The sequence below is a fragment of the Lynx rufus genome, unplaced genomic scaffold (assembly GCF_022079265.1).
Source record: "Lynx rufus isolate CCGP_SWC_20201006 ecotype Redwood Valley unplaced genomic scaffold, mLynRuf1.p SCAF_8, whole genome shotgun sequence".
Lineage (NCBI taxonomy): Eukaryota > Metazoa > Chordata > Mammalia > Carnivora > Felidae > Lynx > Lynx rufus.
In genome coordinates, this window is record NW_025814896.1 from 51,259,098 (window position 1) to 51,380,993 (window position 121,896).

The window sequence follows — 121,896 nt, forward strand, 5'->3', positions numbered from 1 at the left end:
TAAAGAAATTCAGTTATTTCTGTGACACATAACACTTCAAGTAATCAGAATATTAAGTGATGACCTTATACCAAAACATTAAAACTTTAGGAATTGCATATACAGCATTTACCTGTGCAATACAACCTAAGGTTTACTATTGTATGACAATGCTTTTCCAAGTAACTTATCATCCCAAATAAAAGGGCCTAATTGGTCAAAAAGACTTCATTTACTATTTAAATCCTGGGAAGTTTGTTAAACCTTAGGAAGTTATAAGTATATCCTAAATAGGATTATAGATCATTAAAAATCTTAAAACTTTATTTATTCAACCAAGCTGACAGTAAAAGATCCTAAAGGTGAATGTATAGCATTATATAGTTACCAAAACCTAGGTCCTTTAACATTGAGAAGTTTTAACTAAGTAATCAAAGACCTGATAAAGATGAAACCTAAAACTTTGGTTTTCCCAGAAGACAAACCTTTGTTTGCATTGTCTTATCAAGAGTAGATCAACAGTCCAAGAGAACTTTGTCATTTGAACAGAGAGAAAAGCAGAATTTTAACCTTATAGCAGTGTACTTTTAAAATTCCATTCATCTCAATCTTAGTCAATCCTGAGCAAATAACCAGTCTCATTTAGGACAAAATTACTTCCTTCTAAGCTCAACAAAAATGTTTTTCCATTCCTTATATCTTTCTTACATACCTCCTACTTTCCTACATACAGGATTGCTTTCCTTATTTCCATCAGTCTGAAGTACACTTAGCAGAATTTTAACTCTTAGGAAACTTTAGTCTCCAATTGAGGACTTAGTAACCAATTGAGAGGTGTTTACACCAGAATTTTTTTAGATGGTAAATTCATGAACCAATTAAGTACAAAGCATGTTTTCCAATAGGTCCAAATAGCCTTAATTTCTCTGCAATAAGAAGTTAAAAACACAAACCTATGTTCAGTAATCAAAGCTTTAGCAATTCATTCTATTTGGAAAAGACCTAGATGTCCAAGGGGGCGCACTTTACTCCTTGACCTTGAGGATGGGAGGAGGAGCCACTGAGGAGGGTATAGGAACCAGTTATGTAGACCACACACAAGTTGGTGCAGAAACAGCAGGGGGAGCAGAAAGCAGAAGAGGCAAGGTGCCAGTAGAAGGCAGAGAAGGAAAACCTAATTCAAAACCTTAACTCAAACAGAGGAGCAGACACCATGTTTTTTCCACCAAAGTGGAAATATGGAGTCCACATCAGGCCAGAGAAGACTGGGAATTTCCCTGAAATAAATGGAGTTTCAGCAACTTCTTGGGAACATTCCTTAAAGTCCCCATCGTGAGGTAGACTAACCACAGTTGGCTCCAATTATAGCTGTTAACCTGGGAAATGAGGGAGAATCCCTCACATCTATTAGGCAGAGGAACAGGGAAAGAGAGTCAGTGTCCCCTTCAGTCTGATTCTATCTTGGCCAGACCAATAAGGTCCCCTTCTCAGGGTTCCTCCTGATATCAGCTGGGTTTCTGGGGCTTTCCCTGGATGGGACATTTATTCTTCCAGTGTCCCTTCTCTTTGCAGTATGCACATTGGTCTTTTGCTAAGGGGGCTTTGGGCATCCCCCCTTTTGGTGGTTGGGGTCTTCCTGTCTTAGCAGTGTCTATTTCTTTTAGTGAAAGAAAGGTGACCTTCTTTTTTAGTCTTCTCCCTGCTTCTCTTTTGGCTACTTCTCTGTTCATGAAAACTTACTGGCGACCTCTATCAGCTGAGTGATATTCATCCTGGCAAAGCCCTCCAACTTCTGGAGTTTTCTTTTGATATCTGGGGCAGCCTGTGCCACAAAAGAGGTATTTACCATTTGTTGACTTTCTGGTGTCTCGGGGTCAAATGGGGTGTGTACATGGTATGCATAGTCTTTCATAGTAGTCTCTGGGAGACTCCCCAGGCTGCTGTGTGACTGACGATATTTTAGTCATGTTCATGGGCTTTTTGGCTCCAGCTCAAATTCCCAGAAGGATGGCTTCCTGGTATCATCGGATGTGGGCTTGCCCTTCTTCTGTGGTGAAATCCCATGTTGGGTGTTCTGCAGGTGCAGCAGCTTGAGCCCAGACAGCAGGGTCATTGATCCCTGAAGGTGCGTGATCTAGATACTGTCTTGTTTCTCTCATTCTTCTTCTTCTTTCCTCTGTATTAAACAGAGTATGGAGTAACTGTTTACAATCTTCCCAACTCGGTCGGTGGGTCTGGAAGAGGGACTCCATCAAGTTGACCATTGCTTGTGGCTTTTCAGAGTATGATGGAGTGTTGTGTTTCCAATTGAGGAGGTCGGCTGTAGAGAAAGGTTGATAATACATCATGGAATGGCTGGGCTGGACTGTTCCATCTTTATTCTGTCTTTCAGGCTCTCTCATCTCCCTTACAGGCATTTGGAGAGCATTATATCTGGGTCTGGGGCACAGTCTGGCTGCTGGCCCTTGTGGGGGAGGGTTCTCTGGGTCTGAGAGAGGAGGGGAGATGGGCAGCGCCCACTGCCATGGCAACTGTGGCTGTGGTGGCGGCTGCAGTGGTAACTGTGGTGGCGGCCACTGCAGCAGTGACTATGGTGGCAGCGCTGACTGCACAACTGCAGCCGCAGCAGAGAGACAGATGGGGGAGGAGTTTCAAACTCAGGGGGAGCAGGGAGGGAGCTTGGTGAGTCATAAGGTGGCAAAAAGACAGGATCTTCCTCCAGGTCTCCTGCAAACACTAGGGAAGCAGTGGGTTGCTTTTTTGGCTCCCTGGGTGAGTCTCCAGATAAAGCGGCTAAAACCTTTGCCTGGCTCTGCTTGCTATGGATGAATCACACCCAAGGTGGAGGAGTTCAGGCAATTTCAAGCCAGAAGTCGATGTGTGGAAATTGATCAGGGTGACCTGGGTCTCTGGAGACAACGTGCCAGATGAAGGAGACCATTGGGACATCCAAAGTTCCCTCAGAGGGCCCTCCTACACCAAAAGTGGGCCATTCTAACTCACATAGGGTCCTTAATGTGCCGGGAGTTATCTTAATTCCATAGTCTCCCAAAAACTGCTTCTTTGCTCTGTCCTGACCCCATAATGTTCCCATGAGGCAGAGTCACAAAGACAGACAGAGGGATACGGGTGCCCTCTATCCCTTCTAATGAGGAGACCAGTCAGATGCCTGTCTGGCCATGTCCCAAAGGAACTTAGGTGACACTAAGCTGTAGCAGTCTCAGCTTTGTGACTTACGATCAGAAGCTATTCTGATGCCACCATAGACTGTGTGCCATTCACCACGGAGTGGCAGATAGGCCCACTCAGACTCCATGGGCTTTTGGGGACCTTAAGGGTGCCCGTCCATGGAGCCACAGAATCAAACTCAGCAGGCAAGCTAGACTGAGTCACACATTCACACTCACACACACACCAGAGGTTATTATATTCCCTCCCACAGAATTCCTACCTGTGAGACTTCTGAGGTCTCTGGGGAGTGATCAAGTTCCCCTTCCACTCTTGCAAGTGGGTCTGACTAGATCGCGCCCCAGCCTTACCAGTTCCGACGTTGGGTCCAGGTCCTCACCTACCGAGTCTCCTGAGTCTGGTGGGAATGGCAGAGCTGGGGCTGGCCTGAGGCGACCAAGGGGGAGACTGCTGACATTCAGGCAGGGCGCACCTTCTCCCTTGCAATTCCTCGATCCTTCACCACCTCACCATTTTCCCAAACCAACGGCAACAATGGGCCAGCGCAATTGGTTTTCCAGGTCAGGAAACCAAATATGTTATGGAAACAGGCTGGAACACTGGCAGAAAAACCAAGCAGCACTTGGAGATCTTGGTGGATGAGAGATTTATTTAACACCAGCGAGCTCAGAGGAGACTGTTTCTCCAAAAATCTGAGCTCCAGATGAAGAGGGAGAAGGGTAATTTATAGTTGTCAGCTTCCATATCTGTGGCCGGTTTTCACACGCCTGGGCGGCAAACAGGGCAAGAAGAACCTGGAAGAGGGGTCTCTAAGCTAGACCCAGAGCTTGTTTTAGTCCTGTAGGCCATCTTAGGTGTAAAACTGTATTCATTTTACCTGGAATAAATGACCTGAATGGATCACTGCTGGGGGTGAAGGAACAATTTTTAAATAAGGAGAGGCTAAAAATAAAAAAAATAAATTAAAATATAAATAGATAGATAGATAGATAGATAGATAAAGCCATTGGTTGGGCTTATGCCTCCCCAAGCACACACACATATTCATAGATCACTAGGCATGGAAGGCAAGCCCAGGGTCCTGCTGACCAGCCATATTGGAGTCTGAGGCAAAGGGTTGAAAGGTGCATGACTCTTCAGAGTTTTATGTATTTTGTAAGGATTTTTTTTTTTGCCCCAGAGTATTGAAATAGTTAAAAAGTACTGAAAAATTTGAAACATAAGCTTATTAAAACTCCCAGCATTATTTTAAGTTTAAATATTTTACTTATACTCAAAATAGAATTATCATTTTACTTTCCAGGCTTTGATGGAAATAAAATGTTTAATAATGTTTTATCAAAATCGTTAGCCATTTAAAAAACATAAAAACATGAATATGGGGAAGCACATTATTCCCTTTACCTCAAGCTTCAATATTGCTTGGATTCTGTCTTCATTTAAATTTTTAATACTTTGTTCATCATGAATGCTTTGCATTCATGTGATCTTTTAAAATATTAAATCAAACTATTATTTATCTGGATGACTGAGTTTTCTGGCACTGCTCCCCTTGCAGTTTGTGCGCAAGGTGTGTGCCTCACCCTGATACCTGAGTGAAATATGAGGGTCAAGTCACCTGAAAGGAGACCAGAAATATAACCAACCAACAGAAAATAACCTAGGGAGTGTGCACAGTGTGGTCTTCCTCAGAAGAGCAAGGTGACTGAGGAAGGAAAGTCAGAGGTCAAGAAGTAGGAAGTCACCTGGATGGGGTGCCAGACCCATCTCACCATATCCCCTAGAGCCCTACTCAGCTGGTATCAGGTTTCAGATTTCCTTTCACTTTAGATCCCTTTAGTTCTCCTTATGTCTTAGTGAAGATTTTATGAATCTTGCAGCCTATCTTGGCTGTGCTAAGAGGAAATAAGAACTTTATTTACACTGAGAGCAGAGAGTTTAAAATGGGAACTGTGCACCTCTGGGAGCTAGCCATAAAAAATAATTATAACACTCACCCTGGCCTTCCTATAGACTCCAGGCACAGAAACACAATGTTCTCCCATCTATCCACACGGACCCTTGGAGCCTTACAGTGTAATCCTCACCTGGAAAGTCTCCTTTCAGATATAAACTTGGGAGGACCTGGGTTTATGTTAATAAGGCATGGGCTCATTTACTAATGGCAGCAACACTTGGCTTTACACAAAGAACAAAAATCTCAGGCTAAAAGGGTGCATTTCAGGCACCTCCCATCAGAGATTTGGCCAGAAGAGGTTGGGTGTCCACTTGCCAATTCAGACTATTTGTTGCTATAAAACAGGTAGCTGAAATTAACCTAGTGGATTAGTGAGGATTTGCAATGCCAGTCCCACCCCACTGCCTTCCTCCTGTTTCTAAAGTCCTTTGCCTTGAAAGATTACCCTGCACTCTGTTGGCAATAGAAGCTCAAAAACAATGTGTAAGGAATTAAACTCACTGAGCCCATGAAAGCGTGCATTACCAATAAAATGCCAGTGGAAGAATTTTGCAAGTGGATTGAAGACTAACTTTGCTGCTAGCATTCACTGTAACATTTAGGATCTCACTTGCTTGTGAATTGAGGCATTGTTGTTTGGGACTACATAGTCGGGGAAGCAAACAAAAACTGCTCAGAGTTAGCATTGCATTGCTATTCCTGGGGGTGGGGAAGAGCAGGAACAAACCAATGGGAGAGGGGGGGAAGTCCCTAAAAGTAGACAGTGTGAGCCCAGTGGTTTCTGCTGACTTCATCTTCTGTTTGTTCTAAGTGTCAGGCCCTGGGGCTTGGCAGTGGATGGGGTCCTGTGATCTGGAAATCAAATATTGACAAGCAGCTAAGGAAGCAGGGCAGGAAACAGAGTCCAGGTTTGGATGACAGCTCCATTTCTTTGGAAAGTGGAATGCTGGCTGGCAGCTTTAAATTCCAGCCCAAGGCTGCACTGAGGCAACATTGCTGTAACTCCCCCAGCAACAGTGTTCTAGATACTCTTGGGGATAAAGAGACACGAGCCAATTCACAGCTCAAATGTGGTTACTTCAAAAGTCTGATTTCTATTTTCTCGCTTCACAGAAATTTTGCAGATGATTTCTTAGTACTCATCTTAGACTCTGGAACATTCTAACTGAAACACAGACTACTTTCCTTCAATCACACTCTCTCCCCAAGTGACCTTATTCAATTCTTTGTCCTTAAATACCATCCATTGGTTGATGATTCCTATTGTGTAGCACCAGCTCCATCTCCCCTGAGCCCCAGAGCTGGATATCGAACTATGGACTGACACTTCTAATCGCCACCTCAAACTCAGTATGGCCAAATCTGAACTTCTGAGTTCTGCCTCTCCCAGTTTTCTTCTCAACAAGTTCATAGTCATCCTCCCAGTTGCTCAAAACCAAAAACCTAGAAATCATAATTGGTACCCCTTTCCTAATACTACTAGAAAACAGTTCTCTACTCCCCCAAAATATAACCTAATCATTCAGTTCTTACAATCTCACTAACAGTACCAGAGTACCAGACACCTTCACCTCTCACCTAGATTACTTCATGAAAGTTTCCTTCTTCCTTCTCTCTCACTTATTCATTTTTACTTAATTATGTTTTAAAGAACTCTTTATTTTGCAAAGTTTATACATACAAAAAGTAAAGAAAATAATATAATAACCTCCATAAACCTTTTATAATCATCCTTCCCCTCCCTTTTTATGACATTAATTTGGGGGGGGTCCTGGTCATTTCTCCTGTGGAATTTTCCACATTCTGGATTGATTAATTTATAACATCCCCATAATGTCACTTAAATTGTTTCACTGTTCCCTGCTATTTCCTGTAAGAAAGGTAGTAACTAGTTATACAGGTTTGATTAAGTTTTGGTTACATTTTTATGGCAAGCACTACATAAGTGGTGCTGAAAACTTCCTGCATCATATCAGGAGGTATAATGTCTACAGTTCCAGTTTTAGTGCATTTATGATTGACTGTGGGTTCAAGTGTCTGACTTATTTTTATACAGGCTACAGTTGAGAATCCCTTTGGTCAAAATTAATGAAATGGAGCTATAATTTTAAAAATTATGTGGAATTTTATTTGGTGATCCAAACCTAGAGTCTACATAGTAGGTGGGAGAAATGGAACAACGTGATTAGTTGGGACTGGTTGAAAATAAGGGATAAGGACATGACAGTGAGGCATCCCAAAATCTCAGGCCACCTGTCTCACCACTGGGATCAGATACTGAATGATGTCAACCTGAGATGGGCTCTTGACCTTGACTTGATCTTTTTCTTCCAGACACTCACCTCTACCCTACCAGCCCTCTGTTCTGTCTGGACGCATGGAGCAGGGTGTTTTGCCAGAAAGGGGCCTTTGCTGATATTACATTGATTTTTTTGCTTTCTCCTTTAAAGAGAAAATGCCAGCTACTTCGTAGCATAGTCAGTACTAAAAATACTCAGGCTAAGAGTGGGCCAGTCATCTCTTGAATGTATTAGAAGAATGATGAAACAAGATGTTTTGAGTTCTGAGAGTTTAAGAAAAATTTATCAAAAGAACTTAGTCAGGAAGAAGTTGAGGGGCACGTGGGTGGCTGAGTCATTTCCACATCTGATTCTTGATTTTGACCCAGGTCATGGTCTCATGGTTTGTGGGATCAAGCTCCACGTTGGGCTCCATGCTGACAGTGCAGAGCCTTCTTGGGATTCTCTCCCTCTCTCTCTGCCCCTGTCCGTCCCACTTGTGCCTTCTTTCTCTCTCAAAAATGGATTAAAAAAAGAAAGAAATTGAGGATGGGAGGAGCTGTCAGCTGCAGGTTTAGGAAGTGGCAGATGCTAAAGTCTTTTCAGCTTTAGTGTCTTCTTAACCATGCACCCCATCTATCCACTGCAGGCTGTGCCCCAAAAGAAGATGGGTCAAAGATATGTTCCCTAATGAGCCCTATTATTATGGGGGATATCCTGTGTGTATCAAGAGGAAGGGATAGTGTTTTGGAAGGGAATAGACTAGACTTTCAGTCTGCCACCTCCCAATAGCATATAATTGCTCTAAGATCGAGAGGGTCTATGAATTGCACTTCTTTCTTTTTTAATGTTTATTTATTTTTGAGAAAGAGAGAGAGAGAGCATGAGCAGGGGAGGGGCAGAGACAGAGGGAGACAGAGAGTTCCAAGCAGGCTCCATGCTTTCAGTGCAAAGCCTGATGCAGGGCTCAAACCCACAAACTGTGGAATCATGACCTGGGTTGAAGTCCAATGCTCAACCAACTGAGCTACCCAGGTACCCTTATAAATTGCATTTCAAGCTGTGTAGAAGGACATCTAGTTAAATTTAGCATATACTGTCTTGTTGAATTCCCCTAACAAGCTTATGAAATGGTTGCTATTATTCATCTTTATTTTGCTGATAAGAAAGCTTGGGCTCAGAGAAGTGAATCAAATTGATCTAAGTCTCACAGCTAGTAATATGTTTTATTTTTTTAATGTTTATTTATTTTTGAGAGAGAGAGAGATAGAGCATGAGCAGGGGAGGGGCCGAGAGAGTGGGAAACACAGAATCAGAAGCAGGCTCCAGGCTCTGAGCTGTTGGCACAGAGCCTGATGTGGGCCTCAAATCCATGAATGCAAGATCATGACCTGAGCCGAAGTCAGACACTCAATCGACTGAGCTCCCAGGCACCCCTGTTTTATTCTTTTAAATGGATTTTATAGCACTGTCCTCTGAAAGATCTAGAAACAATGATAGACCCAATAGCAATGATAAACCCAATAGCACTCTAGATGTCTCAATAGCGTTTCTCACTAAAAATAAACAAACAAATAAACAAACAAACAAACAAAAAACACCTAGGCTTCTTTAGAGAAGTGTCCAATGCCAGGTATGGTGAAGAAAATGTACAAAATGAACTTGGAACATATTGTCATATTAGAAAGCAAAGAAGTAACAGAGTCCTTGAGTTATGTCACAATGAATTATTAGCCAACCTGAGAGCCAACCAAAGGTCAGAAAGACCCTCTCACATTGGCTATGAAAATTAGAGCATCAAAAAATAATTGGAGAGGGTTGAAACACGTTAAGTATGTTAGAGCTCACAGTTCATAAAGTTATCTTTAAAATTCCAACTCACTGGTCACCTTTGGGAGATTCTAGGAAACCATTTTATTATTTGGAAAATTGACAGCTAAATGGGGTAAAGCCCATGCATTTGTCCTTCTTTTCCTATATGAACTATATCTTAATGTAACTGAATAGCTGATGAGAAGTTTCTCCTTACAGAAGTATTCCACCTAATAATTGAAGAAGGAATGATAGAATTAGAAGATCACCATTTGACAACCCTTAATGAAATAGTGAATTTGGGCACCAATCTTCAATACCACTAACTTCACATTTATACATACAAACAACAGTTATCTTGGGTTTCCTGATAAAAGTACACAACACCACTTATGAAGTGTTCTTGGCAAAATGGAAACTGAATATAATCAAGCCTGTAGATATGAATACCAATTTCCAGGAAATAAGGGATGGAAGAACATGCTAAATGACACCATAAGGATGCAGTTGGCAAGATCTAGTCTATGGGAACTCTGCAGGAAAAATGACCCAGTTTCTTCAACAAATAAATAGGAACTATAAAAAAAAATGTTGATGGAGTAATTGGAGGAGAAACATATCAATTAAGAGACTTAAGACATATTGACCAATTGAAATACATTAACCTAATTTGGACTCTGTTTTGAAAAAAAATGATCAGTGCACCTGGGTGGCTCAGTGGGTTAAGCATCCGACTTCAATCCAGGTCAGGATCTCACAGTTCATGGGTTTGAATGCCCCCATTGGGCTCTGTGCTGACAGCTTGGAGACTGGAGCCTACTTTGGATTCCGTGTCTCCCTCTCTTTCTTTGCCCCTCCCCTGCTTGTGCTCTCTCTCTCTTTCTATCCCTCTCTGTCAAAAATAAATAAACATTACAAAAGTTTTGTTTAAGACAAAAGGAAAAAAAAACTGTTTAGAAACCTGAGAAAATGGGGGAAATTTGAACACTCCGAATATTTGATGGTGTAAAGGAATTATTGCCAATATTTTAGGTGTGATAATGGTATTGTGATTATGTGATTGTGTGTATGCATGTGGTACACACATTTACCTTTTAGGGACACAAACATTTTTTTAATCTTGAATTTTATTAATAATTTAAAAATCTAAATATTTTGGAGGGGACTGGGAAGGCTTCCTGGACACAACACCCTCCTGCATTAAACATGTCCATATACTTCACTGTGCACACACCCTGAAGATGTGCAACTTGCCAGCACAAAGAGTGTCCTCTATTTTTAAAATTCTTTGAAAACAGCCATTTAGATTTCAAAATTTATATTCCTAAATTACCAGCAGCAGTTTTAAGCATCTCAACAATATGTATGAGCTCCACCATTTCTGATGTCTGGGATTTGCTTCAAAACAACATGAGACAAGGGAAAGTGGGTAGGAAAATAGATGAAAGAAGATTTGACAAAATGCTGATAACTGTGGAGCCTGATTTGTGAGTTAATTAGGGCTCATATATACTCTTCCATATTTTTGACATGTTCCAAAATGAAAAGTTAGTAACAACAACAAAAGCTAACCATTTCCCTCAAGATAATATCTTGTTTCTTAGGACCCACAGTCTTTCAATAGCAATTCCTATTTCCTACCTTATGTTCTACTTCTTGGAAGTACACCTTGTTCTAGCCAAAGTGAATTATTCATTGTTTCCCAATGTGAGGTACAGACCCCAGACACTGAGGACATGCATTATATTGTCCTGTTGCTGGGACCAACCCTCCATCATCACTCCAAGTACATGGTTCCTCAGTCTGTCTCCTTTAATGCTTCCCATTTTACAATATGTTTTCACCTCTTGGAACATCAGTTAACACATTAGTATGCATATCCCTCCTTTAGCACTGACATTGTTAGTTACCTTTCTGTATGTATGTGACTTTCTTCCCTATCTAGTATAAGTTCCTGAGACCCAAAACCTTCTATTCTACTTATTGGTAGAAGACTTAGCACTATGGTCAATAGTAAGTGATTAAATAAATATGAGTTAGTTAAATGGCTGTAATGACTTAGATGCTAGAGGTAGAACTTTGAAAGGAAAAAGATGGTGATATTTGAAAGCAAAGTTGGGAAAAAGAAAAGCTAGAAGTGAAGCAATCTGTCCAGAAGAGAAAAAAATTACCTGGTGACAGCCTTCTGAATACTTTGGTCTCAGTATGGGAAGATTTTGTCTTATGACCTTAGCAGATAATATTAGCAGATTTACTCAAGCTTTAAGTAAAGTGTCATTTTGTTCACACACAAGGGACTTTTATTTCCTGCTGACAGCATAAAACTTCTGTCTGTCCCAAATGTTCAGTTGCCAAAGTACACAATCTGGCTGAAACACCCTGAACCACTCATTAAGTGGACATTACTCAGTTCCTTTTATTAATCCTAATTTCTTTTTAAAATGTATTTCAAATAGCCAAAAGAAAATAAGGAAAGATTATTTGAGAAACAGAGAACCTGTCTCTACCATTTACATGACTGGCTAGGATACTATCCCTTTTTCCCCAATCCATTTTTTTTAATGTAGCAAATATACATAACATAAAATTTACCATTTTAGCCATTTTTAGATCAATTCAGTGATTAAATACATTCTCTTGCTGTACAACTATCACTACCATTCATCTCCAGAACTTTCTCATCTTGCAAAACCAAAACTCTATACCCATTAACTACTAACTCCCCATTCTCTATCCCCCAATCATCTCACAGCCACCATTCTACTTTCTGTCTCTATGAATTTGACTCTAGGTACTTCATATAAGTAGAATTATACAGTATTTGTCTGTGTCTGGCTTATTTTGCTTAGCATAATATCTTCCAGATTAATCCAGGTTGTAGCATGTGTCAGAATTTCCCTCCTTTTTAGGTGGAATAATATTCCATTATATGAATATACCACATCTGTTTACCCATTCATCTATCAATGTCATTTGGGGTGTTTCTACCTTTTAACTATTGTGAATAATCCCACTATAAACGTTGGCATACAAATATCTGTTCAAGTCCTACTTTTCCATTGTTTTGGGTATATGCCCAGCCCAATCCATGTTTGAAAGCCATTATTTGCAGTTATACTTCTTAGGCATCCTGGATATCTCCCTTCTTTCTTCTCTTATTTTTTAAGTAATTCTAGGAGATTTATCTTCAATTTCTAGCCTCTGGTAAGCCTCATATAAAAGCAACAGCCTTTAAGTGCCAGAAGATTGTTGGAGTTGATTTGGAAGCAGCAGCCAGGCGGATATGGATGGACGCTGAGACATCTGATTCAATCCTTCAGGCTACACCTGGGCCTAATTTAGAATAACAGATGCTTCAATCTCCAGGCTTGAGGATTTGGAATGACTGTTCAGTAAACAGCAGTCGGACAGGGTAAAAACAGAGCCCAGGAATTTGAGCCTCCTATCAAGAAAGGGCTGAGTGTGACTGTGATTCATGGGAGCAGGAAGCTGGCAGCCCAGAGTTAAGGATTGCAGTGACATACTATGGTAATGAAGCATTGGCTGTGGCCCTCAGTGACTAATCAACTCTGCCCTTCCCTGGTTTGAGTTTGCTAGCTTTTAGAAAAGGGATCTTTATTGTTCATGCTTCAGAGCCATGTGAATAAATATTAAATATTAAGAGAGTTGGGCTTTGAAAAAAAAGAAATCATAATTCCTAACTGTGTGAATCCTCTACTATGGTTAATATACTCTTTCAGAAAAAAAATAGAAGGCCCCCCCCAAAAAAAATGAGAGAGAGAGAGAGAGAGAGAGAGAGAGAGAGAGAATATCCCCAGTACCTTTCTGAGCGGAAATTTCTGAGCGGAAATTTCCATGGGTTCTTTTCTAATCTAGTACTGTTAGAAAACATGAGTGACCTGTAATAACCTTTTGTAAAAGGCATGTCAAAGCCTCTAGATTACAATCAATTTCCTCACATGATTTCTAGAGTCAAATAACTACTTAATTAAAACCTGCAGAATTCCGGAGGGATTCTCTTTACTCCCATCCACTGAGATGGAGAAACATATGCTTCATTTTCTTAGCATAAATTTGGCCTAATGTTTAAATCCATTACTACTCCTCAATTCAGAAAGTAGAGAATAAAAGCACTTGAAAAAAATCTCAGTGAATCTCTGCAAATGAGGAAGTGCTGCAGATCAAACTACTTTGACATATGAAGAAAGCCCTATCTGACAACAAAAAACATTCTAAGCATTAGGGAAACTAACTCCTACTCTCTAAGATTATTGGCTAGAAAAGCCAGGTGACACTTCTTTTAGATTGCTCCATGTTTGCCATGAAGGGATTTGGCCAGTAGCAACATCTGCTGGGTCCAGGCTCTGTTTGGGAGCATGGCCAGAACTTTCCTGAAGGTAGAAGAAATTCTCCAAGCTCTATGTCAAGAAACATCATCTTAGTGTTGGCAGAAGAAGCAGGGAGTCTTATAAGAACATCTCAACAATGCAATTTCCTAGGCATTTGAAACTGCTTTTCAACAGTTTTAGTTGTTTTTAATGGTTTTTAACAGTTTAGTGGTTTTCAGGACAGCCAGTCCTAGTAGCTGAGATCAAGACACCTTGAGTGAGCCATTAAAAGAATCTAAAAGAGAACAATATTGTACTATAATCATTAATCTTAAGAGATTAGAATTTAATGATTCCAACCTCTAAAAAGAAAGGATAATTATGTAATATGATAGAGGTGCTAATTATTGCTACAACGGCAATATTACAATATATAAATGTATCAGGGTGCCTGGGTATCTCATTTGGTTGAGCCTCTGGCTCTTGACTTTGGCTCAGGTCATGATCCCAGGGTCATGGGATTGAGCCCCACATTGGCTCTGCACTGAGTGTGGAGCCTGCTCAGGATTCACTTTCTTTCTCCCTCTTTCCTTCTCACCCACTCACACTCTCTCTTTCTAAAAAATAAACTATAGGGGTGCCTGGGTGGCTCAGTCGGTTAAGCGTCCGACTTCAGCTCAGGTCATGATCTCGCGGTCCGTGAGTTCGAGCCCCGTGTCGGGCTCTGTGCTGACAGCTCAGAGCCTGGAGCCTGTTTCAGATTCTGTGTCTCCCTCTCTCTCTGAACCTCCCGCATTCATGCTCTGTCTCTCTCTGTTTCAAAAATAAATAAACGTTAAGAAAAATTTTTAAAAATAAACTATATATCTGGATCTATCTATATCTATCTATATCTTTCTATCACCTATCTATCTATAAAATGCATCAAGTTAACATGTACACCCTAAATTTATAAAATGTGTTTATCAAATATATTTAAATTAAAAATAAATAAAAATTATTTTAAGGGGCGCCTGGGTGGCGCAGTCGGTTAAGCGTCCGACTTCAGCCAGGTCACGATCTCGCGGTCCGTGAGTTCGAGCCCCGCGTCAGGCTCTGGGCTGATGGCTCGGAGCCTGGAGCCTGTTTCCGATTCTGTGTCTCCCTCTCTCTCTCTGCCCCTCCCCCGTTCATGCTCTGTCTCTCTCTGTCCCAAAAATAAATAAACGTTGAAAAAAAAATTAAAAAAAAATTATTTTAAAAGAATTTTTAGAAGAATGATGAGAGCCCTGTTGCTGAGGCTCCATTTAAAAAAATTTTTTTTAGCACTGTGCAAACCTACTCTGTATTACTGTGTATTACTATATATTATATGGGGAATCAGAAGTTGATTTTGTATGTATGTATGAAAGCTAAATTGAACTGGATTGATTTTTAAGCTGGTCAATCGAAAGATGTCACACAGAAGACCAGCAATTAAATCATTATTATCTTTTTGTAGATGGCTCAGTCCCACTCTTGGAAGTCAACTTCAAAACCAGGTTCAGGACAAACAAGAACAGCACACGCTGATCCAAACATGTAATATGCATACCTTGGGGAGAATTTGGAACTTTGGTTTGTTTTTATAGAACATAAAGATGAAAGTTTCAGAAAAAAATTTTTCGGAGAGCAAACCTTGTGTTTACCACATCTTTATATGAACTTAATTTGGTTCTAGTGAATGCTACATCTTAACTGTTAACTCTTGCACAATAGTTTGTTCTTTTACCTAATTTTTAATGTAAGTTGAAATAAGAGCACAAAGAATTTCCAAAACAAAGAATTACCTAATTTTTAATGTAAGTTGAAATAAGAGCACAAAGAATTTCCACAAAGAATTAGGACAAATTTCTTTTGTCCTAATTCCCCAAATGTTAACATTTTGCCACATGTGCTTTAACTTTCTCTCTTGCTAATTTTTTTCCTGAACCATTGAAGAGTAAGTTCCAGACATGATGCTCCTTAGCCCAGATAGTGTGTATTTCCTGGAAGGAAAGACATTCTTTTACATAACTATAATGATCAAAATCTTGAAATTAGCATCAAAGCAATACCATTATAATCTACAGACCTTATTCAGATTTTGTCAATCATCTTAAGAATGTCCTTCACAGCAAAAAGAAAGTCTGGATCATGTGTTGCCTGTGGTTGTCATATTTCTTGAGTCTCCTTTAATCTGGAATAGCTCCTTTAACTCTCTTTGTCTTTTTTGATATTGATGTTTTTGAAGACATGTTAACTATATTTTATAGAAATTCCTCCATTTGGGCTTGTCAGATGTTTCCTAATTATTACATTCAGGTTACACGCTTTTGGTAGAGATTTCATAGAAGTAATGTGTTCTTTTCAGTGCCTCATATCAGGAGGCATATTATGTTGATGCATAATAATTTTTCATAGAAAAACTATATCTTGGTATGCTCTTCTCAATGGGAAAAAACACAGGACAATTCTGAACCATTATTGAATTCTTAATAACTGTAGTACAATTCTATGTTTATTTATCACTTTCCAGCAGTGAGAAAAGTGTAGATCATCTCTTATTCATATTTACAATTTAGCAGCCAGAAAAGTGCATGACATCTAATTGCACTCAATAATATGTACTGAATGAATTATTTTTGAAGAGGAGAGCACTCACTTCATCTTTACAAATCATCTTTACTCTTGGTTTCTGCTCTGTATCTCCTCAACCTTGGCTTCTTCCTCAATTTAGACAGAGTCAGACAGTAGCCCAGTTTGGATACAGCTCCCTCTTAGACATGATATATGCCTCCCCTTGGGAGCTCAGAGTGGTAAAAAAAAATGCCACTCACTTCAATGTTTGAGAATATTGGATCACTAAATAAAACATGTTTAAAATATAATATGCCAAGTAATTCTCTCACTTCTGCTAAACACTGGAATTTCACATTCAGAAACTTTTCTTTTTGCAATTTACAGAAAATGTTAGTATCATCAATTTCAGGTTTCCCCATAAATTGGTGTTAACACTCAGCATTTAGGCTCTTGCCATAGCCTATGTGTTAGTGGTTGCTGGCAGATGAAATAAGTAAACATGTCAGCAATGGGATATTTAATTAGAAAAAGAAGATCATAATTGTTTACCAGGCTTTAATTTTTTCATAGATACTCATTTGGGTTTGACTTCATATTATATGCAAATTAGTACTATCGTCAACATTGATCTTTTTTTGTATGCAGATCTAAATTCCTTCCTATGTTAGTTCTCTCTTAATTTTTAACACTGCAAGTGATTGTCATTATTGTATTATGCAGTCACTAGACTTTTGATTTGCCCACATATGCACATTAATGTACACATAACCACATATGTCTCAGAACTTCCATCTAGGATTACTTTGGCTTTTTCTGAATATAGTTCTTTAATGAGAAATTATGTTGGCAGCAAAGTCTCTCAATTTTTACTTATCTGAAAATATCTTTATTGTGCCCTCAGTCTTCAAAGACCTCTTAGCTTCATCTTCAATTATAGCTGACTATTATTTTTGCCAGTGCATAGAAGCCATCATACCCATGGCCTTGTGGCTCTTATTGCTATTGAGAGATTGGCCCTCAGCCTAGCTGTCCATTTTTGAGAGATAATGTGCCTTTTCTCTCTGGCTTATTTTAATGTCCTCTCTTTGTACTTGGTGTTCTTCAGTCTAACTATAATATATATTCTGCTTATGATTTGTTGGACTTCCTGATCAATGATTGGTATTTTTCATCAGTTGGGGAAAATTTCACCATTATTTCATTATCTCCTACTAAATGCATGTATGTTGGGTCTCATCCTAGTCTTTATGTGTCTTAACTTCTTTTTTCTATTAAAAAAATCTGTCTGAGTTCCATCTAGATAATTTCTTCAAATGTATCTTCCAGTTGATTTTTTTTCTTCCTCTGAAATGTCTAATCTGGTGTAAGGCTATCCACTAAGTTTTTTTATTTTAAATTTAAATTACTATACATTTTATTTATAAAAGTTTAGTTTTTTTCAAATAAGCTTTATTGAACTTATAGTCTCTCATTAGCTGCTCACGTTTTTGTACTGAGCGTTCAGAAAGGAATATGAAAAAAATCCATGCCCTGAAAAAGCTCACCACATAGTATGGGTAATAGGTAGAAAAACTAAATTACAACATCATAAGAGAAAGTGCAGCAGGGAGCACACAACATGTAAATGTATCAACTTGTCAAAGGTTTCTTGAAGAAAATGACTAGCTACGAATTGCAAGTGAAGTTACCAGTTAATCCATATTTCTCTTGAGCAATAACATTCACATGATACCAACTGTTGCATAAGTTAGATTTTAACAGAATTAAATAGACTCAATTCCATGCTACCAGAGAAAACAAATATCCACTGACTTTTTGAAAATCAACCAATCTGTAACAGTCCTGGAATCTAGCAATCTCTTATTTTGATTCCTACACTCATTTTCTGTGCTCAATATCATCCTTTCAACCCTAGATTAATTCTCTACCTGGGGGACAGATCATCTAGGTTTAATTTTGTTTCAGTTCTATCCAACTGCTGACAAGCACTGGAAGAGGGGGACTGACTCACTCCTTGCCCTTGGCTGTGGTTTAGCAGTGGCCGCATCCTTCCCAGGATGACAGGACTTGCTGGACAGCCCCTTTCTCCAGCTCTCTCAACAGGTGCTGGTAATATCTCAGGCTTGAAGGTGGTAACAGCTTCCTGGGTGCCTCAGCCCTCCCAGCTGGTTCCTTAATCCTGTCTTTTCTTTTTTAAATTGTTTTGAGAGGGTGCCTGGGTGGCTCAGTTGGTTAAACATCTGACTTTGACTCCAGTCATGATCTCACTGTTTGTGAGCTTGAGCCCTTCATTGGGCTCTATGCTGACAGTGTGGAGTCTGCTTTAGACCTCTGTCTCCCTCTCCCTCTCTGCCCCTTCCCAGCTTGCACTCTCTCTCTCTCTATCAAAAATAAATAAACATTAAAAAAAATAAAATTTTTCTAAGAACAAGACACCCCAATAATTAGACAGGAACAGCTAACAGACAAGATGAGTTCCCTCGTGTCAAGAGAAAAAAATAAAATTTTAATCGGGCTGAACAGCTATAAGAAACAAAATTAGTCACCACTGCGGCACCTGGGTGACTCAGCTGGTTAAGCTTCAGACTTCGGCTCAGATCATGATCTCACAGTCTGTGAGTTTGAGCCTGGTTTGGGCTCTGTGCTGACAACTAGGAGCCTGGAGACTGCTTTGGATTCTGTGTCTCCCTGTCTCTCTGCCCTTTCCCCGCTTGCGCTCTCTCTCAAAAGTAAATAAACATTTAAAAAAAAAAAAAAAAACCAGCGCTAAGGTGACAGGCTTGCACAAAATTCATCAAATTTGCAGGAAGACCACTGCAACATATCTTATCATGCTCTTTAGAGACTTCTGCCACATCCTGAAACTGCAACCAGAAATCACAAGCTATATCCTTCTGGTCCACTCTGCTCCGAAAGTGTGCAGTTTGGCACCTTCACTCTGACCAATTTTGATAAAGGGCACAGAACTTCCAGTTTTCACTGATTTAACTCTGGGCCTAAACTTTCCCTCTTGAAGCATATTTTTGGTTTGTAACAGAGGCTGTGTCTCCCCAGTTTGTAAACTGCATGGCGATAAAGCTTCTTCTTTCCTCTGACCAAATCTTTGCATTCCAAGAATTTTTGTTGAGAGTTCCTTCATTCAAATGTCTTTTTAAAAATTCCAGCTGAACATGCCTTTTGTTTCCCATCATCACTCTGCCTAATACAGTTTCCCAAAATCATTTCTCATACAGCATGAGCACAGGAAAAGTGGAGTAACAACATTTATGGTAACGTATAAGATTTTGCAGGCAAAAAAGGAATTCAAAGGGAAAGAAATGTCACATGATAATTGTGCATTTCATCTTGGACATCAAGTATTGAATAGATAATATGGAATTGTTTCCACCAAAACTGACCTGACACCAACTGGGTACACCGTAATTCAATTCCAACACTAATGACCAGAAGTTAGACCCCACAGGTTGAGGGTAGAGTCCTCTACAGGCTGCCCTTACTTTAGATGGCAGCCCTAAACCTCAGAGGGTCCCCAGGCCACCTGCACTTCTCACTGGTTGGCTACAATTCAGGGTTTCTCATGACCCCCTTGGGTTTGATACTTCACTAGAACAACAAACAGAACTCAGGAAAATGCTATATTTAGGAGTATAGTTTTATTGTAAAAGTTACACATAGGTCAAGATCTGGGAGGGTCCCAAATGCAGAATTTCTGTGCCTTCTCCCTGTGGAATCAGGGTATGTCACTACTGGGACTTCATTACATGGGCATGGCTGATTAAATCACTGGCCACATAACTGAACTCAACTTCCAGTCCCATTTCCCTCCCCAAAGGTATAGCTCAAAGTCCCAACCCTCTAAATGCATGTTGGCTTTTTTGGTGACCAGCCCCCATCCTGAAGCTATCTAGGGACCTATCTTGAGTCAATCATTAGCATAACAAAGATACAGCTATCATTCAGGAAATTCCAAGACATTTTAGAGTCTCCTTGCCAGGAACCCAAGACAAAGACCGGAAACATTCTTTATTATACACAATGATCATAAGATGGCTTAATGAACTGGTAGCTTTCCCAGAGCACAGGATTTTCGAGCTTCATATTAGTATTGAGAAGGGACAAAGGACAAAAATCAGCATATAACTTAGGTTTAAACGTTATTTGCAACTAGAGTTTCCCAAATTAAGGATTTGGCAAGTTATGACAGATGTTGTCATTAAACTTATGAATTGATATCTACATACTTAGCTCAATTTCCAAAAAGATTTGGGACTATGAATAAGACTTATTTTCAAAATATCCTATTTTAAGAACGTATAATTCACCTAAACCATAGAAAATAGTCTAAGTGAAGGCAATAGTACTGAGACTCTGTAGGCTTAGATTCAAGTCCTAGCTCAGCCACAATGTTACTCTTGCCTTATCTCTGCTGCACTCGATAATAACACCAAGAGCTGGACAAGATGGCATCTGCCATCGTAGGCCTGCCACGAGTCAACTGCCAGTTCACACAATGATGGCATCATGTGTATTTAAGCTTCAAATAACTAACACTCTTACAATATTTTTAGTACATATTTTTCAAGCTTTAAACTTAGAAACTTTCTACCATTAGGTATGGTAATTGAGATTTAAAAATCAATTCTTAATTTAGCAAATATTTATAAAGCTAATTTTTATATTAAGGTAGAGATCTCTCATTTTTCAAGTTTGTGGAATTAAGTCCCCCAAAAATGAAAAATCACTATAATTTATTAAAGAAAAAACTACTTTTAGGCCAAGTAATAGTTGTACTTTGCTAGTGGCTATTCAGTAGTATTTATCCGTTTGGTAGTATTTTTTATTTAGCCAGATGCTTACAATTAAATGATTGCCAGCTTACTTGCCAAAAACACGAGTTTCTTCAAAAAAAAAAAAAGGGGGATAACACCCAGAACTACATAAGTACTTTTGTAAGGTTAACAAAATCTGCCATTTAAGTGTAAATTATTCTTTTTCTCTCTCCCTCTGCTCTGCTTTGCAGCTTGCATACTGTCTCTAAAAAAAATTAAAAAATAAAGGTTAAGTGCCTTAAGTCCTGATTTCAGCTCAGGTCATGATCTCACGGTTGCTGAGATTGAGCCCCACATGGGGCTCAGTGCTAACGGTGCAGAGCCTGCTTGGGATTCTCTCTCTCCCTCTCTCTTTCTGCCCCTCCTCTGCTCACTCTGTCTCTCTCTCTTTCAAAATAAATAAACATTGAAAAACAAATAATAGATAGATAGATAGATAGATAGATATAGATACTTTTTTAAAAGGCTGCCTATGGGGTGCCTGGGTGGCTCAGTCAGTTAAGCATCTGACTTCGGCTCGGGTCATGATCTCACGGTCCATGAGTTCAAGCCTCACTTGGGGCTCTGTGCTGACAGCTCAGACCCTGGAGTCTGCTTTGGATTCTGTGTCTTCCTCTCTCTCTGCCCCTCCCTAGTCACACTCTGTCTCTCTCTCTCTCTCTCTCTCAAAAATAAATAAACATAAAAAAATAAAATAAAAAGGGTTGCCTGGATGGCTCAGTTGGTTGAACATTTGAGTCTTGATTTTGGCTCAGGTCATAATCCCAGGGTTGAGGGATGGAGCCCCATGTTGGCATTTACACCAAGAGTAGAGCCTTCTTAAGATTCTCTTTCTCTCTCCCTCTGGCCCTCTTCTCTGCTCATGCTCTCTTTCTCTAAAAAATTAAAAAATAAATAAATAAAATAAAATAAATAAACCCATTAAATTAAATGTACTACCTGAGATGAGTTGCCTTGAAAAGGTCATCATATTGGTGAAATGCCTTGAAATGAAATGTGGATAGATTTTAAAATATATAAAACAAGCAGACAGCTTTGGAAGCAGAAAAATGCATCCACCTAAAAAGCATGAGAATATAAATAAGCATATGGAGGAGAGGGGTCTACCCTAGTAAACTGAATGTGGCTGTAATGGGAATAATGGGAAATATATTCTTTAATGGGTCATGATCAGTTGTTCATAACAGAAACCAGGAAAGGGGGATTTACTGCAGTCTCTTAGGTGTCTGGAACATCTTTGTAAGAGTTAGAGAGAGGCTATCAGCTGGGCTTCTAATACCTTCCCAGAATACCACCACAGAAGAGGACTACTGGAGCTGCCACCTCTGTTTCTATCTGGAAGATAGAGAAGCAAGTCACTGTCCCAGATGGACCACATTTAAACATTTGCATGCTGTGCCACCCAGCATATGCTTACCAAAATCCTTTCATTACGATGTTCATAGTACATTCATAATAGCTTCAAAGTGAAACTACTCAATTGACCATCAACAGAAGACATAAATTGTGTTATAGTCACACAACTATATAGCAATGAGAATAAACAACCAATCTGCAATCAATAATATGGACGAATCTTACTAACACTGTTCAGCAAAAAAAAAAAGTCAGACACAAGGAGTACATACTGTATAGTTCCATTTTTATACAAAGACAGTCAAAATTAATCTATGGAATATTTTATATACTTCCATAAAATACTTTTTTAAGCCACTGCCTCAACTATGGACCTAGGCCCCCAAAGCCCCAGTGCACACCAGCAAATTGGATGCCTTCACACTGCTCTAGACTTTCATGAATCTAAGGACCCAACTAGGCCTCTTCTCCCAGGAAGGATCTCCATCCCCAGCTTGTCTGTGGAATGATAGACATAGAAGCTCCTGCATCTCACCTTGACCTTCCTAATCTGCAAGGCAGCAATTTGATGGAAACCAGTCTAAATAAAAATTCTCAAATTTGAGGGTCTAAGAGGTATAGCTGCAAGTCTGAAATGTGCCAGTTTTCAGAGTGAGGCAAGGACAGAGGGCTGGAATAGAGTTGTGTGACCAGTCTGCAAATCAGTCTCACTTTCCCATCCACTAGCTGATGTCTTTGGTATTTCCCTCTTTAGTTTAATTCTGCCTAGTCTGTTAACAGCTTGACACTCTAACTTTCTCAGAGACTATATTTTATCCTTTAAATTATATCGTGAATGAGTTCAGATAAACAACAAAATAAGGAAGAATGGAAAAGTTGTGACAGGAGACCAAAGTCTTTTTTTTTTTTTTGTACTTTTTTTCCTCGTGCAATATCTATCTCAAACATATTTTAAAAATGGTAAACAAATATATACCTATCACCAAGCTGTACCATATTTAAACATCTTGCTATGTTTGATTCTGAGTTTCTTTTAAGAAAAAGAACACCATGGATATAGTTATTTATCCACTTCATTCTCCTTCTCATGCAGACATTGAATTTGGTGTATATCATCCCATGCTTCTTTTTGTACCACAAATGAAACAGAATATTATTTTATTTTCATATCATATAAAGTATATCATACTCTACATTTCAGTCTGCAATTTGCTTTTTTTGTTCACTTAACACTACAATTTTGAATTTAATCCATGTTGTTATATATGGTTTTACTTCATTTATTTTTAACTACTTTATAATATGTTGGGGCGCCTGGGTGGCGCAGTCGGTTAAGCGGCCGACTTCAGCCAGGTCACGATCTCGCGGTCTGTGAGTTCGAGCCCCGCGTCAGGCTCTGGGCTGATGGCTCAGAGCCTGGAGCCTGTTTCCGATTCTGTGTCTCCCTCTCTCTCTGCCCCTCCCCCGTTCATGCTCTGTCTCTCTCTGTCCCAAAAATAAATAAACGTTGAAAAAAAAATTTATAATATGTCATTATATGGCAGTACTACCATCTGTAGTATCTGTTCTCCTTGTGTTGGAAATTTGGGTTGTTCCCTTTTTGATTGTTATTAGAAGCAATGCTACAACAAACATACATGTACCCCTGCTTGAATTCCCTAGAACTTATGCTTGCCAATTCCTGGGATCTTGTTAAAATGCGAATTCTGATTCAGGAAGTCTTGGGTGGGGCCTGAGGTTCTGGATTTCTAATAAGCTCCAAAGTGATACTGATGCTGTTGGTCCGAAGGCCACCTGCTGAGTAGGGTATGTATTCAGAAGTGGAATTATTGGCTTAATGGATATATGTATCTTCAACTTCATTACATTTTTCCAAATTACTCTCCAGTTCCCTTTGCTCTACATTTTAACTAACACTTGGTATTATAAGAATATAAAGTTGTTTCGATGATTATACAGTTTTTCTCCACACCTGATTGTGGTATGTTATATCAAACAGGTTTTCTCATTTGGAACCAGCTTTTCACTGCTGAAGGGAGGACCTTACTTGAATTTGATAAGTTATTATTAAGGATTTTTAAATCTAAGTTAATAAGTGAAATTGAGCTATAATTTTCTTTTCTTGTAATCTACCAGTCTGATTTTGGTAACAAGATTACATTAAATTCATAGAGCATTTCTTTTTACATTATCTGAAACAATATATGGCAGGAAGTATCAGCTGTTGATACATTTTATTTGTTTTAAGAGATTACAGTGTTTGGGGAAAGATGACTTTTAATTAATAACTAAATTTATTGAATGCTTATTTGTTTTTTAAAGAATTTTCTATTGCTTTTTAAGACTTCTTCCCCTAAAACATGACCTATTTAATATTATTTCTCAAATTGTTACCATAAAGTTACTACATTGTTTTTGAATAATTTCATACCATCATCTTTAAGTTTAATGTATTTCTAGTTTGATTTGAGTGATTGACCTAGTTTCAATCTTTTTCTAAATGAATTTCTTTAAGGCTATAAACTTGGCTCAAATATCCCATTAGATGCATCATACAAATCTTGATATATCAATAGTACTTTCAATGTAGTTCACTTCTAGGCCCAATATGTTGTCATTTCAGAGGCAGTTTTTTAAAACTCATTAGAATTTTAGGAACATAATTTTAGGTTTCCAAAGAAATTATTTATAAAATGATTATTGTTGAGCTAATTTAATTGCACTGTGGTAAGTGAATTGGTTTGTGTGATATTGATTCTTTAAAATTTGTTGCCGGGCACCTGGCTGGCTCAGCCAGTTAAGTGTCCAATGCTTGATTTTGGCTCAGACCATGATCTCACAGTTCATGGGACTGAGCCCCTCATCCGGCTCCACATTAACAGTGTGGAGTCTGCTTGGGATTTTCTCTCTCTGCCCCTCCCCCACTCATGCTCTCTCTTCCTCTCAAAAATAAACTTAAAAACAATTTGTTGTAACTTCCTTTTGTGACTTGTAAATGATCAATGCTTGTAAAATTTTCTGTGTCTATAGTACACACAGATACATACCTACAATTTGTTAGGCACAGTGTTCATTTATAAATATATTAAGTAGTTATTCATATATTCTACATCATTTCTAGCATTTGGGATGCATGAACTCTCAGTCTCTGAAAGCATTTTAAATATTTTGCTCTAATTTATCACTTTCTCTTTGAAATCTGCATACTTTTAACTTTACTCAGGGAAAGCTTTGAGTATATAATCATGATTTTAAAGAAACATCCAAGGTGCCTGGGTAGTTCAGTTGGTTAGGCCATCAACTCTTGATTTCAGCTCAGGTCATGATCTTGAGGTTCATGAGATCAAGGCTGCAACAGGCTCATGCTCACAGCTTGAAGCCTACTTGGGATTCTCTCTCTCTCCCTCTCTCTCTGTCCCTCACCCTTCTCTCTCTCTTTCTCTCTCTCTCTCTCAAAGTAAATAAGCTTTTAAAAAGTTTTTTTTTAACGTTTATTCATTTTTTGATAGAGACAGAGCATGAGTGGGGGAAGGGCAGAGAGAGAAGGAGACACAGAATCTGAAGCAGGCTCTAGGCTCTGGACTGTCAGCACAGAGCCTGATGTGGGGCTTGAACCCACAGACTGTGAGATCATGACCCGAGCCGAAGTTGGAGGCTCAACCAACTGAGCCACCCAGGCGCCCCAATAAAAAAACTTTAATAAATGAGGAAACTGCCTGATTCAGTGAGAGAAGAGGAAAAAGGAACCTTGATACTGGACTTCTTTAATTCCACATGTTATGTGTTCAATACTTTACAGATTTGAAGCAATTCCACATGATATATCATTTGAAACTCAAAACAACTATGTGTGATATGTTATATGATATATCATCTCCAATTTATAGATGAAGATTACTGAAACTCAAAATACAGTGCTTGCCTGAGTTTAAATGGCACATAAGTGGCAGATAAATTTTCTAGTGACCAAGAAATACTGATCGATTTATTTTTTTTAATTTTAATTCCAGTTAGCTAATATACAGTATTATGTTAGTTTTGGGTGTACAATATAGTGATTCAATACTTCCATACAACACCCAGTGCTCATCATAAGTGTACTCCTTAATCCCCATCTCCTATTTCACCCATCTCCCCACCCCTCTTCTTTCTAAAGTAAAGTAGGAGTCTGTTTCTTGGTTTGTCTGTCTCTCTTTTCCTCATTTGTTTGGTTTCTTAAATGAATAGTGGTCACTTCCAGGGCACTTGGGTGGCTCAGTCGGTTAAGTGCCCGGCTCCTGATTTCGGCTCAATGCATGATCTCACATTTCATGAGATCGAGCGCTGCATCAGTTTCTGCACTGCTGGCGCAGAGCCTGCTTGGGTTTCTCTCTCTCTCTCTCTCTCTCTCTCTGCCCCTCCCCTGCTCTTTCTCTCTCTCAAAATAAATAAGTAAACTTAAAACACATTGGTTACTAAACATATAAAAATTATATCTAAATAAATATGTTATAGTATGATAAACAATACTGATTGGGGGTCAGATCAACATGAATTGATGAAAAATATGAATTTTAAGATGTCATAAGTGAAATTAATTTCTATTTATAAAATCAAACTAGGCTGAAAAGTTTCTGCTTCAACATAGTTCCCAGTGTTAATGAATGCTGGGAGTGACCTGCCTCTATGCTGAGGCATGAGAATAAGCATCTGTAATCACAGAATCTTTTGGTTAAAATGATCTCAAAGTTTATCCTGTCCAACTTTCTACTCAGTGCAAGAATTCTCTCTTCAATATCCTACACTAATGGTAGTATTAGCCTCAAATGAAAGGCACACATGATGGTGGTTTATAGTCTTCACCTAGCAATCTTTCCCTTAAATACTCCTTTATTCTATTTGTTTGCTTACAAAAATATGACTTCATAATTAGCTAAGAGCTTAATTTCAATGCAGCCTAAATATGAAAAGATTTTCTGTGTATGCCCAAGAGACAGTGAGAGATGTATGGAAGAACACAGGGAGAGACCTAATCTGAGCAGTCAGCATAAGAATTATACATATCTAGACTATACTCATTAACTCCCCTCCCCAGAAGGCAAAGAAAAGAAGAGCAGACCTCAAGTAACATTCCCCAGGCAACTTGCAGATAACTTCAGATGGACACCTGAAGTAACCGTCTAAGAGACTGTAAATTTGAAATATTTGTAAATAATGTTTATAAAACTGGCAAAGTGGATGAAAGCATATTATCATGGTGAGGTGGGAGGCAGCAAAGGGAGTGGCAGAAGATGAAGACATAAAGTTGAAAGTAGACTCTGGGAGATTGTAAAACCCTTATAAGTCCAAAGCCAGGGATGGCATGGTCAGATGTTCATTTGCAAATCTCCCTTTGGAAAGGGTGCCTTGGACCGGCAGAGGAGCTGGAACAAGTCCCTGAATGAAACTTCCTGCGATACCCAAACTGTAACAAGTCCTATTGTCGTCCCAGAAGCCTTGTAGTTAAGGTGTCCACAGTGAGAGTCCGAATATTAGCTTTTGGGAGGGCACCTGGGTCGCTGTCAGTTGAGCATGGGACTCTTGTTCTCAGCTCAGGTCTTGACCTCAGAGTTGTGAGTTCAAGCCCCACACTGGGCTCCCCACTGAGTGTGAAGCTACTTTTTAAAACAATAGCTTTTTTTCACTCCTTCAATATCTGTATTAGGTATAATCCAATAAAAACTGAATAAATTATTTTATTTATTTTTTTAATGTTTTTATTTATTTCTGAAACAGAGAAAGACAGAGCATGAGTGGGGGAGGGGTAGAGAGAGAGTGAGACACAGAATCCGAAGCAGACTCCAGGCTCTGAGCTGGCAGCACAAAGCCCGACACCGCGCTCAAACTCACAAACCATGAGATCATGACCTGAGCCAAAGTCGGTCACTCAACCAACTGAGCCACCCAGGTGCCCCCTGAATAAATTATTTTAAACCAAGGAGAGATTCCAGTCTGAATTAAAGAAAAGTCAAATATCTTAAAGTATAGAAGGAACCATTAAGTTGGAGTTATTCTGGGGAATATAAATAGGAAAAATGAATACTTTTTGCCCTATCTGCTTCTATCTTGTCATTTGTTGAAATCCATGAGCACACATCACATTTTTTTATTTTTTTTTTTTAAATTTTTTTTTTCAACGTTTATTTATTTTTGGGACAGAGAGAGACAGAGCATGAACGGGGGAGGGGCAGAGAGAGAGGGAGACACAGAATCGGAAACAGGCTCCAGGCTCTGAGCCATCAGCCCAGAGCCTGACGCGGGGCTCGAACTCACGGACCGTGAGATCGTGACCTGGCTGAAGTCGGACGCTTAACCGACTGCGCCACCCAGGCGCCCCTATCACATTTTTTTATATAAAAATCATTAATAAATTAAAGCAAGGCATTTTTTTCAAATTTTCATTTAAATTTAAGGTAGCTAACAAGTAATGTAGTATTGGTTTCAGGAGTAGAATTTAATGATTCATCACTTACGTATAACACCCAGGTCTCATCCCAACCAGTGCCCTCATTAATGCCCAGCACCCATGTAGCCCACCCCTACCTACCTCTCTCCATCAACCCTCAGTTTAATTTCTATCATTCAGAGTCTCATGTTTGCTTCCCTCTCTTTCTCTTTTTTCCTTCTGGTATGTTCATCTGTTTTGTTTATTAAATTCCACATATGAGTGGAATCGTATTAAATAATATGATATTTGTCTTTCTCTGACTGACTTATTTCATTTAGCATAAATACACTCTAGCTTCATCCACATTGTTGCAAATGGCAAAATTTTATTCTTTTTGATGACTGAGTAATATTCTATTGTATATATATGTGTATACACACACATCTTCTATATCTACATCTTCTTTAAAAAAAATTTTTTTTTTAATTTTTTTTTCAACGTTTATTTATTTTTGGGACAGAGAGAGACAGAGCATGAACGGGCGAGGGGCAGAGAGAGAGGGAGACACAGAATCGGAAACAGGCTCCAGGCTCTGAGCCATCAGCCCAGAGCCCGACGCGGGGCTCGAACTCACGGACCACGAGATCGTGACCTGGCTGAAGTCGGACGCTTAACCGACTGCGCCACCCAGGCGCCCCTAAAAAATTTTTTTTAATCTTTACTTATTTTTGAGAGAGAGACAGAGTGTGAGCAGGGGAGGAGCAGAGAGAGAGGGAGACACAGAATCTGAAGCAGGCTCCAGGCCCTGAGCTGTCAGCACAGAGCCCGACGTGGGGCTTGAACTCATGAACCATGAAATCATGACCTGAGCCAAAGTCGGATGCTCAACTGACTGAGCCACCCAGGCACCCCGTATATCTACATCTTCTTTATCTATTCATTAGTCGGTGGACATTTGAGTGCTTTGCATAGTTTGGCTATTGTTAATGCTGCTATAGACATCAAGATGCATGTACCTCTCTGAATCCATATTTTTGTATCCTTTGGGTAAATACTTAGCAGTGCTATTTCTGGGTTGTAGGGTAGTTCTATTTTTAAGTTTTTGAGGACCCTCCATACTGTACCAGTTTGCATTCCCACCAGCAGAGCAAAAGGGTTCCCTTCTCTGCATCCTCGCTAATATCTGTCATTGCCTGAGTTGTTCATTTTAGCCTTCTGACAGGTGTGAAGTGATATATTGTTGTGGTTTTATTTGTATTTCCCTGATGATGAGTGATGTTGAGCATCTTTTCATGCGTCTGTTAGCCATCTGGATGTCTTCTTTGGAAAAATGCCTATTCATGTCTTCTGCCCATTTCTTTACTGGATTATTTGTTTTTTGGGTATTGATTTTGATAAGTTCTTTAAAGATTTTGGGTACTAACCCTTTATCAGGTATGTCATTTGTAAATATCTTCTCCCATTCTGTAGGCTTTCTCTTAATATTGTCAAATGTCTCCATGGTTGTGCAGAAGCTTTTTATCTTGATGAAATCCTAATAGTTCATTTTTGCTTTTATTTCCCCTGCCTCCAACAATGTGTCTACTAAGGAGTTGTTCCGGCTGAGGTCAAAGAGGTTGCTGCCTGTGTTCTCTTCTAGAATTTTGATGGTTTCCTGTCTCACATTTAGGTGTTTCATCCATTTTAAATTTATTTTTTTGTATGGTGTATCAAAGTGGTCCAATTTCATTCTTCTGCATGTTGCTGTCCAGTTTTCCCAACACCATTTGTTGAAGAGACTGTTTTTTTTTTCCATTGGATATTCTTTCCTAAAGCAAGACATTTTTATTCATTTGAAGTATATATGTAGTTAATTGGGTATCAAAGTTTTAGGAAGTGACTTTTTTTTTTTTTGGTTTCAAGTTTTTATTTAAATTCTAGTCAGAATTTAACTAGAATTTAACTAGGCCACAGCAACTTCTTACTTGACATGTCTCTGGAGGCAAGGAAAATAAAAGCAAAAATGAAGTGTTGGGACCTCATCAAGAGAAAAACAACAACAACAACAACAACAAAACTTCTGCACAGCGAAGGAAACAATCAACAAAACTAAAAGGCAACCGACGGAATGAGAGAAGATATTTGCAAATGACATCACATAAAGGGTTAGTATACAAAATCTTTAAGGAACTTATCAAACTGAATACCCAAAAAACAAATAATCCGGTGAAGAAATGGACAGAAGACATGAAAAGGCATTTTTCCAAGGAAGACATCCTCAACATCACTCATCATCAGGGAAATGTAAATCAAAACCACAATAATATATCACTTCACACCTGTCAGAATGGCTAAAATTAACATCTGAGGAAACAACAGATATTGGCAAGGATGCAGAAAAAGAAGGCTTTTGCACTGTTGGTGGGAATGCAAACTGGTGCAGCCACTCTGGAAAACAGTATGGAGGTTCCTCAGAAACTTAAAAGTAGAACTACCCTATGACCCAGTTATTGCACAACTAGGTATTTATCCAAAGGATACATATGGGAGTGCTGTTTTGAAGGAGAACATGTACCCCAATGTTTATAGCATTGCTATAAACAAAAGGCAAATTATGGAAAGAGCCCAAATGTCCATTGATTGATGAATGGATAAAGAGGTTTAGATATACACAATGGGATACTACGTGGTGATGAAAAAGAATAAAATCTTGTCATTTGCAACAACGTGGATGGAACTAGAATGTATTATGCTAAGTGAAATAAGTCAGTCAGAGAAAGACAGATATCATATGGTTTCACTCATATGTGGAATTTGAGAAACACAACAGATGAACATAGGGGAAGGGAAGAAAAAATAAGATAAAAACAGAGAGGGAAGCAAACAATAAGAGACTTAAATACAGAGAATAAACTGAGGGTTGCTGTAGGGGAGGTGGGTAGGGGATGGGCTAAATGGGTGTTGGGCATTAAAGAGGGCACTGGTTGGGATGAGCACTGAGTGTAATGTTTAAGAGATGAATCACTAGGTTCTACTCCTGAAGCCAAGACTACGCTGTATGTTAACTAAGTTAATTTCAATAAAAATGAAAGTTAACATACAGTGTAATAGTTTCAGGAGTGGAATTTATTGATTCATCACTTACATAAAACACCCAGTGCTTATCACAAGTACCCTCCTTAATATCCATCACTCATTTAGCCCATCCCCTGCCCACTTACCCCTCTAGTAACTCTCAGTTTGTTCTCTATGGATAGGAGTTTCTTATTGTTTGCCTCCCACTTTCTCTGTCTCTCTCTCTTTTCTTTTTTGAAAAACGATTCATTTTTAAGAGCAGTTTGCAAACCAGGTGCATCCTTAAAGATTCTCTTCTTTAAAACATTCAACTGTCACCCTTTTCAATACAGCAAAGGCAAGTTTCTGCCTATTCCAAAATGGGTTATCAAAGTTCAGATTTTTTGGTTAAATTTATGTCAAGGAAAATGGATGATGTATTGTTGGTTTTCTTCCAGGTTGATCATTAATCTTAAGATTGTGTATAAGTGGCCCAAATCCTTTCATTAAAGGTTAGTGCTCAGACAAGGTGGGAGGAGAGACTAGGAAGAGGGGAGGGGAGGCTGACCAAAGAAATATAACCACACCCTATACTTTTAGGAACTCCACCATTCTGAGCTAAGAAAATGTTCTTTCCCAACCCAAATGAATTTTATCCTAGGTGAGACAGAAAAATCTAAACACCTAAAAATCTAGTTTTAATCTTATTCCTGTGTAGTAATATTAGGGTGTTAATGTCAGTATTTGTCTCAATCATCAGTGCGTGGTTGTGATTTTTGTTTGGTCTTTTACACAGGGACTATGAATTTTCTACATCATTTCTACATCACTAGGTGGTAGCCTTGTGAACTTATGGCCAGTTGACTATAACTTCTGTTTCCTGAGAAGTAGTATAGTCTGTTGCTTACCACAAACCCTAGGCCCAGGTCTACTGCCAACTAGCTTTGTGAACTTGGACAAATAGCCAGTTTCTGCCCTTCAGTTCCTCATCAGTGAAATGGGGAGACTGGAACCGAATGGGGAGGGAGATGGGAGAATTAAACAGCTTACATTTTTCTTAAGTTTATTTATTTATTTTGAGAGAGAGATTGAGAGAGAGAGAGAGAGACATGCACAAGCAGGAGAGGGACAGAGAGAGGATGAAAGAGAGAATCCCAAGTAGGCTCCACACTGCCAGTGCGGACCCCCACATGGGGCTCCAACTCACGAACTGTGAGATCATGATCATGACCTAAGCTGAAATCAAAAGTCAGCCACTTAACCGAGTGAGCGAGCCATCCAGTCGCCCCAGCAGCTTACTTTTTATAAAGTGCTTAAAACCTTGCCTGGCATGCACAGTAAGCTTCCTGGAAGTATTAACGGTTTTCATACAGCCAAAGAGAACCCTTAGCTGGGTTTGGAATCTCCTCAGTGCAGACTCAGCATGCAACCATAGGATTGAACTGCTGACCAAAACCAAATCATTGCCTCTTGAATGCATACTTGTTATGGACTCGATGTTTGTGTCCTCCCCAAATTCGTATGTTGAAACCTAATCCCCAATGTGATGGTATTAGGAGGTAAGGCCTTTGGGAGATGATTAGGTCATAAAGATAGATCCCTCATGAATGGAATTAATGCTCTTGTAAAAGAAACCCCAGAGAGCTCCCTTGCTCTTTTGTTATGTGAGGGCACATGGAATAGACTACTGTCTATGACCAGGAAACAAGTTCTCACCAGACATGGAATCTGCCAGTGCCTTGGTCTTGAACTTCCCAGCCTCCATAACTGTGAAAAATAAATGTCTGTTATAAACCACCCAATCTATGGTATTCTGTTATAGCAGCCTGCATGGACTAAAACAAAACTCAAAGATCACGTTTATTAATATTGGAAACTTCTGGACAGATCTCAGGAATACTCAATTATATTTATAGAAATTAAATCCAAAGCTTTTGAGAGACCTGTAAGAGTATTCTAACAGGTACTTCCAGGTTCTTTCATTAGAGCACCATAAATTTGGGTTAAAAAATTATATAGTGCTACTTTGCTGGATAACTTACTTCATTCAAAGTCAGGCCAGTTTTGGCTAAACCCTTGGTCAGAACAGATATGGCCTAGAGCAAGGTTTATCAAGACAGAATCAGGCACAAGGATGCCTTAAATCTATTTTAACTTCTCAGGTGCTCATGTAACCTCTGATCAATTATTTCCAAGGGCTATGTTCTACCTCCTAAGACAGGCCACATCATGTTTAAAGTGACTATTACAAATTTCTCTAAGCTAAACTAAATTTCATCTCTATTCTTTTGCTTTTTAGGGTTTCACAAAGTAGTCATTTGTATACATGATAATACTTAGAATATTTAAAGCCAGTTAAAGTAGATTCTCCTAGGGATTATGTACTTGGATCAACTTGTAAGGTAAAACTTTCTTATAATGAAATTTACTCATGAAAATCTTCTAAGCTGCTCACAAAGTAAAATCCTATTAAAGCCTATTTTACCTCCTGGGTTGGAATACTGTTCTTTTGGCTGGTCTGCAAATGAAGTAGTTGACTAGTATTTAGGAGCCAGATCCTATGAAAAATACTTACTTTTATTCATTTGGCAGAAGGGCATATCTCTGAACTTATCCATATGATGCAACATTATGAAATATTTCTTTAGCGTTTTCTATTTTTAAAAAACCCACTTATCATCTTCAATATACTAGGTATTGTGCAAGAGTTGGAACTTGTCTCATATTCCTCACCAATAAATGTGGAAAAATAGACACCTTTTTAACTGAATGGGGAAGCCTCTCCTGAGATGAAAATGAGATTTAAAGAGAAGATTAAGGAGAAATAAGTATAACATGAGGGGCGCCAGGGTGGCTCAGGCAGTTGGCCGTCCGGCTTCTGCTCGAGTCATGGTCTTGCGGTTCGTGGGTTCGGGCCCCACGTTGGGCTCTGTGCTGACACCTCAGAGCCTGGAGCCTGCTTCAGATTTTGTGTCTCTGTCTTGCTCTGCCCCTCCCCTGCTTGTGCTCTGTCTCTGTCTCTTAAAGATAAACATTAAAAAAATTTTTTTTTAAGTATAACATGAAAGTGATACTCTACAGAGGAAAATAATTGAAAAAGATGCAAACAACTCTACTGCTGAATCTTGAAAAATGAGTTCACAAACTGTCATCTTCCTGCTTAACTTCTAACGTTATTTCACGAAAATCTGGCTAATCACTGAAGGAACAATGCTTTGCAGAAAATTCCCAGAGTATTTATTTTTAGGAATAAATTCTAAGAAACTCCAAATAATTGCCTTCCTTCAGCAAAATTAAAAAAAAAAGTTTTTCACCAGGATTAATTACAGAGATCTTCAAGTGGACTATTCAATGAATCCTTTTAAGATGCCTATTTCTAAGGAAAGAAGTCATTCTAGAAACAGAAACTAGACTTCAGTTCTTCAGTGGCACTGAAAAATATTTTATAAGTTGTCATAAAGCAAGAGCAACAACAAAAATCTCCAAAACCAATCATAATGGGATCTTCCCAAGTGAGCCATGGCTGACAATTACATCAAGGTTTCTGATGCATCCCTTTGCCATCAGAACAGAGGTGGATTTCGTTAAAATGAAGATCAAAGTATTTCCTTGGTGAGGAAATGGGCTCATTAATGTCCAAAGATTAATGGATATTGAAGAAAATTGAAAAAGGTATTCCCGTATCTTTCCTAAGATCTGGTCTGGATAGGAAGGGCTCATAGTTAGCTGGTGTGTGCATGAACTACAGCGTTGTTTTTTTTTAAGGTAGTGGTAAAAGTACTACCTTCTGTCCAAGTGGATTCCTCTATAATTGAAGACAAACTACAATAGTTTTGCCAAAATTAGGCAATTGGAAGTGCAGAAAATATAATGTGGAACAGCACTGAATCTTAAAATCTTACTAACTGCTATTTACTTCGTGACCCTGAACAGTCATCGGCTTTCATTCCCTTTTCAATTTTAAGGGACAGGAAAGGGATCAAATAAATGTGAACTTCAAAAAGCATTGTATGAACTATAAAGGACTACAAAGATTTAGACAATTCAGAGAAAAAGTCTAGTGTGAACCTTTTATTTTGACAAAACAAATTTTTACAAATTATACACTCTAAACTCCCAAAGTTTCACTCATTTAAAATATAAGAGATGAGGCATCCTGGACCCCAAGATTTCAGGCATGAATAAAATAGTACCAGATTTTCAATTTATATAAGCTAGTTGCATTTTACATACTATAAAAGTGAAGAGAATTGTGACAAGCATTCACTAGTTTCAAATGTACCTATAAGACACGTGGGCAACTTGGGTTTTTTAACCACACAGCTTCATATTAACAAATATCTAAGTAATTGACATATATATTTCCATTAATGGCAGACACAACTCCACAAAATCAAATTATATGAATAATTTGCTTTTAATAATCTCAACTTGGAAACTGAAAAATTAGAGGAATGTATAGTTAAGTAGCTGAAAATGTTATACTTATGGCACACAAGCACATCATGACAAGGAATGCTAGAAGTTGTTCCCCTCAGGAATGAATTTGAAAATTTAAAGTATATTTTATTGAAAAGCTAATATCCTTAGTGTGAAAATCAGGTTAAATGAAGTGTTGACTCAATCTCTAAAGATCCAGTAAATTATAGATTTTGTGCAATTAGTTACTAACATACACATTTCAAGATTAATACTGATTTCAATAGAACATTTAGATAGTTCTGAAGTATCTACTTTTTATAGTTGACTTTAACTACACATGTCAATGAAATGTAGGATTCCTCAGTGGGAAGTTATAAAGCTTGTCAGGCACTAGCTACAGGTAATATGTATAGGATTCAGAACAAATGGCTGCTTTTCACCTTCAAAGAGCCCCCTTTTAATTTATACAAAATTAGACTGTTTTTACCCACATGTATGCATAAAAGTGTTTGTCAAATGTACACAGTCCATTTCCATAATCCTAAAACAAAACAGGCACACAAATGGATAATAGTTTATATGTTTTATGTTAATATTTTTGATACACCTTTAAACAAATTCAATTGCTATCTAGAGAGGTGTAACAAACTTGGTACAAATCTTTGACTTGGGAAAGTAAAGATCTAAGAACTCTCTAAACTCTGCAATTCAGTGTGATTCATATACTGGTTCACTCACTCTGCAAGCTGTTAACTCACTCCTTAATCTCTAGAGGCTGCAGGTACTTATGTTTCAGCAATTATGAGACCAAAAAGACTAAGGGAGAAGGACTTGTTAGAATTAGTCTCCCACAAAATAGTTTTGAATCTAGTTACAAATTGATTTAATATGCTTGTGAGTTAAATTTTATAATAATTATAAAGACATTTACTCTAACAAATTTGAATGAAATGTAATTAAGGACTACACCCTTAATTTTAATGAAAGGCATTTTCATTTACATACAAAGGAATTCAATAGCCAGCAGCATTTAAATAAAGATATAGTTCCATCTCTTCTCTTTTCCCTTTTATAAAGTGCTATTTTTAACTGGGTAGATTTACTATCCAGCTTTTCAGTAACTTCACTGTATGTCTCTAATAGATTCAAGGAAACACTGAAAAATTGAAAGTCGTTAGTATTAGAAGTATTTGCAAACATTGTACAAAGCACAGACTATGAATGTATTTTATTAATAAAATAAAAAGTGTACCTTATGTGAGAATCATTAAGTTGATTTAATAATTACTTCACAGAAGCATAAGCTGACTAGCATTTATGCCAATTTTTGCTAGTCCTCTAAACCAGAAAACAGCTTCTGTAGGCAATTCAACTCTAAGCACCACCAAATAGGGTCATGTCAAATAGAACAAATGATCCCCAGAATAAAAACTCTGACAAATTTAGACTGTTAGACTAGCAAAACAAATTACTGAGAATCAGAACCAGAGGCAACATTTTACTTAAAAGTACCATAGGTCATCAAGTGTTTTCTTTAAATAAAATTTTGTGTAGTCATTAATAATGTACCTTAACACTAAGTGCAGTGGTCTTAGAGACAGTTAAAAGAAAACCAGAGTACAGATTAACTTAAAAGTGAATGCTGCCTATTTCTTTAGTTCAGTAACTAAAGTTGAAATTGCTATTTAAAAAATAGCTGAGCACTACCTAATACAAACAGGATACCATTTTTACTCACATTATTCTCTAAATAGCTTTTTGTATTTCAACTTTGACCTGACCTTCAGTAGTATCTCTACTGTATCTACTCTAAAGCCAAATGTAATTAGTAAAAAACAAAAAACAAAAATCAGGGCAGTATGTAGTTTTGTTCACACTTAAAATTTCATTACAATTTGCATTTCTTGTCACTCTTGGAAGAGTAACCACTTTTAAAAACAGAAACATAAAAGCGCAACATTCCTTACTTTGCATGGCATCCAGTAATGGTAAAATCAAAGGATCCCTTAATCATCAATTCTGTACACCCAATTTAAATACATTTCCAGTCCTCAGAAACAGGGACTCCAGGGCAGAGGGGTGGCATATGGAAAAGAGGTCTAGGGCAAGGTTTGATGAAATCACTTGGAAATTTACTTCACCCAGAATGCTAGATTATGGTAATTCCTCCCACCCATTCCAACTTCCCAAGTCAGAATGCAGAATTTAACCTCTTATCTGGTCTTACTTTCTTGCCTACTCCTAGTATTCTATTCCTGAAAACAAATAAACCTAGAATTTTCTAAAAGAAATTATTTTTACCCAAATACATTGGACTTCGGTCTCAATTTGAATGAAGATGAGTGGCTTTTAAGAGCCCGGTCCTCCTCTTCCTCCTCTCCTTCCTCCAGTAGCTGCTCTGGGTCTCTGAAAGAGGGTGTAGTGTGGATAATCTGGGTTCGGAAGCGGATTTTGTTGAGTCTGGGTTTTATTCGTCCACTAGAGCTGCCGGAGGCCTTGCGACCTGGATCCTTTGCTTTGCCTCCAGCCCATCCCTCAGTCAAGTGGTGGTGGTGGTGGTGGTGATGGTGATGGTGATGATCCCCTCCATCCTCTAAGACATGTGAGAGTTTGTAGGTGATGAGGTGTGAAGGGAGCACCTTTGAAAGCCTCCATCGCCCACCCCCGCTGCCAGTGGCACTCTCTCCATCATCCTCATCCAGGGCTCCCACCAGGTTCTTGATCTCCTCAGCGATGCTCTGACTCAGGTATTGAGAGGCCTTTTTCCCACTGTAGTCCCTAATGTCCACGTCTGCGTCGTAAGCCCCCACCAGCAACTTCACCACCTCCACGTGCCCGTGCATGGCAGCTAAGTGCAGAGCAGTGTAACCTCCGCTCGTCCTGGCGTTAATGTTCACTGGCAGCTGGTGTTTGTTAGCGAAATTGACCAGCAAGGCAAGGAGCTCCTGTCTGCCATGCTTGGCGGCCCAGTGCAGGCAGGTGAAGCCAGTTATAAAGTCCCTCTTGGCCAGCAGGCCGGGCTCACAGGTGAGCAACCCTTCCAGGCTATCCCACTTGCCGTCAGAGGCTGAGAGCATCCAGGCGTGTTCCAGAGGGTCCAGCGTCACGGAGCCCCCACCGCTGCTCTCCTCCTCTGCCGACGACGAAGCGACGGATGCGCTGTCTGAGTCGCCTCCGCCTTTGCCGCGTCCTCCCCCAGAGGAGGTCCCCGCGCTGCTGCCCCCAGGACAGACGCTCCTCTTCAGCTGCGGTGAGCTGCCCATCACAAGGTCCCTAAGGTTCTGGCGCGTAGATTTTGGGGTGGTGACGCCGCCGCCGGGGGAGCTGCCCGCGTCCGTCTCCTCGCAGCCATGGGGTGGGGGCTCTAGGTCCTCGCTGGGCCCGGGGTCCGGTCCCCGGGGGGAAGGCTGGACCTCGCGCTGAGAGCTTTTCCTCCGGGCCCCGCCGCTCAGCGGCGGCCCGCTCAGGCTGTCGCCAGTCAGGCTTGGCGGCCCAAGCTCGGCAGCCGGTGTCTCCCCATGGCTCTGCTCGCAGTCTGGACCCGAGGACGCCTCGGGAGACGCCACCTCTGGGCACAAGCCGCCTTCCTGGGTCTCGACCCGGCCGTCGGGCGTCCTTGGGGCGCCGCTACTGGACTCTGGCTCTACGGTCACCGAGATGCTGGGCAGGTCACGCGAGGGCGCGGCTTCTGACTGGGGGGGTCCCTCGCAGAACCTCTTTTTAAGGTGCACGTACTTAGAGCCGTCAGCAGGGTCGGTGCGCACCGTGGCCACGGCATTGACCAGTTCCTTGAAGAGAGCGCGGGCGCGGGCGCGCTTCTCCGGCTCGCCGCCCAGAGCACCTCTGAAGTGCTGCACCAGCTCGGCGTGCCGGGCCCGGCCCCCGCGCTCCGCGAGGAAACGCAGCACGGCCTCTGGGCTGAGCTCCACGGGCCCCTCCATCCGTGGCCGCCCTGCTCCTCCCGCGGCGGGTGGCTCAACCCGGCCCCATCGCGGCCCGCTTGAAAACACTGGCTTCTGAGGGACGTAGAGTCCAATCGCCTGGCTCCAGTGGATTCTTGCCAGAGCGTCCTCGGCAGGAGACGCCGCCACCGCCTCACTGGGGCCGCGCCCCTGGGGAACACCCCCCACCCCCGACAGCCCCGCCCCTACGGCTTCACCCCGCCCCCCCAAGACCGCCCACTTCCGGTCCCCGCGCTGGCCGCTAGCGCGGCTTCAGGCCGGCCGTCGGCGGGCACGCCCCCCCGCCCCATGGCCCGCCCACTTCCGGCCTTAGCGCGGGCCGGCAATCACTGCACCCACCCGCCGCCTGCTGGCTGGGTTTTTTTCCGCGCGTCTTTCCCCTAAGGTCCTGAATCTCTTCCAGTCACTCTCCCTCTGCTTGGGTTTGTCGTCTTCTGAGGCGTCGAGGGGATACTCCTGAGAGAGGCTCCCTTCGCGCACGCGCGCAACTATTTGGCGCAGTTAATGTCGCGCGCCCTGCCTGGAGGGGCCTTAGCCCTCTGGCTTTCTGCCCTCGCGTCTCTGAGGCTACTAGACTTGGCCCCTCCCCTTTCCCCGGACACCCCTACCCCCCTCTCCCGCGGAGGCTGGCCTCGCCCGTTACACCGCCTCCGGTCCGCGCCCCGCGCGTTCAACTCTTCCCGGCGCCCCTTTGCTCCCTTCGCGGTCGGGACGCTACGCTCGGGGGCCCGGGCTGAAACCCCACTTCGCTGAGACCCCAGCCTCCGCTCAGCTCCCGCTCGGGACCATGACCTCTGAGGTGGCGCGGCATCTGGTGAGTCCCTGTCGACTCCTCACGACCCCTCCGCTGCCAAGCGCTGCCCCCTCCACCCTGGGCCCGACTCCCCGGGCCGCCGCCCCGCCTTTCCCAGGGTCCCAGCGTAACTTCCTCAGTCCGGAGCTTGGGGCCCCTTAACACAGTCAGGCCCCGTCCAGTCGTGGCCGGGATTGTGAGCCGCGCCGCTCCTCAGCTCCCATTGCCCTCTCGGCCGGTAATCCCCGGGCTCCCGAGGCCGGATGGTCCGACCCTGCTGGGAGAAGGGATTCTCTCTTAGCGCGGGAGGCAGGGAGCGGGGCTGTTCCCGCTGCCAGAAGCGGAGGCACAGGGCGGACTCCCCAGCCTCCCGACCCCACGTTGCTGGAGTGGCTGGGAGTTTTTTGCACGGCTTCTCTGTCTAGCCAAAAGTTAAATCTGAAACAGCGATTGTGGATCCATCATTTTTGTAACGGTTTTGGAGGCACAGATTAATGCAATAGTAGTGTAATATTTTACATTTGTATACTCTTCCCTTACTCTTTACGATTTGAGCCTTTTTTGTTTGTTTTTGTTTTTTGCTTTGGCACCCTTGAACCTTAAAATGATGTATGTGACTAATTTGTTCAATGTTTTATACTTTTTTTATTTTTTATTTTTTTATTTTTTTACTTTAGAGGGAGAGAGAGCAGGGGAGAGGAGCAGAGGGAGAGAGAATCTTACCCAGACACCCTGATCAGCTCTGGCCCGAGGCAGAACTGGATCCCAGGACCCTGGAATCATGACCAGAGAGGAAGAGTGGCATGCTCAACCACTGAGCCACCCAGGCACCCACAATATTTTATACTTTTAAAATCACTTATATATTTACCTCACTTGATATAGTAAGCCAGTGGTTCCCAAAGTGTGGTCACAATTATTTTTGTAACAATACCAAGCTGTTATTTGCCTTTTTCACACTCTTGCTGTTATGAGTGTAAAACGAGTTTTCCAGAGGCTACATGATGTGGAATGACCTCACCATTCTGAGGGCTAATGTGTGTACTTGTCCTTTAAAAAAATTTTGTTTAGAGGTGCCTGGGTGGCTCAGTCTCTGGGACTCTTGGTTTCATCTCAGGTCATGATCTCATGGTTGCCAGCCCCCCCCCCCACCTCCCCCTTCCGTGTTGGGCTCTGCACTGACAGCATGGACCCTGCTTCGGATTCTGTCTTTCTCTTCCCCTCCCCTGCTTGCTGTCTTTGTTTCTCTCTCAAAATAAATAAACTTAAATAAGAAATTTCTGTTTTAATTAATAACACTGTAAATATTAATGGTTGTAAGCCAGGTAAGCAAAAGCTCTATGTGGGCCTGAGACCAAAAAGTTTGGGAATTACTGGTCTAAGCTCTTAAATTAGATTGTGGAAACAGAGTTCAGATTGTAGCCTGAGAGATTAGGTGATGTGTGGAAAGTTACACAGCCAGTTTCTTTGATAGATCCTGGACAAGGATTTTTCTCCCTGATTCAGCCCAGGTCTCTGGACACTTTAGTCACATGTTTAGAGAAATATCAGTTTTTCTGTCTGAACTGCATTACAGTTGCTTTGTGTGCATGTGTGGGTGAGGAAAATATTTTATAAACTCATTCACAGTCATCTTCAGAATTAAACTTGAGCTGAAGAGATCACTTCATTTAATTGGTGTTGGATTGCTTGTCAACTGCTGTACTTATTTTGCAATAGTAAGTGTACTTTTATTTTCTAGTTAAACTTTTTATTTTGAAGTAATTGAAGATTCAGGTGCAGTCTTGCAGTTAAGAGATAATGAGAATCCTCTGTACCATTTATCCAGTTTTTTTTTAATAATAACATCTTGTAAAACCATAGTACAAGACCACAACCAGGACGTTGCCATTGATACTGTGAAGGTAAATTTCCATCATCACAGCATCCCTCAACTTTCCCTTTTATACCACATCCACTGCATTTCTACCTCACTTCCTCCTTAACCCGTGACAACCACTAATCTGTTTTTTATTTCTATAATTTTCTTATTTCAAGACTGTTATATAATGGAGTCACATAGTATATAATCTTTTGGAATTGGCTTTTTTTTCATGGAACAAAATTCTCTGGAGCTTTCATCCAGGTTGTTGGATGTGTCATTGAGTTGCTCCTTTTAATTGCTGAGTAGTATTCCATGGTATGGATATACCACCTTTGTTTGAAGGACATCTGGTAGTTCCATTGTTGGGCTACTATGAAGGAGGTTTCTATAAACATTCCAGTATAGTAATATATAATGTCACCTAATGAAAACATAAGTCTTCAGTGGATGGAACTGGAGGGTATTATGCTAAGTGAAGTAAGTAAGGCAGAGAAAGACAGATACCATATGTTTTCACTAATGTGGATCCTGAGAAACTTAACAGAAGACCATGAGGGAGGGGAAGGGGAAGGGGGAAAAAAAGTTAGGAGGGAGGGAGGGAGGCAAACCATAAGAGACTCTTAAATATTGGGAACAAGCTGAGGGCTGAGTGGGGAAAGTAGGGGATGGGCATTGAGGAGGGCACCTGTTGGGATGAGCACTGGGTGTTGTATGGAAACCAATTTGACAATAAATTATATTTAGTATATATATAAAAAAAGAAAACATAAGTCTTCAATCCTCTGGGATAAATTGCCAGGAGTGTAGTTGCTGGGTCACATGGCAGTTGCATGTTTAGTTTTAATGAGAAACTGCTAAACTGTTTCCCAGAGTTTCTGTACTGTTTTCCATTCCCACCAGAGATGTTATGAGGGATCAATCCACATCCTCATCAGCATTTAGTGTTCCTATTTTTTATTTAGACATTCTGATAGGTATATATGTATGTATGTATCACAGGTATGTGGTTTTAATTTGCATTTCCCTAGTGGCTAATGTTATTAGCATCTTTTCATGGGCTTATTTGTCATCTGTATATTCTCAAGTGAAATGTCTCTTCATTTCTTCAGCCCATTTTTGAATTGGATTTTGTTTACTGTTGATTTTAGAGTTTTCTTTTTAAATATGTTCTGGATGCTAGTCCTTTCTTGATACATAGTTTGCAAATGTTTTCTCAGTCTGTGTTGTTGTTGTTGTTGTTTCATCCTCTTAACAGAGTCTTTTGCAGAGCAAAAATTTTCAATTTCGATTAAATCTATTTTATGTTTTTCCTCCTATGGATTATACTTTTGGTGTCAAGTCTAAGAGCTCATTGCCTAACCCTAGATCTCAAACGTTTTCTTATTTTTCTCCTAAAAGTTTTGTGGTTTGTGTTTTACATTTAAGCCCATGACCCATTTTGAGTTAATTTTTGTATAAGGTATAAGACTTAGATCAAGTGTAATTTTTTGGCCTATGGATGCTCCAATACCGTTTATTGAAAATGTTGTCTATCCTCTATTGAATTGCTTTTGCCCTTTGCCAAAAAACCATTTGAACATACCTGTGTGGATCTATTTCTGGGTTCCCTATTAGCACTAGCACATAGTATTGATTCTTGTAGCTATGTAAGTTTTGAAATAGAGTAGACTTATTCCTCTCACTTTATTCTTATTTTTTCAGAAATTATTTTGGCTATTCTAGTTACTGTGCCTTTCATTATAAGTTTTAGAATAGTCTTGTCTATATCTACAGAGAATTTTGGTAGGATTTTGATAGGAATTGTATTAAATCTGTATATCAATTTAGGGAGAATTGAAGTCTCTACTATGTTGAATCTTCCAATTTATAGACATGGTATCTCTTCCAATTTCTTTATATTTTCTTTCATTTCTTTCATCAGCATTATGTAGTTTTCAGCATACAAGTCCTGTATGTTTTACTAGATTTAAACCCATTTCATTTTTTAAGCAATTGTAAATTGTATTGCATTTTTAATTTTATTGTCCACATATTCAGTGTTAACATGTGAAAATACAGTTGATTTTTGTATGTTTATCTTGTGTCCTTTGACCTTACTGAATTCATTTATTCTAGGAACTGGGATTCCTCCTAGATTCCTTGGGATTTTCTTCATAGAAAATCTTGTCATTTACACATAGAGACAGTTTTCTTTCTTTCTTTCTAGTCTGTTTGCCTCTTGCTGCCTTATTATTTTTTTTTTTAACTTTTTTTTCCCAACGTTTATTTATTTTTGGGACAGAGAGAGACAGAGCATGAACGGGGGAGGGGCAGAGAGAGAGGGAGACACAGAATCGGAAACAGGCTCCAGGCTCTGAGCCATCAGCCCAGAGCCTGACGCGGGGCTCGAACTCACGGACCGCGAGATCGTGACCTGGCTGAAGTCGGACGCCCAACCGACTGCGCCACCCAGGCGCCCCTCTTGCTGCCTTATTTATGCTGGTTAGGACTTGTAACATTATTTGAATAAGAGTGGTGAGAACAGACATCCTTGCTTTGTGATGGGGGGAAAACATTCAGTCTTTTATCACAGATGTAGATTTTTTTGTAGATGTTCTATCAAATTCACGAGGGATTTTGGTCTGTAGGTTTTTGTATTGTCTTTATTTAGTTTGGTATCAGGGTAATAATAGTTTCATAAAATTAATTGGGAAGTGTTCCCTCCTTTTTCTGGAAGAGACTGTATGTATAGTATTGGTGTTAATTCTTCCTTAAATGTTTGATAGACTTCTTTAGTGAAACCATATGAGCGTTGAGATTTCTTTTTTATAGTTTTAAAATTACAGATTTAATTTCCTTAGTTGTTATGTGGCTATTAATATTATTTCATATTGGGTGAGTTGTGGTAGCGGGTGGTTTTGTGATCCATTCCTTCTAAGTTGTTATTTTTATGTGTATGAAGTTGTTAATAATATTCCCTTATATTGATGTCTTTGGGGCCTGTAATAATATTCCCTGTTCCATTATTTTTTTTTTTAATTTTAATGTTTTATTTGTGTGAGAGAGAAAGGATGTGGGTGGAGGGGAGGGGCAGAGAGAAGGGGGTGGGGTGGGGACAGGATCTGAAGCTGGCTCTGCACTGTCAGCAGAGAGCCTGGATGCTGGGCCTGAACTCAGAGTGTGAGGTCTTGACCTGAGCCAAGTCAGACACTTAACCACCCGAGCCACCCAGGCATCCCTCCCTGTTCCATTCCTAATAGGGTTATATTGTGTCTTCTGCCTTTCTTGGTTAGTCTTGTTAGAAGTTTGTCAATTTCATTCATCTTTTCAAAGAACCTGCTTTGTTTCATTGATTTTTCTCTGTTGTTTTTCTATTTTATTTATTCATTTATTTTAAAGTTTATTTTGAGAGAGAGAGAGAGAGAGAGAGCAGGAGCAGGGGAGGGCAGAGAGAGAGAGGGAGACAGAGGATCTGAAGCAGGCTCTGTGCCTGATGCAGGGCTTGATATCACAAACCGTTAGATCATAACCTGAGCGGAAGTCTGATGCTTAACTGAGCCACCCAGGTGCCCTTGTTTTTCTGTTTTAAATATAACTGATTTATGATCTTTGTTTCCTTTCATTTGCTTGTTTTCGGTTTATTTTGCTCTTTTTCTAAGTTTTTACGGCAGACCTCAGATCATTGATTTGAGACTTCCTCATTTCTAATATATGGACTTGATGGTGTGAACTTTCCTCACAGCATGGCTTTAGCTGTGTCCCACAAATTTGGGTATGTTTTATTTTCATTTTCATTCTACCTTTATTATTTAAAGAGTTATATTAAATCTCGCTTGATACTCAGGTTTCCAGGTTTTTTTTGTTTTGTTTTTTTAAGAGAAGAGGACATCAAGACTCTGTAAGTTTTGTATTTTGCTGATGGAATCATAGCTGGTGATGGTGAGATCTGCTCTTGGCATATTGTTTCTGCCAGTCTCCAGGATGCCCCTTATTAGTAATTGCATAAGTTTTATTTCAAAAGATCTTGACTATATAGTTATATATTGCTGACTGCGATAATAGATCTTGAAATAACATTAACTACCTTTTCCTTTCTCCTGAGAAAAGCACCTATAAATTCCCACTTACCAAAACTTTTAAATGGTATCCATATTTTTTCAGTTCTTATCTGTATTTGTCATTTCCTCTTTCAGCTGCAATGCTTCAGAACTCTTATGTTTCATTTTTAGTTATCTTTCAGTGAGGATGTTTGTATCTTAGAGGCTTCCCTCATATTATTTTCCATTTCAAAGTTGTGATTCTTAATTCTTTACTTTCATGTCTTGGAATTAATGACCACCTCAGTGCTTTGATGTATTTTCATTTCATCATCTGGAGAGACTTCTTTCCTACTGATCCATATCCTATAATCATTATGGCATAATGAAAGACCAAGTTCCTTTCTCACCTTCTCTAAAACTTTTGACAATCTGTCATACTACTCGTTTGCCACTTAGTCACATGCTACCTTGTAATACTTCCTACCTTATGTTTGTATTGTTACTTAACTTTTTGCATCAATTAAATTGTAATGAGCCTTGCATTTTCCCCCTCTATTAAATTATCTGTCTTCAGGAAGAGAGCCTGTAATATTCTTTGTATCCTTCATAGCCATGATTTTATATTGTTGAGGACAGATGTTGATTATATTTTTTTTTTAATTTTTTTTTCAAGATGTTGATTATATTTTATATGGAAAATAAGTTCACCTTGAATCATTTTATTCTTGTTCAATGTTAAATGCTTAAATTATGAATTCTTGTAGGTAGCCAGGAGCTATTTCTTAGTCTACATTTATGCTTTCGTGAAGCTCCACCTTCATCCAGGCTGGACATAGATAGTGTCATACCTTTTAGGTATTTCCAGACTGATTTTGATCCTAACATAGTCCCAGACTATACCTATTTGTACTGGTATGTATGTATGTATTTCAGTGTGTGGAAGAGGAGGAAGAAGAAGGGTGCTTTTAAAATTTTATATTTTACTACAAATAGATTTTCTCTCTTTAGGAATATGTATCAGACCTCATTTTTAACCATATTAAATATAGCTTTCTCTGCTTAAGATTTTAAGTATTCCTAATACAAAATACCTGATTCTAAAAGCTCTTTTACTGGGAACTTTAATTTTTACAATTTCTTGTCATTTATTGGAAGGAAATTTGATTTAGATGATGCTGTATTTTAAAAATTTACTTAACACTTTGTAAGATATGTGTCTACTACTGGTTTGAAGATCAGGGAAGTAGGAATCACATTTATAGTTTCAATAACATAAATAAAAGATTAAAAACTCTCATTTTAAATACCTTTAAAATAAATATTATGATGTAGTAGACTGGGATATAGCATTTAGATTTTGTTAGTATTACCTTTAGTAAATATGCATGTTATGCTCTAATATTCTTCCCATTTTTGAAAATTTGTCTTTGGCAGTTACACTTATTTGAAATTAACTGCTCTTTTTTGCATTTCTTAGCAAGTACAGAGATTTTTCTTTTTTTAAAAGTTTTTTTTTATTTTGAGAAAGGGGGGGCATGCGTGGGTGAGGGGCAGAGATAGAGGGGGAGGATCCCAAGCAGGCTCCACATTGATAGCTCAGAGCCTGATGAGGGGCTTAAACTCAAAAATGCAAGATCATGACCTGAGCCAAAATCAAGAGTCGAACGCTTAATGGAATGAGCCACCCAGGCACCCCAGTCTAGAGATTTTTCATTGAGGATTTAGCTAAAATAATTTATTTTATTTATTTATTTTTTTTTAATTTTTTTTTTCAACGTTTATTTATATTTGGGACAGAGAGAGACAGAGCATGAACGGGGGAGGGTCAGAGAGAGAGGGAGACACAGAATCGGAAACAGGCTCCAGGCTCTGAGCCATCAGCCCAGAGCCCAACGCGGGGCTCGAACTCACGGACCGCGAGATCATGACCTGGCTGAAGTCGGACGCTTAACCGACTGCGCCACCCAGGCGCCCCTTAGCTAAAATAATTTAAATATAGTAGAACTCAAAGTTCATTCCAGAACATCTTCTTTTTTTTTTCTTAGGAAGACGTCTTTATTGCTAAATTTAATGGACACATTTTATTAGTTATTTAATATTTCAGAATTTCTTGTTGCTGGTCCCTTGTTTAAAACAATTCCTCCCCCTTCAAGATGTCATAACTGTAGGATTTTCTTTCTGTTTTCTTTTTTTAAAAAATTATCTCCTTATGTTTTAAATTTTATTTATTTATTTATTTATTTATTTATTTATTTATTTATTTATATGAAATTTATTGTCAAATTGGTTTCCATACAACATCCAGTGCTCATCCCAACAGGTGCCCTCCTCAATACCCATCACCCACTTTCCCCTCTTTCCTCCCCCCCCCCCCCCCATCAACCCTCAGTTTATTCTCAGTTTTTAAGAGTCTCTTATGGTTTGGCTCCCTCCCTTCTAACTTTTTTTTTCCTTCCCCTCCCCCCATGGTCTTCTGTTAAGTTTCTCAGGATCCACATAAGAGTGAAAACATATGGTATCTGTCTTTCTCTGTACGACTTATTTCACTTAGCATAACACTCTCTAGTTCCATCCACGTTGCTACAAGAGGCCATATTTCATTCTTTCTCATTGCCCAGTATTATTCCATTGCTTCTTTTAAAGGTGAATTTTGTTTGCCAGTCTTTTTTTTTTTAGAGAGAGAGAGAGAGAGAGAGAGAGAGCGAGCAAGCACGAGCTGGGGAGAGGGGCAGAGGGAGAGAGAGAGAATCTCAAGTGGGCTCCATGTTCAGCTCAGAGCCCCAGTCAGGGTTATATCCCATGATCCTGGGATCACAACCTCAGCCGAAATCAAGAGTTGGATGCTCAACTGACTGAGCCACTCAGGCACCCCTCCCTTGTTTGCCAGTCTTAAAGTTGTTCAGTATTATATTTTGGCAGCCCCCTTTTCCTTCTCTGTTTTGTTCAATTTAAATAATGTTACGTCAGATGTACAGGTTTCCCTTTGGCTCCCTATAAACCATATTATCATAGACAAATGAAGGTGTGTGATTACAGTTTTACCTAGAGAAGTCTTGAGTCCTGGAACAGTGCCAGGTGTCTTAGTACATGATCCCTTTAGACCTTGGTTTGAAGAAACATGGTTACCATATTCTCTCAGTAACCATGAATTGATTACATTGGGAATTCTAGAATTTTCAGTTTCTTTCAGTCTGTTTTTTCAGACACTAGATCATTTTAAGTTACAGAGTAAATAAATTGTTGGGGCAAATTTTAAAAAGTGAACTGGGTATTGAGGCTAGAAAGGAAGGTAAAGGCAAACAGCATGTGAAAGATTTTTGAAATGTATCCTAAGGGAGATACAAGCTGAGGAGAAGGACCCTAGGCTTTAGAATTTCACTTCTACTTCTTTCTCTTGTAGGGGAAGATGCTTGAAAACTGAAGTGACAGGAAGTGGTAGTTTCTGTGATAGGAACATGGGAGAGCTAAGGCTGTAGAACCTCTATTAGGGGAGAGGGATAAAGATATACCCTCTCAGCCAAGTTCCATTTAAGGCTGTCCCAGGTCTTTTTCCATTTAAGGAATCCTACATAATCTGATACTAAGCCTGAGACAACTGACAGATGTAAAAAAGTAAATATATGGCAGTATTTTAGAGATTGCATAGTCATCATTTAGTTAACAAAAGATAGGTCCCAGAAATGCTTATGACCAGACGTAGAAATTAGATAGGAGACACAGGATTATTTGCTGGAATATCAGACTTGAGTAATGTATTAAATTGAAAAATAAACTAAAATAATGCCATATGTTGAACAAAGTAATATATACATAGGAAGAAGAAGGGGCTACCATTGGGAAAGAAAAGATAATTGTATTTGAGATTTGGATGTGGGGTAAGGCCCTGCAGGTCCTTGCCAGGTATAATGGGTGCTCTAACCCCTTCAAGCTAGTTTCAGACAGCCTATTGTCATATGACCCAGGGGTTTACCAAAGAGAAGATGGGAGAACCATGAGACATCTTCTCTGATCTCCTTTTACCTCTCCTCTTAAGAACTAGGTCAAGTTTATCCTACCTTCTGTGTGAGCTATGCTTATAGAGACAGCAAGGAGTCCTGTTATTCTGTTTATCATGATATGTGTAGAAAGGTATTTTGTGAGTCATCTGTATGCTGTTTTTTTCATAGATGAATATAAAATGTGCACAGCCATATTTTTTTTAGTTGAATGTATACCTTTTAGCTGGAATGTTACTTTGCACTGCGGATTAAGCCAGAAATGATTGAATCAGTTTTGAAAATAAAAAGCTATCTTTGTTTTTTTTTTTAAATGTTTATTTATTTATTTTGAGAGAGAGTGAGAGCGAGTGGGGGGAGGGGCAGAGAGAGAGGGAGAAAGAATCCCAAGCAGGCTCTGCACTGACAGTGTGGAGCCCGAGGGAGGGCTCACAAACTGTGAGATCATGACCTGAGCCAAAATCAAGACTTGGATGCTTAACCAACTAAGCCACCCAGACGCCTGAACATGAGATGCCTTTTAATTGTATTTACCAATCAAGAGAAAATTCACTTAAAATTTTTTAAGGTTTTTTTTTTTTTTTAAAAACTAAAGTGAACTTTACCCATTATTTTCAATTTCTTTGTACATACTTTTACTTTTTTTAGTGGTCTAGTAATCTTTAAAGATCTTTGCAAAAGTTAAAGTATTCAAGATACATTTTTATATGGTTTTCTCCTTTGCTGCTTTGAGTAAATCCACTGGGGTAATTGGATAATACCAAATGCTAAAGTGCATTCACTGTGACAAGTACTTTAGTTGTAATATCACATTTATCTTCCCAACCCTAGGAGCTCAGAACTGTTGTTTTCATTTTGGAGGGACGAGGCTTAACTTTCTCAAATTTTGCTGAGAAGTCTTGTTTTGTTTATGTTGTCGTTGTACCTCCTTGTCCCAGGCCCTCCTACATGGCTTTGGCAGTTATTTAGTGCTCCAACAAGTTTGCGTCTGTTGCCACCATAAGCAATTAATTCTAACAGCCTTCTTAAGCCATACATTTATACTGATGTCATGTTAATTCTTCTCTACTGTGACATGGGCCATTGAGATCATTTCTAGGGGATCTCTGTTTTGGGAGAAGACAGGCTGCTTGTCATATGGTAACAGAGATTCTGTTGTATAGAAAAGAAATCTAATTTGCAGTTTCCACCTAACTCTGAAAGCCAAAAGAACTTCATACTGAATTGTAATTTGAGCAATTGGAGAAAATATTTTAATCTCCTTTTGCATTTGCTTATTTTGGTGTATATTTACTTTTTTATTGCTGCTTACAAATTATCATTTATTGTCTCAATGACCTAGTTTATCCTCACATATTCTAAGTTTTTGTTAGCCTCTGCTTTCTCGTGAATTGATTACTTATGTTTAGTTAGAAAATTTTGTTATATCTTCATAAATTAAGCTTTTTTATTGAGGTATAATTTATGTGTAGTGAAATTTACCCTTTTTTATTATAAAGTCTTAGGAGTTTTGATGAACACATACAGTGTAGTGTGTAACTACAACTATAATCAAAGATATAGAACATTTCTATCACCATTTCCATCCCCTGTTATTCCTTTGTGCTTCTTTGTAGTCCTCCTCCATCTCTGACAATCACTGATCAGTTTTCTGCTCCTGTTGTTTTGCCTTTACCAGAGTGTCCTACATATGGAATTATTGTAGCCTTGAGCTGGCTTCTTTCACTGAATGCAATACTTTTGAGATTTGTCCATGTTGTTGCATGTTCCTTTTTATTGCTGAGTAGTATTCCATTGTATGGATGTGTCACAGTTGAGTTTGTTCATTCTTTATTTGAGGAATACTTGGGCTGTTTCCAGTTTTTAACAGTTTTGAATAAAATCACTGTGTACATTCACATACAGGCTTTTATGTGAATATAAGTTTTTTATTTCATCTGGGTTGATATCTAGGAGTAAGATTGCTGAGTAGAATGGTAGGTATGTATTTAAGAAGCTGTCAAACTGTTTTCCGAAATGTTTGTACCAATTTGCCTTCCTAACAATAATGACTAAGAGCCCTTGTTGCTCTACATCTTTGACAGTATTGTTAGTTTTTTAAAAAGTCATTTTTATAGGTATATGGTCATATCTTGTAATTTATTTGGCTTTATCTAATGAGTCAGATGATGTTGAGCTACTGTCATTTGCTTATTTGCCATCTCTGTATTCCTGGTGAAGTATCTGTTCAAATATTTTCCCATTTTTAAAATTAAGTTATTGTATAATTATTGAGTTGTACAAGTTTTAAAAAGATATATATTTCTCATATTCCTTTATGATATAAATAATTTACAAATGTTTTATCAATCAAAGTATGTGTCTTGAGTTTTCATTCTCTTAACAGTGTCTTGAAGAGCAGAAGCTTTTTTGGTTTATTAGGTTCAATTTATCATTTTTTTCTTTTATGGATCATGCTTTTGGTGTGGTAGCTAAGAAGTTTTTGTCTAACCTAAGGCCACAAGGTTTTATGTATACAATCTGTTTTGAGTTAATTTTTGTATATGTTACCAGTTCCTTTTTTGTTTTTGTTTTTGTTTTTTGGGGGCAGATATCGGAATCTTAATTATTCTGGCACCAGTTTTAAATTTTTTTTTAAATGTTTATTTTTTTTTGAGAGACAGAGACAGAGTGCAAGTGAGGGAGGGGCAGAGAGAGAGAGAGAGAGAGAGAGAGAGAGAGAGAGAGAATCCAAAGCAGACTCCAGGCTCTGAGCTGTCAGCGCAGAGCCTGACGTGGGGCTTGAATTCATGGACTTCGATATCATGACCTGAACTGAAATCTGATGCTTAACTAACTGAGCCACCCAGGCGTCCCTCTGGCACCATTTTTAAAAAACACTATCCTTTCCACATTGAATTGCATTTGCACCTTGTTGGAAATCTACCCTCCCCTCTCCTTTGACTGCTCTGGCTCACATCACTCTCTTTCCTTCATGATATTGACCACACTTTGCTTTCTTGTTTAACTGCCTCCTCTTCTCTAAGCTCCTTGAGAGGAGGAGCTTTTGTATGGGACCAAGGATAGAAAGGGTATCCAAGCAGAGGTAATGATAATTGCTGGGGTAGAACTTTGACATGTCTGAAAACATGCCAAAAGGGGTCATCAAGAACAACATGAAGCTGCAGAAATAGATGGTGGTCAAATCCTGTAGGACCTTAGTGAGGCCATAGTACCAAAGGAGACTATGGTCTAGGACAAAAGGATTGGCATAGAGAGGGAACAGGGCATCATCACACTGCGATACTCCTTTTTGCCAAAGTGTATAAAAGAGGGGCAATAAAAAACTTCATTTATTTATTACCTGTGTCATGTTTCACAGCTCCCTAAAGAGTTCTGCCCACTGCTTTTCTTGGGTTAAAATGGATTAAGCCTTCCTTACGTATTGGTTATTTTAGTCAGAATATAGTAATATTTTACTAAATTTACATGTGACTAAACTTTTCCCAGAGGAGATTTGCGAGAGCTGTGTTTCAAGGATTCCTGTCACTAATGGATACCTCTTGTAGCACAAAACCTGGAGATGGCCTGGTTGACCCTTTACTCCTCATTGCCACTTCCAGATCATTCTCCTCTCCTCCCTAAACATTCTCTCTTGACTTTCAATCAGCTATCCCACTGTATACTCACTATCTCTCTGTTACATTCATCTCTGAAACTTATCTGCCTCCATGCTTGATGGTGTAGGTACTGGCTCCCTGTGATTCTCCAACATTAGATCTGTGGTAATTCTATGGGATTTCAGTATCCACATGGATTATCCTTTCAGTACCCTGCCTTTCAATTTTTGGCCTCTTTTCCTTCAATGTCTTGTACTCTGTCCCTGCTTTCACCTGTCCTTCTTGTGGTTAATATCTTGACCTTGTTATTCCCTGTAAATGCAGCCCCTCCAGGCAGTCCACTCAGCCACACCTCCTACCTTTTCTGTTTACTCCCTGTGGTACCAAGTCCCACAATTCTTTGACCTGACCTGTTGTTCCTACTACCTTTTCCCTTCCTTCATGTCTTCCATGCTCTTTCCCCTTTTTGCCCAGTTGTAAGTCCTTCCTCATAACATTTATAGTCATTTCCTTGCGTGTCTCAGTTCCCTTCCTTGCTTCATCATTCTCCACTGGCAAAAGCCACACACAGTGAAATTATACTATCTCCAGACTGTGCTCATGCAGCCTCACAGCTGAATAAGATTGAGGGTAATCATGCTGAATGGTCTCACTCTTAAGTCATGACCACTGGACTCCGGAGGCCTTGGTGCTGCGTGAAAATTGTACCACATTTTCTTCATTTATTTGCCCTCTAATTCTTCTAGATTAAGGATCTTCTCGATTAAGGGTTTTCTTTATAGGGTCAAATAGTATTTTCAGCGTTGTAAGCCAGATGGTCTCTCACAACTATGCAACTCTGTTGTGGCCTGAAAACAACCACACACAATACGTAAAGGAATGATAGTGGCATACTCTCTCCTCCCCCAAAGGCTTTCTTTACCTGTCTTCCAGGATTCCACATATATCTGGATTTCTTTCACCCTCTTTGGCTGATCTTTCTCAGTCACTTAGACTGGTTGCTCCTCAGTTCCCTAGCCTTTAAATGTTGGAGTTCCCCCAGCGTTCACTTCTGTGATCCCTTCTCTTTTCTAAATACCTTTTACTCCGTGGGTGATTTCATCTCTTCCTGTAGCATTGACTACTTGCCGTGTACTGATGACTTCAGAATTTTCACCTGTGGTCTAGAGATCCTTCACTCTCAACTTGTCTATCCAGCTACCTACCTAGTACCTCCACTTCAGCATCTAGTAGGCATTTCCAATTTAATATGTTTCAGAGAGAACTCCTGACCTTCCACAGTCCTCATTCTATTGTCTTCCCAGTTCCAGTAAGTGGAAGCTCCCTCCTCCATGTTGCTCAAATAAAAAACTTGGAAACCATTCTCTATATCTCTTTACATCCCACATTGAACATTCAACAAGTTCTAATTTTTTTTTAATGTTTATTTTTGAGAGAGACTGAGACAGAGCTCACGTGGGGGAGGAGCAGAGAGAGAGACACACACAGAATCCAAAGCAGGCTCCAGGCTCTGAGCTGTCAGCACAGATCCCAATGCGGGGCTCGAATTCACAAATGGTGTTATCATAACCTGAGCCAAAGTCGAAGTCTTAACCTACTGACCAGCCAGGTGCCTCTCAACAAGTTCTACTTTTGAGGTAGATCCAGAATTTAACCATGTCTTAGCTCTTACATCATTCACATTCTGCCATGATCTCTTTTCTTGAATTAACATAGTAGCTTCTTAACCAGTCTGTTTCTGTGTTGCCATTATTTTTTTGAATTTTTAAATTTTATTTAAATCCAAGTTAGTTAACATATAGTGTATTAATTTCAGGAGTAGGATTTAGTGATTTATCACTTGCATATAACACCCAGTCCTCATCCCAACAAGTACACTCCTTAGTGCCCATCACCCAGTTAGCTCATTCCCCCTACCCAACACCCCTCCAGCCAGCCTCAATTTGTTCTCTGAATTTAAGAGTCTCTACGGTTTGCCTCCCTCTTTTTATCTTATTTTTCCTTCCCTTCCCCTATGTTCATCTGTTTTGTTTCTTAAATTCCACATATGAGTGAAATCATATATTTATCTTTCTCTGACTGACTTACTTAGCATAATACACTCTAGTTCCATTTGCCTTGCCATTCTTTAGTCTACTCTCAACATAGTAGCTGTAGTGAACTATTTAATACAAAGAGAAATCATGTCTCTCTTATGCTAAAAACTCTTCAAAGTCAGTCCTTACATAATTTGGCTCTCATTTCTCTCTGACCCCTCTGTATCTCCCTTCCTCCCCTGCAGCCACCAGCCACATTGGCCTCCTTGATGTTCCTCATACCAACAGCAACATCTGCCTCAGGATCCTTGCAATGGTTTAATTCCTTCTGCCTGGAATGCTCTTCCTCCAGATAGCCCCTTCATCTGCTCTCCTCCCTTAACTCCTTCAGGTCCCCTAACTCCTACGTCTTCAGGACGTACTTACCACCTTTCCAGTTAGGCCTTCCCTAACCTCAGGGCACCTGGCTGGCTCAATCAGTAGAGCATGCAACTCTTGATCTCGGGGTTTCGAGTTTGAGCCAACGTTGGGTATAGAGATTACTTAAAAAAAGTAAAATCTTTAAAAACAAAACCAAAATGATATCTCCTCACTCATGCCACCTCCACATTTCCTGTCCCCCTTTCTTGTCTTATTTTTCTTTATTGTGTTTATTATTCTCTTTTATTAGCAGTGTCTGCTTTATGCCTGTCTTTCCCTAACTGGAATGGAAGCTCCCTGATGGCCAGGACTTTTTTCTGTTTTGCTCAGTTATACTTACCCCATACCTAGGATAGTTCCTGGAACATAGTAGTCATTCAGTACATATCTTTTGAATAAATGCATTTTTATAGATATTTGAAAAATACTTATATTCTATTAGTCTCTATTAAATTCACATAAATGATAATATTAATGGTTATCAAGAAGAAAAGGTAGTATTCTCTTCCCTCTAAGAATCAGACTCCAGGTGTTTGTCCATATGCATAAATAATCTGTAACCATGGTGTCAATACAGTTTTTTTTTTTTAATTTTTTTTTAACGTTTATTCATTTTTGAGACAGAGAGAGACAGAGCATGAATGGGGGAAGGTCAGAGAGAGGGAGACACAGAATCTGAAACAGGTTCCAGGCTCTGAGCCGTCAGCACAGAGCCTGACGCGGGGCTCGAACTCACAGACCGTGAGATCATAACCTGAGCCGAAGTCGGCTGCCCCACCGACTGAGCCACCCAGGCGCCCCTATACAGTTTTATATTCTTATTTTGCTACTTAATATCACATCATGTCATTAATCTTAATTTTCCTAACTATCACTTCCAATTTTTTGTAAAAAAAGTATTTCAACATAGACTTATATGGAACTTCTTCCTTTTTAAAAAAAAGATTTATCTTTTTCTGACTTGTAAAAATAGGATAATACTTTCTAAACTGCAGCCTGTTACTAGTAATATATAGCATTAACTATGTTCAGTCTAAAAATCAAGCCTGACTGGCTTAGTGAGTTAGGCTGAATTTTTAGTGCTCTAAAATGTGGAAGAATTACCAATATGGATGAATTCCAGTCTTAGGGAATCAGTGGCAACTTCAAGAGAAATGGGAATTATCACTTTATTTATTTATTTATTTATTTATTTATTTATTGTTAATGTTTATTTTTGAGAGAGAGAGAGACAGAGAGAGAACATGAGTGGGGGAGGAGCAGAGAGAGAGGGAGTCACAGAATCCGAAGCAGGCTCCAGGCTCTGAGCTGTCAGCATAGAGCCCAACGCAGGGCTTGAACTCAACGAACTGCAAGATCATGACTTGAGCCAAAGTCGGATGCTTAACTGACTGAGCTACCCAGGTGTCCCACCACTGTATTTATTTTTAATAATCATGTAAAAGTTACCTTAGATTAATTATACACTTGACTGAAGACTTCAGTGGTTATGTAGAATCTCCTTGAGGGATCCAGAGCGCTCATGAAAACCTTAAACTCAGTATTTCCAAAATTGCATCAAACCAGTGCTGATTTATCTCATTTTCTTTCCTGCCTCACAGTAACATCTACTAAATTACCACCTTTGAAGGTGGGCATGGCTTCACTCTAAGGCAGAGTGGATGTCCAGCCCCCTGTTTCCTTGTCCAGGCTTACCTCTTCTGTCCTCCTTGCACTTAACCTTAAGCCTCCTTAGGCTTAAATGATAATGAGCTTACTGCAGTTTTCCTAGCCTTCCTAGTATACTTGCATGGTTTTGCACACATTGATTCCTCTACTTTCTTTTCCCATTTGCTAGGAATATTCCTATTTCTCCTTCAAGTCTTTGCTCAAGGCTTTTCTTGGCAGTACCTTCTCTGACCATGCAGGGTTCAGTATACCCCGAGCTACTGTGGTGTTTATAAGTTGAATGCATGTCTCCCCACAGTACTAAAATTTAAATTGCAAGGATATTGGCTTATTCACCTTTGTTATTCTGTCCTGGAGATGGAAAACCTTTTAGTAAGTATTGTGTATATTTGTGGAATAAATAAAAAGCAGTATATTGATAGTCTTCATACTGACTCCTCAGTATTCTTTTTTCCCAGATATTCCATGTCAATTTTAAGTCTTTTAATTTAATTTAATTTTATTTATTTTATTTTATTTTTTTATGTTTGTTTATTTTAGAGAGAGAGAGACAGAATGCAAGTGGAGGAGGGGCAGAGAGAGAGGGAGACACAGAATCCAAAACAGGCTGTAGGCTTGGGTGGCTGGGCTCAAACCCATGAATCTTGAGATCATGACCTTAGCTGAAGTCAGACACTTAACTGACTGAACCCCTATTTTTTTACTTTTTAGAGAGAATGCACACACGCCCAGGAGAGGGACAAAAAGAGAAAGAAAGAGAATCTTAAGCAGGCTCCCCATTCAGCTCAGAGCCCGACGTGGGGCTCAGTCTCAGGTCCCTGGAATCATGATCTGAGCTGAAATCAAGAGTCATACTGTCAACCAACTGAGCCACCCAGGTGCCCCTAAGTCCTTCTAATGAATTTCTTCTGCCTTCCCCCCTTCTTCAGCTCCTTTTCCCATTTGCTTGCTTTTCCCATTTACTTTTCAAATTTGACTGGCTTTTTTTCATGAGTCTACATGGAACATGCTCCCTCTCCCAGGAATTCAAGCTGTCTACTTTTCATTTTAATAGCCTTTGAGATTTAGTTCCAAAAAGCCTTTTCACATCAACTAGATACAATTATGTTATGCCTGTCCTTACTTCCCCTTGTCTGAGCATGCAGTTTCCATGGCTCATTCTTCATTCTCCATATCACATACTTTTTCCTCACTGCTTGCTTATAGTTATACAGTCATAAAATCTGAGTTGAAAGAGACCTTAGAAGTTCATTATTTTTGCGTCTCACTCAGTGAAGGAATTGGCTCTGTGTATCCAGTTGATGACTGTGTCACTGTTTAAACTCCCCCCCCCCCCCCCCCCCGGGGCCACTAACTGAATCCTTCCTGGGACAGCCCATTCCACTCTTGCTAGGCAGCTCTAGTCATTCAGTAATTTCTCTTCACTGTTTCAGATTGACCTCTCTAGTCCATTCATGCATCCTAAGTTTTCCCTTGGGAACTCATTTCCCTAAAACAGACTATAGAGATGTTTGAATATACTTTGCTATCCCTTGATAGAGCAATAGGCTAAGGATGTTGGGAAAAATTCGGATTGCCTTGACTCACGCAGTGCTAGAAAATAATTTTTAGAAGGCTTAAAAACTTACGTGTAAGACATGAAACCCTTAAAGAACTTGGAAAAAATTCAAATGGATTTTTTTGAACCTCAGGGTATGAAAAGATTTTTTAAGCTTCACATTTAAGGAAGAAACCAGAAAGGAAAACATGGATTGGACTCTATGAAAATTGAAAGAGTCAGTGACAAATCAGGAAAAGATATTTGTAATACACATGACAAGCACAGTTATATCTAACAGCTTTTGTTAATAAGAGGAACAAAAAAGGGGATACCCTGATGGGCAAATGGGGGAAAACATGAATTTAAGATTTATGAAAATATTCTGAAAAAAATACTCAAAATACTGGATGTCAAATTAAGATGTCAGTGTTTGCCTGTGAACTTGACAAATACTTAAAAAGTGTTAATATACTGTATTGATGACTTCATAGTGAAATGAACATACAGATTTTATTTTTTGGTTTTTTTTTTAACATACTAATTTTGGAAATGTGAGCAGGTATATAGCCTTTTTGAGGAGGAGTTTGACAATATGTTCATACCTTTGATCAGGACAATATGTTCATACCTTTGATACTAGGAATTTATCATGAGGAAATTATCAGATGTACAAAATGATTGATGTTTATACAGGTGTGTCCTCTTGGGTCCTCTGGGAAGCAGATGCTGAAGTTAAGAGTGTTAGAAATAGATTGGGAGTGAGAGGCAGGGAGGGGAGGTAATGCCTGTAAGAGACAGGGAGGAAGCAGTACTGGAAAGGAAAAGGCTTCAGGCTCTGATGCAGATTTTGACAGCTGTGAAAGGAAAGAAGCTGAAGCAGAACTTGGCAGAGAGAGCCTCAGAGGCTATTCAGGTCTGGCAGTCTGGGCCAACCCAGTGGAGACCTCTCTGACTGCCTGTTAGGGGGGGCTCACCTAGTGCAGAAGGGGCCAGGCCCTGACACGCTCTTTGTGCTCAGTCCTGGGCTAGGGGCTGCCAGGAAGGAGTGGTCTTGGGTGGAATACTGTGCATCCTGAAGGCTCTAAAGCTGGAAGCTATCAGCCAACTGCATTCTTTGTAGCCAAAGGGCTAGTTCTTGCTGGAAGGGAGATGTAAGTACTATACCACAAAATGGATGTTTATTGCAGTGTTATTAAAATGACATGATTAGAAATGCTATTTTTTCCTATAATAAACATAAAATACTCCCATTTCTAATTAAGAGTGGGAAGGTAACTTCAAGATAAGATTACATTTATTATTTTAAGCAGCCATGTATTACTGTAAACTTTTGTTAACCTTGATACCCCTAATTTTTTATCACATGAACTACTATCAAGAATTTACATGTCTTGATCTTTTGAGGCTGAATATTAGACTTTGTATTTACCCTCTAACTTTTATATTTAGTGGAGATGATGGTAAAATTGAGGTGATATTTTGATGGGATTTAGACTACCCCAAACTGCCTTAAACTGAGACTGCCCTGGAGGAGATCCAGGTGTGCACATAGGAGGCCAATGTGTTGCTTTGCCATACACTGCCCAGTCTCACTGGTTTCAGTTGAATTCTTTCTTTTTCCCCTGGGGTGTAATTAGCATCCACTTCTAGAATCAGGTAATGTTAGTACTTGTTTTTAGGAAAATTTTAGATCAGCACTCTTAAGTTTATTTTAAAGTTTCCTTAACCTGAAGATTTAATAAAATGATTTTAATCAATGAGTCTGTGGAATCTTTCAAAGAACTCTGCCTGTTTGAAAGCCATACAATAGGCCTAGGTAATTATTTTGACCACTCTCTGCTTTTTGTTGTCTCTTACTTTTTTTTTTTTTTTTTTTGGTCCTAAAGAACTCCAAGAAACACACCAGGGGACAGTTTGAAAACTTTGGTTCTTTGATTAATTTCTTTTTAATACGAAATTTATTGTCAAATTGGTTTCTATACAACACCCAGTGCTCATCCCAAAAGATGCCCTCCTCAATGCCCATCACCCACCCTCCCCTCCCTCCCACCCCTCATCAACCCTCAGATTGTTCTCAGTTTTTAAGAGTCTCTTATGGTTTGGCTCCCTCCCTCTCTAACTTTTTTTTTTCCTTCCCCTCCCCCATGGTCTTCTGTTAAGTTTCTCAGGATCCACATAAGAGTGAAAACATATGGTATCTGTCTTTCTCTGTATGACTTATAGCATAACACTCTCCAGTTCCATCCATGTTGCTACAAAAGGCCATATTTCATTCTTTCTCATTGCCACGTAGTATTCCATTGTGTATATGAACCACAATTTCTTTATCCATTCATCAGTTGATGGACATTTAGGCTCATTCCATAATTTGGCTATTGTTGAGAGTGCTGCTATAAACATTGGGGTACAAGTGCCCCTATGCATCAGCACTCCTGTATCCCTTGGGTAAATTCCTAGCAGTGCTATTGCTGGGTCAGAGGGTAGATCTATTTTTAATTTTTTGAGGAACCTCCACAGTGTTTTCCAGAGCGGCTGCACCAGTTTGCATTTCCACCAACAGTGCAAGAGGGTTCCCGTTTCTCCACATCCTTGCCAGCATCTATAGTCTCCTGATTTGTTCATTTTAGCCACTCTGACCAGCACGAGGTGGTAATCTCAGTGTGGTTTTGATTTGTATTTCCCTGATGAGGAGTGATGTTGAGCATCTTTTCATGTGCCTGTTGGCCATCTGGATGTCTTCTTTAGAGAAGTGTCTATTCATGTCTTCTGCCCATTTCTTCACTGGATAATTTTTTTTTTTTCGGGTGTGGAGTTTGGTGAGTTCTTTATAAATTTTGGATACTAGCCCTTTGTCAGATAATGTCATTTGCAAATATCTTTTCCCATTCCTGCGGTTGCCTTTTAGTTTTGTTGATTGTTTCCTTTGCAGTGCAGAAGCTTTTTATCTTCATGAGGTCCTAATAGTTCATTTTTGCTTTTAATTCCCTTGCCTTTGGGGATGTGTCAAGTAAGAAATTGCTGCAGCTGAGGTCAGAGAGGTTTTTTCCTGCTTCTCCTCTAGAGTTTTGGTGGTTTCCTGTCTCACATTCAGGTCCTTCATCCATTTTGAGTTTATTTTTGTGAATGGTGTAAGAAAGTGGTCTAGTTTCATCCTTCTGCGTGTTGCTGTCCAGTTCTCCCAGCACTATTTGTTAAAGAGACTGTCTTTTTTCCATTGGATTTTCTTTCCTGCTTTGTCAAAGATTAGCTGGCCATACTTTAGTGGGTCCAGTTCTGGAGTCTCTATTCTATTCCTTGGTCTATGTGCCTGTTTTTGTGCCAATACCATGCTATCTTGATGATTACAGCTTTGTAGTAGAGGCTAAAGTCTGGGATTGTGATGCCCCCTGCTTTGGTCTTCAAAATTACTTTGGCTATTCGGGGCCTTTTGTGGTTCCATGCAAATTTTAGGATTGCTTGTTCTAGCTTCGAGAAGAATGCCGGTACAATTTTGATTGGGATTGCATTGAATGTGTAGATTGCTTTGGGTAGTATTGACATTTTAACAATATTTGTTCTTCCAATCCATGAGCACAGAATGTTTTTCCATTTCTTTATAGCTTCTTCAATTTCCTTCATAAGCTTTCTATAGTTTTCAGCATACAGATAGATCTTTTACATCTTTGGTTAGGTTAATTCCTAGGTATTTTATGGTTCTTGGTGCAATTGTGAATGGGATCAGTTTCTTTATTTGTCTTTCTGTTGCTTCATTATTAGTGTGTAAGAATGCAACTAATTTCTGTACATTGATTTTGTATCCTGAGACTTTGATTAATTTTATAAAGATAAAAATTATGGGAAAATAAAGTTAAAATGAAGCTATTAAAACCAAGTCACATTTCTGTTCCTCTAAGGCTCATTGTTATACCTAGAGAAAGGGGCAGTTTCAAGAATGTTTACAAGTAAGGAAACTTGTTATCTAATGTATTTTGTGAAAGAATCAGCAAATGTTTCCCCATAATTGGCTGATAGGAAAAAGGTCATCTACTCTATGTGTCCCTAGGGACCCAGAACAATTGTGTGCCACCTCTGTTGTATTGCCGATACTCCCCAAAGTGAAATTTTGAAGAAGGTAGAGCACCGAAACTTCCTTCGGCTATCTCAATGTTTTGGTACTTTTTTCCCCATGATTCATTATATATTATAACTTAAAAAAAAGTGTGTTAGACTTTGCCAGGAATTAAAGGTACTATATGTTTTTTACTTCTAGGTAGTGTATGTATAGATTTAAATATATATGTGTTTGTGAATGTATGATATATATATGTATTTAAAACAAAGTGTAAAAGCAAACTGCATAATCAAGTGTAGGTAGTGGTTTCATTAGTCTAACTTGGAATGAGACTGTGATTGCCTGTCATGAGTTTGTGTTTCTCAGAGGTAAGTTCTTAAGGTCAGGGCTGTGTCTTACTCCTCTTGAGACCCTGGTACCCAACACAGTGATTTACACATAGTAAGTGATCATTGATATTGCAGACTGGAATTTCACTTCCAGTTTGTTGTTTTGTTTTATTTTGTTTTAATTTAGGTTTGCCACTAGAAGGACTTGGTCAGCTCTTGTCCCCTTCTTATTTTACCTTCAATAATGTCCTGTTAATTTATTAAAACCTTTTTATTCTAAAACTTGTTTTGGAAATTTGACTAGTCAGGTAGTAGCAGTGGAAAATATTAAAAACAACTATTTATAATATTTTTATGTGACTCATTCATACTTCCTGATCAAAACTTTTATCCACAGAGATATTAAGTAGACTTTTTGGCAGGTATTCAGAAACACAGGAAGTGAATAATCGAAAGCGGATCTTTGAAATGAGCTTACATAAATGACAGAAAAATAACCTAGGTTTTATTAGTCAGAATTTAATGATGAACTAGTACAAAACCTATCCTGTTTTTTTAAGCAAATTTTACTTATCAACCGAATTGCTTACTAAGCAAGCATTTAACAAAAATATGCTATTCATTACATTAAAACCCTAAAGCTACATTCTTACCATATTTTTTTTACATCAGGAAGTAGCATTCAGCATGGAATGTTCTACACTCTTACTCGATTATCTAAGGCAAGGCTCTCAACAGGGTCCCCAAACAGTTGTGTTCTGTGGTACTTCTTTGCCTTTACCAACAAGTGAGACTCTTGAGATAGACTCTTCAAAATTCCTCAGTCAGCTACTCATCTCTTATCTCTAATCTGTTTCTCATCCTCCTTCATAACCTCATTCATAATTGCAAAAGGAGACAATGAACTTTTTTTTTCCCTTTACCAAACTACTATACTCATGATTTACTTTCTCCAAATACAAAATTTTACCTCGCTCCAGTGCTTAGGGATTTTTTTCTACCCTAAATGCCACCTTCTCTCTTGGTATATATACCACTTTCCTGACTCATTTCAATATTATTGTCTTCTCTGAAAACTGCTTTGGCCTTTAATGATCTCTTTCTCCACATGTCCGTAACTACCATTGCTCTTTCCCTTAGTTTTTTCTTACTTTTCTGTTCTGGCATAGGAGAGGGACATGAGCTACTGCCTACATGCCACACAATGACTAGAGGTGAGACAGCTGGATGGAGGGAGTAAGGTGAAGTATATATAATTAAAAAACAAAACCTTAGGCCAATTTGATGTGCTTTGTATCATTATGTAATTTTCACTTTTTAAATTGTGAAAATATGGCTATCATCTGTAAGTGTTCATCACAGAGCTTTTGTTGTGTGCTTTTATATAAGGACATCTTCCAACTGACAGGAGTCATTTCATGTTGGAACAATGTGTTCAGTTGTATGTGGAGTGGTTAAGTCACAAGGCCAGCCTTCAAAAGCTTCTGTTACCCAGAATGTACAGAGGTAGATTGTTGTTAGCATTCTGTAAAATCCAGTTATGATATATACCTGTCTATCTGTGAGATTGCATTCACAATCCCAGTGTGTGTGTGTATGGGGGCGGGTGTGTGTATGGGTGTGCGTGGTGCCAGAAACACTGTTTTCTTGCTACAGTGGTAAGGTTCTTCTCCCTTTCATCATATATTGTCATATACAAAACAGAATACTATACCACAGAATGAATGTAGTAGATCTACATACTAGAAGCAGTTTTCAGGAGAGATTAAGGGAAAAAAAAATCACAATGCAGAGCAATAGACCACTACCATTTATATAAACAAAGACACTTGCATATTCACTTATGCTCATACATGTATGGTCTGTCTCTGGAAGTATACATAGGTTTGCTGAAGTACTAGCAAGTCAAGGGTAGGAAGGGAACTTATTTTGCAGTTTTCTTATTGGCACTGTTTGCATTTTTCTTACTATAATCCATATTACTACTTTTTTAAAAGTGCCACATTTCCTTAGTATCTTGTGTAGTCAAAAGTAGGATAGCAGTTTTTGAGGTAGTATGGATTTGAAATTCCCACAACTTCTCTTGTACCTTTTTCCCCCCATTCCTCACTGTTGCAAACAGTGAATATGTGTTTGGTTTACAACTTGGGACAGTAGTAGAAGGAATATCTGCTTTGCAGGCAGATCAGACCTGTGTCTACATCATACTGGCTTTTATGATTTGGAGTAATTTATTTAATTTTATAGAAGCCTTGAATATGTATAGCTCAGAAAATAATAAACATAGTTAAATAAAATATACTTAATGAGCTGCATAGTGATAGACATATAATAGGAATTCTACAAATGATAATTATTTCTATTTTAGTTGGATAACTAAAGGACTTAAGTTTTTTTAATTCATTAATGTTTATTTATTTTTGAGAGAGAGAGTGACATAGTGCGAGCAGAGGACGGGCAGAGAGAGAGAGAGACACACACACACACACACACACACACACACACACACACACAGAATCCAAAGCAGGCTCCAGGCTTTGAGCCATCAGCACAGAGCCCAATGTGGGACTTGAACCCATGAACAGTGAGATCATGACCTGCGCCGAAGTTGGATGATTGACTGAGCCACCCAGATGCCCCAGGACTTGTTCAGATTTTTAGATCACTGCTTTCTTAAATGTACTAAAATTGGATCATTAACAATTGTATTTACTCTGGCATGCTTCTGTGGCAAATACCTAATTTTGAATATCTCCTTGGCTCTTAGAGTATTTTTTTAGTGAAATAGCTTATTTTCCCTTTTTAATCCTGTAAAGTCTTTTAAGTAAAAGTAATGTGCTTTGTTTTCCTGGATGTAAATGGGAGTTTACTCTTTTATAATATTTTTGCATATGTGGGTAAATGTTTTAATATATATTATATATTGCATATATTTATCCAGCAAGGAAACCATGGTTTTAAGCATGAGTCAAGTGTGTAGATTACAAGTGACAACTTGATGATAATGAAAATTTTTAAATTCCTTTTTAACATGGATATATTATTTAGATATAGGGTTTTTTAGAGTAATCTCTTTTTTAATATATATATATTTTTTTCTTTTTTTAGCTCTTTCAGTCTCACATGCCAACAAAAACAACTTGTCCATCCTCACAAGTATCTGATGATGAACAGAAAGTGAGTATATCTTTCAAATAGAGCCATATTGTACTCCACATACCTCTAGGGTTTCAAAATAACTGCTCAGAGACCTGACATTTTGTTTGTACCTTGAATGTAAATTAACTTTTATGTTGATTGAAATTGAAAATCAGTAATAGATTGAATAATTGTTGAATGTTTTCAGTGTCTCTTACCGATGCATGGGACTTGAAACAAATTAAAACTCTTGACTGCTTCCAGAGCATTCAGTAGGAGGACTAGCACTGCTTTTGCTGGGCATGCTTACAGAACTTGGTGGGTATAGAGAACTCCTTTAATGACAGGGTGTAGGAAGTCTCCAGGTGGCCCTGCAGATGCCTTCCTGAGTGTGAGACCAAGCTCTTAATGCTTCCAACATTCTTCTAAGTGTGCCTGAATAAGAGGGATGTGTTTTAGTAATTCATATTAAAATATATATTAAAAAAGAGGGAGTATATTTAACTTGGTGAAAGAGGTGAGTTGATGAGTTTTTAAATAGAAAATGGCAAAAACAAGCACAGGTAATTCAGTAAGATTAAATGATTTCCTTTAGTTCTGTGCCCATTAAGCCTCTTCTTGCTTTTCCCTCTTCCTTCACAAATGCTAAGTTCCCCATGGTTTTGATAAATTATAGTTTGACCACCAAACTACCATCCTTTTTATCTTTTTTCTCTCATTGGTAATAATGGTCTGCTCCATCTTTATTTTATCAACTTGCAAACTTTTAGAATTACTCTTTATCTGCCTTCTAACACATTGCTTTGCTGAAACTGCTGTCAATAGTCACTAGTAATCCTTTAGTGATGAATGCACTAAGTGGATTGCTTAGTCCTCATTTTCTCTGGTCCCTGTTCTTCGTTAAATTATGGTGACCACTGGCACATTTTTGAGAAGCTTCTGTTATTTTCATGACCTAACAGTCTTACAGCTGTAGAACCCGAAGGGATTCTACAGGCCATTTAGTTCAAGTTTTATCTGATAAGCATGTGCTAATCAAGTAAAAACTCTAACAAGTATCTAATCTTGAATACTTTCATTACTGAGAAGCACAGTGTTTCTTCACTTTCTCTTTTTTTTTTTTAATTTTTTAATGTTTATTTATTTATTTTAAATATTTTTTAAGGAAGTATGATTGACATATCAAAATTATATATATATTTTAAAGTTTTTGTTTTTATTTTTTTATTTTATTATTTCTTTTAACGTGAAATTTATTTTTGAGGAAGAGAGAGACAGACAGAGTGTGAGCAGGGGAGGGGCACAGAGAGAGGGAGACACAGAATCCGAAGCAGGCTCCCAGCTCTGAGCTGTTAGCACAGAGCCCAGTGCAGGGCTGGAACTCAAGAATGGCAAGATCATGACCTAAGCCGAAGTCGGACGCTTAACCTGACTGAGGCACCCAGGTGCCACTTTACTTTCTTTTTCTTAATGATAAAGATAACATACTTATGTGACTAAAAGGGATCTAAAGGGCAGAAATGAGAATATAGTATACTAGTTTTCTATTGCCCCATAACAAATTGCCGTGAATTCAGCTTCTTAAAACAATACCTATTTATTAGCTCATAGTTCTGTAGGTTATAAAACTAGGTTGGCATAGCTTGCTTCTCTGCTCAGGGTCTCACTTAAGATGTTGGCTGGCTGGGTTCTTATTTGAAGCTCCCCTTCAGACTGTTTCAGGTTGTTGGCAGAATTTAGTTTCTTGCTGGCTGGTTGCTGTCAGCTCCTAGAGAACATTCTTATGTCCTTGCCATATGCTTCTCTGTCATTCATACAACAGGGGAGAACTAATGTCAAATCAGGTTTCAAATCCCTTTCACCTGAAATATCCCAGTGCATTTTAAGGGCTCACCTGATTAGTTCAGACCCACCAAGGATAATCTCCCTTTCTTAGATTAACTGATTTGGGACCTTAATTACATCTGCAAAATCCCTTCATGGCAGCACATAGTTTGCTGTTGGGTTGAAAAAATAGAAGGTTGTGAGTACACCAGAGGCCATGAATCCTGGGGTCCATCTTGGAATTCTACCTACCATATACAGTAACAAGTGAATCTTTCTCACCTCCACCTCCAAGACCACTCCCTCAACCTGCAAATCCATTCCCCAGTAATAACCACTCTCATGGATATTTTCATCCATATTCATATATATGAGAAAATATGAAAAAATAATACTTTTTTTTCTTAGTCAAATCACAGTAAAAAAAAAGTCACTTAGTTTTTGAGACTTAACCATGTTGTGGCACGTATCAGTAGTTTAGTATTCCGTTGTATGGATATACTACATTTTATTTACCCATTCAACAATTGTTGGATATTTGGGTTGTTTCTAGTTTTTGACTATTTGGACCAAAGATTCCATGAACATTCATGTGTGTGGATGCATGTTTTTATTTATCTTGGATACCTTCAGTTAGGGATTTTTGGTTATGTATAGTAATGTGTATTTAACTTTATAAGAAAGTACTCAATTGTTATCCAAAGTGGCTGTACTGTTTTGCTTTTGTACCAGCAAATTTATCAGAGTTCCATTTGTTCTTCAGAATCTCTAATACATGACATTATATGCCTGCTAAATTTTAGACATTTTAGTGGTTATTCAGTGGTATCTTACTGTAGTTTTAATTCACATTTGCCTGATAATGTTGCACACTCTTTCATTCACTGATTGGCTATTTTGTTATCTCTGTTCATGTCTTTTACCCATTAAAAAAATAGATTGTTATTATTGAATCATATGTATTCTGAGTGTATGTGCTTTGTCATATGTATATGTCATATATATAATATTTTCTTCCAGTCTGTGACTTACATATTCCTTGATGATCACAAGTTTTTAATACTGATAAGGTAGAAAAATATAAATAATAAGATTATCCCAATACCACACTTCCTGGTGATTGTAACTTTTTGATTAGATAGTATAAATCCTTTAGCTTTGTTCTTTTCCATAATTGTTTTAGCTGTTCTAAATCATCTGCATTTCCATATAAATTTTAGAATGATCTTGTCAGTTACTATATTGACAGCATGGAGTTGAGTCATTCTTTTATCCAATCTGACAATTTCCTTCTTTTAACTGAAATGTTTATATATTCACTGTCCATTATGGTAGCCACTAGCTACATGTGGCCATTTAAATTTAAATTAGTTAAATAAAATTTAAAAACCAGTTCCTCAGTTGCACTAGTCCCATTTGAAGTGTTCAATATCTGCATGTGGCTGGTGGCTACCTGTTGCATAGATCAGATACAGAACACTTCCACTGTCACAGGAAGTTCATTCTATCAGATACCGCTGGTTTAGATCATTTACATTTAATTTAACTATAGATATAGCTAGGTTTAAGTCTGCCAATTTGCTGCTATTTGTTTTCTCTTTGTCCCATTTGTTCTTTCATTTTTCTTCTTTTTCTGCCTTTTTTTTGGATTAGTTTTTTTTATTGCATTTCATCTTTACTATTGACTTCTTACCTATACCTCTTATGTCTTTTTTTTTAAATAGTAGTTGATGTATGCTTTAATTTATTACACATATCTTCCAACAGTATTATAATACTTCATGTATAATACAGAAACCTTACAAGCATAACTGTCCATTCCCTCTGTTGTGTTGTCATTATCATACATTCTATTTCTCCCATGATTCCAAATTCTGCAATATATTGTTGTTGCTTTAAATGATATTTTCAAGAAATTAAAACAAAAAGTTATTTTACACACATTTACATGTCATTTTTTTCTTTTGTCATTTTATTGATTATTTTCTGTGGTCTTATGCTTTGCATTGTTTTTTTTGTGAGAAAACTGTAGTCATTTTATGTATTATTTGTGTGTAATATGTCTCCCCACATCTGGTTGTTCATAAAATTTTTCTTTATCCTCTTGTTGAAACATTTTGTTCTGATATGGCTAGTTGTGGGTTCCTCTGGATTTTTCCTGTTTGTAGTTTGCTGAAATTCTTGGATCTCTGAGTTCATGTTTAGAATATTGGAAAAATTTCAGTCACTGTTACTTATATATTTCTTTCCATCCTCCTCCAGTCTCTCCCCATCTTTTCTATATGATACTCCAGTTACAGGTATGTTAGACCATTTGATATCATTCCACAGTTTTTGGAGCTCTATTGCAGTTTTATCTTTTCTATGAGAGACTTTTAGCTTGGAGAAATAAAGGTATTTAGCTTGGATGATAACTATTGAAGAAATCTTTCCTTCCATTGTTTGATCTGCTGTTAATATGGTTCAATAAGTTTTTTATTCAGACGTTGTATTTTTCCTTTCAGGAATTCCATTCACTGACTTTTGTTGTTGAGAGCTTCTATATCTCTCTTGTAATTCTGTCATGTCAGCCATTATATCCATCTCTTTTTCCTGTAGAAAAAGAGTATAGTTTTCTTCTTCAGCATATTTATCATAGTTATTTTAAAGTTCTTATCAGCTGATTCAACATCTGGTTCATTTGTGGATCTCTTTCTGTGCCTTTTTCCCCCTTGACTGTGAATCACATTTTTGTACTTCTTCCTCTAGTAATTTTTTATTATATGGTAGATACTGTGGATAGTACATTGTGGAGGTGTTGGATTTTGTTTTCTTCTTCTGAAGAGTGTTGACCTTTGTTCTAGCAAGCAGTAAATTGCTAGGTTGTTGCATTGTTCATGTTGAACCTTGGTTATAGGCTTTTTTAGGGCAGGTCTATTTCAGCTGTGTATTAGGGAACATTTCTGATTTCTGGGATGTGATCCTTACTCCTAAAATGTAGTCCATATAGTTTTTCAATAGAAAGCCTGAAGTGTTTACTGAGCCCCTTTAACTTATAGACTTAAAATTTATGCTCCCCAGGATGGCATTTCTATATAGCTCCTTCCAATTTCCATCCGCCTCCCCCCTTTAGGCTCTTTGTGCTCCCCTTATACTCAAGTTCAGCAGTCAGCCAGAGTTTTAAGAGGAGTGTATTTCTGGATTTTAGTCCAAAATCTTCTTCCTTTCTGGAATTTTCTTCTTCAATTTTCAGCTGATCTACCTGCTCTTGTTTCCAACTGACTACTCAACCCAGTAAGACTACTACTTCCATCTTGAGGTCTATCTTCTTTGTGTAGCAGTGACTAGGTTGTGCCCTCGGAAAGACCTAGAAAATGTACATCTCACCCTACATGGTCTCCTGTTCCCAAGAGTCTCATTCCCTCTAGTGTCTATTGGCCTTTGGTTGCACTTCAGCAACTTGGAAGAATTGATTATAATTGTTAATTAGTAGGAACATTAGTGTGACATAAGTTTGCTGTCCCATTGCTGGGAGCTAAAACTGTATAATTTTGTATTGTACTTTTTTCACGTGACATTTAAATTAAAATTTAAGTTACTAAATATTTATCATAAACGTATTTAATCACTTTAAACATTCCATTTTATGAATGAATATGCCATAGTTTACATGATTATTTTCCTATTTTTTGGAAATCAAAGATTTGTGATAAACAATGCTGGACTCTCATTGTATGAAGAAAATAAGAAATGCAGATGTGTTTTGAGGGTCTGGACACAGATTTCTCACAAATTTGCTTAACACATTTATATCTTGGTGAAGGTATAATGATCATAAAATCTTTAGTTTCTTTGATAAATTATATTTATCATTTGAAATGTGTTTATATCCTATTTTAGTAAAAGTTTTTTTTTTTTTTAATTATTGCCATTGTCTTTGTTTTCTTTCAGCAAAAAAGAGAAAATATTCGTTCTTTAACTATGTCTGGCCATGTTGGTTTTGAGAGTTTGCCTGATCAGCTGGTCAATAGATCCATTCAGCAAGGCTTCTGTTTTAATATTCTCTGTGTGGGTAAGGGCCAAACTCTTCTTCTATATTATTCCTTTATATTCCTTGTGTTCTCTTCATTCTTGCAAAGAGTATGATGCTCATGTCATTAATTTGATATCATGATCGCAGATTTTTTCAGTTATTTAAATTCTATTAGTTTTTTCTTAGCTTTTCTGCTTTAAATTTTTTTTGTTCTTTAAATATTTCAGTGCTTTCTTCAGAGTTCTGAGTAACTTAGCATACATACTTACTTTTATGTTCTGCTAATGACTCAGTGGACCAGCCTTTACATGTATGTCTTTCACAGACAACTCAGCCTTTGAAATGTTTGAAATATTTGGGATCCCTTGAAACCACTCTGGGAGTTCTATTTTCTTCTCATTTGTCTTAATGCACCTGTGAAGATATACCTTTGTTTCTTTCAGGGGAAACTGGAATTGGAAAATCAACATTGATTGACACACTGTTTAATACTAATTTTGAAGACCATGAATCCTCACATTTTTACCCACATGTTAGACTTAAAGCTCAGACATATGAACTCCATGAAAGTAATGTTCGATTGAAATTGACCATTGTGAATACAGTAGGATTTGGTGACCAAATAAACAAAGAAGAAAGGTATGTGTTTTCTTATTGTAATGAAATAAGTTTTTTCTTATTTTAAGACAATTGTCTGAGGTGCGTGCATTAAGCATCTGACTTCGGCTCAGGTCATAATCTCACAGTTTGCAAGTTAAAGCCCTGTGTCAGGTTCTGTGCTGACAGCTGAGTGCCTGGAACTTGCTTCAGATTCTGTGTCTCCCTCTCTCTGTGCCATTCCCCCACTCATGCTCTATCTTTCTCTCTTAAAAATTAGTAAAAACATTTAAAAAAAAAGACATTTGTCTTGTGCCATGATTTGGTTTTCTGCTATGGAAATTCAAACCCTTCCTCCCAGACTTTAATTTTTTTAATAATTCAGCTATATTTTGTTCTTAACAAATTGACATTTTCTATCCAGTTTAATTTTTTTAGAATAATTTGAATCACATTATTGAAATGTGTATTTCAGCAAAAATTATTTTAATTATTCATATGCCAATTTGGTATATAATAAGTGATTTGTACTAATTTTCAGGCAGGAAATTATTTTGTTGAGGGTAAAATAACAAGACATACAGTGGCAGATATATAATGGCCCAATCCATGGTGCTTGAATTTTTTGTGTGTGAAATTCTAACCAAATCAGCCAGGTACATTATTAAGCATTGCAGGAAAGGTCTGATATAAATAAATTATTACTTATATTTTATAGGATATCATTATTTCTCCTATGATACTATAAAGAATGATTATAGAATCTATATGAAATTTAAAGTATGAAATAGGGAAATAGATTGGAGTAAAGCAATAACTTTTTGTTCTCTTTCCTTTTCGAAATGCATATATTTTCATTATTAGAGGTAATTTTTTAGTTTCCTAAAGTTTGCTTGAGAGGAGAAATATTTTGCATAATTGGCTCCCTTTATGTGACTTATGTTAGCCTATCAGCACATTTATGTGGGTTTTGTAGAGGAAGAAGATTAGTGGTAGAGTCAAAGGCCTGTGACATGTTGCTTTAAATCTTCATAATTTTTTTATAATTTTCTATGTAGACCTCTTATATAGCTTTATTCAAATTTATTCTTAGATATTTGGCATTTTGATGCTTTCATAGATGATATCTTTTAGAAATACTTCACTTTCTATTTGGTGTATAGAAATATAATTGATTTTGCATATAGGGACATTTGTAAATTCTCTGATTAATTCCAACAATTCATCTCTAAATTTGTGTAGATTTTCTATGTATGTAATGTGTAATCTCCAAATGACATTTATATATCTTTTTTTCAGTTTTTTTTGTTCCTTTTAAAATAAATTTTATTGATGTATAATTTATATAGCATAAATAAAATGCACTGATTTTTTTAAGTGTACAATTCAGTTAATTTTTACACATACATGGTTTCATAACCACCACCAGGACTATAATATAGGATATATCTATAGTCTTGGGTTCTTTCCTCAGACATATATGCAGATTAGTGCTTCACCAAAGACTGGAGGGAACTGCTGTCCAGATCATTAGCACTTTTGTTGGTGCAGCTGTCTTCTATTTAGTTTTATTTGCTTTGGCCTCCCTGAACTCCTGTTTCTGTCTCCTCAACTTGGCGAGTCCACCAGGCTCTGGCTCTCTTGTGCTGTGCCCTGGAAACTTATATCCAGGGAGTAAGCTGAGGGAATTGTAAAGTTTTTCTCATTTATTTCCCTTCTCAATGAACACAGTTTTATACGGTGTGTTGTCCCATGTCTTGAGAGCCTTTTTCGTGTATTTTATCCAAGTTTCTAATTGTTTAGGGTGGGAGAGTAAATCCAGTCCCAGTTACTTCATCATGGCTGCAGAGAGTTTTTATTTTTCTTTCTTCCATTTTTAAAACCTGACTGCACTGGGTAGGGTGTACAGTATTATATTGGATAGCCAGTAGTATTAGTGGGTATCTTTGCCTTGTCCTGATGCAAAGAGAAAGCTTGATTTTTACCACGTATTATGCTTGCCTGCTTTTTTTTTTTTAATTTTTTTTTTCAACGTTTATTTATTTTTGGGACAGAGAGAGACAGAGCATGAACGGGGGAAGGGCAGAGAGAGAGGGAGACACAGAATCGGAAACAGGCTCCAGGCTCTGAGCCATCAGCCCAGAGCCCGACGCGGGGCTCGAACTCACGGACCGCGAGATCGTGACCTGGCTGAAGTCGGACGCTTAACCGACTGCGCCACCCAGGCGCCCCTGCTTGCCTGCTTTTTTAAACATTTTAGTTGTAGTAAGGAAGTTCCATTGTATTACTGGTAAGGGCTTTTTTTCCTCATGAATAAATATTATCAGATATTTTGTTTATTCATTCTGTAGAAAAGAATTTACTTTCTCTTGTTTAATCTGTAGCAAGGTGAATTTTAGTAACTGAGTTTTCATTGGTAAATTAGCCTTGAAATCTTAAATACCATTTTGCATACTTAAGATTATAAATTATTTTACCGATGTTTGTTTTTTTACTTTGGGTCTTATTCATTGTGTTTTTTTTTTCTCATATGCTTGGTTATTTTTTATTGTAGGTATCATGGTCTTTGAAAAATTATTTGCAGAGATACTTTGAGGTCTAAGATGAAGATGCCTTCCTTTGAACAGATTTAGGTTTGCTTATGTTATGCCCCTGTGGCATTAATACTCTGAGGATCCTTAAATCCGTTTCATGGCTAGAGGTTTTCAGCATCAAAGAGGCTGTGAACCTGGGCTGTGGATATATGTGAGGGCAGACCCTGTGGCCTCAAGTTCTCAAAGACTTTTTTTCTTCTTTCCTTTTATTTTCCCTTCTTCATTTACTGCCAGGGCAACCTTCCCTGCAACAACTTGGGGGGAGGGGAGGAATTGTAGGTTAACTTCTAGTTCCATTCTTATTCTTATTCTAGTTCATTCTACACCCTGAGGGTGTAGGCTCTCAGGATCTCAGCTCAATGTGGGGAGGCAGTCTCTTAATAGATTGCCACTTTGTGTGGGTCCTGGGCTTTGATTTCTTCTTTCTTGTCCTGTGAGTCCTTCAGAACTAAAGCTCAAGAACTAGATTGACAAGTGACCTCAGGACAAAACTAGCACTGATGCTTTTAGTGCAGGGGTTAGTAAAATTTTTCTGCAAAGTGCCAGATAGTCAATATTCCAGACTTTGCGGGACATATGGTCTCTGTCCAAACTTCTCAACTCAGCCACTGTAACACAAAAGCAGCCTTAGGCATTACATATACCAGTGAACAGGGCTGTGTTTCAGTGAAACTTATAATATACAAGCATCGTCTGGACTTGGCCCATTTACTACCTCTCCTCTAAGTCCTCTGCTCACCTCTCTCAGGTTCCACTCTCTTCAATTTTGACCTGGTTAATTCCTTAACCATTTTATGAGTACTTGGAAGTTTTTAACGAGGTTATTTTTGTATTTTAAGCCATTGTCTTTTGTTTCACTGGAAGAATGAGTATGCAGTGTATTGGAAATGGAAACCTAAAGCAAATTACTATGGAAGAACATCTAATGGTAGACTATTTAGCAGAAAATGTTTTGGTTTACATTTTGACAAGCATAATGCAACACAGTCAGGTAGAGGACCATTTATGGCTATTAGGGCATAAAATAGGTCATATTACTCATCTCCTTCAAGTCATTAATAAAAGCTTTGGATTTTTTTATGTTAAATATGTATTTAACAAATTAATTTTTAGTATTTTATTATTTGGGGGAGGAAATCATGTTGAGTCACATTTAGACAAGTTTTCCAAGTGTAGTGTTCCTGATAGTTAATACTGGTGTTTCTAATAGTCTCTCTGATAATGTTCAAAGTATTGTACTAAGTGTTGTGGAGAACATAGAAGATACTGTCTCTGTCCTCACATTGTTTACCATCTGTGTGGGAATAACAAGGTATTCTATGAGATTAAAAGAGGTGATGATCCTAAAGGACTAAAAACGTCAGGCAACTTCATGGAAGAATTCAGTTCTGTGCACATGTATTGAGTATCTCAGCTGCATGAAGTACCACTCCATTTGCACTACAAAGATAATTAATAAGGTGTCCAGGGAATTTGACAGAGGAACTATTTGCTGTTATTTTCACTTGGAAACCCAGATTTACTTAACTAGAATGGTTAAGAGTAGAAAGTTGAGTTGAATAGACAGTGATTTAGCATATCAGAATGAAGTGGAACAGTCACAAACTAATGTGAATGCTGGTGCACATGCAACGTAATATGATTTGCATCTTGAAGGATGCATAGAATGAAATAGCTAGAGGAGAATTTATTTGGGCAAGGACTCAGCATAGAGTATGATGCGCTTTTAGAATTAAAAATAAAATTATGCCTGCATTACTGGTTACGTTCATTTTATATATGCATTTCCTCCTTATTATGTTACTATTCTTCGTGCCTTATGGGTCTTATTTAAGAAGGAAGAAATCATAGAATTTGACTTAAATATCTTTTAAGGTATTAGTACTCATACCTTTTATCAGTCAAATAATGTGTCATGTCCAGTTTGGTTATAGTTAGATGCCTGTCCTCATTCAGCAGTCTGGCAAGTGTGGGAATCCTTGTCAGACGTGCAGTGTGCAAATGAAGGTGAGAGTGAGTCTGTATATTCATTCTATTTCTGTAAAGCACAGGGTATACTGATGGTTTTAAAGTACTACCTTTGTATATGCATGTTCTGCACAATTTGTTTTATTACTAAAGTTCTCTGTTTAGCATAGATAGTAGCTATTTATTAATTGGTGAAAATGCACATCTTACACTTGAGAATTACATAAATATCTTATTATGGTAGCATGAATATGCTGTATTAAATATTTAAATGTTAATTTTTTCAGCTACCAACCAGTAGTTGACTACATAGATGCTCAGTTTGAGGCCTATCTCCAAGAAGAGCTAAAGATCAAGCGTTCTCTCTTTAATTACCACGATTCTCGCATCCATGTGTGCCTCTACTTCATCTCACCTACAGGTCACTCTCTGAAGACACTGGATCTCTTAACAATGAAGACCCTTGACAGCAAGGTGGGCTTAGAAAAGGAATCAGCTTATGCTTTAATATTTATTTTGAACTATTAAAATATCTTTATGATATGTATATATATCTTAACTTTTATTCTGTGCATTTTAAAAACATTTGATAAATTTCAATCTTAGGTTATTTTCCAGGGAAATTCAATTTAGAAGATGAACTGCAAAGAAAAATGTTAACATAAAACTTTAGTCCTTTTTTTAGTGATTAAATTGCATGCCAGAATTTGACACTGATTTTACTTAATGATGCTATTGAGAAGAAGTTCATTGACAAAGGTTGAGATCTAATGTTTCATCATGTGTTATAGTAATTATGTTTTAATTTGAACCATACCAAGAAAAGCTAGTTTTGAACATCTGAGCAAAGAAGTGGTATATAAATTCAGGGAGCTATAAAAAGAATATCCACAAATTAACTCACTTTGGGGTTTTTATTCATTTTTTTTAATCTGCATAGAAGATGGTTGAAGACTACTATCTTATTCTAAAAAAACTCCAGAGTTTTCCCATAACCTTTGATGGTGTGAGAAATGCAGTTTTCATTATCCTGCCTAATGATTTTATGAAATAAGATTCAGGGAAAAGGGCATTCTGTCCAGTACTACTCTCTATGTAGAAATCCGTGTGGAAAGCATAAAGCTGCCAGTGAGGTCATGGTACATAGATTGATTGATTTTTGACTAGTTGCACAGTCCCTTGGATTTAGCAAAAATTTGGTGAAGCTTACATGATAGTCTATTCATCTGATTAGATGTTGTAACCATTTACCCAGTATTTTAATAGTTGAGTCTGATTATATGGAAACTCATAAAATCAAGCATGTGCCAGTTTGTCTTAGCTAGACAGAAGCAACATGATGTAATCTGTATAAACATTATAGAATTTGGTGTCAGTAGAGGCCGGTTTTAAATACTGGGTCTGTCCCTTAATAGCTTTGTGGTTTTTGGCAAGTTTCTTTAGCCCCCTGAGTCTCAGTTTCCTCACCTCTAAAATAAAAATTTAAGGAGAAAAATACCTACCTCAAGGGACAGATGTGAGGGTTAATTAAACTGATATCTTGTCTTTTATTCCTAAGCTTGACATGGAAAGTTATCTTATGCAAACAGTGTAAAATCTCTTTCCCTCCCAGCGACATACAAATAAATGGATGTGTAGCATTCAGTCTGTGATATACCCTCCCAGTCTAATTAGAGTGATATTCTTGGCTAGGAATGTGTGAGGTACTCCCCCAACTATATTACTCATAGCGTGCCCCACAGATATCCTTCCCAGGACCAGTGTCATGGCTGAGCCTGCCCTTACAGCTCTTTTACTATGATTTCAGGATGCACTTCAGCCAGATACCATCAGGGAACTTTGAAGAACAAGATCTATTACTCACAGGTCCTGGAGGGTACACAACATGTAGGAGGGCCACACAATAAAGTTGACAGTGAACCTGGGCTCTGCTTTTATTAGGGTTTAGGGTCGGGTGTCTAGGGTTTTGCGGGTTCACTCCTGGCAAATTTAAAGGATAAGAGTGGAATTAGGGCATGGGGAGGGAGAAGTGGGCTCACTCAAGTGGTCAGTTACCTGGGTAAGTCACCCAGGTTTTCTAAAAGGGGAGCTTCATGGGTGGGGGTGGCTTTGTGCTTTATTCAGTTTTGCTAGTAGCTGTGTCATACACCTGGCAATATGTTTATTCAACATGGATGTCTTTGAAATGAGTATCTTGGCAATCAAAAGCTAAACGTTAGGCACTTACATTAGAGCATGCTTCTGCTATTTACTGTGGAAGCAATTATAAGTTATTAACTTGGCATAATTTATTGACAATCTAAGTATACAATATTGAAACCAAAAACTTGGATCAAATTTTTATGTACTTTGATTAATTTAGCATGAAAGCTGTTTGCCCATAATTGCTGGAAAGTTTTCATGGGTAGATGAAAAAATCTTTATCTTCTGTGGAGCATATTAAGACTAATAAATCTGAATATACATAGTAAGTCACTGTGAAATTGGAGAAGAGCAAGAAATTTACGAATAGAGTACGAATTATGATTTTTACTTTTCATTCTGAAAATTACATTGATATCTCACTCTCTTGATACATATGATTAGTTAGCCTGAAGTTTTTCTCTAAAACCAACTAAATAACCAAAAAAAACCCTACAAACCCTTAGATTTGTGGAGACATTAGTCTTTTGTGGGACTAATGTTGTAAAGTTAGTCAGTCTTCACAACCCCAGATTTCTTCCTCTTTGGCCAGTGATAGGGCTTTAATGCTAAGAGTGTTATTCCTTTGAGTCATGAACACTTTCAGTTAATATTCATAAATTTCCTTCCTTCAACATCTAGGTAGGAGTCTCTAACAACAGGGTTCAGATAGGATGTATTGATTGGGGAGAGGACCTGCTGAAATGAGGGGCAGAAGGAGAAACTCACCTGCTTCATAGTTTTGCCAAGGGATCAATTACTCTTATTATTTAGTGCTTAGATTATTAAGAAATAAAAAATTCTTAGTGAATTAAGCAGATGATCTCAGCTTCCTGCTTACATTTTGTATGTGATAGAATTATAAGAGACGTTGAAAAAGAAAAGAAAACGTAAAATTGATAACCATAAATTCAGGTGTAAGATTAATCTTATAAGAACTCTGCATTTTAAAAGGAGTTACTATTAAGGTCAGCATCTGTAGGAATGATTGTATAGGGGAATATGGTGACAATGACAGCCAGAGATTTTCTAGGTTAGGAGTTGGCAAGCTTTTTCTGTGAAGGGCCAAGTAGTAAATAATATTTTAGGCTTTACAGGCCATATGGTCTCTGAGTTAATTGCTCATTTCTGCTATTGTAGCATGAAAGTGGTCATGGATAACATGTAAATGAGTGAGCCTGGCTGTGTTCCAGTAAATCTTTATTTATATCAACAGGCAATGAGCTGGACTATAGTTTGTTCATCTGATTTAGGTTAAAAGTTTGTCGAGACTGAGTGGTTTTGAATGCAAAAAACATAGAATTAAAAAAATAAATCCTCAATTGTGAGATTTTGTTTTTTCTTTATTGTTGGTAGGTGAACATTATACCAGTGATTGCCAAAGCAGATACAATTTCTAAAGCTGAATTACAGAAGTTTAAGATCAAGCTCATGAGTGAATTGGTTAGCAGTGGTGTCCAGATATACCAATTCCCAACAGATGATGAAACTATTGCTAAAATCAATGCTTCAATGAATGTAAGCTCCTAGTTGAATGTTAATTCTGTTTTACATGTGAAAAGAGTAATGTATAAATGACATTCCTACTAACACACTTTCACTTGCGTCTTCTCAAAAGACTTCACACAAGGTGAATTTTCAAATGTTCAGTATAGAAAAATGTTTTATTTTCTAGAGTTGGGAAAAATATAAAGAGAATATATTTTTGAGCATATTTTCTTTCCTCTACTTTTACCTAAATAGAATGATACATTGGTGAGGCTGGGGTTCTCCTTTTGTGGCACTATACTTCCTAATTGCCTTAGGAAGATGCCTTTCTATCCTGTCTTTAACAACATGTGAAGTCTTTATACTCTCCCTTGGAATGCTTTAGAATCTTAAAACCTTTAACGATATGTTTCTAATCTGGTATTTAAGCTCATTCTCCCTTATGGTGTTACATGTACATATTAAACATTCATATAACTTTTAATTTAATATAACCAAATATGGCTAATTTCTTTGTGTTACTTTCTCCAAGCTACTAAATTTCTTAAATATCTGGTTATATTTTGAAGGGTCATGGGTTTTGGAGTTATATAGACTTAACCATATGTTCTTCTGGGAGTTATTAACCTCCCTGAGACTATTAACTTACCTACATAATTGGGTTAATACCTATTGTATGCGTTGTTGTGAGGAGACAGTCCTTGTTCACTGCCTAACACATTGACATTCAGTAACCCTGCAGGCTATTTCTCCTTTTCCTTTTCTGATTTTTTCATTCAGATACTTTAAATATATAAAAAGCTGACTATGTAAATGAAGTGATCTCAATACCTATGTGTTATATTGTCTTCCGATCCAATTTTATTTTTTGTGCCCACTTGGAATAATTTTCCAGAAAGGCCCAATTAAGACACTGTCAGTTATTAAATATTAAACAAAACACTTAATACATTTTATATTAGACTTTTCCCCTATAGTATTCCTCAGTTTCAGACAGACCAGTCTATTCACTGTTTCCTAAATCTAACTATTTATGTCTTTGTTCAAAATCTTCCCCTTGCCAAAGTTAGTTCTTACTCTCCTTGATCCATCTCTGGTTTAGGTTGTATCTTCTTGCTTACAATAATCCCTCACTCTTCTAAGTTTATGTAGCATTTATTGCATTTACCATTAGTTTTGGACTTAAATATTGCTTCATATTATCATATATCTGTGCACACACTAAATATAGACATATGTTTTAGTTATGTATTTTGTGTGTGTGTGAGTATATGTACTTGTGCAATTTCCTAAACATTGTTTTTTAGAACCAAGATAATGTTGAGGGAAATTATACTAATACTAGAATTTTTTTTGTATTCCTATTACATAATACCTTGCATGTGGGGGATGCTCAATAAATAATTTTCTTTATAGGGCCTAAAATTTACTCTTAGAGAACAATTGGCACATATTCACTGCCAAGTTTTAAAATTGGAGGCATAGCAGGTCATTTGATTTTAATAACTTCATTATTTAGTAAATTTTCTCTAATCTGTTATTTTTATAAAACTTGTCTTAGTTAGGCATGTATCACAGTAATGTGAGATATGATTGATATCATGGTTCCTTTCCAGGGACATTTGCCATTTGCTGTTGTAGGAAGTATGGATGAGGTAAAAGTTGGAAATAAGATGGTCAAAGCTCGCCAATACCCTTGGGGTGTTGTACAAGGTAAATGAGATGAATGATGACTAGGAATATGTATGTCACCTAACAGTCTGAAAGTAGCATTCAGTATATTCTGAGGTATTATTTATTTTGGGTTATGATTTGTTTATCAGGAGTGTGGAATGTGTTTTATTTTAGCCAACTCTGTAGAGGCTGGCAGAGCTTCTCTATTTTCTGCATGATCCCACACACATTTCGTGTCTGGTGTGCCAAGACATTCAGATGGTAGAAAGCACTGGTCAGGTCCTTTGAACAGAATTTGAGGGTAAACACTAGTGTTTGAACATGATACATAAACTAATTACTAGGTAATTCTAGGCACAGTAAACCATCTTGTACATTTATATATTTTCACTCATCAAAGTATTACTATTTCTAAAACAAACTAGTCAGGCAATTAAGAAACTTTAGGATTTATCTAGCATTATAATGAATAAGTAATTAGTACTATCTGGTTCATTTACTTGTGGTGCTAATTAATGGGGAATGGATTACCTCTACTAGTACTGATTTCCCAGTGCTGCTTCTTTTTTAAATTGACAAATTTGTAATTAATAAAAATATTGACAAAACTTAACATTTTTAATGTGTAAAAAAATATACAAATAGTAATTGTACTTAAAACTATTCGTTTCAGTAACACATTTATTTGTAGTCTTTGAGCCACTGTAAACAGATGAAGGACCATGTAAGGAGGACTCAGTGTACTTATTCATTAATTCTGTATCATGTCAAACATAGCATCATAAATGTGACATTGTATAAAAAGAATTTGATAATTATAGCATGTATAGGTGGTATCTTGAGTACTTCGAAGTTTTAGTAAAATAATGTTACAGACTCTTTTTAAGCACTTTGTGAAATGTCCTGAGGATGGTTTTGTAAATTGCTAACAAAATATTAGTGAAATAACTGGAGCATATGGTAATATAACGTAATGTATTTCTTTCCTGTTTATCTATTGCCTACTAAATTTAAAGCAATCTCCCAGTCTGTTAATTTACATGCCTGTAATTCAGTGTATATAATTCAAGAGTTTCTTCCTTGGTTATTTATATAAAATAGTTGTAGGTAACTGATCATTTTACTGTTATTTCAAATGTGTTTTTATACATTCATTCATTCAACAAATGCTAACTGTGTGCCAGGAATTAAAAATTGGTGTTGCTGTTTTCTTGTTTTTCGGACTAGTGGAAAATGAAAACCACTGTGACTTTGTAAAGCTCCGAGAAATGCTTATTTGTACAAACATGGAGGATCTGAGAGAACAGACCCATACTAGGCATTATGAACTTTACAGGCGTTGCAAACTGGAGGAAATGGGCTTTACAGATGTGGGTCCAGAGAATAAGCCGCTCAGGTAAGGGGGGGGGTGGATTTCTCTGAGAAGCCAACCAAAGAGGAAGTTAGAACTATACTATGTTATATACCCAGGATGTTGGAGAATGTGGTTTTCAGAAATCAGGCAAACCATGAAGTAGAATCATTTCCTAATGATTAATTATTGTGCTTCTCAGATTAGTTGAGGCCTTCTTGCTTTTGAAGGGTCTCTAAGACCTCATCTGACTTGAAGTATTTAAGAAAGAACATGGGGCAAAAGCCCACTATCTCAGTACATGCTGAAATGAATAACTAAAGGAAAGAACTCTCATTATTTGGTTCTATGTTTGTATTTTTCTGAAAAAGATGAAAGTATATTTATCCTTTCTTCTAAAAGAAAGTTAGAATGTGCATCAGGGTAAAACAAACAAAAAAAACACTTGGTTTTCCTCCTGATGAAAGTTTGGAATGACTTAAACTTAGGGAACTATCTTGTAAAGGAAAAATAAACGTGCTTGCAGGAAGTCAGAGATTAGACTTGTTTCTTAAAATATTTCAGTATAGTTATAAGAATTTTAGAGCCTGATGACCTTCTTGCTCAGTGATTATAGCATTCAATGTTATAGTAAACTTGCTGGGTAATTTTATATGCTGCCACATTCCTCACTTTTTTTTTTCTTATTAAGATATGTAAACATGAAACTCTAATCCTTAACCTACTACATCAAATTTGATTTGATGTAGCATTCCAGAACAGTTTTTGCATGGAGGAAAGCATGAGATCTTTAAGACAAACACTCTTTAAAACTCTGTTATGGGACTAAGGATTCCTTTTCCATTTCATTATTTGCATTTCTGTCATTTCCCTGGCTGTTCCTATTTGCACTAGAGTAAACACAAAAGGAAGGAGGAAGAGAATGTTAAATCAATGCTGCTATTGCATATGACCTTTGGGAAGATTTAATAGATGAGGTTAAATTTTCAATTTTTTTTCTATCTATGGATTTAATTACTGTTTTAGCTTTAGTAGCATGATAAATTAAGAATTATATGTACTTAACCCCTCTCACCAATTTCAGGCATGCTGTGCTTCTGGTTATGGGTCAGTTCTGATAAAATTATTTTCTCTATTGAAGATCTGGCTTTGCCACTGTTTCCCAGATGAGACTTTACTTCTTATTCTTTAAAGTCTAAGGGTCAATTCAGAGGTCTCATTGGGGCGCCTGGGTGGTTCAGTCACCAAGTTGGTGGTTCAGTCAATCAAATTTGACTCTTGATTTCAGCTCAGATCATGATCTCAGTGTTGTGAGATCAAGCCTCACATCAGGCTCCTTGCTAAGCATGGAGCCTGCTCAGGATTCTTTCTCTCCCCCTTTCTTTGCCCCTCTCCCACTTGCATACACATTCTCTCTCTCTCTCTCTCTCTCTCTCTCTCTCTCTCAAAGTACATAAATAAACATGAAAAAAATTCAGAGGTCTCAATGTACATTACTAAGACATGGATCCTGAGTGAGAGCAAGTGGGACAGCATTGAAATACTCTGAAAAGAGGGATTCAGGTTGTCTGGTGGGTCAGTCATCAGGCATCTGTGAAAGATTAAGAAAGACAGGTTCAGAATTTCCAGGGATGGGCCAAAGGATCTACGTTTAAGTTAAAATTATCATTCAGTCATTTAGTAGATATTTACTCTTTGTCTCCCATCTGCCCCACACAGTGCTAGTCAATGGATATGTATGCACTGTGGGATTAAACAGAAACCCTGCCTTACAGAGTTTCTGGGGTAGAGGTGGGAGGAGGGTACTCTGGCCCTGTGTGGAAAATAGAGTCAGGATGACTGCTGTAGTAGTCCTGGTGAGACCAGAGAGGCTTGGATTAGGGTGGTAATGTAGAGGTGGTCAGAAACACATTACGACATCTAATTTGAAGGTAAAGTTAATAGGACTCATTGATGTTTCAGATATGGGATGTAGAGGACAGAGGAATCAAGGATAACTCTAGTCACTGTGGTTGACCTGAGAAATGGCTGAATGGTGGTGATGTTTACTAATATGAGCAAGGCTGGGGAAAGGGTCAATTTTAGGAGTTATGGTTGATAATTGAGAGGTTTGGGACATGTTAAATTTAAATTGCTTATTAAATATTACAGTGAAGAGTTTCAGTAGGTTCTTGCATAAATGAATCTAGTGCTTAGAGAGAAGTTAATGCTGAGATAATAATTTGGGAATCAACAGTGATTAACATTATGTAAAATCATAAATATTGTAAAGGTGTTTACTCTCTGCAAGGCTCTGGGCTAAGTGCTGGGGATATAATACTGAATAAGATCCTGTAGACATGGCTGCCATGGAGTTTACATTCTTGTAGGGGAGGCCAAAATCAATAACTAATTCCACAATCACAGTTGTGAAATACACACTAAGGGAGAGATGTTATATTGGGGGGGTATCCTGATTTAATGTGGAAAATTAGAGACTTTCTTGAGGCAGTTACTGTTTTGAGCTAATAATTTGGGGAAATAAGAGAAAGACATGAAAAGACTGTGTAAGCAGAGAGAATAACATTTTGAAGGCTGTAGGAAGGTCAGTGTAGCTGGAGGACAGACAAGTTGGGGGGTATAAGATTGAGAGAAGAGGTATATAGGAGTCAAACTGGGGAGGACCTGGTAAGGATTTGGGCTTTGTCCCAAGGGAAAGGCAAAACCATTCAAGGAGTTATATCATATTTGCATTTGAAATATCACTTTTAGCTATAATGCAAAGAAGGTATTAAAGGGGTATGCAAAGCTACTTTGGAGAGACCAGTGGGAGAGTAAAAGCAATGAAAATAGAACTAGATGTGCTTGCAAGGTATCTAGAAGATGAAATTGAAAGAACTTAGTGATTGTTTGGGTGTAATGAGGTAAAGAAGCAGGAGATGTCAGAAGATGCTAAAAAAAAGACTTCTGGTTTCCTAGTATTATGGTTTCATTGGCTAGGCAGATGGTTGTTGCTTTCATTGAGATAGTTATCTCTGGAAGAACTGGCTTTTTTTGTGGAGCAGCAGTGATGGCCATGATGGAGATCAAAAGCTTGGTTTGGGACCTGCTGACATGAGTTTCCCCTCAAACATCCAAATAACAATGTTGATAGGCACTTTGGGTACTTCTCTGGAGCTCAGAGGAGAGGGCTGGGCCAAAGGAATAAACTTAAGAGTTATCAGCATTTAGATGTTTAATTGAATGTATGGGTGTGGATGAGATTGCCTGGAGAGAGAAGTATATCTGGAAAGCAAGGTACCTTGGAAACAGACTTGAGTCACTCTAATATTTTTCAGCCAGAGAAGCAGATAGAAGAGATTGAGGAGGCTTGGGCAGGAAAGCCAGCAGTGTCATGTCTTGGCAGCCAAATGTAGAGGGTTTCAGGAAGGAAGAGGTCAGCTGTGTTGAAGCTGAGGATCAAGTTCTTGCTGTAGAAGTATAGCAGTGTAATACAATCCAATTGCTTCCTTTACAGCTCTTTGAAAATGAAAACCACTCCGTCTAAAAGAAAAAAGGGCAATAGTTGGAAGACTACATTGGCCAAGACTTACAGATTCAAAGGGAAGGCTTAGAACAGGTAGAAACCAGTTTCATTCTATACTGGAAGTGGAGTGAATGAATTGAAACCATTTCCAGACTTTTAATTCTCTGCTTGACAATTTATAGCCCAGGAGAGGGTGTCCAAAGGCCTACCTTAGGACGTCTTGCCTCGTCTTGGCCAGAGTGGGCATGAATCTAATTAATTGTCCCATCATACGATATCCCCAGTGGGGAGAGGTAGCTCTCCAAAAGGTAATCAGGTAACAATACCAAAAGGAGGTATAGATAGATGGTGGGCAGTCGGAATCAAAGAGTGCTTAGAACATCTTTTTTTTTTTTTTTTTTTTTGAGCATATCTTCAGTCTGGGAAACATCCGCTCACAAATCAGAAGAAGAATGGAAAATTGGCAAAGGAGGTTCTTCAATTTATGCCAGATTTTAGATTGGATAGGGAACAAGCAAGAAAAGATGGGGAACTAGATCTCAGTGTAAGGAAGACCTCTGCCTGCATGGGTCCTCTGCCATCCTTAAGAGAGAAGAAATTTCTTACTGGATTTCTTGAGTCAGGCATGGCAGATGTTTCTTCTCTTGGTGTTTTCTCATTTGTGAATGAATTATTTGATAAAGCTTCTATAATTCAGTATAGCCTGATGTCTTAGGAAGGTTTTACAGCTTCAAGAAGTTATATTCTATTTTCTGGGCAATGTTTTCCATTTAATTTGGGGTATATGTAAAAATAGTCACTGTGATTTGGTTGGCATATGAAATCCATCCCTATTATATCTATCAATAAAAAATAGTTCTATGAACCTGTTAGGATGACTTTTATTCTTCACTGCCATACCGTCAGCTTGTTTTCCACTTACATTTTATTGTGAACAGTTATGCTGAGTCATAGTTAGCATCCTAATCTCCCAACACTGTTCAGGTGCTTGTCATGAGGTCCCAGTAAATGGCATTATACTCTCCTCTAGTCTTAATTAACTGATCTTTAGTTATTTAAGCTAGATCAGACATGCTTATAAAGCTCCTTAAATCCCCAAGTTATTTTAGATTAACATAACCACTCTTATTCCCCAAATTAATCATCTTTAACATTAGAGAATGGAAGGGGCCTATAGATTTGAGGGACCTATAGTTTTGAAAAGAAGATTTTTGTAGTATTTTAGAGTTGCTTAAGTGTTTGGCATGATTTTTTGTGTTATAAAATTTGTGTCTTTGGAATTCTCAAGAAATAAATAACTTTTGCATTTAGTCTACAGCAGAAATGGAGAAAGTTCAGCAGGTTTATTAGAACTAGAACTGTATGTGAAACAAATCCCAAGTGAAGGGACTGCAGTGATTTTCTTGATGAAAATGAATTTCTGAGAATTTTTTTTCTTCTTTGGTTTTCAACAGTGATACTTTAAGTATAGTAATATGTTGCGTTGAATATTCACAGCAAGCTACTTTTATATTAGAAAAAGCAAGAATTTTATATTAAAATAGCAAGAAAACTATTTTTTCATTTTCATTTAATGAATAAATCCATGATAGTAAACAGTGGTTGTCTTAGTTTTACAACACTAATAAATCATTCCCTTACAGATTTTCTAAGAGTTTCTTTGTGACTTTTTGAAAGATAGTGCAGGTTTCTTTACTTACAGTTGGCTTTTGGTTGTCAAAGTTGAAAAACCATATGACATGGTGGAAAATATGCAGGAGTAGTACATTTTTATCTTTAAAAAAACCCAAAAATCTGACCTGGTTCAATTTCCAACTTTCTACTTACCAACTGTGTTGCTTTGGGCAGATTACTTTACCTTTCTGAGCTTTAGTTTTCTTATCTGTAAAACAGAGTATTAGTGCTTGATCTTCACAGATGGTATGGAAATTAGATAGATATGGGAATTACCAGAAAATTACCTTGCTGTTAGCAGCTATTCAACAAATGTTAGGTCTTTTCTCTTTACCAGGTAGATTTATTTTCCTCCTAAGCAACTCAAGTGCTTATGTATAAACAGATAATGAGAATTTTGAAAACAGTTTAAAATTCATTTAAATTCCACATATTATTTAAATCAAGTTTGTCATCAAAGACTATCAAATCCAATATGGGGCTGGTGAAATGTAGTGAGGTTTCTGACAATAGTGAAGGTAGCCTGATAGATTTAGAGGCTTCTTTAAAATAAGACCAAAACAGGGAGGAGCCAAGATTACGGAACAGCATGGAAGTCTTTTTGCATCTCACATCCATGAAATACAGCCAGATCAACACTAAACCATCCTGCACACCTAGAAAACTAATTGGAGGATTAACACAACAATCTGCACAACCTGAGCCACAGAACTCAGCAGGAATTGACCCCATAAGAAAGAGCAGAAAGAAACAACAGCCAGAGACTTAATCAACACAGATAAAAGCAAGATGTCTGAACCAGAATTTAGAATCACGATAGTAAGAATACTAGCTGGGGTCAAAAATAGATTAGAATCCCTCCCTGAAGAGATAAAAGAAGTAAAAACTAGTCAGGATGAAATTAAAAAAATGTCATTACTGAGCTGCAATCTCGAGTGCCACGGTGGCAAGGATGGATGAGGCAGAACGGCGAATCAATGATATAGAGGACAAACTTATGGAGAATGATGAAGCAGAAAAAAAGAGTGAGACTAAGGCAATGAGCACGATTTAAGAATTAGAGAAATCAGTGACTCATTAAAAAGGAAAAAGATCAGAATCATAGGGGTCCCAGAAGATAAAGAGAGAGAAAAAGGGGTAGAAGGGTTATGTGAGCAAATCATAGCGGAAAACTTTGCTAACCTGGGGAAAGACACAGAAATCAAAACCCAGGAAGCACAGAAGACTCCCATCAGATTCAACAAAAACTGACCATCAACAAGGCATATCATAGTCAAATTCACAAAATACTCAGGAAAGGAGAGGATCATGAAAGCATCAAGGGAAAAAAATCCTTAACCTAGAAGGGAAGACAGATCAGGTTTGCAGCAGACCTATCCACAGAAACTTGGCAGGCCAGAAAGGAGTGGCAGAATATATTCAATGTGCTGAATTGGAAAAATATGCAGCTAAAAATTCTTTATCCATCAAGGCTGTCATTCAAAATAGAAGGAAAGATTAAAAGTTTCCCAAACAACAGTTAAAGGAATTTGTGATCACTAAACCAGCCCTGAAAGAAATTTTAAGGGGGACTCTCTGAGGGGAGAAAAGACAAAAAAAATACCAGAAGCAACAAAGATTAGAAAGGACCAGAGAACACCACCAGAAACTCCAACTCTACAAGAAACACAATAGCAATAAACTCGTATCTTTCAGTACTCACTCTAAATGTCAATAGATTAAATGTTCCAATCAAAAGACATAAGGTAACAGACTGGATAAGAAAACAAGATCCATCTGTATGCTGTTTACAAGAGACCCACTTTAGACCTAAAGACACCTTCAGATTGAAAGTAAGGGGATGGAGTACCATCTAGCTAATGGTCAACAAAAGAAAGCCGGAGTAGCCATACTTATATCAGACAATCTAGACTTCAAAATAAAGACTGTAACAAGAGATGAAGAAGGGAATTATATCATAATTAAGGGGTCTATCCACCAAGAAGACCTAACAATTGTAAACATGTATGCTGCAAATGTGGGAGCACCCAAATATAAAAATCAATTAATCACAAACATAAAGAAACTCATTGATAATAATACTATGATAGTAGGGGACTTCAACACTTCACTTACAGCAATGGACAGATCATCTAAATAGAAAATCAACAAGGAAGCAATGACTTTGAATGACACACTAGACCAGATGGACCTAACAGATATATTCAGAACATTTCATCCTAAATCAGCAGAATGTATATTCTTCTTCAGTGCACATGGAACGTTCTCCAGAATAGATCACATACTGGGACACAAATGAGCCCTCAACAAGTACAAAAAGATTGAGATCATACTGTGCATATTTTCAGACCATAACACTGAAACTCAAAATCAACCACAAGAAAAACTTTGGAAAGATAGCAAATACTTGGAGACTAAAGAACATCCTACTAAAGAATGAATGGGCTAACCAAGAAGTTAAAGAGGAAATTAAAAAGTACATGGAAGCCAATAAAAATGATAACACCACAGCCCAAAACCTCTGGGATGCAGCAAAGGTGGTCATAAGGGGGAAGTATATAGCAATCCAGGCCTTCCTAAAGAAGGAAGAAAGCTCTCAGATACACAACCTAACCTTAAACCTTAAAGAGCTGGAAAAAGAACAGCAACTAAAGCCCCAAACCAGAAGAAGACAGGAAATAATAAAGATTAAAGCAGAAATCAATGCTATTGAAGCCAAAAAATCAGTAGAACAGATCAATGAAACCAGAAGCTGGTTCTTTGAAAGAATTAACAAAATTGATAAGCTCCTAGCCAGTTTGATCAAAAAGAAAAAGGAAAGGACCCGAATAAATAAAATCAAGAATGAAAGAAGAGAGATCACAACCAACACAACAGGAATAAAAACAATAAGAGAATATTATGAGCAATTATATGCCAACAAAATGGGCAATCTGGAAGAAATGGACAAATTCCTAGAAACATATAAACTACCAAAACTGAAACAGGAAAAAATAAAAAATTTGAACAGATCCAAACCAGTAAAGAAATTGAATTAGTAATAAAAACATCCCCCCAAACAAGAGTCTAGGGCCAGATGGCTTTCCAGGGGAATTCTACCAAACATTTAAGGAAGAGTTAACACCTATATTCTCTTGAAGCTGTTCCAAAAAAATAGAAATGAAAGGAAAACTTCCAAACTCTTTCTATGAAGCCAGCATTACCTTGATTCCAGAACCAGACAGAGACCCCACTAAAAAGGAGAACTATAGACCAATTTCCCTCATGAACATGGGTGCAGAAATCCTCAACAAGATATTAGCCAACTGGATCCACCAATACATTAAAGAAATTATTCACCACAACCAAGTGGGATTTATACCTGGGATGCAGGGCTGGTTCAATATCCACAAAACAATGTGATTTATCACATCAATAAAAGAAAGAACAAGAACCACATGATCCTCTCAATAGCTGCAGAGACAGCATTTGACAAAATACAACATCTTTTCTTGATAAAAACTCTGAAGAAAGTAGGGATAGAAGGATTATACCTTGAGATCATAAGAGACATATGTGAAAGACCCAACACTAATATCATCCTCAATGGGGAAAAACGGAGAGCTTTTCCCCTAAGGTCAGGAACACAACAGGGATATCCACTCTCGTCACAGTGATTCAACATAGAATTGGAAGTCTTAGCCTCAGCCATCAGACAACACAAAGAAATAAAAGCATCCAGATCGGCCAGGATGAGGTCAAACTTTCACTCTTCGCAGATGACATGATACTGTATACAGAAAACCCAAAAGATTCCACCAAAAAACTGCTAGAAGTGATCCATGAATTCAGCAAAGTGGCAGGATATAAAATCAATGCACAGAAATCAGTTGCATTCCTATATACCAACAGTGAAGCAACAGAAAGAGAAATCAAGGGATCAGTCCCAATTGCACCAAAAACCATAAAATACCCAGGAAGAAATCTAACCAAAGAGGTGAAAAGTCTATACACTGAAAACTATGGAAAGCTTATGAAAGAAATTGAAGAAGATACCAAAAAATGGAAAAATATTCCATGCTCCTGGATAGGAAGAACAAATACTGTTAAAATGTCAATACTACCCAAAGCAATCTACATATTCAATGCAATACCTATCAAAATAACACCAGCAGTCTTCACAGAGCTGGAACAAACAATCCAAAAATTTGAATGGAACCAGAAAAGACCCCAAATAGCCAAAGTAATCTTGAAGAAGAAAACTAAAGCAGGAGGCATCATAATCGCAGACTTCAAGTTGTATTACAAAGCTGTAATCATCAAGACAGTATGGTATTGGCACAAGAACAGACACTCAGATCAGTGAAACAGAATAGAGAACCCAGAAATGGACCCACAAACATATGGCCAACTAGTCTTTGACAAAGCAGGAAAATATCCAATGGAATAAAGACAGTCTCTTCAGCAAGTGGTGCTCGGAAAACTGGACAGCAACATGCAGAAAAATGAACCTGGACCACTTTCTTACACCATCCACAAAAATAAACTCAAAATGGAATGAAGAGCTAAATGTTAGACAGGAAGCCATCAAAATCCTCGAGGAGAAAGCAGGCAAAAACCTCTTTGACGTTGGCCACAGCAACTCCTTACTCAACATGACTCCAGAGGCAAGGGAAACAAAAGCAAAAAAGAACTATTGGGACCTCATCAAAATAAAAAGCTTCTGCACAGCAAAGGAAACAATCAGCAAAACTAAAAGGCAACTGATGGAATGGGGGAAAGATATTTGCAAATGACATATCAGATAAAGGTTTAGTATCCAAAATCTATAAACAGCTTATCAAACTGAACACCCCAAAAACAAATAATCCCGTGAAGAAATGGGCAAAAGACGTGAATAGACACTTCTCCAAAGAAGACATCCAGATGGCCAACCGACACATGAAAAAATGCTCAACATCACTCATCATCAGGGAAATACAAATCAAAACCACAATGAGTATATATGTACAGTGGAGTATTACTCCAGAAGTAATGCGGAGTAATGAAATAATAAAGAATAATTCGTTAATTATTCCGCAAGTAATGAGGAGTAATGAATGAGTAAAGAATGAAATCTTGCCATTCGCAACTACATGGATAGAACTAGAGGGTATTATGCTAAGCGAAATTAGTCAGAGAAAGACAAATATCATACAACTTCACTCATATGAGGACTTTAAGATACAAAACAGATGAACATAAGAGAAGGGAAGCAAAAATAATATAAAAACAGGGAGGGGGACAAAAACATAAGAGGCTCTTAAAAACGAAGAACAAACAGAGGGTTGCTGGAGGGGTTGTGGGAGGAGGGAATGGGCTAAATGGGTAAGGAACATTAAGGAACCTACTCCTGAAATCATTGTTGCACTGTATGCTAACTTAGATGTAAATTTAAAAAAATAAATAAAAATTAAAAAAGTGTTTAAAGAACAAAAATAAGACGAGAACAACCACAGAAAAGCAAAAAGCCTGGTAAAAAGTAAAATGTTCTTGAAATCTGGGACATTTATGTGCTTATCTAGGGCAGTTTGTACATTTTGCTTTTAAAGAAAGTGTTTAGGATCTTTTCCTCCTCAGAACACCTGCTTTGCATACCACACACAATAAGCCATAATAGCTGTTATGCAACATTTCTTACTCTATTTCTTCATGAACTTTTAAAATTCTATACTTGGAAGATTTATTTCTCCAGTTACAACATTTAAGATTGTAAAATGCCTTAATTTATCACATTTTATATCTATTTAGATGTAAAGTTTTTTTTTGTAAGCAGTAGAAATTTCTCACTGCAGCACAGCTGGAAGGTGCATTTGTGTTCCCTGTTAAATCTTTAGGATAGTCTCATAGTGAGCTGAAATGGAAGGGCTTGGCATTTCTGATGTATAAGAAGTACATCTGAAATGCTATAAGTAAGAAAGAGCAGCTAGGCATAGTGTTCCAGTACAGTCCTTTCTCTGGTTGGTTAAATCTGGCTCTACTTTCTGCCAATTTCTGTCACCAAATGAACATTTATTAAGAGACTGAAATGTCTAGAGAGCTTTGCTGTATAGTCACGTTACAAAGATAATGATCTATTAGAAGAGAGAGGCAGATAGGATATAAATGCCAAGGAAAAGGTACAAAGTGCCATGAGAATGCTTCAAAGGCACAGTTAGTTCCAATGGGGGAGACTAGGGGAGGCTTTAGAGAGGAAGTTGCATTTGAATTTGACCTTGAGAAGTAGAAGGTTAGATGGGTAGAATGAGGATTGAGAGGTGGGCAATAACATGGGAAGCATAGGGACACATAAGCTAAAGCATGAAATTTGTGGTGTGTTTTAGGAACAACGAGTAGGCTGTTATGACTGGAACCTTAGGGCATTAGATTTGTTTGTTAAGAGACAAATCTGGAGAGGCATCTGGGGTGGCTCCATTGGTTAAGCATCCAACTCTTGATTTCAGCTCAGGTTATGATCTCATAATCCCCTCGTCTGGCTCTGTGCTGACAGCAGGGAACCTGCTTGGGATTCTCTCTCCCTTTCTCTCTCTCTCCCTTCCCCCATCTCTCTCTTTTTCTGTCTCTGTCTCTTTCTCTCTCTCTCTCAAAATAAATAAATAAAGGTTTTTTTGTTTTAAAAGAGATGAATCTGGAAAGGTAGAATTAGGCCAGCTTGTGAAGTTTCTTGAGTGCTATTTAAAGGAGGTGGGACCTTATTCTGTAGATAACATAACTAGTGCAATGGAAAAAAAGATGAGATTTGTGGGACCTTTTTGGAAAATCTTAGGAGTGAAAAGAAAGAAGAAAGTGAAAGAGGAACTAAAAGCCCAGAAATCAGTTATGATATTGCAATAGTGAAAGCAGAAAATGACCAAGATTGAGCTAGGATATCTGTAAAAATCAGAAGATTGGAATGAAATGATGTCAGGGGCACAGACTGAACTCCCAGACTTTGGTGATCAGGTAAGGTAAGGGTAGAGTCAAGGATGACTTCAAGACTTGAAGGTTTTCAGACACAGTGATGCCAATTAACAAAGACTGAAAGAGGAATTCAGTTGGGGTAAAATTAGAATACTTCTTGTAAAGGGCTTATAAAAAGCAGAGATTTCAGAAGTCCAGTACTCTCTGTTAGCTGTGTCACGGGTGGCTTTTTATGTCTCATTGCTATAGGAAATGCCATGTTTTGGGTTGCTGTGTGTAAGAGGGTATTGGAAAGTATGGTATACTTATGAGGATTAATCCAAGATGTTTGACTGTTTGAAAGTTTCCTACATCGCTTTTTAACATGAGAGTACCACAAATAACTTTGTAGTCTTCAAGAGACCTATGAAGCCAAAAGACATGAATTTTATGGTGAACGTCAGAGGAAGGAAGAAGAAATGAAGCAGATGTTTGTGCAGCGAGTAAAGGAGAAAGAAGCCATATTGAAAGAAGCTGAAAGAGAGGCAAGTACACTGGTTTGATGTGATCTGCATTTGTTTTTTAGGTGTCCTGTTTGAGAGATTTATCTCAAAAATTTAGCTGAGATGCTTTTGGAGAGTACTTATTGTTCTTTAAAAAGTAGCTATTTTAACACATAGTCTTTGGATACAGACTTTTAAAAATCTGAAATCAAATAAAAATTTGGCTTTTTTGAGCAAATCGTCTTCCATTAGAAGTGGTTCTCCAAGGGGACTAGGTCACTAAGAGGTGTTTTAAGTATCTTAACTTTGTTATTTATTTATTTATTTATGCATGCTTTAGTTAATATACAGTGCAATTATTGGTTTAGGAGTAGATTTCAGTGATTCATTACTTAAATACAACACCCAGTGTTCATCACAAGTCCCCTCCTTAATACCCATCACCCATCTAGCCATCTCCCACCCACTTCCATCAACCCTTAGTTTGTTCTCTGTCGTTAGGAGTTTCTTGTGGTTTGTTTCCGTCTCTTTTTCTTCCCCCTCCTTCCCATGGTCATCTGTTTTGTTTCTTAAATTCTACTTATGAGTGAAATCATATGGTATGCTTTTTGACTTTCTCTCATTGACTTATTTCGCTGTTTAGTAGATGCATTCTAGTTCCATCCACATTGTTGCAAATGACAAGATTTCATTCTTTTTGAGGCTGTGTGTGTGTGTGTGTGTGTGTGTGTTTGTGTATACACATACCACAGCTTCTTTATCCATTCATCAGTCGATGGACATTTGGGCTCTCTCCATAGTTTGGCTGTTGTTGATAGCACTGCTATGAACATGTACCCCTTGAATCAGTATTTTTGTATCCTTTGGGTAAATACCTAATAGTAAAATTATGGTCAACTAATCTTCAGCAAAGCAGGAAAGAATGTCTAATGGAATAAATACCTTAACTTTGAACCAGAAATGTTTTAGCCGTGGCTTAATAAAACCTTTCTTGAGAGTTCTTGAGAGCTGTTGGGGTGATGCCATGAAACAGGTAACTATGAAAACAATTAAGTAACTCTTCTGAGTTTGAACTCAGGCTTTCCAGACCAGTCAGGTGGTCAAATCACTTTTGGATAACCTTGGCATACATGTGCACATGCACACACAAACATTGCAGTTATTTCCATAGTTTTGTTTGCTTCTAGTTCTTCAAGCAACACTTTTAGTTTTATTTGAGTTAAACTATTTTCTGTAGACCTAACTACAATGGCTACTTTTAAGTAAATGGCCACATTCAAGATGAGAGTCAAAAAGGATGAGTTCAAAAAGGAATTTCTAAGACAAAAATGTTAATACAAGTGAACTTGATAATACAAGATTTTCTGAATTATTTATATTTTTACAAATTTATTTTTTCAAGTATACTTGTAAGTAGTTTTATAAAATTAATAGTCTGATATCTCTTGTTTATAATTTGAATTTGAACTTTGTATTTTGAAAAAGTTCGAACAGGAAAGTGAAAGTAAGGGTACCTACCTATGTCTCTCCCCACACCTAGATTTAGCAATGGGTGTTTTGCCACCTTTATTTTATATATATATATATATGTGTGTGTGTGTGTGTGTGTGTGTGTGTGTGTGTGTGTATGCATCTGGGAGAGAGGGGTGTCCATTTTTCCCTGGTCATCTGAAAGCTGGTTGTAGATATTATGACACTTTATCCCTAGGCACTTCAGTGTGCATCTCTGAAGTTAGGCACATTTTCTTCCATAACCATTGTACTAGTATTACACCTAAGAAAATTAATGGGAATGCCATAATCTCACCTGATCTCCTGTCCACAGTCACATTTCCCCAGTTGTCCAAGATGGTCTTTTATTGTTTTTTTTCTTTTATTTGTTTACAGATTTTTTAGTTTTTTATTTTTGAACTGGAATTCAGTTGTAGGTCTCATATCACATTCGGGTATTCTGTTTGCTTAGTCTCTTTTGTCCAAGAATAGTTCCCTAGTTTTGAGTTATTTTTAAGTATAAAAATTGAGGAAAGAGTTGTAATGAGCAGGAAATGAGGATGCTGACTTTTTTTTCATTAGTAGATTCATCTTTAAGATAGAAGTAGAGTGAAACTATTTAAGAGTTTAATTCTCATATATCATGATTCTTAGTTTTTCCAGTGAGGAGAAAAGATGTAGAAGTGGTTTACAGTTGAGTTGTTTCTTTTTTTTTCTTTTTTTTTTTTTTCAGAGAGACAGAGACAGAGACAGAGAGAGTGAGCATGAGTGGTAGAGGGAGAGAGGAATCTTAAGAAGGCTCCACATTGACGTGGCGCTCAATCTCATGACCCCTGAGATCATGACCTGAGCTGATATCAAGAGTTGGATGCTTAGCCGACTGAGCCACCCAGGCGCCCCTATAGTTGAGTTTTTAATTTTTAAAATCCGATACAAGATTATCTTGTTTAAATGTGTATTATTTAAAAGGAAATTGAAAATTCAGGGTTGAATTTCAAATCACATGGTTGAAAGAAAAAGAGAAAGACTGTTTGTCAGTAGATCCTTTATAGACTTTTATTTTTAATTTTTTAATGTTTATTTATTTATTTATTTATTATTTTTTTAATGCAATTTATTGTCAAATTGGTTTCCATGCAACACCCAGTGTTCATCCCAACAGGTGCCCTCCTCCATGCCCATCACCCACTTTCCCCTCCCCCCTCATCAACCCTCAGTTTGTTCTCAGTATTTAAAAGTGTCTTATGGTTTGCCTCTCTCCCTCTCTGTAACTTTTTTTTTCCCCTTCCCCTCCCCGATGGACTTCTGTTAAGTTTCTCAAGATCCACATGAGTGAAAACATAGGATATCTGTCCTTCTCTGACTTATTTCACTCAGCATAATACCTTCCAGTTCCATCCACATTGCTGCAAATGGCAAGAGTTCATTCTTTCTCATTGCCAAGTAGAATTCCATTGTATATATAAACCACATCTTCTTTATCCATTCATCAGTTGATGGACATTTAGGCTCTTTCCATAATTTGGCTGTTGTTGAAAGTGCTGCTATAAACATTGGGGTACATGTGCCTCTATGCATCAGCACTTCTGTATCCCTTGGGTAAATTCCTAGCAGTGCTATTGCTGGATCATAGGGTATATCTATTTTTTCATTTTTTTAGGAACCTCCATACTGTTGATTTAGTTTTGAGAGAGAGACAGAGTGTAAGTGGGGGAGGTACAGAGAAAGGGAGACACAGAATTCGAAGCAGGCTCCAGGCTCTGAGCTGTCAGCACAGAACCCAACACGGGGTTTGAACTCATGAGCCATGAGATTATGACCTGAGCTGAAGTTGGATGCTTAACTGACTGAGCCACCCAGGTGCTCCCTAAATTTTTAACTATATAGCATTATAGGCAGTAGATTCTGGGCCTCTCTTATTAATGTTACAAGGTACTTCATGGCTAGTTTTAATACTGTAAAGCCAGTATCATTAATACTTTAGAGTCAGGGTCAAAAAAACAGGAGACCTTCTGTGCTGTTGATAACTTCTCACCAATGCCCTTAAGACAGTACCACCAATATGCTATATCTTTTGTAAACACTGCTTCTGAGTATTTGAAATATGTTTGAATTACATTGTGGAACCATAAGTGAGTGCTTTATGTACATGGAATAGACTGCTGCTGTCAAAAGTTGTGAATTCCACATTATGTAAATAATAGTCATACCTATCTCTGCCTCCCTTTTTAAAACATTTTTCTTTTTGCAGTATTTCTGCAATTTTTAGTCAACTTCATGAATGATCTATGAAGTAGTCTATAACCTTTCAAGATATTTAACTATGCATATTGAGTATGCATTTAAGTAATCAGAGATGTCTTTATACATGTCCTCTAAATCCACTCCTATACACATAATCTAAATCCACTCCTGTATCCTGTCTTTCCAGGCTTTACTCAGCTCCTCTCCCACATTTATAGAAGATACACACATACTCAGTTGTGACTCTATGTATACCATTGATTTGAATGACAACTAGATGAACCCCACTTTTTAAATACACATGCACACACACACATAAATTTTTGTAAAAGCAGGAACTATGAAATAAGCAAATACTAATGAACTGATGCTTCTCTGAAATGCCATCCTCAGGAATAAAAGCATTTTAGGGAAGAAGAATTTTACTTAATCTGTTTCAATCCTGTTCTGTCTCCTTTTAAATACATCTCCTGTCAGGATTTACTGGCGCACAAGACAGCCTCTTCCATATTTGGAACAGTGAATTTTTATTAGGATGGAGTTTAGCTCTTCAGTTTCTTATATGCCATCTTTTCTAGAAACCAAGTCCTACTTTTTTATATGAATGCTACCCAGAACTGAAAATACTAAACGTTATCTAACTAGACCAGGGAATTCAAAAAGTTACCTTTTTTATCTAGATTTTGGATGCTGTGCGTGTGTTCTTGGCAGGCAAGACACGCGGCTCATTGATATAGGATCCACTAAAGTCCCTAGATTCTTTTTCTAGATAAACAAACCAAGGAAATATCATGTTATAATGTTATAAACTTTTACAAACTCATTTTAATGGTTGCATTGAGTGTATTTAGCACAAATTTACTTTTTGACTTTATTAGATGTGGGCTATGTTTTCCATTATGCTGTAAACTCAACTACAGTGATTATTTTTATGAATAAAACTTACTCAATTTAGGATTTCTTGATTTAGCTTAGATTTCAAGAAGGTGAATGACTGTGGGAAAATGTAATAGATTTTTAAGGTTCTTGATTTAAATTGACAATTGACACTTTCCAAGCAGGATTACCAATAGAACTTTTAACAGTTTCACTATATTTGGTATCTTTACTTGGAAAATAACTTGCTTTTGTAATTTGTGTCCCTCACTTTTATTAAGCATGGATTTTAGAGAGTTTTATTTGAAGAGGCTTTGCAGGGAAATATATAGAACAAGAAAATGAAAACTCTAAGAAAAGGTCAAATGTTTTAAAAACATGGGAATCTACTCCCGAAGCCAAGAACACACTGTATACACTGTATGTTAGCTAACTTGACAATCAATTATGTTTAAAAAAAAATGAAAAAATAAAATTAGAATAAAAAAAACAGGATTTTACATGAGACTGTATTTTTTTTATTATGTGTTTTTGTTCATGAATCTTTTGCATCATGGGAACTCATTTATAATTAAAGTTACCAAGGCAGTTCCATATGTACATTTTTCCTTAAAGCATGAACTTTCGAGACATCAGGAAAACTTGTAGATTGCTGTGTAGGTTAGTGTTAGAAATTGTTGCTAAGCCGGAGAACATTCCTGTGCATGTGCTGCCACAATGTGTTGTTGATGGGAACTGCACCTTTCTTTTACAGCTACAGGCTAAATTTGAGCACCTTAAAAGAGTTCACCAAGAAGAGAGAATGAAGCTTGAAGAAAAGAGAAGACTCTTGGAAGAAGAAATAATCGCTTTCTCAAAAAAGAAAGCTACTTCAGAGATATACCAGAACCAGTCCTACATGGCATCAGGCAGCAACCTGAAGAAGGACAAAGACCGTAAGAAGTAAGCCATCCCCAACTCCCTGACTCTGGTGGCCCCATTCCTCCATTACTTTCTTTCTCATTGCCCTGTTTGATCTTCATTGAACTTACCAGTTTCCTTATTCCTTGTCAACCTCTTGTGATTAAAATATCAGCTCCTTGAGAGCAGAGACCTGTCCCTTTTCTTCACTGCTGTTTCTGCAGCATCTAGAACAGCACCTGGTACATATTAGGTGCTCAGTAAATATTTGCCAAGGTGAGCAAATGAATGAGTGAAAAAAAAAGTATCATAATGTAGAAAGGGTCAGCTACCTGGGGGGAAGAATGGCTGCTCTTATTTTGTCACCTAGCCTGTATTTCTAATAACTTCTGACTTACCTACCGTTGGTTATATATATTTTGAATTTCATGTATATACTTTGTAGGTGAATCATAGAAGTAATACTTGATAAAAGACCGAATTCTTAGGTTCTCTTTTTTTATTTTACAAATTCTACTGATAATGATTTTGTGAGAATTTTTATTTTAATAAGGGATCCAGGCTATCGATTTGAACTCCTGTGCTTTGATGTCAGAGCTTGTGAAATCAATGGTGGACGTAAAGATGCAGAGGAAGGTAGAGAGGGCCCCTGTACAATGGGGTGGCCATGAGTAGCATTTGGATGATAATCTCAAGGCTTATAGGTTTGGGGTATGTGTTAAAATCAAAGTTACCAACATTTTAGAAAATAAGTTTTTTTTTCTTTTCTATATTTTATGTTCTTTATTTCTCCTACTTAAAATGCCCTTGTCATTTTGCCTAGTTGACTGTTCTTGAAATTCATCATTAACCTGTTCTGTTGAGAGTGCTTCTCTGTGACTCTTTGCCTTAGTTTATTCCAGCTGCCTCTGTTTTGGCAGCATCCAGCTCTCCTTATGTTCCTCACAGAGCAACATTTCTGATTTAATTTTATCATCATATCTTATTTCAAACCCAGCATTTTCAGAATATTGTGACTTCAAATAATTAGGGAAACCTAACATTGGACCATGGGGACTTTCCAATTTTTAAACTATGGAGAAGTAAATCCACAGGGTTTTGGTGGATTTAGCCGACCTGTGGATTTTATAGTTTGGGGAGAAGAAAGAAGGAAGGAATTCTCATGTGTGATCCTTCCATATAAACTTTACAAGGGCATGGATCTTTGTTTTGTTCATTGATGCATCCATGTCCAGAGCCTATAACAGTGCCTGCTATATAGTGGGCATGCAATTACTTGTCAAAAAAATGTATATGATTTTTAATAGCTATTTTTATTCAATAATTGAATTTCAAAAGATAAGCTATAAATATAGTTTATTACTGCTTTAAGATATGCTTTGAATTGTACAGTTAAGGGACCTTTTACCTTCTTATCCTTTCATCTTAATCCAGTGTTACTAAAATTGGATTCCCCAAGTTTATTCCATGTATGAAAGACAGCTTACATTTGCTTTGTAAAAATTGTCACCCTGCTCCACTTAACAACCATTAGTATGTGTTCTTGTTTATAAAGTAAGGGCAAAGCCCATAGTTTTTTGAGAGCTCAGAAGAATTAATATTCAAGAAAATAGAGTTTGATGAGGTATTTTTATTTTTTCTTTTCCAAAGTCCCATAGCTAGATATCCTATAGTATATTAGATGTATATTTGCTCTTTCTGTAAAAGCTTTGTAAAACTAATGATTTTAATAATTTTTATTTCCTATATAGTTTTTTATTGTACCAATCAAAAGGTTTTTTTTCTCTTTCCAGCTCCAATTTTATGTAAAACAAAGGTTCCAGATCATAGAAGGTCATCACAAGCAAAAGTTATTAAAATGTTAGAAGTATGCTCTGATTTTCTTGCTGTTTTTATTTTCTGTATCACTTATTCTATATCTGGCAAATGGCCACAAATGGCACTTAAATGCTTTTAAGTATAAAGTTAATATATAAGCCACAGTGAATGATATCACTTATATATTCACTGTTGTTAGAGGTTTTCAAGTTGCTGGTTTGTGATGAATGTAGATCATTTTTCCTGCTGCCTGGTTATTGTCACTTACATGCATTGTACCATGGAGCAAAGTGTCAGTGACATTGAAAATACAGAACTCATTCATTGTATGGCTATCTGATTGCATTTATATTCCAAGAGGAACTCCTTTTTTGTACATACCAAAGGTAAAATTTGGGAAATATGTTTTAAAATGTATTATATACCTGAAGCTCTAATCTCTTAATAGTTTTATAGAAGTTTTTAATTTTTGTACCATTATCCAATTGATAACATGATCCTACGCTTTTGTATGAAATTATGTAACATGATGGCCTTCTATGCTTCACTATACCTTATTGTGGTTGAAGTATTGTTGTGATGGAGCAAGATATGTTTGAAAGTAATAACATCCAGGTATAAATCCCTTTTCTAGTGATGAGTACCTTTGAATCTGGGGTGTTGCCACTCTGTTTCATTAGGATATTTTATATGTTTAAAACTGTCTTCCAGGGAAAAAAAATCATAAGGTTGAATTGTCTTATTAAAAATATTTCTTAAGAAAATATCTGTCAGCATCTGAATATTAAAGATATAAAAATTTAGATAACTCATATATTGAGATATTTGAATTCAGTGCCTTCATAGTATTCTTAGAACAATTGGATGCCTTCTAACTTTTTCTTAACAGTCATAGATAGGTATATAATTTTTCACTTTTGTACTTGAATATCCTAAATAAAATATCCTCTTGACAAATAAAATATATTTACGTATTTACTAAAATTGGTTTAAAATTACCTTAACTTTTCTTTTTGCAAACTGTCATCTTAAAGAAACATTTTGTCAAAATTAGTTCATTTAATCATGTGTTTGAATTATTTTAAGACAGAGGTGTATATTACCAGTATTTTTCAGAAAACAAAATGTTTTACTTAGCCTATGTCAGATTCTGAGCAGTGTATATTTTCATGAAATTGTATAAGTTGCAAATAAAACCTTTCATTTCATAGCATAATTTATCAGAACAAACACCTTAAATTCCAGTTTTGCATTTGAAATTCACAAATGTCTCTTAGGTTTTTAAAACATTAGTAAAGTAAGTTTTAAGTATCACAGAAAAAGCTCTGAACTTTCTTCTCAGGATCAGTAATGCCCAGGTTCTGGAAGGTGGGAGCAAGAGAGCCTCTGAGTCCATGAGGGCAGGTAGCCTGTTGTACGGAGCCCAGCTGGAAGGTGAGAGCAGGAGAGCCCGTGAGTCCCTGAGGGCAGGTAGCCTGTCGTACAGAGCCCATCCACTGCCACAGCACTGAGCGTTAGCTGAGGGGAGTGTCATCCTGGAAGCTCAATTATGTGATGTGAGTGCTGGTCATCTGTAGTTTTATTATATCAAACTATGTATTAAACAGCTATCCTCAACTTTAATAAAGTAAGTTTAAATGCCAGATTGGTTGTTGGCAATGTTAAAAAAAAATTATTCAATTTTCTAGTTGAAAAGATTATGGAAACCTGCCTAAGACTCTGAAGACATTTATTACTACTACTGACTCTGCTGTAAGCAAGACTCACCACATGTGCTTCAACTGACAATGTGATCTTTAATTTATTTCATTTATTTGAGATTCAAAAGTTTTGAGAACAAATACACTATAATGTTCATGTTCTTCTTACAAACCTGATTTATTCTTCACTATCCAGATGCAGGGTTACAAAGTGAGTTATGATCCAATGAAGCTTGAATTAATAAATTCCCTGGGAACAAAATAAAGCTAGACATGTTTTGGTAATTTGTTTTCCATAAAGCATGTGAAACAATTACCTCATTATCAACCATTAATCTTTACATACTTGTCTGATCTTTAAAGCTTTTTCACATAGACTATGATTTCAGCTTCAGAAAAACACAAAGGGGGAAAAAAACATTACAGGGACTATTATCCCCTTTTTGAAGAAGAACTCAGTTTAGGCCCCATTTTCCTATTGGGCTAGGAAATAGGCATACACATGGTTAAGGCTAGCCATGCTCTAATGGAGCAACCAGAACAGTAACAAGACAAGAGAGCAAATTTACGCATAGAGTAGTCTCAGAAGGGCTTTTATCTCACCCACAGAACACCAGAAAGCACTCAGGGAAGTGACTGGGTCTTGAAGGATTGGAAGCAGTTTTTTAGATATGTGAATGGAGAACCATAATTCAGGTACAAGGAATAGCATGTTTTTGATAATATCTGTGTACTCTAGAAAATAGCTAACTATGAGTAGAGAGTATAGGGGAGATGTGGAAAAAGAGTGAGGATGAAATTTTAGAATTAGGGGACAGATCAAGAAAGAGTTTATAAACCCAATCCCACAGGCAGTAGGAGCCATGGAAAGATTTGACCTCACATGGTCAGATATTCCTCCAGAGTTGACAGAAAAGATGTATTGGAGGAGCTGGAACTGGCTTGGGCAGGGTGACTCAGTAGAGAGACTGCAGTCCAGGTGAGCAGTTCTTTTTTTTTTTTTTTTTTTAATTAAAGTTTTTTTTTTAATTCAAGACTACAGTGTAGTCTTGGTTTCCGGAGTAGAACCTGAACTCTTAAATATGACATCCAGTGTTCATCCCAAAAATGCCCTCCTGAATGCCCAGAGCCCATTTAACACATCCTCCTTCCCACCCAACTCCCCTTCAGCAACCCTCAGTTTGTTCTCTGTATTAAGAATCTCTTATGGTTTGCCTCCCTGTTTTTCTTATTTTTTCCTTCCCTTCCCCTGTGTTCATCTGTTGAGTTTCTCAAATTCCACATATGAGTGAAATAATGTATGTCTTTCTCTGACTGACTTATTTTTATAGCATAATACTCTCTAGTTCCATCCATGTTGTTGCAAATGCAAGATTTCATTCCTTTTCATCACCAAGTAGTATTCTATACCATATCTTCTTTATCCATTTGTCAGTTGATGGACATTTGGGCTCTTTCCATAATTTGGCTATTGTTGATAATGCCGCTATAAACATTGGGGTGCATGTGCCCCTTCGAATCAGTATTTTTGTATCCTTTGGGCAAACACCTAGTAGTACAATTGCTGGATCATAGGGTAATTCTATTTTTAATTTTTTGAGGAACCTCCATACTGAAAACAGGTGAGCAGTTCTTGTGTAATAGAATAAATAAGTAGTGTTTAAAAAATACGGATGCAGAAAGGTATATATGGTAATGGAAGTGGTAACCAAATGGATAAATCTAAATGAATAATGACTGCAAAACAATGATAATGTCTTAAAGAGTTGGAAATATACAGAAAACTAAAACACAAGACTAGAGTGGCATATAAATTGGGGGAGTGGGATAAATCAAGTCATCTAAGGTTCTTCCATTAACTGGGAGGAGAATGAGTCCCAGTCAGCCCAGTAACATGAGACTTCGTAAGAGTGCACGTAAACACAGTAAAGTATGTAACTTTCAAACTGACAGAGGGAATACTAGTCTAATAAATGATAATTCAAAAGAAAGCAAAGAAAATAAAACAGGTATGACAACCAGAAAACATTTAATAATATGGTAGATGGTAGACCCAAGTAAATATGTTATCACATTGATTACATGCTATAATTTTTTTAGACAAAGTCTTTAAAAATCAGCTATAATCATTTTATGAGAGGCCTGAAATTTTCTCTGTCTTCATAGACAGAAGATAGGAAAAGGTACATCATGCAGACTCTAACCAAAAGCTAATGTGTAGCTATATTTTCTATATATTAAAAAAAACCTTTAATGCAAAGGTATTGTTGGAGATAGACCTTCAAATACAAGAATATATAACAACAAATTTGTATGTACATTACAGCCTCTGTGAGCATATTTAAAGCAAAAATTGATGAGAATATGTGGAGAAGTATGCAAATCCATACTCTGGGAGATTTCCATACATCTTTTGTATATGATAGACCAAGCGGACCAATATTAGTACAAATATGGGAGCCTTGAAGAAAACATTCAACCACATTGGCCTGGTGAGCAATTAATTATAGAGCAGTATACCCCAAATCACAGAACACACACTGCTTTCAGGCCCACTGGGAACATTTATGAAAACTGACCAGGACATTTGACTACAAAGTAAGCCTGAGTACCTTCTGAAGGAGTTACATGTAGACTGATCATCATATAATTAAGATAGAAATCAGTAGTAACAAAAATTCCCATATATTTGGAAACTAACAAATAAACTTCTAAGTAACCCATGGGTCAGAGAAGAAATCAAAAAGGAAATTTGAAAAATATTTTGAGCTGAATGATAATGAAAACCTATTATCAAAACTTGTGAGAAACAGCTAAAGTTATGCTTAGGCTCAAAATTTGTAATTCTCCATGCTGTGCTAGCATTAGAAGAGAAAAAAGGCTAAAACTTATAATCCTAAATGCTAGTATTAGGAGGGAAAAAAGGCTGAAAACCAGTGTTGTACACATTCATCTCAAGAAGTTAGGAAAAGAATAGTAAATTAAACCCAAAGCAAAATAATAAAGATGAAAACAGGAATTAATGAAATAGAAAAAAAATCCAAATTTCCTGTATTTTAAAAAGATATATTAAGATTAAAAAACCAAGGGAAGAATGACCAAGAAGAAAGGAAAGAGGCTTGGAATGGCTAGAGTTGAAAACAACAAACCTGACATTACGAAAATGAAGGTGGGGAGTTGTGGAATGACTAGAACACTGCATTGCTGGTGGGAATGCAAAATGGTTCAGTCATTTTGGAAAGTCGGCCAGCTTCCTGTTCCCTCACCATATGTGTTAGTTTTCTACAGCTGCTATAACAAGTTGCCACAAACTTATTGACTTAAAAAACACTGTATTACATTCTTGGAGGCTGGAAGGCTGACATGGGGTTCACAGGGCTAAAATCAAGGTGTGGCCAGGGATCTGTTCCTTCTGGAGGCCCTAGGGGAGAATCCTCGCCTTTTCCTGCTTTTAGAAGCTGCCCATATTCCTTGGCTCATGATTGCTTCCCCCATCTTCAGAGTCAGCAGTGGTGAGTTGAATCCTCACATGGCCTCAGTCTGACCTTTTTCTCTTCCCTCCCTCTTCCACCTTAAGAGACTTTGGTGATTACATGGGGCCCACTAGCAGCAATTCCCCATCTGCTGGCTAGCAACCTTAGTTTCCCTCTGCCATGCAACCTAACATTCAAAGGTTCTGTGGATTCAGATCTCTAGGAGGACATTGTTCTACTTGCCATGCCATAAAACCCAGCAATTCCAGTCCTAAAAAATGTATTCAAGATAGATGAAAATATTTGTCCATACAAAGACCTGTATTTAAATGTTTATAGCAGTTTTTTCCATAATCTGCCAAACTTGTAACAACTCAAATGTCCATCAACTGATAAATGTATAAACAAGTTGTAGTTCATCATACAATGAAAAGGGGCACACTGATACATGTAGATACATGAATAAATCCAGAAGTACTTTGCTAAGTCAAACCAGACACAAACGGCTATATGACTACAATTATGTGACATTTTTGTCAAAGCAAAACCATAGGGACAGAAATCAGCTGTAGTTGCTGGGCCTGCTGAGGGAGGAAGATTGACTTCAAATGCACACAAGGAAATCTCTTAGAGTGGTGGAAATATTCCATATACCTCAATAAGCCTGATATTTTTTCTTAAAAAGTTACAGGCAAAAGCAATGGAAATGAAGAAGATGTCACTACAGATCCTGTTAGGCATTAAAGTGTCATCAATAAATTTGAAAATACAGAAGAAATGATAAATTCATTTTAAAAATAGCTTACTGATAAAAAATTAATAGGAAATTTCATAATAAGAGATAATCCATAATTAAAATCCTCATGAAGTTTAGGCCAAGATAGCTTCACCCTAGAATCCTACCAGACATTTAAAGAGGAAAGCATTCTTTCACTTCTCTCCCTGTGGTAAATAGAACAGTGTTTCCCTCTCCCCGCCCCCCCCCCCCCCCACCAATGATGTCTGTGCCCTAATGTTCCAAACCTGGGAATATGTAGCCTGAGCTGGCAAAAGAGACAATAGATGTACAACCTTGAGCTGCAGTGATGGTCCTGGATTCTCCAGACTAGGTGGGCCTAGTTTAATCACTTAGTTCTTTAGAGCTGAGGGCCTCTCCTGGCTGTAGTCGGAGAGAGATGTGACCACTGAAACAGGTCAGAGAGAAGAGCCACTCTTGGCTCTGATGACAAAAGAAGGGGTCACAGCCAAGGAGCACAGGGCACCTGCAGAAGCTGGGAAAAGTAAGGAAACGGATTCTCTCCTAGAGCCTTCAGAAGGAACTCAGCTGTGCTTTGATTTTGATTTAATTCTTTGATTTTAGCCCCGTGAGACCCAAGTGAGACTTCTGACCCTTGCTGAAATTCCTGCCTCTCTTAGCTACAAGTAGCTGTTACCCATAAATTAAAAGCAGCAGGCTCCCTAAATCTTAAATTCTGCCAAGTCTAGAAGTGTAAAGCCAAGTGCACAGCTAAACAAACCCACAAGACACCAAGCCACAACACCCACCCATATTGAATCTGTGTGGCTAGAAGTCCGAATAGCGGTTATTCCAAGTAAGGATGGTGACGGGAGGGGGCCTGGGGGAACGTTCCAGGGTCCTGGTAAGTTTCTTGATCTTGGTGTTTGTTACATGGGTGCTACTGTTTTGTGAAAATTTGTCAGGCTGTGCATTTATATGTACGCTTTCTGCAGTACTTCAAGTGTTTAGAAAGAAGGGAGGGAGGGAAAGTAGCACATTCTGAGGCCTGATAAATAGCCCCCCATTTTCCTCACCTGAGTTCTGAAAGAAATTGAAAAGTAAAACTGGCAGCTGGAGGCCAAAATGTCACCTTTATTGCTGACAAAGACTAAATGTGAGAGCCAGATGAGCTTGTTAAATGAAGCCCAGAATTCGGGAGAATCACCGCCCCCGCACCCCACCCCAAGCAGTGCTGATGTGTGCAGGTCTTTTCAGAATTATATCTACTACCAACTCACCTGACTTCAATCAGGTAAAACACAAAAACAAGAAACTTTTGGTCCTAGATATTTCAGTGCACTGGTTCATATACAGTTTCTTATTCTGGTGCCCTCTGAGCTCTCAGTTGCTTTTAGTAATTTTCAGACTGCTCTAATGTCTGTATGCCTATTTGACTAAGGAAGCAGGTGGGAAGGTGTTACTGACCCTCCTTGTCTCCTGCTGTAACACGCGTCTGCTCCAGGATAAAACACAAAACAACAACAACAACAACAACAACAGGCATTTCTAAGTCTTTCCCACAAGACTTGGCTCTGACAGTCTTACACACCAACACAGCTTTGTCAATAGAATGTCTCCAGGAAGAAGTGAGCTGAGGGTAATTTCTTTTGGGCATCTGGAAACTGAAAACCACTTATAATGTCCCTTAGGTTAGACACCTAAAGAAAGAGGGCAGATTATCTCCCCCTGCCAAAGCCAGGTAATATTCTGCAGGGCTTACACTGTATTCCTCACTTATTTCTGTTCATTCCTGGTTTCTTATTGCAGAGTTGTTAATTTCAGTGTTTTAACAGTGTTACCCCACATAGACAAAAATATTAACTTTAAAAAGAAGCATAAAGAACAAAACTCTTCAAGATTCGAACAAGTTTGATGGGATTTCAGGAATATCAGTACATGGGAAATTTTTGAAAGCTCCTCTCAGGATCTCCTTTTCTCTAATTTGGTCATAGTAAAGGGTGTTTTATGGTAGTGGTTAGAACTTGTGTTTGCATGAATTTAGTGAATTCATAGTTCCTATGACACTGTATCACTCTAATACTTATCAATATCTATTTGCTAAGAGCTTCTTTTTAAAAAATGTTTTTAAAGCTGTTCTGTAAAAAAAAAATAAGTGAATGTGACATTGAGTGGAGAATATCACTGGAATGCAGACATTATGTCACACCCATTTCATCCCATTGGACAGCCTCGGTACATGGTTTGATCAATATTTTCAATATTTCCACATCAAAATTTCTGCTTTAGAAGATAGATGTTTTTTCTGTTTTTGACTAGCAGATGCAAATAAAACTCAACTGTATTTTCCAAGAGGAAAAATGTGTCTAATATTTCTTTTAAAGATACAAAGAATAGCACAATAACAAAAAGGATAGGTCACTGTATTGCCATTCATTTTGTGGACCCCAGTTCACACATTTGCACACACTTCACAGTGTACATTGGTGTATCGAGTTTTCAAATCCTTCCATCTTAGAACCATCCATTTAAACGTGGGCCATTTTTTCCCCCTCCACATTCAACAATAACAAAAAATAATAAAATCTTCCTTCAGTGCTAGATTGTTCCTAGTGAGAGTATATACAGTTTGCCATAACTAAAAAAATTTCCATTTCAAATCCAGGGTGTTTATGATTCCCACCAGCAGGTGCTGCTAAATAATCACTGTGAGTTGCATGTGGCGGTGTGTCTTGGTCATGCTCTTAGGATGGCTGTCTTCTTAATGAGCAGCAATAGTTTTGTGCTAATTTCTGAATAAAGGTAGGGGTTACCCAGTGTCAAAGTAGGTAATGACAACTTAAAAGAGGTGAAGATCTAGCAAATCATTTGAGACTGTCCAGAAAATACTTGGGAGGTTTTAAAGAGTGTGCCTAAGTATAATAGGATATTCTCAGAGATGACTGACTTAAGGAAAATTTCCCATCTCTTTTAGAAATCTATCATTTGAGTACAAGCAAGATGTGTGATTACTTTATACTTTAGTGCCACATATGACCTTAAATAGTGCCTTGTGGAGGTTAGCTAAGTGGCTTAATTGGTTAAGCATCCAACTCTTGATCTCGACTCCGGTCATTATCTCACGGTTCAGTTCATGGGATCAAGCCTACTGTTGAGCTCTGTGCTGCCAGCTTAGGATTCTCTCTCTCTCTGCCCCTCCCCCTCAAAATAAATAAACTTTAAATAAATACATAAATACATAAATAAATAGTGCCTGGTGTGCATAAGCAAAAGCAATGACAGACCAACCATAAAAATAATCTCTAGCTTTAGATAAATTGTTGATCTTGATAGTTTTCTCTGATGACTTAAGATGGACAGATTAGCATCTCTCCTTTTGGATGACAGGACTGTGACCCGTTTGCCAAATGGTTTACTCCAGGCCCACATCCAGATGAGGAAGAAGCCACCCATTCAGATCTTCCTGAGGCTCTACTGTCTATATAGTGCCTTTAGGAGTAACAGTAATGAATGAGCAGAAATCCCTGCTTTTCTTGAGCCTTGGACCTGTGTGTTACTTAATGTAATGAAGTGTGAGACACTATCCAGGTGCATTATGTTGCCATAATTGTTTCATCGATCCTTAGAATGGTCCAAAAGGTAGTTGTTTCTATCATCTCTCTCAAGATGCTGAGACAAAGTCAGGAAGATTAAGCCCTGTTCTCACCTATTTCTCCTCCACTCCTGCACTGGACCTGCTCCCTTAATCACTTGAAAGATGATGTCACCAGTGTTCTGTCCTCAGCTTTCCTTCCCCTTCCTCTCCTCAGTCCCCCTGTGTATGCTCACTTCAGCCACATGTCGGTGGTGCCATATCTGTATTGTGGCCTTCATCTCTCAACCAAGCACCAGACCCATATTTCTAACCATCTGCTGGAAATACTACCTATGTGGCCCACAGGTACCAACTTTTCAGCAGTCCCAAATGGGCCTCCTCGTGTCCACTTCCCACTCCTCCTCCTGGGTACCCTTGTCTGGCTGATGGAACACTATCTGTCCAGTTGCTCAAACCTATCTCCAGAGGCTTCCACATGGGTTCCCTGGCCCTTGGGGTTGCCCTTTTTGCCTAACCCTGAGCTACACAGATGTTATGAACAGAACATTCTCCCTATTGCAACAGTCTCTATCTCCAGTTCTTGCAACAATCCTTGGAATAAAGTCCTTACTAAGCATGTATTTGTTTTTTTTTTTATTATTATTTGACAAATCTTACTGGGGTAGGGAGGTGGAGCAGGGGAGAAGAATTTCCCAGGTGGGAGACGGAGGCAGGGCATATCAACCATATGTAAGGCAGGGAGATATGAGAGCAGTCAGTGCTGTGGGTATATGGATTTAGGGAGAGGCTCAGGATGATTTGGTGCCTTTGGCAGGAGCACAAATGGACACCAGTGCCTTCCCGTTTCTATTCAGACCAAGGGTCCTATATGCACAGGACTGTGGATCTTTTGCCCAACAGCCCCAACTTGCCCCTCATCCCCTCTGCATGCACACACAAATGTTCCTTGTCCAACCCTCAGCTTACTCCTAGGGACCTGGGCTGTCCTGGGAGATTGAACCAAAGACAGAGATTTGCAGAGGTTCTGGGAGCCAGTTGGGCCTGAGCTCTCCTCATCCTGTGGAGAGGGGGTGGCTGACCCCCAGTGCAGGGGTCAAAGTGTACAGTGCTGGGGCATTGAGCAGGTGTGCTGGCTGGGGTTGGGGGAGAGACAGAATAGCTGGACCAGCAGGGTCCTGATGTTGACAGGACTCCCTTCTTGGAGCTCCCACAAAATATATTCCTACATCAGAGTGCCTAGATGGTTTATTGTTGGTTTATGTGCTTGAGCTTTTCATTACATCACAAACTCCTTCAGGTCAGGGTCTGTGTCCTTGAGAGTCTGGCACACAGTCCACTCAGCTGTCAGCTGGATGGATGATGTCAATCTGTGGGCATTAAAAATGGTGTTTGTGAGCTCCATACAAGACTTTTTTTAATAGCTGGAGAAAATGTTTCTAACAGATGCTATATCAGCCAGAAGTAGTCAGGAGAGAGAAACTACACAATGAATAGGGAAATTTTAATATGAAGAATTACCAACTGTAATAGAATTAAAGAGAATTTGGATAGTAAGAAGCAGAGAAAATGCCAGAGTCTATAGCAATAGCAGCTACAAGGAGCAGCCACTACTGCTGGGGCTGAGAAGGAGCGCCCTGGGCCCACAGTCCTTGCAGGGCTCACAGCATGGTTTCTGTGGTGCCACCATGGGAAACCTGCTGGAAATCCACCTTAGAGGGGCCAGGAAGGCTGTTCTCAGGGAGGTGTTTCCATTACACAGCGACCTAAGTGCTGTAAGGAGCCTGCTGGAACTTGGAAGGAGAACGCCTTTTCCCAGTGCTCTCAACTGACAAAACTTAATATTGTGCCAGCTGGCAAAGAAAAAATACTTAAAGGGCCCATCTTAATTTTCATGAGTAGGTGATGAAGGGTGAATTTGAAGTTGAGAGAGAGTATATTGAGAGTTCGCACAGTATATATTATTTAAACAATAAGTACACAAGATCTATTAACTTGTTATTTACCTATTTACTTTCAGAAGAACTGACCTAATCCTTGACATCCTTCCTCTATGAGACAAGTTTCTTGTGCTTTGGTCTTCCTCTACCTGTGGCTCCCTGACCTAGCTGGGATGCACCCCTACTGTATGCAGTTCAGAGGCCATCCTACCTACTGCTCTTGGGGGAATGCGGCAGCTCCTCAAACCCTGCCTTGCCTTGTCTAGGTAGTGGATCTTCTGTGGTCAACAGACCACACATCATGTCTCTCCCATCGGCCTCCAGAGCCCATTTTAAAATCAACATTCCACACAGCCTTCTACCCATTCTACCCATTCCTTATGGGTATCCATGGCTGTGCAACACAAACTCTTCTTGTCATGCTCAGTGGGGGGCTTGCTGAATGCACAGATCAATTTAGCAAGCATATATCTGTAGGTAGTATTACTATCTGAAAGGTTCCCAATTGTTGGCATGGCAATCATATAATTCTTCCCTGAGTAACTTTTTATCTCTATAAGCAGCTTGTTTCTGCTGCTCATCAGGCACTGCCTTCCTTTATGAGCCAGTGAGAATTCTACAGTCACCTCTGAGATCTTCCTGTTTTTGCTTTGGGTACTAGGGAGCTCAAAGTTCAATGTAGTGCCTCATAGGAGTAATAAGCTTGTCCTTAATTCCTGGTACACTTATCTCCCTGCTTTAACTGTAAGGTTTCCAACAGCTTAAAAAATTAACTTCTATGTTTACATGTGTATGTGTTTTTACTATAAATCTTATTCTATCTCTTTTTGTTTTTGAATTTGGTAGATCATACATTTTAAATAAGCACATGTAAGAAACAGGTCTTCTAATTATTTTTTATTCTTCTTTAAGGAATGTTTTGTAAATCTTAGCCTATAAATTTATCCATTTATTCAGCTTCCAGATATCCATGTGGCTCCTTTGAGCCACATAGCAGGCTGAAGTTTGAGGCATGATGACTCAGCCAGAAGGTAGAGCTCAGAGCTCTGTTGCTTGAGGACTCTGATGGAGGAAGCTCAGGATGCTACTGAAGATTGTAAATGGCATGCCCAGTTTGGACTTGGTGGGGCCTCAAACAGTTTTTCCAGAGGAATTAACATCCATGCTGAAGCCTAAAGGATGCTGGTTTAGCCTTGTTTTGTTTTGATCAGGAATGGATGCTGGATTTTGTTCAATGCTTTATTTATTGAAATGATCATTTTTTCCCTTTTAACCTAGTTTTTAAATGTATTTTTATTGAGATATAATTGACATAGTGTAAGTTGTTTAAGGTATACAATGTGTTGATCTGATATGTTTATACACTGTGACATAAATCTCACTGTAGTGTTACCTAACGCCTCTGTCACATCACATAATTATCATTTCTTTTTTTGTGGGAACAATTAAGACTAGTCTTCTAGCAACTTTGAAGTTTATAATACAGTAATGTTCTCAATAATCTCTATGCTGTGCATTAGATCTCCAGGACTTACTCATCTATTAGTTGCATGTTTGCATCTTAAACCAACATCTCCCCAGTTCCCCTAGTCCCTAGCCCCTGGTAACCACCATTCTACTTTCTGTTTTTAGAAGGTCACAGCTTTTTCAGATTCCACATATAAGTGATATCATACACTGTTTGTCTTTCTCTTTCTGACTTATCTCACTTAGCATAATGCCCTCAGGGTCCATTCATGTTGTCACAAATGGCAGGATTTCCTTCTTTCTCATGGCTGAATAATATTCCATTATATATATGCATACACCACATCTTCTTTATCTATTCATCCACTGGCAGACACTTAAGCTATTTCCATATCTTGATTATTGTGAATAATGCTGCAGTGAACATGGGATTGCAGATATCTCTTCAATATTCTCTTTTCATTTCCTTTGAATGTATACCCAGAAATAGAATTGCTGGATCATATGACAGTTCTATTTTTGCTAGATCATATGGTAGATCTCTTTTTAACTATTTGAGGAAGCTCTATAATGTTTTCTGTAATGGCTGAAACCAATTTACATTCCCGATTTCTGTACAAGGATTCCCTTATTGCCACACCTTCACCAATACTTGTGATCTCTTGTTTTCTTGATAAGCAGCCATTTAACAGGTGTGAGGGGATATCTCATTGTGGTTCTGATTTGCATTTCCTTGCTGATTACTGATATTGACATTTTTTTCATGTACCTGTTGGTTGGCCATTTGATCTTCTTTGGAAAAATATCTATTTCTATTGCCCATCTTTAATTGTATTTTTTGATTTTTTGTTACTGAGTTGTAGGAGTTCCTTATATACTTTGGATATTATCCATATATGGTTTGCAAATATTTTCTCCTATTCCAGAGGCTGACTTTTCATTTTTAAATTTTTTTTTTCAACGTTTATTTATTTTTGGGACAGAGAGAGACAGAGCATGAACGGGGGAGGGGCAGAGAGAGAGGGAGACACAGAATCGGAAACAGGCTCCAGGCTCTGAGCCATCAGCCCAGAGCCCGACGCGGGGCTCGAACTCGCGGACCGCGAGATCGTGACCTGGCTGAAGTCGGACGCTTAACCGACTGCGCCACCCAGGCGCCCCGGCTGACTTTTCATTTTGTTGATCGTTTCTTTTGCTGTGTGTAAGTTTTAAGGTTTGATGTGGCCCCGCTGGTTGGTTTTTGCTGTTGCTACCTTGCTTTTGGTAGCAAAAATATATATCTTAAACTATAAGTTTGATGTGGCCCCACTGGTTGGTTTTTGCTGTTGCTACCTTGCTTTTGGTAGCAAAAATATATATCTTAAAATATAACAGCCAAAACCAATTTCAAGGAGCTTCTTCCTTATGTTTTCTTCTAGGATTTTTATTGTTTCAGGTGTTATGTTTAAATCTTTAATCAGTTTTGAGTTAATTTTTTGAGTGGGGAAAGATAGGTGTCCAATTTCATTTTTTGGCATGTGGATATCCAGTTTTTCAACACCATTTATCAAAAAAGGTATCCTTTCCCCACTGAATGTTCTTGGCTTCTTGTCATATGTTAGTAAATTCAGGGATTTGTTTCTGAGCGCTGTATTCTGTTTCATTGGTCTTTGTGTCTATTTTTGTACCAGTACTTTACTATTTTAATTACTGTAGCTTTGTAGTATAGTTTGAAGTCAGGAAGTGTGATGCCTCAGCTGTATTCTTTCTCATGACTGCTTTGGCTACTTAGAGTCTTCTGTGGTTCCACACAAATTTTAGAATTGTTTTTTCTGTTTCCATGAAAAATGCCATTGGAACTTTGGTAGGGATTTTATTGAATCTATAGATGGCTTTAGATAGTATGGACATTTTAACAATATTCATTATTGCAGTCCATGAACACATGATAAATTTCATTTGTATCTTCACTTTCTTTCATCAAAGTCTTGTAGTTTTCATTATTTAGATATTTCCCTTTTTCCCCAGTTTTACGGAGATACAATTGACATACAGCACTGTGTAAGTTTAAGGTGAGCAGCATCATGATTTAACCTTCATATATTGTGGAGTGATTACCACAATAAGTTTAGTTAACATCTATCATCTCATAGACACACACACACACACACACACACACACACACACTCACATGCATGCGCACACACAATGCTTTTCTCTCTCCCCCTTGTGGTGGGAACCCTTAGGATTCACTCTTAACTTTCAAAAAACCGTACATCAGTGTTAACTGTATTCATCATGCTATACATTACACGCCCAGTAATTGTTTATCTCATAACTAGAACTTTGTACATTTTGACCCCCTTCATCCAATTCTTTCTCTTTCACTTTCTTGGTTAAATTTATTCCTAAGTATTTTGGTTTTTTGAAACTAGTGCAAATGGCATAGTTTTCTTTATATCTTTTTCAGTTTCATTTTCAGTGCATAGAAACACAACTAATTTTGTGTAATGATTTTAATTCCTACACTTTTGCTGAATTTGTTGATTAGTTCTAACAGTTTCCTTTTTTGGTTGCATATTTAGAATTTTCTACATATGAGATTATATCATTTACAAATAATGACAATTTTACTTCTTCCTTTCCAGTTTAGTTGTCTTTTATCTCTGCCCTGTCTAATTGCTCTGGAGGACTTCCAGTTCTACCTCCAGACTACTCTGAATAGGAGTGGTGAGAGTGGGCACCCTTATCTTGCTCCTGATCTTAGGGAAAAGTTTTCAACACTTCACTGTTGAATATAATGTTACTGTGGGTTTGTCATACATGGCCTTTGTTATGTTGAAGTATGTTTCTGTGTCCAGTTTGTTGAGAGTTTTTAATCATGAAAGGATGTTGTATTTTGCTAAATCCTTTATCTGCATCCCATTTAGGTGATCACAGGATTTTTATCTTTCATCCCATTAATGTGGTATTCCACAGTTATTAATTTGCATATGTTGTATCCCAGAGATAAATTGCATTTGGTCATGGCGTGTACTCCTTTTAATGTGCTGTTGGATTCAGTTTGCTAACATTTTGTCAAGAATTTTTACATCTAGGGGCCTGGGTGGCTCAGTTGGTTAAGTGGGCGACTTTGGCTCAGGTCATGATCTCGTGGTCTGTGAGTTCCAGCCCTGCGTTGGTCTCCGTGCTGACAGCTTGGAGCCCCAGGCTGCTTCAGATTCTGTGTCTCCCTCTCTCTCTGCCCCTCCCCCATTCGCGCTCTGTCTCTCTGTCAAAAATAAATAAATGTTAAAAAAATTTTACATCTATATTCATCGGATCTATAATTTTCTTCTCTTGTAGTGTCCTTATCTGGTTTTGGTATCAGGGTAATACTGCCCTTGTAAAATGAATTTGGAAGTTTTCTTTCTTCTTCAATTTTGGGAACAGTTTGAGAAGGATTGGTGTTAATTCTTTTTTTAAATGTTTGTTAGAGTTTACCAGTGAAGCCATCTGGTCCTCGGATTTCCTGTGTTGGAAGGTTTTTGATTACTGATTCAATCTCCTTATTCATTAATGGTCTATTCAGATTTTCTGTTTCTTCCTGATACAGTATTGGCAAGCTGTGTTTTTAAGAATTTGTCCGTTTCCTCTCGGCTGAACAGTTTGTTGTTTATGGTAATGTTTTATGATCCTATGTATTTCTGAATGATCAGATGTAATGTCTCTTATATTTCTAATTTTATTTATTTAAGTCTTGTCTCTTCTTAGTCTAGCAAAGGTTTATCAATTTTGTTTATCATATCAAAAAACCTACTATTAGTTCCACTGATTTTTTCTATATTT

At 38.0% G+C, this 121,896-nt stretch overlaps 2 protein-coding genes across 4 annotated transcripts; one reads left to right on the top strand and one right to left on the bottom strand.

Moving 5' to 3' along the window:
- Positions 1 to 35,822: 35,822 nt before the first annotated feature.
- SOWAHC (sosondowah ankyrin repeat domain family member C) lies at positions 35,823 to 40,121 on the bottom strand. The gene has a single exon (XM_047068720.1). It carries the CDS (start codon positions 40,109 to 40,111, stop codon positions 38,468 to 38,470), a length of 1,644 nt encoding a protein of 547 aa, XP_046924676.1. The 5' UTR covers positions 40,112 to 40,121; the 3' UTR covers positions 35,823 to 38,467.
- Positions 40,122 to 40,561: 440 nt separating this feature from the next.
- SEPTIN10 (septin 10) lies at positions 40,562 to 106,824 on the top strand. 3 transcript variants are annotated; one of them, XM_047069239.1, is made up of 12 exons: positions 40,562 to 40,946; positions 67,555 to 67,623; positions 73,339 to 73,459; positions 73,864 to 74,059; positions 78,867 to 79,053; positions 82,117 to 82,278; positions 83,865 to 83,961; positions 85,150 to 85,318; positions 97,762 to 97,894; positions 103,218 to 103,405; positions 103,917 to 103,999; positions 105,157 to 106,824. In XM_047069239.1, the coding sequence occupies exons 1-12, from the start codon at positions 40,920 to 40,922 to the stop codon at positions 105,318 to 105,320; spliced, it is 1,596 nt and encodes a 531-aa protein (XP_046925195.1). In that variant the 5' UTR covers positions 40,562 to 40,919; the 3' UTR covers positions 105,321 to 106,824. The 3 variants fall into 3 exon arrangements, with proteins under 3 accessions (XP_046925195.1, XP_046925193.1, XP_046925194.1); XM_047069237.1 differs by lacking the exon at positions 103,917 to 103,999 and having other exon boundaries at positions 40,570 to 40,946; positions 105,157 to 105,260; XM_047069238.1 differs by lacking the exons at positions 40,562 to 40,946; positions 103,917 to 103,999 and adding an exon at positions 46,465 to 46,540 and having other exon boundaries at positions 105,157 to 105,260.
- Positions 106,825 to 121,896: the final 15,072 nt, after the last annotated feature.

What these genes read in the sequence shown, in the direction of transcription:
- SOWAHC (XM_047068720.1), bottom strand. Translation starts at nt 40,111, where the DNA reads ATGGAGGGGCCCGTGGAGCTCAGCCCAGAGGCCGTGCTGCGTTTCCTC.
- SEPTIN10 (XM_047069239.1), top strand. Translation starts at nt 40,920, where the DNA reads ATGACCTCTGAGGTGGCGCGGCATCTG. An exon ending in TTTTAATATTCTCTGTGTGG is followed by an intron (nt 73,460 to 73,863) that starts GTAAGGGCCAAA and finishes TGTTTCTTTCAG; the next exon opens with GGGAAACTGGAATTGGAAAA. An exon ending in ACGTAAAGATGCAGAGGAAG is followed by an intron (nt 104,000 to 105,156) that starts GTAGAGAGGGCC and finishes TTCTCTTTCCAG; the next exon opens with CTCCAATTTTATGTAAAACA.